A 144,179-nucleotide genomic window follows, 5' to 3' on the forward strand; every position below is an offset into this window, starting at 1 on the left:
GAGTGAAAGGATGGAAAAAGATTTACCATGCAAACAGAAAAGAAAAACGAGCTCGAGTAGCTATTCTTATATCTGACAAAATAGACTTTAAACTAAAAACCATAAAAAGAGACAATGAGGGACACTACTTAATGATAAAAGGACTGATCCATCAAGAAGACATAACAATCATAAATATGTACGCACCCAATGTTGGAGCAGCCAGATTTATAAAACAAACTCTATTAGACCTAAAGAAGGAAATAGACACCAATATCATAATAGCAGGGGACCTGAACACCCCACTGTCAATATTAGACAGATCATCTAGGCAAAGAATCAGTAGAGAAACACAAGATCTAAACAAGACTCTAGACCAATTGGAACTGGCAGATATCTACAGAACATTCCACCCAACAACCTCAGAATATTCATTCTTCTCATCAGCACATGGATCATTCTCCAGGATAGATCACATATTAGGTCACAAATCAAGTCTCAATAAATTTTAAAAAATTGGAATTGTCCCATGTATCTTCTAAGACCACAATGGATTAAAACTAGAAATTTATAACAAACGAAACTCTGGAAACTATACAAACACATGGAAATTAAACAGCATTCTACTCAATGACATATGGGTCCAAGAAGAAATCAAGCAGGAAATCAAAAAATTTATTGAAACTAATGAAAACAATGATACATCATACCAAAACCTGTGGGATACTGCAAAAGCAGTATTGAGGGGGAAATTTATTGCATTAAACGCTCACTTCAGAAGAATGGAAAGATGGCAAGTGAACAACCTAACACTTCACCTTAAAGAACTAGAAAAACAAGAACAATCCAAACCTAAATTTAGCAGACAGAAAGAAATCATTAAGATCAGAGCAGAACTGAATGAAATTGAAAACCAAAAAACAATTCAAAAGATCAACGAATCAAAAAGTTGGTTTTTTGAAAAGATAAATAAAATTGACAAACCATTAGCATGGCTAACAAAAAAAAGAAGAGAGAAGACTCAAATAACAAAAATTAGAAATGAAAAAGGCGATATTACAACTGATTCATCTGAAATACAAGGAATCATTCGAGACTACTATAAACAAATATACGCCAACAAATTTGAAAATCTGGAGGAAATGGATAAATTTCTGGACACACACAAGCTCCCAAAACTGAACCATGAAGACGTAGAAAATTTGAACAGACCAATAACAATAAAGGAGATTGAAGCTGTTATCAGAAGGCTCCCAACAAAGAAAAGCCCAGGACCAGATGGATTCACAGCAGAATTTTACCAAACATTCAAAGAGGAATTGACAACTGATTCTTTACAAACTATTCCAAAAGATTGAAACGGACGCAAATCTCCCAAACTCATTCTATGAAGCAAACATCATCCTGATACCAAAACCAGGTAAAGATATAACCAAAAAAGAAAACTACAGGCCGATATCCGTGATGAATATAGATGCAAAAATCCTCACTAAAATAGTAGCAAACAGAATACAGCAACACATACGTAAAATTATTCACCACGATCAAGTGGGATTCATCCCAGGGATGCAAGGTTGGTTCAACATACACAAATCAATAAATGTGATACACCATATTAATAAACTCAAACACAAGGACCATATGATCATCTCCATAGATGCTGAAAAAGCATTTGATAAAGTTCAGCACTCATTCATGACAAAGACCCTCTATAAGTTAGGTATACAGGGAAAATATCTCAACATAATTAAAGCCATATATGCCAAACCCACTGCCAATATCATCCTGAATGGGGAAAAGCTGAAAGCTTTTCCTTTAAGAACAGGAACTAGACAAGGATGCCCACTCTCACCACTCCTATTCAACATAGTGTTGGAAGTACTAGCCAGAGCAATCAGAGAAGAGAAGGAAATAAAGGGCATCCAGATTGGAAAAGATGAAGTCAAACTGTCCCTGTTTGCAGATGACATGATCCTATATATTGAACAGCCTAAAACCTCTACAAAAAAACTGTTGGAATTGATAAATGATTTCAGCACAGTAGCAGGATACAAAATCAACACACAAAAATCAGTAGCATTTCTTTTCTCCAATAGTGAACATGCAGAAGGAGAAATCAAGAAAGCCTGCCCATTTACAATAGCCACCAAAAAAATAAAATACTTAGGAATTGAGTTAACTAAGGAGGTGAAAAATCTCTGTCATGAGAACTACAAACCACTGCTGAGAGAAATTAGAGAGGATACAAGAAGATGGAAAGATATCCCATGCTCTTGGATTGGAAGAATCAACATAGTGAAAATGTCCATACTACCCAAAGTGATATACAAATTCAATGCAATCCCCATCAAAATTCCAAAGACATTTTTCTCAGAAATGGAAAAAACTATCCAGATATTTATATGGAACAATAAAAGACCACGCATAGCCAAAGCAATGCTGAGCAAAAAAAATAAAGCTGGACGCATAACACTACCTGACTTTAAGCTATACTACAAAGCTATAATAACCAAAACAGTATGGTACTGTCATAAAAACAGACACACTGACCAATGGAATAGAATAGAGAATCCAGAAATCAACCCACACACTTACTGCCATCTGATCTTTGACAAAGGCACCAAGCCTATTCACTGGGGAAGGGACTGCCTCTTCAGCAAATGGTGCTGGGATAACTGGATATCCATATGCAGGAGAATGAAACTAGATCCATACCTCTCACCATATACTAAAATCAACTCAAAATGGATTAAGGATTTAAATATACACCCTGAAACAATAAAACTTCTTAAAGAAAACATAGGAGAAACACTTCAGGAAATAGGACTGGGCACAGACTTCATGAATACGACCCCAAAAGCACGGGCAACCAAAGGAAAAATAAACAAATGGGATTATATCAAACTAAAAAGCTTCTGCACAGCAAAAGAAACAATTAAAAGAGTTAAAAGACAACCAACAGAGTGGGAGAAAATATTTGCAAAATATACATCTGACAAAGGATTAATATCCAGAATATATAAGGAACTCAAACAACTTTACGAGAAGAAAACAAGCAACACAATTAAAAAATGGGCAAAAGAGCTAAGTAGGCATTTCTCTAAGGAAGATATACAAATGGCCAACAGACATATGAAAAAATGCTCAACATCACTCAGCATCCGGGAAATGCAAATCAAAACCACATTGAGATACCATCTAACCCCAGTTAGGATGGCTAAAATCCAAAAGACCCTGAACGATAAATGCTGGCGAGGCTGCGGAGAAAAAGGAACTCTCATACATTGTTGGTGGAACTGCAAAATGGTGCAGCCTCTATGGAAAATGGTATGGAGGTTCCTCAAACAATTGCAGATAGATCTACCATACAACCCAGCTATCCCACTGCTGGGAATATACCCAGAGGAATGGAAATCATCAAGTCGAAGGTATACCCGTTCCCCAATGTTCATTGCAGCACTCTTTACAATAGCCAAGAGTTGGAACCAGCCCAAATGTCCATCATCAGATGAGTGGATACGGAAAATGTGGTACATCTACACAATGGAATACTACTCAGCTATAAAAACGAATGAAATACTGCCATTTGCAACAACATGGATGGACCTTGAGAGAATTATATTAAGTGAAACAAGTCAGGCACAGAAAGAGAAATACCACATGTTCTCACTGATTGGTGGGAGCTAAAAATTAATATATAAATTCACAGACACACACACACACAAACCGGGGGGGGGGGAGAAGATATAACAACCACAACTACTTGAAGTTGATACAACAAGCAAACAGAAAGGACATTCTTGGGGGGGAGGAGGGGAGGGAGAAGGGAGGGAGGTTTTGGTGATGGGGAGCAATAATCAGCCACAATGTATATCGACAAAATAAAATTTAAAATAAATAAATAAATAAATAAATAAATAAATAAATAAATAAATATTTAAAAGCAAATAAATAAATAAATAAATTAAAATTAAAATTAAAAAAAAGAAAAGAAATATCATGATTTGTAAGAATGGATACACTAATAATAAATTTTAAAAATTAATAAGAAAAGAACTTCTGAAGATTTATGTTACGTAGAAGAATTGCTGGATTTCTTTTACAGTGTGTTTCAAGAGCGTTCCCCCAAATTGTCTGATGGGTGCACCAGCCGACATTCTCACTGGCGGTGTAGGAGAGAGTTCAAGTACTGATAAGTTGCTGCCAAATCTAGGAAGTAACAAGCTTTGTAATATAGAGTGAAAACTCCTTGCTGATTTAATTTACACTTTTCCTATTGTTAATAAGATTGAATGTTTGACTAATATATTAGTCATTTGTGCTGCTTCTTATATAAATTGCCTCTACAAATATTTAATATTTTGCCCAATTATTCTATTGAGGTGACTTTTTTCATGTTGATTTACAGAAATTCTTCATCCCTTCTGTCAGTTTTATACACAATATGTACTGTTGTCAGTCAACATTCATTCAAGGCTTCCATTATCAAACAGAAATCCTTTGTCTTGATGTAAACAAATCTTCCTGTCCCTGTCCCTCCCACATCTTAGCTTCTCTCTCTCTGTCTCTCTTTCTAACCTTATAGTTTGTGCTTTTGAGATCTCACTTAAGAATTCTCTATGTGACCCTATCCAGAAAAAAAAATTGTTCTATTTTCCAAAAATATTTTTCCTAAAAAATTTCATATTTCAATTTTTTTTCTATTCACTGTATATATTTTGCTTTTCATAGATAGGTCTTTATTGTGTCCAGTGTTTATGTGGTGTTAAATAGGGAGCCAGTTTTGCAAAATGTCAATTACATCATTCACCCCTCCTTTTTGATTAATGGAACCTATTTGCCATAATACATGTATGTAATAAATAATATCATATTTGTTTCTGGAATTTCCTTTGTCTACATCCCTTCCATTTTTCAACACTACAATGTTTTCATTACTAATCATTTTAGTAAATTCGAATATATTTATGGAAAATTACTCTCCTTTATTATTATTTTTCAAGGATTATTTTCTTAATTATAAATATTTACTCCATATATATTTTAAAGTAAGTTTACTGTGTTCTTAAAAAAATACATTGTACTGAAATTTTAATTTGTATTGCATTCATATTTTAAGACTGACTTGAAAAAAAATTAATATCTCCCTAAAGTTTTCTTCCCATATAAGAACATGTACATTATCCAGATCATCTTGTATGTTTTTAATTAATGTTCTTACATTGTGTATACAGGAGTCTTTTTTAAGGTCAATCAATTCTTAGATTCATTGTGGGCTTTGCTGAAGCTGCGAATGATACCTTATTTTTTTATTATATTATATAGTTGGCTATGGTGGTAGTAAAATTACATTTTTTGGGGGGGGGTAAGTTGAATTTAAATCCATCATTCTTGCTGATTTCTCTTATTCTTGTAATAGTTTTTTCTGCTTCATGTATTATCTCTTCCCTTTGTATATATACTTAATTTTCCTTTTATTTGTTTTGATATATGTCATTTCACACACCAGAATCAGGCTTACCATTTGAGATGAAGTAAGTAAAGACTTCCAGAACAATATTAAACACTTACAAAATTCCTGGGCACATGTATTTTTCCCCAACTTGATGATGATGCACCAAGATTTTCTCTAAGTATAATGATTGCTGTAAGTTTTAAAATGTAGACTTAGGCTGCCAGACAGGTACCCTTCTGCCATCAAGGACACCACAGATATGAAGGAGGCAGGTGCAGCTGCCACCCCCACTGCTGCCACTGTGAGATACCCCACTGCCACACAGGGTACTGTAGACATGCACAAGCCACTTTCAACACTACATGGGAACCCCACTGCCACCATGGACACCACATACAAGAAGGAGGCCACAGCAGCCACTGCTGTTGCCATGCAGGAAATCTGCTGCTGTGTGGACACTGTAGCTGTAGATGGCCACTGCAACCTTCACTGCCACAGTCACCACCACCAATGGCACTGCTGGGAAGCCATCATCATCATGCAAGCAGCTTGCCAAAACCTCCACTACAGCCACAATTAAACATGGAAAATGTGGTGCCACTGCAAAGGCAGCATGCCACCAAAGCATCAGCCAAAGCAGCCACTGCCACTGTATAGGCAGACCATTGACCACTTGACTGCACTGACACAAGGAGGGTCACAAGCTGAGTCCAGTGAAGGAGGTGAGGAAGTGCAGAACCACAACCCAGTGGTCCAAACCATGGGGGAATTATGCTGTCCCCCATGGTAGCACACCTGAGGATGGGAGCTACGTGGGCAGCCCACATGACCACTTTGATCCAGGGAGAGACACACACACAAAACCCAGGAGAGTGCAGAAACCCAGGACAGCCAGAGTAAAGAACAAAATTTCCAGTCACCTATCAGTGTCATGGAATGCTAGCCAGGGAGCCAACAAGCATGCTTAGGGTTACTAACCCACCCCAACCAATCACTGACAGGGCAAACAGGTGCTTCTCAATGAATTCAAGATCTTGCCCACATCCTCAATGACCCCAAACAGTATAAATAACCTCAGCAAGGAATCACTAAGTGCCCCACTTCCTAAGCCATGGGACACGTAAGTCCAACATCAAACATGGCCAAAGTACCCACATAGAGACTACACTACTGCATCTACCAGAACCGTTATTTAAAAATCCTACAGAACTGTAAATATAAAACACATATGCAGGGGGAAGTTTCTTTCCTCAAAGCCTAGTCCACAGTAATAGAAGAAGTAACTTCTCTACCAAATGACCACACTTCAATAGAGAGATAACAGAAATGCAAAAAACAAGAAAATATGAGTCCAGCAAAGGAATATAATAACTCTCAAGTACCAAACTCTACAGAGCAGGAAAACCTTGAAATGACTAAAGGAGATTTTGAGCAACAATCTTAAGAAAAATCAATGACATACTAGAAGGCTTAGTTAGATGACAAAATGAAGTGAACAAAACTATCCTGCATAAGAAGGAGGAAATTTACAGAGAAATTAATACTTTAAAAAACAATGTAGCAGAACTCCTGGAATTGATGGAGTCATTCAACACCATTAAAAACACAACCAAGAAGAGCTTTAGCAGCAGCATAGAACAAGCAGAAGAAATAATTCCTGAATGTGAAGGCAGTCATTTTAACATAACTCAGGTGAACAGGAAAAAAAGGGGGGGGGGAATTTAGAACAATGAAGAAAATCTAAGAGAGATTGCAGATAACCTTAAGCAAACAGACATCAAAATCATGGGTATTCCAGAAGGAGAGGAGAAAGAAAAAGGCAATGAAAACATATTCAATTAAATAATAGCAGAAAACTTCCCAGGTATAGGGAGAAAAAGACCTTCAGATCAAGAAGGCTCAAATATCCCTACACAGATTCAATCCAAAAAGGTTCTCCAAGAGACACATTATAGTCAAACTGGAAAACTCAAATACAAAGAGAGAATCTTGAAAGCAGCAAGAGAAAAGCATGAAGTCACCTATAAGGGAGTCTCCATCAGACTGACAGCAGTCTTCTCAACAGAAACTCTATAGGCCAGAAGAGAATGAGGTGATATATTCCAAATACTAAAAGACAAAAACTGCCAGCTAAGAATATTATATCCAACAAGGTTATTCTTCAGAAATGAGGGAGAAATAGAGCGTTTCCCAGACAAACATGTGAGGTTCACTATCATACAACCACTCTACAAGAAATCCTCAAGGGAGTCTTGTATCTGGAATCCAAAATATGTTAATCACTTCCATGAATACATAAGAAAGTACAAAACCCACTAGGAGAACAAAATTGCAAACAAGAAAGAGAAAGAAACTGTATATTACCACCTCGAAACAAACAAACAAATAAACAAACCAGACACTGAATACAGCCAATAAAAGAGAAAGAAAGGAACAAAAGATATTTAAATCTCCAAATGAAAATCAGTCGAATCCCACAAGAACAATAAGAACATTCCAATCCCGAAATTAGTAGAGAGAAAGAAATAATTTAGATCAGAGCAGAACTAAATGAAACACAGACACCAAAAAAAAAAAAAAAATGATACAAAAGATCAGTGAAACAAAAAGTTGTTTTTCTTTTTATTTTTCTTTCTTATTTTGAGGAGATAAACAAAATAGACACACCATTAGCTAGGCTAACAAAAAGAGAGAAAACTTAAAAACCAAATACCAGAAATGAAAAAGGAGACATTACAACTCATACTGCAGAAACACAAAGAATCACTAGAGACTATTATAAACAACTATACACCAACAAATTTGAAAACCTGGAGAAAATGTGTAAATTTCTGGTCATATTCAAACTACCAAGACTCAACCAAGAAGAAACAGAGAACCTTTACACAAATAACAAGCAAAGAGATTGAAGCAGTAATCAGTAATCTCCCAACAAAGAAAAGCCCACAATCAGATAGCTTTACTGATGAATTCTATCATACCTTTAAAGAAGAATTAATACCAATTCTCTTCAAACTGTTCCAAAAATTGAAACAGAGGCCATTTTCCAAAACTCATTCTATGAGGCTAGCATCACCCTAATATCAAAACTAGACAAACTTACAACAAAAAAAAAGAAAACTACTGGCCAATATCTAGGATGAACATAAACACAAAAATCCTCAACAAAATGTTAGCAAATAAACACACCAACACATCAAAAAAATTATACACCATGATCAAGTGGGATTTATCCAAGGGATGCAAAGGTGGTTCAGCACATGTAAGCCAATAAATGTGATACAGCACATCAAAAAATCAAGGACAAACAACATATGATTATCTCAATAGAGGCAGAAAAAGTATTTGATAAAATTCAACATCTCTTCATGATAAAGACTCTCAGCAAATTATGTATAGAAGGAAAGTATCTCAACACAATAAAAGCCATATATGACAAATCTATTGCCAATGTCATCTTCAATGGGGAAAAGCTGAAAGGATTTTCCTTAAGTACAGGAACAAAACAAGGAGGCCCACTCTAACCAATCCTATTTAACATAGTATTGGAAGTTCTAGCCAGAGCAATCAGGCAAGAGAAAGAATTAAGGGGCATCCAGATTGGAAAAGTCCAAGTCAAATTGTTTTTGTTTGCAAATGACACAATCCTATATATAGAAAACCCTAAACAATCTATTAAAAAAAAACTCTTAGAGTTGATCTTAGAGTTGATAAATAATATCAATAAAGTTGCATGCTACAAAATCAACACTCAAAATTCAGTGTTGTTTTTACACTCCAACAATGAACTACTAGAAAAAGTAATAAGAAAAAGAAAGCCCATTTACAATAGTTACCAAAAAAAAAAAAAAAAAAAAAAAAGGCAAATCAAATACAAAGGAATAAATTTAATGATTGACTTGTAAGGTCTCTACAACAAAAACTGCAAATTACTATTGAAAGTAATAAAAGAGGACACGAAAAGATGTAAAGACATTCCATGCTCTCAGATTAGAAGAATTAACATTTGTGAAAATGTCCACACTACTCAAAGTGATCTAAGGACTCAATGCAATACCCATCAGAGTACCAATGGCATTCTTCATGGAAATACAAAACAACAGTCCCAAAATTCATATGGAACAGCAAAAGAGCCTAAATAGCCAAAGTGAACTGGAGCAAAAAAAATAAATCCAGAAGCATAACACTACCCGACTTCAAACTATCCTACTAAGCTATGGTAACCAAAACAGCATGCTACTAGCATAAAAAGTAGACACTCAGACCAATGAAACAAAATAGACAACCCAGAAATCAACCCACATACTTACAGCCAACTGATCTTCAACAAAGGCACCAAGAACATACATTGGGAAAAAGATTGACTCTTCAATAAATGGTGCTGGGAAAACTGGAAAACCACATGTAGAAGAATGAAACTAGATCTGTATCTCTCACCATATACCAAAATCAACTCAAAATGGATTAAAGACTTAAATATATGACATGGAAGTATAAAACTCCAAAAAGAAAACATAGAGGAAACACTTCAGGTAGTAGAACTGGGCAAAGACTTTATGAATATGACCCCAAAAGCACAGGTAACAAAAGGAAAACTAAATAAATGGGACTACATCGAATTAAGAAGCTTCTGCACAGCAAATGAAATAACTAAGAAAAAAGACAACCTATAGACTGGGAGAAAATATTTGCAAACTCTGCACCTGACAAGAATTAATATCCAGAATATTCAAGGAAGTCAACAATTTAACAGTAAAAATCCAAATAACCCAATTAAAAAATGAGCAATGGAGCTCAATAGGCATTTCTCAAAGGAAAATATAAAAAATGGCCAAAAAACACATGAAAATGCTCAACCTCACGCAGCAGCAGGGAAATGCAAATCACAACAATGAAATATCATCGCACCTCAGTTAGACTGGCTATTATCAAAAAGACAAACGATAACAAATGCTGGTGAAGATGTAGGGAAAGGGAAACCCTCTTATACTGTTGAGAGACTATAAATTGGTGCAGCTGTATGGAAAATGCTTCAGAGGTTCCTCAAACAACTACAGATAGAACTGCCATATGACCCAGCAATCCAACTGCTGGGTATATACCAAAAGGGATGGAAAACTTCATGTCAAAATTATACCTGCATTCCCATGTTTATCACAGCTCTATTTATAATAGCCAAGGTATGGAATGGACCTAAATGTCCATCACTGGACAAGTGGATAAGGAAAATGTGGTATATTTGCACAATGGAATACTACTGTGCCATAAAAAAAGAATGAAGTACCACCATTTGTAGCAACATGGATGAACTTAGAGAAAATTTTGTTAAGTGAAATAAGCCAGGCACAGAAAGAGTAATACCACATGTCCTTAATCATGTGGGAACTAAAAAAAAAAGAAAGTAAAAAATAGAAGGAAAGATACAACAATCACAATAATATATTGAACTCTCGAAAGGAGAGAACAGAACTCAGATTACTAGAGGTGGGAAAGGGGAAGAGCGGGGGTGGTAATGAGGAATTGGTAAAGGGCCATGAAAAATATTTACATTGTACAATGTTGGTTATACACTTTGTCCTGGTTTGAGCATCACATATTGCACATAGGTATTGATAGTCACATCTATATCCCACAGATATGTACAATCAACTATACTTCAATAAGAAAAAGAATTTAAAATATTTTTTAAAGGTAGGTTTAATAGAGATCAGGTTTTTATTTATTTTTTACTAAACATTATTACCCACACTTGTAGGTGTTCAACTGTATCTTAAGTTTTTTTCAATGATTGTAAAAATGATTCTTTTTTACTGTGGCCAATTATGATGATATGTTTTCTGTTTGATCCCTATATTCTTGATTTATGGGTAACTTTTTGACATAATTTTTAAAAATACACTTTAGGCTTTAAGTCAAAAACAGTTAAAAGAGATAAAGAACAATATTATATAATAATAAAGGGGTCAATCCATCAAGAGGATACAATAATTGTAAATATATATGTACCCAACATTGGAGCACATATGTATGTGTGTATATATATATATATAAAACAAATATTAAAGACTCTGAAGGGAGAGATGGATGGAAATACAATAATCGTAGGGGTCTTTAATACCCCTCTTTCTACAATGGACAGATGATCCAGACAAAAAAATAATAACTTGAACAACAGACTAGATTAAATGGATCTACAGACATATACAGAATATTTTATCCAATAGCAACAGAATATATGTTCCTCTCAAGTGCACACAAAACGTTCTCCAGGATAGATCACATGTTGGAGCAAAAAACAACTGTCAGCAAATTTAAGAAGACTGAACCTATATCAAGTACATTTTCTGACCATAATTTTATAAAACTAGAAATCAATAACAGGAGGAATTTCAGAAAATTTGCAAATACATGAAAATTAAACAACATGCTCCCAACCAATGGGTCAATGAACAAATTAAAAGGAAAACTTAAAAATATCTTGAGACAATAAAAATAGAAATACAAAATACCAAAACTTACAGGATATAGCAAAAGCAATTTTAAGAAGAAAGTTTATATCAGTATGTCTACATCAAAAAAGAAGATCTCAAATAAACAACCTGATATTATACCTCAAGGAACTAGGACAAGAAGACTAACTAAGTCCAAAGATAGCAGTGGGAAGGAAATAATAAAGATCAGAGCAGAAATAAATAAAATAGAAACTAGAAAAACAATACAAAAGGTCAATGAAACGAAGAGTTGCTTTTTTAAAAAAAAGATAAATAAAATTGACAACCCTTCAGTAGACTCAGAAAAAAGAGGGAGAATTCAAATAAATTACAAATGAAAGTGAGGACATTATAAGTGATACCACAAAAATGCAAAGGATCATAAGAAACTACCATGAACAATTATATGCCAACAAACTTTGATAACCTACCAGTAATGCACAAATTCATAGGCACATATGATCTACCAAGATTAAATCATGGAAAAATAGAAAATCCGGACAGACCAATAATAAGTAAGGAGATTGAATTAGTAATAAAAAGTTTCTCATCAAGAAAAAGCCCAGGATCTGATGGCTTCACAACTGAATTCTACCAAACATGTAAAAGCAAACAAAGATCAGTCCTTCTCAAACTCTTCAAAAACATCATAGAGGAAATACTTCCAATCTCATTTTATGAGGCCAATATTACCTTGATACCATACCAGACCAGGACATTACAAGAAAAGAAAATTACAGGCTAATATTCTTGATAAACATAGATACAAATCTTTAACAAGATACTAGCACACTGAATTCAATAACACATTGAAAAAAATCACCGAGATCAAGTGGGATGCAAGAATGGTTCAACAATCACGAATCAGTGAATGTAATTTGTTACAAACATTGCATTAACAGAATGAAGATCAAAACCATAAGATGATCTCATTAGATGCAAAAAAAAATTCATTTGACAAACTTCAACATATTTTCATGATAAAAATTGTCACCAAGTTTGGTATAGAGGGTATGTACCTCAGCACAATAAAGGCCATATGTGAGAGCCTCCAGCTAACAATATTCTTAATCGTGAAAAATGGAATGCCTCTCATTTAAGATCTGCCAATTCTATTTGATATAGTATTAGAAGTCCTCACCAGAGTAATTAGGCAAGAGAAAGATATAAAAGGCATCCAACTAAAAAACGAAGAAATATTATTGTCACTGTTTGCTGATGACATAATGTTATATATACAAAACCCTGCAGATTCAAACAAAAAATAGTTAGAACCAATAAAAAATATAGTAAAGTTGCAGGACACAAAATCATCATACGACAATCAGTAGTGTTTCTATACACTAACAGTTATCTGAAAAAGTAATCAAGAGAACAATTGCATTTACCATAGCTACAAAAAATATAATCAGGAATAAATTTAACTAAGGAGGTCAAAGATCTGTACACTGATAACTATAGAATATTGATATGACATTAGTATGAACCTATAGTAGTGCCAGAATCTGTGAAAATGCTTCACACACACACACACGCACACACGCACACACACACACACACACACACACACTCTCTCTCTCTCTCTCTCTCTCTTTCTCTCTCACACACTCACATAGTAGGGGGTATGTCAAAAGGACACAGAAACCAACTGAAAGAGCCTCTGATTTCCAAAGCTGAAATAATATGAACAGCAAAATAAAGTGATATTGACTCATACCCAAATTTTAAAGATCACAGCTTATATTAATACACATTTTCCAAAAATATATAATGGAAAAAGGATATAAACTGCCTAACTCATTCTATAAGACTAATGTAATTTAGATTACAAAAATATATGGGCAACAAAATGATTAAAAATATTGTGTTATAATACTTGAAAAAAATACTTAGAATTCATTTTACTATTATCATAGACACAAAAATGTTACACGAAATATTTATTTAATAAATGCTGTGTATTTTTTGCTTTTTTATTGTATCATAATTGACCATACATATTTTTGAGATTCAATGTCGACATATGTTGATCAGAATCAATATTACTAGTATGTATATTGTTACACATTGTGCTTATTCTTTATGCCCCTTGTCCAATCTCTCCCTGTCCCCTTCTCCCTCCTCCCTCCCACCACTGATAACCCTAGATTTCTTCTCTCCCTTTGAAAGAGTAATGGTTACTCTGTTGATTTGTTGCCTAGATGATCTGTCCAATGCTGAAAGGTGTGTTCAGGTCCCCCAATATGATCACAGAGAAGATACTTCTTCTGTCACTCTGGAACGGGCTTTGTGGAGAGAGACATCCCCTTCTTTTCTTTGGTCTCTACTTGTGACAGTCCTTATGTGAATGAACTCCAATGGCTGGCGGCCCATCTGTGTGGTGGTTGTGACGTCTAGTCACTTTTGCAGCAGCCGAGATTACTATGATGGCTGTGGTGGGCCATCCACATGGAGGTGATGTTTTTGGCATGCTTCTTGGTGCTGGTGGGGTGCCTGGTTGTGGGCTGGGGGTCCGGTCCCCAGATTCATTTTCCATGCCCCCAGATGGAGCCCCAAGGTGCTGGCAGGGTGCCTAGTTGTTGGCAGGGCATCCAGTCCTCAGCTCCGAGGCGCTGGTGTTGTGCCTGCGCTGGAACTAGTTTTTTGTCCTTTGCTTACTTCTAACACAGGGGAACTTCCTGTGGGGACCAGTACTTGAGCTCAGTGGTTGAGCTAAATTGCTGCTTTGATGCTGTTTCCCTAAGGAGGACTTTTTGTGCAGCTCACAGTTTAATGGTTGACTTCATAGGTACTTCCAGCTCTCCAGAAACCGAGTGCACCTGGGTTGTGTAGAAAGTCTGATCTGGGCCTTAGTCTTCTCGTCACACTGCACCCCATGCAATTCTGTATTCCCGACCAGTCTCCTCTGAGTGGTCCTGTGCTGATTGGGGGGTCATTGGCTGTCCTTGCTGTGTCCCAGTGTTCTCCCAGTGGGCCTGTCTCCCCCACCACCCATGCTCCAAACACTTCCCATGGGACGGGCCTTGCACCGTCCATCATCCCTTGTGATGACTCACTGGCCTCTCAATGGCTCCTCTTTTTCAGCTGGTCTGGATCCTCGCTCCTGAGTGGATCCACGGGAACCCTATTAGTGGTCTTGCTGTCCTGGGGGCCACCCTGGCCCTCTCCTCCCCTGCTGCTTCCAACTAACTCCATCTGAAGGGCACAGCTGCAGCTTTAGCCAGCTCCTGCTGCAAGCGCTCAGCGGTTCTAGCCTTAAAGTGGCCATGGCATGAAATGCTCTAAGCAGTTTTTCTTTCTCTCATCATGGCTTCTCCCACTTCATGAACTCCGTAGGTCTCTACTCCTCTTCCCTTGAGCTCCAGAGGCCCCAGCTTGGCTGTTGTTACATTTTTATAGTTGTAAATCAGTTGATTTGTGGGAGAGAGAGAGGCTGGGAACCGTCTATTCCACCATCTTGACTGGAACCTCCCAAAGTGTATTTTTTAAATTGTAATCTGGCCGTTGATAATTGTAAAATTTATGGGGAACAACGTGATGCTATGATTTATGAAAACATTTTTAGGCAATTAGGTCAAGCTAGTTAACATATAGATCATCTCAAATACTTCACTTTTTTTGTGTTAAGAACATCAGAAATTTACTCTCAGCAATTCTGAAATATACAGTACTCTATTAACTATGTTCACCATGCTGTGCAATACAACTAAAAAAATTATTCCTGCTGTCTAGCTGTTTCATGCATATGTAATGCAGTTAAATTGTTTGATCCTGCATTCCATCCTGAAATCCTCTGACTTACTAATTTTTTTTTCAACTCACATACAATAAGGTTCATACTTTGTTCTGTAAAGTTCTATGAGTGTGATAAATTTACAATGTCACGTATCTGTTGTTACAGTATCATACAGGTTACTTTCACTGTACTAAAAAATTCCCTGTATATCCTTGCATCCTTCCCACAAACCCCTCGCAATGACTGAAATTTTTACTGTCTGTAATTTTGCCTTTTGAGAATGTCACATAATTGGACTTGTATAATCTGTAGCCTTTCCAGACTCACTTCTTTTACCAAGCAATATGTGTTTAATATTCATCCATAGTTTGTGGTGGTGTGATAGCTCTTTTTTTTTCCACCAGTGAATATTATTGTATTTTCTGGATAAATCAGAGTTTAATTCATTTACCTATTGAATCATTTCTTGTATCCAGATTTTGATGATCATGAATAAAGTTGATATAAGAATAGCATGCAGACTTTTGTATTGGCATACATTTTCAAATCAGTTGTGTTAATTACCTGAGATCACAATTGGCGGATGATATAGAATGACGTTGTTTAATCAGCTGTATAACAAATGCTAAAATTATCTTTCATAGTGGCTGTATTACTTTGCATTCCCATCACCCATTAATGACAGTTTCTGTTAATCATGCATGCCAGAAATTTGTATGAGGGGTCTTCAAAAAGTACACAGAAAAAAAAATCATATTATTTTTTAATTCTATTTTTCCAGGAACTTTTTGAAGTATCCTCATATTCTCAGTTTCTGGATTTTAACCAGTTTGTAGCTGTAATCATTGTTGTTCTAATTTGTATTTGTATATCCCTAATGACAGAAGTTGTTGAGCACCTTTTTAAATGCTTCCTTGCAAATTTTATATTTTCCTGGGTAAGTTGTCTGTTCAGATATTTTGCCCATTTTTAAATTGGGTTGTTTGTTTTATTGTTAAGTTTTAAGAGTTCTTTGTATATTTGGGATGCAAGTCCTTTATCTGATATGTTTTGCAAATATTTTCTCACCATCTTTGTCTTGTCTGTTATTTACTTAACAGTGTCTTTCACAGAGCAGAAGCATTTTTTTTTTTTTTCATAAATCCAACCTACCAATTTCTGCTTTGATGGATCATACATTGGCTGTTATACCTCATCACCAAACCCAAGGTCATGCGGCTTTTCTTCTGTTTTCTTCCAGAAATGTTATAGTATTGCACTTCACATTTAGGTCTATGATTAATTTTCAGTTATTTCTTTAAAGATGTAAGGTTTGAGTCCACGTTTATGTTTTTGTATATATTTGTCCAGTTGCATATGTTTGTCCAGCACTGTTTGTTAGAAAGACTACCAATTTTTATTGAATTTCTTTGTTCCTGGGTCAAAGAATAGTTTACTATATTTGTATGGATCTATTCCTGGGCTCTTTATTCTGTTCCAATGTTATATATGTCTGTTTTTTCACCAATGTAGCACTGTTTCAATTACTGTAGTTTTATAACAAGACTTGAAATTGTTTAGTGTGAGTCCTCCTACTTTTTCTTTTCAGTATTATATTGGCTATTCTAGATCTTTTGCCTTTATTTTATTCTCAACAACTTATTTTATTTACTTTTTTAAAAATTTTATGTTTTATTTTTTATTTATTGGTTATGAGTATCTTTTGCCATTTCATACCAACTTTAGAATCTGTTTGTCAAAAATGTACAAAATAGATGAATTTTTTATTAGGACTCTCTTCAAGTTATATAGATAATTTTGGTAGTATGGCATCTAACCAATATTGAGTCTTTCAATCCATGAATTCACAATACCACTCCATTTATTTAAATCGTCGATTTTGTAGTTTTCCACATATCTTGTTAGATTTATACCTATGCTTTTATTTTTGAGGCACTACTATTAATGGTATTTTTAAAATTCAATCTAGAAATTTTCAATGTAAATACATAGGAAAGCAATAACCTTTTACATACAAGTATTAACCTTCTATCTGTGCGTTTGCTATATTCTCGCTTTTTGTTGACTATTTGGGATTTTCTACACAGCCAATCCTATCAACTGTGATAAAGGCAGTATTATTTCTTCCTTTCCAATATGTAGACATTTCATTTTCTTTCCTTGTCTTTGTGCACTGGTTACGTCTCCACTACAATATAGAGTAGAATTTGGGAGGGAGCGCATCTTTGTTTCCAACCTTAAGGGAAAAGCATTCAGTTTCTCATCATACAGTTTAATGTTAGCTGTAAGATTTTTGTAGATTTTTTTATCAAGTTGAGGAATTTCCCCCTATATTCCTAGTCTGATGAAAGTTTTACCATGAATGGGTATTGGATTTTATCAAATTTTTTTGCATGTATTAATATGACCATAAAGTATTTTTCTTTGCTCCGTTGATACGGTAAATTATATTGATTTCTTAATGTTGAACTAGTCTTGCATATGTACAATAAATTCCATCAAACTGTGTGAATAATTCATTTTATAGATTGCTGGATTCAATTTACTAATATTTTGTTAAGGATTTCTGCCTCTATGTGCATGAAAGTTAATATTCTGTAGTTTTTCTTTCTTGTAATGTCTTTGTCAGTATTGGAGCAATGCTGGCCTTATAGAATGAAGTAGAAAGTGTTCCTTCTGCTTCTGTATTCTGGAAGAGACAGTGGAGAACTGGTATCATTTTTTTCCTTGAATGTTGGGTAGAATTCACCAGTGAAACCATCTTGGCCTTTTCATGTCTTTTTTTTGGAAGGATATTAATTATTAATTCAATTTCTTTCATAGGTATTAATCTATTCATATCCTATTTCTCCTTGTGCAAGTTTTGCATATTTATGTCTTTCAAAATTGGTCCATTTCATTTAAACTATTAAATTTGGAAACATAGAACTATTAATAGTTTATTATCTTTTTAATGTCCAAGATATCAATAGTGATTACCCCTGTTACAAGCTGAAAAACAAGAAAGCAACCCCATTTATGATATTAGTAATTTGTATCTGTACTCTATTTTTTCTTGTATGACTTTTTGAGTGATATTTAAACTTTTTAGAGAAGTACAGGAATCACACCTTGAAGACACAGGTCCAGATTTTCTTTTTGTTGATTTTCTCTATTGTTTTCTTGTTGTCAGTTGCATTGATTTTTGCCCAAATTTTTATTATTCCTTTTCTCTACATTCCTAAAGTAGAAACTTAGGTTATCGCTTTTAGATATTTCTTTTTATATTATACATTTAATCCTATAAATTCCCCTATAAGCTTTGCTTTTACTGCATCCCACAAATGTTTTGAATTGTATTTTCATTTTTATGTAGTTATAAATTTTAAAACATTTTTCTTGAGAAACTTGACCCATGTGTTATTTAGAAATATGTTGTCTAATTTCTAATTATTTGGTGATATTTTATCTATTTTTCTATTATTGCTTTCTAGTTGAATTTTATTGTGGTCTGAGAAATATTTTGCATGATTTCTGTGATGGTAAATTTTATGTGTCAATTTGCCTGGGCCAAGGGATGCCCAGATATTGGGTTAAGCGTTATTTCTTGGCATGTCTAGAAGAGATTAGCATTTGAATTGGTGAAGTGAGTAAAGTAGATGGCCCTCCCCAGTGTGGGTAGTTATCATCTAATGGATTAAAGGCTTAAATAGAAAAAAAGGCAGAGAAAGGATGAAATCTCTTTCTGCCTGACATCAGTCTTTTCCTGGTCTTTGCACTCCTGGTCGTCAGGACTTCAGATCCGGACTGGAATCTACACCTGTGGCTCTCTAACTCTCAGCCACTGAACTACACCACCAGCTTTCCTGGGTCTTCAGCTTGCAGATGGCAAATCATGGGACTTCTCAGACTCATAATCACATGGACCAATCCCTTATAATAAATCTACTACATCTCTCTTTATATATATATATATATACACACACACACACACATGAGAGAGAGAGAGAGAGATCTATTGGTTTATTTCTCTGGAGAACACTGACTAATACAGATTTTGGTGCCAAGAGTGGTTCTACAGGAACACAATTTTAAGAATAAACTGAATTGCTTATGGAGTTTCTAAAATTGGCTCTTTAATTTGATTAGATTTAAAGGCACTAATAACTGTATTTCCAGTAGTGAAGAGAACATTGATAATCCATGGCATGATCTAGCAGTAAACATAGGCAAAATACCTGCATTGGACATACTCATTCCTAACCAACCACTTAAAAGAAGCATAGAATTGGATGATCATGCATATGATACTTTCAAACATTTCCAGAAAACTAATGAATATTATAAGGTTGGCTAGTTGCTCCTAACACAGCTGGACAAAGTGGTGAAAGAAAAGGATGAGCTCAGAGATTTGAATTCCCAGCTCAAGTACTGTGTAAATAACCTGAAGTTTCCCATAACATACCCTGAAGGAGCCCCTTATCTCCTGTGGCGACAGGACTGAGATTGCTAAAAATCAAATGCAGAATCAGAGTCACATCTTGCAACTCATTGAATTACAGAGCAAGTTGAACACACACACACACACACACACACACACACACACACACACACACACACACACACACACACACACACACACACACACACACGTACAGACACCTCCTTGGAGCCTGGATATTAGAAATACTCCTCCAGATGAGAAAGTCTGGCAAAGTCTTTTCCCTGGGGAGTATGACTTTGTTATAGACATTTCTTTCCCTGCCAAGGCCAGAGGAGATCTTCCCTGGTATTTCAGTATGAGAATCTGGAGGGGTTTCTACAGGTAAAAACTGAGAAAATGTTGCACCCCTCCAAGACTACAGCCCTCTGGGCTTTCTCACTCATGCTAGACTACACTCAGCCTTTAGCAATTCATCAAAGTTATGACTTAAGTGTACCTACTAGTTGATGGCTCCAGTGGCTTCTGTTGCAGGTAAGCTGATCGCAGTTGTGACTCTGGATTTGCCTGTCTTTCCAGATTTTGTGGTGAAGTTTTCTCTCCAGGCTCCACTCCCCTATAGATCTAGAAAAAGTCATTAATTTTTAGTTTGTTCAGCTTTTTCTTATTGTAGAAATGAAAGTGACAACTTCCACACTCTTCACACTTCTGAGCTAAAACTAGAAGTCTCCTGTATGCTTCTTACTTTTATTCTTGTTCTACTAGTTTCTGAGAAATATACATAAAGGTTTTCAGCTAAAAATGTTAATCTGTATATTTTTCTGTGTTGTCAATTGTTCAATATATTTTGAGGCTGTATTTTAAGATTATGTTTACATTTCTTTCTTTTTTTTTTCTTTTTTTTTTACCAGTAAATATACTGGTAATAACATCAGTCTTAGCCCCTTTTAAAATTTTGGGTTATCGATTTTATTAAAACAGAATATAAGTTTTCTAACACATGGACTCCTCCTCCCCACCCCACCCCACCCCCAGCCCCCTCCATATGGTCCTGGTACATTGTTTCCAGTTTCCAACATTTGTCTTTTTTAAGTGTATCTTTTATAGAGAACATATTTTCTATTTTTTATTTAATCTGAGAAATATTGCTTTTAATTAATTACTCTTATGTTCTTTACTAACGGCTATAGTAGAACTTATTTCTACTATTACATTTTTATATTTTCTATTTTCTTTCTTCATTTCTATTGGCAGAACAAGTTTCTCTGTCTTGGTTAAATATCTCACATTGTATTTTGCTTTGAATTAGGTTTAGTGAGGTATAATTCACATACCACGTAATGCACCCATGCATTAGTTCATTTTCTGTTGCTTATAACAGAACTCCTGAAACTGGGTAATTTATAAAGTAGTGAAATTTATTTCCTACAATTTTGGAGGCTGGGAAGTCCACAGTCCAGGGAGCATACCTGGTAAAGACCTTCTTCTGGGCTAGAACTCTCTATGGGGTCCTGTGGCAACCAACACAGAGTATCACGTGGTGAGAACTGGCATGAGCAAGAGAGAACTAACTTTCTCACTCACTCTCCCTATAAAGCCATCAGAACCATGCCCATGACCATCATTAAACCATCAACCCATTACTCCACCAGTGGATCAACACATTCACTACAGCAATGTCCATACAATCTATTCATCTCTTAAAGGCCCCAACTTCCACCACCATATTGGAATTCCAACATGGGGTCTGGGGAACATTTAAACCACAGTACCCATTTAAAGACACATTGCTTTAACTTTAAGTGGTGGCCTTTGACCTAAGATCCATTAATTAATTTGTAAACCATGAAAAGTTGCTTTGAAATTGAACAATTCTGAATTCTTACTTATAATGACACCTGATATCCATTTTTCCCTGCCATAAAAGAATTGATCAGTTTCTTCATTAAAATAGGAAGAACTTACCCAAAAAACTTCCCTCACTTGTGAATGACTGATATTGTAAATAGCTCTATCTTTCATGGGCAGTTCTGCCCCTGACTGTCGGGAGCAGTGATTTAATCTATAACCACAAGGAGATAAGCATATTAGAATGAAGATTTCAATTGCTAAACAAGAAATACATGTACAAGGGGTCAGTTCCTTAATCAAGATACAAAGGAGTGTGGGGGAGTGAAAAGAAGATAGTACTTGACCTCAGAGACTTGGGTGAAGTTGTATATTAAATAGATACTAAATTACTGAACTTAGAAAACAACAATTGAATCAATCTGCTAGGAATATTGCAAAAATTATTTTAACATAAGCAAACACACTAAAAAGCAAATATATATCCAGGTAGCTATTTTTCTTAACATTTGTAAATTATTTTATACTAGGTTATAAAATCAATACATGTGCATTATAAAAAAATAGGAAATATAGAAGTTTATAAAACAGAATATTTTGTCTCAGACTCCAATGATGTTGCAATATTTTTACTACAGCAATTAATACTCAAAGTAAAATTAAAATTGTATGCAAAAATTTTACCTTACTTTGTATGCTTATATTTTTAGCATAAGCATGTTTTATACCATTAAAAACAGTAAAATATCACTTTTAATATTGCATACTTTTCTATCATTGGATATAAATTGTTTCCTTAAATTAGTCTTGATTTTTTTTGTGATATTTTTAAAGATATATTTCTAAAGTTAGAATTATTTGGTGATAGCATATCAATTTTTTATATTGCTTAATAGGGATTGTCAACTGCCTTTCCAAAAACATATACTAATTTACACTCCTATCAGCAGAATATTGTGATGTTTTTCATGCTGTACTCTCACCAATATTGCAAATCTTTGCTAATTAGAAAGATAAGTATTAACTTAGGAGTTATAATATTTATTAATCCAGTTTGTAGTAAATTTGAACAATTATTTAGATATTTCTTTTTTTTCTGAATTGTCTATGAATTTTCTTCCTGGTTTATCTATTGGTGACTCTATGTTTTTCTTATTGAATCTGACTCCTTAAATATTAGGATTTTATAATTTTTTCTTATTTACAGTAAATATTTCTTTACATTTTGTTCATTGCTTTTTTGAAAATTTTGGCTAGTTCAAAAATTTTATGCAAATTCATTCCCTTATCAGATTTTTTCTTATTGTATTTTATTGAATTGTAATAAATAATAAATGTAATAACAATCAATGTAAAATGTATGAAGACAAAAGAAATGATTTCCTACTAACTGCCTCCCATGTTAACAGCCTCTTGTTCTTTCCATGGTGTTCTTTTTTCCTGATAAAAATGCATACAAGCATATACACACACGTGCACAGTGTTGGCTTGTATGGTTTAGTCAAAAGTGAATATTGCTGCAATTTCATTATCTAAAAGATAGAGCTATTCACAGTATATGCTGCACATATATCTGCAATTTGCCTCTTTTTTTCTCTTAACACTTTTATGCAAGATTCTATAGGTTTACAGTTTACATTTCTTTTGCAAATGTTTCCATCTATGAAATTATTTAATACAGAAGGCCTGCATTATTTAACTGTAGTTTTTATTTCCTCATTTTCATGTTTGCCTCCTTCCTACTCACCTTCTCTTCTTTTCCAAAGTCATCCAAACACCAATCTCAGATGACTTCTCCTAAAAACACTTTTGTATTTTCTTCTCACCCTGATAGTACGTGTCACTATAATTTCTAAAAAGACGTTCGTAATGTGTTATGGAAAGTCATTTGAGCCCCATCGTCATTCTACTACATTCTTTTAAAATTATTGCATGATACTATGTTATAGAAATATAACATAATTTATTAAACCACTTCCCTTATAATATCAATGGACATTCACTTTTTCCTAGTGTTTTTGTTGTACTAAAATGTTGAAATAAATAACTTATATACAAAATATTTTATATTTGTGAAATATATACAAAAAGGTGGTATTTTTGAGTCAACTGACGCATTTAATTCATTTTTGTTTTTTAAAAAAATTAATAACAATTTCTAGGTGGATTTCAGTGAGTCTATAACAATTCCCCCTACTTGACATCAGCAATGGTAATTGTTGCCCTTTTTTTCCAGTTTGATGATCATACATTGATGTCTTGTCTTTGTATTTCTCTATTTGGGTATATTTTTATAATGCAGTCAGTTTTTTAAACATCTTTTTCCATAAATTGCCCATTTCTCTATTAGACTATTTTATCTCATTAATATAATGAGATTTTTGTATAGATAATTGTATTATATGTTACAAATACTAACATTTGTATCAATCACAAGCTTTACCAATATTGTCTTCCTAAATATTTATTTCTTGAATTTGTTTCAAATGTCTCCTGCTGTACTAAAGTGTTTGTTTGTTTTTAATTTTCATATCCTCAAATATCTTAATATTTTCTTTGCTGCTAGAATTCTTGTTTTGTTTCTTCCAAGGTCATAGATTTTAAATGCAGTATCAAAGGCCTTTGCTTAAGTAATTTTAAAGATATTTTAATATTTACTATATCTGGATTTAATTTCTGATATAGTTTTGATAAAGTGTCCACATTTTATTTTCTCTGGATGAAAGTCTGTGGTGTCAGTGTTATTTCTAAGTTAATTTACCCCTCATTCCTGAACTCCCTATTGGAAATTTGGGCATATATAAATTTTTCATGTATTGTGGATCTGTTTAAAATTTATGTAGTATGAAAAATACCTATGTCATAGCCATTGTTTTATATGGATTTAACAGCAAATGCTTTACAATACTTTCTAATGTCCGATAAGGCATGTGATTTATTATACTACTTTTTCATAATCTTATTTGTTCTCAGGAATTTATTCTTACATCAGACTTAATATCATTTCATCCAATTTGCCCGATTCTGTGTTTATTATAATTACTTATTAAACTCCTAGGGCTGCCATAAGAATATATCACAAACTTAGTGGCTTAAAACAACAGAGATTTATTCTCTAACAGGTCTAAAGGCCAGAATTTCGAAATTGAGCTGTTGGCAGGGTGGTTTCCTTTTGGAGGCTCTGAGGGAGAATCGATCCCATGTCTCTCGCCTAGGATTTGGTGGCTCCAGCACTCTTTGAGCTTGTAGAAAAATCTCTCCGATCTCTATCGCTTTCTTCACTTGGCTTTCACCCAGGTCCCCCTATGTCTGTGTGTGTCAAATCTCCCTCTCCTTTATCTTATAAGGATATGATCCACTGGATTTAGGACTACTTAAAATCAGGGATGATCTCATCTTGAGATCCTTAATTTAATTATATCTGCAAAGACATTATATCCAAATAAGTTCCATTCAGAGATTAGAACTTGAACACATATTTTCAATAAACATAATTCAACCCATTAAGAGTAGTACATTCATTTAAATAATTTTTTGGATGAATTGGAGTTAATTCATCAAAGAATATACTATAGCTTTCTATTAGCTCAAATAATTTTATCCTTGATATGTTTTTGTCATTTTCTTTGTATAGGTCAGTTATCTGTCTTGTTAAATTTGTCCTAATTTTTTAAAAAAAAATTTTTTATTGCGGTAAAACACACTTAACATAAAAATCACCATCTCAACCACTTTTAATTGTACAGTTCAGTAGTGTTAAGCATATTCATATTGTTTGTCTTTTTGTCATTATTTAAGGGAGGAATTTCCCCCTCTTTATATGAGGGGTCTTCAAAATGTTCATGAAAAGATTTGTATTATCTTTAATTCTATTTTTTCACAATGTTTTGAGATTGTTTTAATTATCATTCCCAATATTAAAAAGCTATTGATGTTTTAATACATTTTTTATGTGTTGAATTGTGCTCCTAGCCTCCCCCCCAAATACATATGTTAAAATGATGTTGAGTTGAAGTTAGAACTATCAGTATTAATTCATATTTATTTTAACATATACAGGATGGAGATACATATACATCAGTATGTACACATGTATATACATATACATATTTTCTATTTCTGTTCACTGAGATGTCCTAGAAATAATGACACCTCGGTAGCAATGAGCATACTCAGCACCCAGAGCTCCTGGGAGCAATAGATTACCCCAGGCTTCAAACAAGGAAAATACAAGAGGAGCCTGTAGCATCTTGTAGTGCCAAAAAGTAAGTGCTAAATAAAGGGCTGAAGGGACATGTCGCAAGGGCACAGGAGCTCATCTGAAAGTGATATCAGTGACCAAAGCTGGATTGATTTGAACAAAATAAACAAATACAGCATTGGATTAAAACTCAAAGAATGAAATAACTTGCCATGAGAATATACAAAGATAAATAAATTACTGCAAAAATAAATAAGTCGAAGAGAAGGAACAATTCTTTCTTACACAAGATTTCAAAGTAATAAATGTAGAAACAATGCAAGGAATAAATAGACATGATTAACACACCAGTTTAATTGCCCAAGGCAAAATTCACAAATGAATGCAAAAATTACTGGGTAAAACTTTTTAAAGAGAACAGAATATTTGCCTACCCCCCAGAGTATCTCCCCTAATTATTTATTATTGTGACAATTTTATCTTATAATGAATTCTTTTACAGTCTTCCCTCTTCAAGGGGAAGCTTAATTTCCCTCCCCTTGAATGTGAACGGAACTTAGTGATACATTTCAAATGAGTAGAATATGGAAAGGAAAAAATAGTAACTTTACAGTGGAGAAACCCGGCAAACACCACCTTCACCAAGTGGTTAAGATTAACACCATCAGAGATAAGTCACATGGACACCGTGAACCTGCCGGGATGGTGTGACAGGAGGGGCACTTCGGCTCAGTGCTGTTCTTCCTAAACATCAAGAAGTCCAGTCTAGACATGAGAAAACGTCAGATGGACCCGAATTTAGGGACATTTTATAAAATACGTGGCCAGAATTCCTCAAAAGCGTCAAGGTCCTGAAAGACAGAGAAAGACTGAGAAACTGTCCCAGATTAGAGGAGAATAAAGGTATATGATGGCTAAATGCAGTGTGATATCCTGGACTGGATACTGAAACAGAAAAAGGACATACATTGAAGAAGAGGTAAAATCCAAATACAAGGCCCGGGTTCAGTCAGTAATATTGTGGCAATCTTAATTTTTTAGTTCTGATAAATGTACCATGTTTATGTAAAATGTTAATGTTATAGGAATCTGGGAGAAAGGTATACATGAACTCTCTGTTCTACTTTAGTGTGAAGCTACAGCCATAGCTTCAGGACTACACCAGTTGTCAGGTTGAGGCAATAGCTACTCTCATTGTATGGCTAGGCATTTCATAACTAAAGCCAAAATGATTCATTATGTTAATTATACTAAGTTTCCATTTGTATTGTCAGGGCTAGGGCTCAGACCCTTCAAATCCATTGTACAGACTGGGTCATAGACCCCTCACACACAGGTCCCTCTAGGTAATTGGGAAAGATCCTGGGAGCCACTGGCAGATGACATGAGCTGAATCCTCAGCTTCCTCAGCAACGGCAGCAATAGCAGCAGCAACAGCTTACAGCTGCCTCCAGCAGCAGGGACAGTGGCCTCACAGAGGGTCCTGGGGACCCTCACCAACAACTTGCAACAATAGCCTCCAGCAGTAGTAGTCACCTCCCTGTGGCCCCCCCGGGGGCATCCCGTGGGTTGGGCAGGGCACCATAGATCAGAGCCACTCGACCTTTATCCTTAAGTCCATAACCCAGGACACCTGGGTGCACATGTTCAATCACATTAGACAACAGCCAAGGAACACCTGTGCACACGTGCCCATTTACAACAAATGCTCGGCAAGATTCTGAACATCTAAGGGGCCCTGAACATTTTCCTTCACTTTCCCTACCATCTACCCCTTCAGGGTCTCTTGCTGTATAGTCTACACATTCAGAATCTTCTGCAACATTCCCTTAGTGAGGATAACTGACCCTTGCATTCACATATTACATATTCCATTCCAACAGTCCCAAAAGTCTTTAGCTTGTTGCAGCATCAACTCAAAAGTCCAAAATCTCATTGGAAACTAAAGGCAAAACTCCTTTCAGCTGTGAACCTATAAAGAGTCAAAAGCAAATTTATCTACTTCCAAGATACAGTGGGACAGACACTGGACACACATTCCTATTCCAAAAGGAAGGAATTGACAATAACAAAGAAAGAGGCCTCAAACAAATCTGAAATCCAGACAGGGCAAACAATAAGCACATTGGGGTATCTGGACCCCCAAAGCATTAGGCAACCTCACTCCTACAGCTCCACCAGGTGCAGCCCATTGAGCTGCCCTGGTGCCTGCAACTTTTCCAGGCCTGTGCTGCATGTTGCCAGCAGCCCCACAGTTCTGGGCTCATGGTAGCAGCCCTGCTGTCCTGGCTCTGCTAGACGTTTACCCATTGGGGGCTCTCTGTGGGGACTCCAACCCCACTTTTCTCCTCCACATTGTTCCATAAATGACCTCTGTGGTGGCTCCACCCCTGCAGCAGGTCTCTGCCTGAGCCTCCTGGCTTTTTCATACATCTTCCGAAATCTGGGTGGAGGCTGCCATGTCTCCACCGCTCTCAAGTTCTTCAGGCCTGCAAACTTAACACAACGTAAATGCCACCAGGGTTTCCGGCTTGTGCTCTCTAGTGCTCCTATGTGAAACACACTCAGGGCCACCCGAGGCAGGGCTGCTCCAGCCAGAGCAGCTGGGGTGAAGAGAGCAATTAGTTGAGGGCAGAAAATCCCCAGGTCTGCCCTCTAGAGAAAATCAGTTTGCCTAGGCCTCAGTGTCTGTGATGGGAGGGGCCCTCTCCTGAACTTCTGAAATGCCCTCAGGGCCTTTCTTCCATTGTCTTGGCTATTAGCATCTAGCTGCCTTATCCCCAGCTCCTGAATTACTTGAATCAGTTTGGCATATGCCTGCCATTCACTCACTGTCTTGGGCAGTTGTGCAGAGTTCGCCCACACAGTTCCTACAGCTGCATTCACCAAGTCCATCAAGTAGTGGTTGCCCTGTCCCTGTGCATATCTGCGGCTATCTGGTAACCAGTGCCACGTAGTAGTGGAAGCTTACTTTTCCACCTTTTCACCAGGTGAAAACATACTTGAAGTTCTGCAGGGGCACCCATCCTCGGGTCATCTGCCCATCTGCATGTGGCACTCTTTTCTCAGGTTTATTTGGCACCCAGCTAGCCATTGGGTTTAAGTGGCACCCTCTGAGCCATTTGCCTTTGGACAAATGTGACATGCATTTACTACATCTTCTTCAAAGCACATTACACCATCCATCTTCTTGGGTTTAAGTGGCATCCAATGAGCCATCTGCCTGTGGACAACTGTGACATGTGTTTACTATGTCATCTCCAGAGCACATCACACCATCCATCCCTAGGTCTCATAACTGCAGCAGCCGGGGGCTCTCCCTGTTTCTGCCACTTTACTGTTTCCCCAAGCCAACCAAATTGACCTGGGTATATGGAACATAAGTAGTGAATTGGGTCACTTGTGGGTTTCCCACCGGTCCACCTGTTCCCATAGGCTGCTCGTGCTTCACTTTCCAATGAGCAGATCTTTCCAGGAGATGCACAGTCTCCCCCAACTTACCATCAGGTTTGTCATCATCCCAGTGTTGAAGCAGGAATGACCTGCTGATGTACTTCAGCCTCCAAGGCATGTACTCGTGCTTCCAACCTGTCTGCTTTGTGCTGCAAATCTCACAACTGTGCTGCTTTGTGGGGTTTGTGGTCCATGTTGACGAACAGTACAGCGAGCAACAGCCAGACCCCATTCAACAGAAAAGTGGCCGCCAAGCCACATTCTCATAGGTAGCCACATTTCGTCCCCCTCCCAAGGGGCTCTCTGCTTCTTTACCTACTTGCCATCCTACCCAAGACGCCAATTATGGGGCTTTTTTACCTGCCTGGAATCCTGCCACGACTATGCAAATTGTGAAGCTATAGCAATAGCTACACCACTATACCAGTTGTCAGGTTGAGGAAATAGCTAAGCTAATTGTGTGGCTGGGCATTTCATAACTAAAGCCAAAACAATTCAGTATGTTAGTTATACTAAGTTTCCATTTACATTGTCAGAGCTAGGGCTCAGACCCCTCAAACCCATTGTACAGATGGGGTCACCAGACCCCTCACACGCAGGTCCACACTAGGTACTTGAGAAAGATCCTGAGAGCTATTGACAGACAACATGTGCTCAGTCCTCAGCTTCCTCAGCAACAGCAACTTACAGCAGCCTCCAGCAGCAGTGGTGGTGGCCTCCCACAGGGTCCCAGGGGCCCTGGCAGCAACAGCCTCCAGCAGCAGTAGTGACCTCCCTCTAGCCCCCCCCCCTCAGGGGCATCCCAGAGACAGGGGCGTGTGTGTGTGCATGGATCAGAGCCACTTGTCCTTTATACTTAAATCATAACCCAGGACACCTGGGTGCACATGTGCAATTACAATAGACCATAACCAAGGCACACTGGGATGCATATTCGCATTTACATCAAGTGCTCAGCAAGACTCTGAACATCTGAGCGGCCCTGACCATTTTCCTTCACTTTCGCTACACTTAGCTACTCTTTTGTAAATATAAAACTATTTCAAATTTTTAAAAAGTTTAATTGGGTTTTTATAGAGATACGAGGCAAATGCAAAAAAGGAAAAAAGAAAAGAAAAAAGGAAGGAAAGAAGGAAGCAAGGAAGGGAAGGGGAGGAGAAGACAGGAATGACAATGTTAAAATAAGATGAGATTAAATATGTGGTTAAATATCCCAAACAGAAAAAAGATGGAATTATGCAATAAGCCAGAGGAACATTTTGGATGCCTGTAAAACATATTTAAACACAGATACATAAAACCACGTAGCAACTAAAAATACACGTTTTAATAAAAATGCATGCAGAGTGTAGTGGGTTACCTGTTGGTAATGCAGCAACTCCCTTTCTCCCATAATGATCTCTGAATTACAGAGGATGTAGTGTGGAATTTATTTCCAAGAAACAGATGAGGCTGGAAAGAAAAAAGAGAAGTTGAATTCACATTGTTTTTTCTCAGGGAGCTGCACAAATGTGGGATTTTCAGGTGGCCACTGTGCTTTTTCCTGAAAAACACCTGTTTTGGTTCTTGGATCATCTGTGGTCAGCACCACATGATGCGTGAGGTTCCTGTAACTTCATGATTCTCTGTGAATCAGCTCCAGCTGGGAGGTATTGGGAGCTCCCTGACCTTTGTTCTCCCAGCTTTTTTAGTAGTTCTGGCAGTACCCAATTAGTGTGACCCAATTGGTCTCAATCTTGCCATACTTGAAATAAGTGCCATGCTTTGTTTTCTCATTGAAACCACCAGATACAGAGATCTTCATAAATATGAAATCACATTGATAGATTTTAAAACACCTCTTTTGTAATTATCAGGTTTAACCAAAACCAAAAGGAAATAGATGGCTTGAATAAAAGTATTAACAAATTCAATTTAATAGGTACATACAGAATTCATATATATTTATATATAAAATTATGATTCTAGATGGATAAAAATATCAATCCCATAATTAACAAAAGGTATATTGACAAATATCTAAAAGTAGAGATTTTACAAACCATATTATATAATCATAATATAATAATGTTAACAATAAATGATATAAACACAGTTTTTCAAAATATTAATTAGTGAGAAAATAAAAGCCTTTCACCATAACTCTTGGCTGAAAGTGTAAATCACATCTTAAATTACAAAATATCTGAAAAAGCATTTAAAAGAAAAATTCATATCAAATCTAAGGAACCCAGAAACACATTACTTAAAAAATAAGTTTAAAGCCTTAAACACCTTCAAAAGAAAGTACATCAGTACTCAACTCAGGAAACTGAGAAACAAACAAAATAAACCAGTAAAAAACATAATAATATTACTAATATGTAATAAACATAAAACCTAAAGTTAGTAAAAAAGAAACAAAGAGAAAAAAGTAGAAAAAATATAAATCTGAAAGCCTATCTTAAAAAATAAGTTAAATAAAATAGAGAAAACTTTTATGAGACTGAGACAGAGAGAGAAGAGTTAAATGTTTAGGAAAAAAAGAAAATGGAGAATAACCAAATACACATTAGAGTGGTAAAGAATTATAAAAAAACAATGCTTTCATTTAGCAACAAATTTCATCACTTTTATGCTGAACAGTGTATCTTTCCACTTAAAGATCAAATTGGTCATCATGAGTTTCTTCTAGTTTTAAAAAATTGTGTGTGTGTGTGTGTGTTGTATGCATGTGTGAGTTTCTAACTCTTTGACACTTGAAATATATTTTGCCATGTGTGTGGTAGAGACAGTTATTATGTACTCAAATCCACTCTTATTGTGTTGCAATGGAGTTGTAGCTGACATACCGCAGTTCAACACAAAGCAGAAAATCCATTTCTAAGCCTGCTTTGCATTTAGATTTGTCCCTGTAACTAAGTCATCACCAATGGAAGGTGGGCAAAAGTGATGGGTACCGTATCCAAGATGTATGCACTTCTTTTCAAGTATGCTCTTCTCCCTCCCATGAGCTGGCACATGGATGTATTTGCTCACCAAGCTTCAAGAATTTAAATGAGAACAAAGTCCTAGGGAATGGACAATAGAAAGACTCAAGGTCTCTGATTTTTTAACCACGAAATTTTGGTTTTACTTTTTTAATTTTCTTTTTTGTTGGGATAAGGAGCTATTTGTTACAGCAGTTTATTCTTTACTCCAACTATGTTATATAAAGTTAACTTATTCTTTTTCCCAAAACAGCCAAATAAATTGCTCAACTGTATAAGCTGAATTTCCTTCTTTTCAGTTCCCTGCTTTGATATACAAAAATCTTATATATTCTAATGTCTTTTTCTGAATCATCTATGCTACTTTGATTTATCTCATTTATTTTATTTCCTCAAGCACAACAAAAATATGTGATCAAAGAGTCAGAGGATCTTAGAGCTTAGTGCAACTTAGTAGCCATTTGGTTCATCATTTTCCAGCTGATAAAAAAATAATGTTCTGTAAGATGTGAATAGATTTTTCTAAAAACGAAGAGTAAATCAAAGAGTTTCCGTGGTTAATTAAGTTTGGGAAATCCTGTATACTTCTTTTCTCTCACAAAGATTTGCAGAATATATTAGGATATCAAAGGCTTTGTGAAATCCCCCACAGTAACTAAGAAATTTTCAAACATATATAATCATTATACTCATTTTAAATGGAACACCTTTCAATGACTTGGGAAGAGCTGGTGTTCCACCAAACACTACAAAACTTAAATAGGATCTGCGTGACATCCCACATAGCATCTTTTGCATCTTCAAATGAAAGATGCCTAACAAGGCACTCCATGGGCCCTCTCTTTCCGTTAATGGATTATCCCAACTGTTGGATGTATCTTTATAATAGGCTATGAAATATAAGAAATACAATTTCAATGGTGTTGGCAGATTCTGAAATTTGTACACAAGCATTATCCCTCTTACATGGTCAATGGAAACATGCTGGTTGTTTTTGATGGCAGATAGTAGGTGCCAAAATGGAGATCACTTATGAAAACTCCTCAGAACAGGTGGCTTCCGATGCTCAGTCCCACCAGACTAGAAGATCTGTGGGTCCTCAATCTGTTTCCGCATGACACCCTAGCAGTGGCAATGGATAGCACTCACTTGCCTGAAGGCTGGGGTGTCTGCGCATGCTGATTCTCTCCACCTGCTTTCTTCCCTCAACCCAGACCCAGCAGTCTTTCCTTATCTCTTCAGTAATTTATTTTTTTTTTCTCTAATCCTCAAAATTATCTGTACTCTTAGAAATAGTGGGTTTTGTTCTAATTGCTCAACCTCTCTAGGCTGGGAACGCCTTGGAGATTTAGATTTTGGCACTCCAAAACCTAAGCTTTTAAAGTTTGAATGCTTTTACTCAAAATTGTTTGTTTTTCCATATTTTTCAAAACCTCACCTGAAGCCCCAAAGCTAAGCACTTGCTACTGTATTTCTCTCTTTATCCTCTATCACCCCTTTTCTGGAACATAATATCAAATACCTTAAATTCTGTCTATGTGTAAAGAAGTGTCACATCATAACCAGAAGACTGGTGTGGGGGGGCTTTGGAGACTGACTGATATATCAAAATATTATACTATTCTCATACATCATTTTTATAAGTTTTACAAATGACTCCTAAATGTAACTTCTGAAGTCACAAAAAAATTACTCCATTTCTCACATTTTTACTTTTTTGATAATGGAAGGCAGCTAGACTCTCCTACTAAGCCATCTTTTCTCTATAACATACATCCTTTTAAATATTCTTAAGATGTAATAATTTCCACATTCTCTGTTACTTTTCTGATTTCTTCCTTTTAGTTCTAGTCCAGGTGTTACATGTGCATTTTTAGAACACAATCTTTCATAGATCCTATATTTAGCAAAAATATAGATTTTCCTATAGAAATACAATTGGAGAATTACTAAGAAGCTTCTTTGCCTCACCTAGTTTTGTAAAGATATTTAACCATAAATGAGTTTTGACCTTAAGTGATTTATTTTTTCTTTGCATATGATTCATCATTTCCGGGCGGTTTTCTTTTAAAATACACATACTGTCATGTCAAGCATGACATGAAGTTTTTAATAATTTACTATGGAAAAAAATTTTAGGGCTTTTTCTTTTTTTCTGAAACCACAAGAATAAGTATGCTGATAAGAGAGTGTATTAGTTTTCTGTTTCACCCATAACAAATCACCACAAACTTAGGCAACTTAAAACAACACAAATGTATAATTTCATAGTTCTGTAGGTCAGCAGCTTGACATGGGTTTTTACCAGACTAAAATCAAGGGATCAGCAACGCTGTGTTTCCTACTGGAGGCTCTAAGGGATAATCCAGTCTCTTGCTCATTTGGGCTATTGGCAGAATTCATTTTCTGGCAATGTAAGACTGAAGTCTCCATGTCCTTGCAGGGTGAAAGCGACTACCTAGCTACTCGAGGCTGCTGAGTGCTTAGCTCAGGGCCATTCCTTTATCTGCAGAGTTGCTGATGGAGGGTTGAGATTCTCTCATTCTTCCAACTGCTTCTGCCATTTCTTCCAACATCACAGCTCTTTAACTAGCTCTTTTGCCTTCTTTCATATCACTGCATTGGACCTATCTGGATAATCCAGGACAAACTATCTTCAGTTTGATTAGCTTAATTCCATCTACAAACTCCATTCCCTCTAAAACTTAATTCCCTTTTGCCATGTATAGTAACATATTCACAGGTTCCAGCGATAATGATGCACACATCTGTGGGAGGCCATTATTCTGCCTACCACAGGAGAAAACAGATACTAAAGATTAATCAAATTTGTTATCTATCTTGGACTCTACCTCCCAGGAACAGTAACTGCCAAAACCCAAGGTGTGTTAACTCTGAATGTAAGAGGCCATCTGAAGAAGTTGTTTGTGTAAGTTCAATGATGCTACCTCAATGTCTGTATTTTTATTTCTTTTATTCAGAGTAAGGGTGAATAAAATATAAAATATGTTTTACTGTTCATCTGTGAGGCAGAAAAAATGTTATATATTTACCAAATCATTTTATTTTCCTCCTGGGCAGATAGAAAAACTACAGTTTCAGCCTCCTGTATCTACGTTGGGCCATATGACTATTGTCGCATGTTGGTAGATATAATGCATGCCACTTCCAGACTTGGCCAATTAAAAAATTAACTCCTCCTTCCCATCACTGATCTTTCCCTTTTTTTCCTTTTTGTTGTGTCCAGGGAAGAAATGTGTTGAGGATGGTGACATCAGGGTATGAAAGGACTTGGGACCCTGAAGAACTAAACAGAACGTATCTTCCCCCCAGTCCCACCCATGTTAAGAGATGTTACATGAGCAGAAAATACACTTTATTCTGTAAAGCCTCTAAGATTTGGGGATACTTTGTTATAGCTTTTAGCCCACCCTGACGAATATCATCTGTAAAATGCTTGCTAATCATTTGCTTTCTCACAAACATGAATTACAAATCATCAAATATAAGAAATCAAAAAAAATCTACATCAGTGGAGCAGTAGATTGTATGCACCTTCCCCCGCCCCCCCCCCCCCAAGTCATTGAAGCTTAGTCCCCACTGGAACTGTCAAGGGTGGAAATCCTATTATGGTAATTGAAATGTCGGACCTTGAAGGAGTAATTTGATAGTGAAGACTGTGCCATAGTGGATAGATTCATCCATTTAATGGTGGAACCTTGGTTGTGGGCATGGCTCTGAGGGCTTTTAAAGGAGAAAGCATGAGGAGCTCTCCCTCCCTGCTCTGCCATCTGCCCCATGAGACCCCTGCACCACTATCACCACCAACAAGGCATTCACCAGATGTGTTCCCTGGACTTTGGGCTTCCCAGCCTCTGAAACTGCAAGAAATAAATTATAAATTACCCAGTTCCAGATATTTTATTATAAGCAACAGAAACGGATTAATACAAGTGGTCCCAGACTTGGCATCATAAGCACCTGTGGGAAGTTTTAAAAATATATGTATTTCTGGTACCACTCACAGAGCTAATGAATCAAAATCTTGAATGGCTTTAGAGGGGATTAGGTCCAACTTTCATTTGCCCAGATGAAAAATCTGAGATTCAAGTGTCTAAGTGTTTGGCCTAGACTGTTGGTAACACAGTCAGCGCTAGAGCCTCATTTACTCACTCATTCTTGGCCTGGTGATAATTTATTTCTTCCATATTATCATTCTTATTATAACACACAAGAATTGATGAAATGAGAGTTGAGATCATATGTAAATTAAGTAATTAGAAGCAAAAACATTAAAACTATTTTCCCCAAATTGTCCATAAATTAAGTCCTAACTCCCCAATTTTATAACACCTCTACCTCAACCCAATTTTGTAAACAAGAATGTCTACAATTAGACAATTTCATGTCATGAAATGTATTGTGTGGGGTGTAAACTGTCTCAACTATAATGAGCATAATTTGTTGAGTGTCAATGTTATAATGACATTTTGTGGCATTCTTTTTTTAGACACTCTTCACTCTACACCCACCCTATTTAAATAATTTTGCTAATCCACAGGAATTTTATCAAATATTTGAAAAGCAGTGATTGGAGACAAACATTTTTATTTTTAGAAAAGACACATTTGAATTGATTGGATACTGAAAAACGTCAACAGTTGTAGACTTGCTGACGAGTAAGTGAGAAGACTATGTTGACTGCAGCTGAACAAAGAGTCAGCACAAGCATCCGAGCTAACCCACCTGTTCCCACCAGGATGATTTTAATGATTTTTTTTCAAATATAAGGATTTTTCCAATAATAGACGTTGCTCATAGAAAAGGCTCTCCGCCACCCCTTACCAACCACATGCAAGTTGTCACCTCAAAATAAATTGAGACTGTTTAACATAACTCAAATTTATAAACTTACACACACACAGGGCAATTCATTCAAACCCTGAGAAATATTCTCCATTTATTCTTTGTCGATGTGGAGGTATAAAAGCTACTTATATTTATAGCCAGATTAAAATTTTATTTCTCCCTTCTACTTATGTTTATTAAACTAGGTGAATGGGTGGAGTTCAAGTAATTGCTTCAACAGAAAAAATAAGAAAGGAATGTGGGATGGGGTGGGAGAGTGGGAAAGGATTATAGAAAATTACAGTTCTTCTGTGTTTCTGACTGCTGGTCACAGCCAGAATTTGTCTACAGAAAGGTATCACTTGTGAAACTAGCCAGGTGGAAAATGACTAGTTTCATTAAAAATAGCAGTAATGAAAGAGCACCTACCTGCTATCAAATATAATTTAATATAGCTATCAACTGCGAGCATAGCTCTGGTGCTCGAGCCATCTACAGGCTAGGAATTACGTCATATTTTCTTCAAATCGATTTAGAGTTTAATCAAAACTGCCACACAGCACCAAGAATGAAACAAAGTGGTCTCTCTTTATTATCTTCCCTACCTATGACTTCATTTTAGTCGTGTGAAGGTCACAGGAGGGAACTGAAGAGGTATATGATGGTAGTTCAGTAAAGAAGGCTCCGACAAGATGGAATCTTTGGCTCTGAAAAACTGCCCAGGGACCACAGCCCATACACAGCCCAGGGGCCGTCCTATAGCCCCAGCTGAGCCACCGCTCTATGGGGCACATAACATGTTGCTGTCCCAGTCAGCAAATCTTGAAGAGCTCTTAGATGTTGGAGAATAAGGGCACTGATATGAGAAATCAGAATGGCTCCTAAAACTATGGGATCTTTAAAGTTTTCTACATTGGCGGCTTCTGATAAAACACAAAAACTAAGAGTCATATCTCCAGTCCTAGCTCCAGTATTTTGAATTGTGTTATTCCTAACGTGACATATTCACATCAGGCCAAGTCCTAGCTGCTTTTGAACTGAGTAAGTATGATGTTTGAGATTCATTCTTCACAATGATTCTGCTGTGCTCTTCCTGATTCTGTTACTGAGGTCTTACCCTCAATTTTCCTAGAGATCTAGGTCAAAGCTGACCATTGTCTATAAAACCATAATTATACAACCATAATTATCTACTAATTTCAATCTTTTTCTTTTAGGAAATACTAAAGGTTTATGCCAAATAGTAACAAATAGTAACATCAGTTTATTGATTTTTGTCTTCTGAAAACAAAATGATGAGAAAAGGTTTATGAGGGTTCAATGTTAGAGAGTGCTTTGATCAAGAAAAATACCTTTCACTCACGATGAAGAGGAGTATGATACTTATTTTCCATCCCCATGTTGTACCTTCTCTTGAACATCTACTGAAATTATGTGTTATTGTTATCGCTAACCAAGATGCATCCAGGCTTAGCTGTCCGTTTTTAAGGCATTACTACGTAGAAAAGAAAATAATAACAAAAGCGATTTTAATAAGTAGAGGGTTTTGTAGCAATGTAGCTATTACATTGAAAATTCCTTTCCCAAGATAATTATTTTCTGAGACAATCTTTAAAACATTTATTCTATTCCTACTACTACTAGGTCTCACCCTATTTCTATTCTTGTAGTGGTCCATATCTAATAACTAGTCTTTAACTAATACTTCTATATGTTTTTTCCTATAAATCAGGCAATCATAAAGGGCTAGAATGTCGATTTATTTAAGTAACATCAGTTCCCATAAAATCATGAAGTCAACACAATTGAACCACCAAGCATGAAGATATATGCCAGTGCTTAATCTAGTCAAAATAAACAAATGTATTATGATCATTTCATGCAAATAGGAATGGTCTCAACATTTTTCAACTAGCAAAGATTCTTTGACACCAAGAGAAAGAAATATTAACACACTGTATTACTTTGCTGTTCTGCTTTGTTTGATGTTTATTCTTGAGCATGCAATATCAGTGGTAATTTACATGGTAAGTTCATTTTAAAACACTTATCCAAACAAGCCTTACCTGTAGCAAAGTCACATATAAATGGACCTCCACATTAAGAGAATATAGTGCAAAAGACCAATGTATCAAAAAGTTGATTTGAGAAGACGTGGTCAAAATGAAAATAAATCTTCAACAGAACTCTTCATAATACTCTCATGCAATTTTCTCCCATTTTTATAACACAAATGTGTCAATAAATGCATAAGTTTTTAATAATTTATATGCATGAACAATTGTTGAAAAAAAGACATAGAATTTCTAATATTTTTGGCTCACACCTTCTGAAATACCAATACTCCACTTTGGAGACCTCCACCTTAGCAAAACTGTTAATTATTCAACATGTATATTTTTTAAAAATATCAAAGTTAGTGAAAAACTACACTAGATGATTCCTGTTGGATAATGACAACTGCCTAAGTGCAAGTCTTTTTTAGAAGTCTTTCACAAAACACAGATCAACAGTTGAACAAATAGAATCAAACAAGCTTACACATACACAGTTTAACTAGGAGACAGAGGACAGTATAAGCTTCAATTTGCATATTAGTTGGGAAATAACTGAAATCATTAGAGATACTCCTGAATTTATGCCAGGATAGATTAGCCAGGAAAGACCGTATGAAAAAGAGGAGAAGGTAGCTGGGGCCTAGCATTGTTTGAACACAGGTAATTCACCTTCAGAAAAAAGTAATACCTTGGTTTGGAAATACTGAGAATGGTTGTCTCGACGGTTCTAGAACTGACAAAACTAATCTCTGGTGAAGAAAAATTAATGAGTCTGGATGGGAGTAAGGACTGTCTGAAAAAGATCATGAGAAACTTTTCTAAGAACTTTGAATAGATGGTTAGGATACATGGGTGTATGCATGCATCAAAACTCATCAAATGGGACACTTGCTATCTGTGTATTATATTTCGTATAATTTTTACCTAAGAAATAGAAACATATATTGAACTCTAGTTAACTCAAACTCTCTAGAGGTAGTTAGGGGTGCCATGCATTGATCTCAGCAACCCAACTATATCAAGTGCATCCAAAAAAGAACAAGAGGAAGAGATGGGCTAGAGGAAAGGAAAGACTATAGTTTTATGATTTTTAAAAAATATGACAAAAGGTTAATTGTAGAATCAAGTTGTTAGTATGTAGATCTTCTGTGTACTTTTTTCAACTTTTTATGTATTCGAAAATTTAAGTGTTAGAAAAAAGTTCAAGAAAGTTTTGCATTCTACTCTACATTTGTCTGTTTAAAACATAACCACTGCTTAAAATTATTACCCATAATGAGCAAAAAATGTTTTTTACCTGTCACATGGGTTCGTGGAAAAGATATTCACACTTCAGATCTTATTCATTTTGGAAAATTGGTCTAAACTCTAAAAGTTGCAATGCTTGCTATGAAATTCAGCAACCCTGCCATTTTTCTTTTCTTTTTTGATAATTATGCTATTATAAGATGTCATCGATATACAAATTAATGCATTCATTTGTTCATTAATTTAATTAATATTTATTGAGTGTCTAAAATGTTCCAGGCCCTTTGAAAAACACTAAGAATACAGTAGTGAACACTACAGAGAGAACCCATCCTCTGCAGAGTAAAAAATATAATGGAGGAGGGAGCCATAAAACACATAAACATAACGGGTAAGTATTCTGATGGCCAAAGTTCACGATGCTCGGGAAGTACATTACAGGACGTGTGTCAATTCAAAAAGTATTATGTGTATATCTGAGTAACTACTGAGTACCTACGGAGGAAAGATGCATTTAGTGCAGCCAAAGAGGTAGTTGAGTGATGCGGGCGATACCTTCAGTCTTCTGCTGGCAGGAATTTAGATGAATGGATCTTCCTGCTAGGAGTTCAGCTAACTTCTGTGGGAAACAACACAGCACAGTAAGCAAGAGCCTGATTCTAGTCTGCCTCGCTCTTCCCACGCTAAGTTTACCACCTTCTCAAGTTATTAAAACTCGGTGTTTCAGTTGCCTTGATTCTAAAGTTAAGAATAATAATACTATCCACCACATAAGGCTATTTGACAAAAACAGGATTGAATTCATGTGATGTGCTTAGAGTGATCCGTGGTTACACAGTGAACACTCAGTGAATGCTGATTATTATTATTACATGGTCACTGACCCTCTGGTAAGATTCTTTTCCTCCTGCAGAAAAAGTTAAAAACTTTTCTTTTTTCAAAGAACAGTTTTCTCCAAATATAATTGAGAGAGCTAAATATTTTTTTAGTAACCCAGAAAGAAACATAATTCTACTCAGAGTGTTCAGATGCAGAAGATAGCAGGAAGGGAGTACTTTAGGGAAAAGAGAGGACATGTTTAGGTACCCAGAGACCAGCAATGGCAGGAAGCCTTCAAGACTGTGAGACTATGGAAGCAAGTGAAGAAATAGTACTACCGAAGCCCAGTGTGAGCTGGAGCCTTGGAGGAAGGGCTGCCTGGCAGAGGAACCCCACCAGTGCTATGTCTCAGTGTGCACAGCAGGGAAGGAGTATGCATGGTACGGCTCACCAGTGCTTCTATCAGCTAACCCTGGAAAAGAAGCAGGTTGGTGGTAGCTCTGGAGGTGCAGGGGTCAGCTCCCTAGGCTCAGAGCAAGGAAGTTAAAGATGAGGAGCAGACCTGAGAAAACCCTGCATAGTAGCTAACTTTCTAGGTAGAGACAATACCAGCATTTGACAAATGAGTCACATGAAGAGATTTACCATTTGACTGCCACATTAAGCCCTCCAAAGCAGCAAGAGGAAGGTTTCTCAAGGAAGGGCAAGCTTGGAAAATTCAGTGGTTGTTAGCACATTCAGGATTTGCTATAGCCTGGACACAAATGTACCATACCTGAAGATTTACGTATTTCAGATTTGGTTTTACACCTGCACAAGTCCGTTCACTTTTTTTGTCAAAAATTTATTGACTGGTAGTTTCCTCCAAATTATTTTGCAATTAATACATTTCCTCAAACAATACAACAGCATGTTTAGAAAGAGTGAACAAAGGCCTATAAATTACCCAATCATAACATTTTCGACTCTAATGTAAATATGTCAGCTAACTCTATTTTTTCTCCCTGTTATCTAAACAATTCTTTTAGACTCATTAAAATAAGTTATCTTATCTCTGATTCTACAAAACTATCTCTTGGGGATGGGGTCGTGGCACTCATTCTTTCTGACTCTTGCTCTCTGGCTTTCTCTCTTAATTCAAACATCTATTTGGGTATTTATAGTTAAAGTCATCACCAAATTTTCTCCAATTACCTAAGCTTCGCTTCCTAAGGCAAACCTGAAAGATCACGAAGGAATTTCAAATACGTTTTTCACTAGCTTGTTTGACTTTGCTTTTCATTATATTATACCTAGACAAGGCTTTTTATTTTTATTTGAAAAAAGCTGGTCATTTTCTTCCATCACTTTCATCTTGTTTTTTAAATGTCTCTGCAGATGTCATGGTCTCACCGAGTTATTACTTAGGGTTTATTCACAAAAAAAGGCCTAGGTTCATTTCCAATTAATAACAAAAAATTGCTCTTTTATATAAGTATTTAAGTACAACCTGCAGTTATTAAATTAACTGCAGCTATTTGCCAATAACTGTGAATAGTCATATCACTCCTCCACTGGAAGGTGTATTGTCTAGATTCTTGAGGGAAAACCCCTTCTCCACTACTTGACTTTACATTTTAATTTATTATTATTATTATTTTTATTGGTTTAAATTTTTGTACTTCAAATTTTACATTTATACCAAAAATAAACGTTTCTTTGGAAAATATAGTTTTAAATTGATACATTTGAAAAAAAGTTAATGAATAAAAACACTAAAGCCATGTTACATATACATAAGATTTCACCAACAATCACCCAACAAATTTTTTAGTGCTCTAATATTTTAGAAGGCCACATTTTCACTATACATTCTCATAATTTACATCCCAGTTTATATCTCTGTTTATTTCTTTGTCTTTCCTTCTAGACTGTGGACCATATAAAGGCAGTGTGTCATACAATCTTGGTTACCCCTCCAGTCCCCCCACTGCCTAGAAGATTTGCTGATACAAAATAGACACCAAGTATATATTTTTGAAGGAGTAAGTGCATAATTGAACAAATGGAAATAGGTGATTGAATGCCCAATTTTTATTTTTCTTTGGACTATTTGTATTGAACAAGATAATTCTTTGCCCTAGCATTATATACACAAAGCCATTCCTAATATCTAAGCAAACGAATGTTAAATATGAATAGAATTTCTAAAATGTCCAAACATTGGAACAGCAACCCCACTTTATGTCTTAATGGAAATCTCAAAGAAAGCTAGTTTGATCAATTAATTAGAATGAGTTTTTAATTGGTCCATCAATTTTGGTGTAGTCAATGGAGTTTTCAAGTATTTTAAAACACTTGAAAAACAGTGTTCTACTGGGTAATTTAATCAATGCAGTCATTCTATTAGCAGTCTTGTTTATACAACTCCTTTCCTTAGAAGAAAAAATATATTTATCCATAAAAGGAGAAAACAACTTTAAACACAGCAGTTCAAATTGCCATAAATTCTGACATTTGAAATTGTAACAGAATAGTACAGACAGAACTTGTAAGTCAACCCTAATGTGTAAGGAGAGTTACTAATTCCTTTATTGGGGGGGGAGTTATAGTTATTCTTGACTTACAGATTTGCAAAGAGCGTAAAATGAGACAGAATGATTGAATAATATTCACAATCACAAAACTTTGTATATACGAAGTAGCATTTACTACTGATAATAATTTTTAGCATTTCACAATGGTGGTTTGTTCTATAAACACCAGCCTCCCTGAAATTTACTATATGCTATTTCAAATTGAATGCAACCCCTCTACAGCTTAAGTTGCCTTTCATAATTCATAACACAAGTCTGTTTTTTCACTCTGGAATACTTGGTGATATAAGAAGAAACTATAATTTTAAACCAACCTTTTAAAAAGTGAAAACAATATCTCAGAATTCTTAGTTCATTTTTAGTTACAGTAAAAGATGAAAAAAAAACTATCTTCTTAAGCACTGACTCAATGCACTTTAAAGTTTCTCATTTCTCTACCTTGATTTGACATACCTAAGTGATAAAGAACAAATCATAATTAAAAGAGGAGAGGAAAAGTTTCCTTTGGAAGACTATTTCTTGCATACAAATCAGTAATTAGAGTGACCTCAATATGGTGGCTTTCCTTTGTTGCTGAGAGACAAATACCTTGGTGCAGCAGATAAACAAGCTCAGTTCTGTAACCCTTAATGTGAACCGTCCCCCTGGAAGCCAGGAGTTATCTTTGGAGTCTTTACAGTTAGATCAAAGGGAGTAGATCCTGCAGTGAAATCAAGAGTGGAGAAGTTTAAGGTTTGACTTTGTTGTTACCTTACCATACAAAGTTAGCTCATTAGGAGTTTGCTTTTGCCAGAAACCAACAGTCAAGATTCTACCATACTTCCTTTAAACACACGCACATGCGTTCACATATGCACATGCACATACTCACATGCACACGCAAACATACACAGAGAAAAGCAGAAAGAATACTCTGGAAGAGTTTAAGAGAGAACAAGGTATGGTTGGTGTTAATTTAGAATGTCTCAGTTTAAAAACAAAATTTTCTCATGGTGAGAGTTATGGGCAATTAGAATTTTCTCTCCTCTAACATTAACAGCGAATGACTCCTTGAATCACAAGGACCGTTTCAACTGGAATGAAGCCAAATCCTTCCAAGAGAATGTTTTAAGAAGGAAACAGACCAATCTCTGGTCTTTTTGCCTTTTGTGAGGGTGGACTATATAAAGCAGAATCCAAGATGTGATTATTAAAATAATGCATTTATTCCAGAAATAATGGCAACTTGATAAATGAATAGATTTAGAGGAATACATGGATATATCCCAGGAAGAATATCAATACCTATTTAATATTTTCATTTTAAAATTATGGGAAAGTGATGCTTATATTAAAATCATGGGATAGTGGTTATACAACCCAGTTTTCAGTTAGGATTTCAAAAAATGGAAATTAATTCAATCATTCTTCCTATTCTTAATGGGCTCTAAGAAAAGAGGTTCTAAAACACCTCCAACAACCTAGTCCTTGGTTTCATTAAATAAATTGTTTTTCTCAGCTTTATTTATCCCCTCTATCATGAGACATGCATTCTAACAGATAAAGTGTACGTCTAGGTGTCATTGACTGACCTTGACCAATAGAATCTGGTTGGAAGTGACACTGTGTCAGCTTGGAGTGGAAAAGGTATGGCATGTTTCTGATTCCTTCTTTGCATTTCTGTCCTCCAAGAGAAGAAAGACTCTGCCCTACATGGAGCTTAGCTCTTCATTTGGTGTCTTCAAAGATGTGGAGAGTGACCCTCAACCTGGAACTGAGCACAACAGGACCCAATAGGCCACAGCAGAAACATCGGATGACCTGGCAGCAGAGTGTAGTGGAGACTGTGTTTTGGAATCAAGCAGCCTCTCTTAAAATCTTGGTTGTACTACTCAATTACAAACCTTACCTGAGTTAACTGACTTTTGACTTTCAGCTTTTGTCAAGGACATATTCAATTTGGCAATGCATCGCTCACATGTTGTTGTGAGATTCGTGCATCTCTATTTGAAGCTAAGTGAAGCTGAGGGTAAACATTCAAAAATTCTGATTTTCATTTTTGCTTTGACAAGTCCCTTGTACCTCTAAGCCTAGACCAGGAACATGACCCAAGCCAAAATGGAAGGTAACTCAGTTACAACCATTAATAACAATGGTGTTGATGATTAGCAAAAATATTAGTAATAAGGATTTGAGTAGTCAAAGTCTATGCCACCTATTGTCCTGGGAAAGCAGTGATGTTAAACTGTGTTTGGGGTGCACACCTATTTGCCCTTAGAGTCAGAATACTAGAGCTGGAAGGAATTTACATAATAACTTAATCTGATCACTGCCTTTCGCAGATGAGAGAGTGGAGGCTCAGAAAGATGAATTGTCTTTCCCCAAACTAGTTAATGGCAAATCTGTCACTTAAACCAAAAAATGGTTTTATAAATGTCAGTTGGATGTACTGCCTGACATATTAAGAATATTCATCTATCCACTATCGTATTCTTTTCTCAGAATAGGAAAATGTCTATGTCCCAGAGTGTATCTTCATTCTTTTTACAGAATAGCCCACAAATATCTGTTTCATGGGAAGGAATTGAAACTCATGAAAGGGAATATGTTGTCAGCAGGGAAACATGTGCATCACTGCTTGCATGTGAAATCTAACTGTGCTTTAACTCAAGAGACCCAGCGAAGAGCCAGAGCACCCCTGCAACCAGTACAATTTTTATGTGCATCATCTGTGCATACATTTCTGTTGTTATTTAAAGCAGCAGATTCACAATTTGAATACTGAAGCTAATTTTCCCAGTTCTCAAAGCCTTAACCTTTGAAGAACAAATGTATACAGGGGGTTTCAAATACTAAAACAAGAGCAATCGTTCTCAAATTTGTTTCTTTAAAAAAAAAAAATTTAGTTTCAGGCCATGTGATGTTCCATGAGACAAAGGCCTTTTGAAACCATCAAAAGAAACAAAAATATATCAGCAGCATTATAATGTAAAAGAACTTTTGATAAGACTCCGTGTGGTGGCTAAAAAAGATACAGAAAATGAAAATAAAAAGGAGACTAAACTGGGTATTAGACAAACAGGAAAAAAAAAGAAATAAATGCAAGGAGAGAAAAGCAGACAAAATGAAAACAACAATAACAACAACAAAAAACCAAAGCAAAGCAAATAAATGGGAGGAGATGAAAGAGTGGTGCCTGCTTTACCTTTTCATGACCTGTGGTCCCTTCCCATCTGCTAACCATTGGCTGGGGCCTAGAATCAGTCTCAGATTAAGGCCCACTAAGATCCCAAGCCATATGTATAACCAAGCTTTGTCTGATTCTCAAGAGGCAACTCTTAGGCAACTTGCTTTGCTGCTGAACCCCTGAGGAGTTTAAAATGAGGACCTACTGTGTGATCCTTTATCCACTCCGTGCAGACCTGAATATGAGAAGCAGTAGACAGAGAAGACGTGGAGCAGCCTCTGCACCTTTCCTGCGGCTGTCCTGGAAATCCAGGATCCAAGACCACCTCTGCTCTTCTGAGGGTTTAGTTCCAGGAAAGGAAGCAGCCTCAGCATAGCCATGCTTGCATCAACACTCCTTAAACTAAGAACTACACAGGTGCATTCATCTTCGACTATTAAATCAAATGTTGCTCCTTTTGAAACTGGGTGAAGTTGTACAGTAGATTATATTATCTAATGAGGTTTTTGTTTTGTTTTGTTTCTATTTCTTTTAGCTCTGGGAAAACAATACGACAAATTCATGGAAAACCTCCATATTTGTCATGCAACCATGAAGGAAGGGAGTGATACTGGAATTGCACCAAAGCATTCTAGATCTGGCTGGTAGACAGCAATTCCCCCCAGCCCTGTGAATCCTGACAATCCCAATTCTCCATCATGGAGAATTACTGGTGAAAATGATAGAAAAATGTCGTAAACCTTGCTTTCATTTTAGTCCTGCGGGCGTGAGGACTTGTGCAGTTTAAGCAGATTATGCTACTGAACTGGAGTTTGGTTGAATGATTAAAAGATAAAACACTTCCATTTAAATATTTACCTAAATTTATCAGCTTAGATTTTTTGAACTGTACTGTGAAGTTTTATCATAAAATGGAAATGTCTGATTCAAAGGTAATAAAAGTTATTGATCTACAGTGAAGCAATATTAATATTAACAGACAACCTTTATAATTAACTTAGTGCCAGATAAAAGAAAAAAATCAAGAACTTTTTGCCTTGCTGATTAAAGGAAGACTAGACCTTTGAAAATATATTTGTATGTACAGCAAGATAAACTCATTTTAGAGGTGCCAGACTGGGTCTACTGCATAAAACCCCTCCTCCTCGGAAACAGGGAGCAGCTACCCCTCACCTATCATGCAACACACATTCATGCAGTATATGGTGCAAAACCATTCCTAGATGATCTGCTTCTGGGTCAGGGTTTCCCACTATTTAGCAGAGCTGCTCCCTTGCTGAGCTTTATTGAGAGTCAGCCTTCAACACAATGGCTTGTAAAATAATTAAAAATATAAATGTACATAAAAAAAAGAAATAAAAAAGAACTTTTTTTTAAGAAAAAGGGCTGACTTAGAAGTGCATGTTAGATGTCTGATTAGCAATTACTTAGTTAAAATGAGAGGGCAAAATATGCACTTACTGGTGGGAATCCAGGCAGGCAAGGCAAAGCCCCTGAGAAGACCACCCCACTGCTGCAGAGGCACGAAGGGAGCAGCCCTAACTTGGCAGCACCCACAGGAACCCAGGAAGCTGAGGCTCAACCCTGAGAAGCCCACCCCACTGCTGCAGATGCCTCAAGGGAGCAATAGGCAGCTGTGTCTCAGCAACATTACCTGCCACTGCTGCAGACACCAGTGTGGAAGGAGTGGACTGTGACAGCCTCCACCACAGTAAATGCTGCTATACTTGCTGCCAAAACAGCAGCCACCACTACCTCACAGGTTTCCTGGTGACTGCATATTGGCATAAACAGGGGGGGCATCACCAGCAGAGCCCAGAGAAAGAGGAGAGAAAAGAGAAAACCCATTCAGAGTCACCCATTTAAATCAAGGAGCCCTAGTATAGCCCAGTGCACCCAATTGAGTCAGAGTGAGCCATGGTGCCAATAGTCCTGCCCAGGAACACCCACTATAACCTAAGAGTGACAAGGCTCCAAGGCAATATCCCCCCAAATTTGAGAGCTTGCCCATGTCCTAATGAACCAAAACAGTGTCACAAACCTCAGTAAAAAAATAATAAGTGTCCTAGAGAATAGGTCACAGAGGCACTCTCACACAATTCCAACACCGAATTCAGCCAAAATACCTTCACAGAGTCTACACTAGGGCATCTACCTGGATCCAATACTAAAACGCCCCATTAAACCATCATAATAAAACACAACTGTAAGAAGAGCTCCCTCTCTGAGAACCCCACTCTAGAGTACCAGAAAAAGTAACTTCTCTACCAGATGACTAAACACCAATGTAGAGATACTAGTAATATGAAAAAACAAGAAAATATGACACCGCCAAATGAATATAATAACTCTCAAGTATCAGATCTTATAGAACAGGAAGTCCTTGAAATGGCTGACAAGTAATTTCAAGCAACCATTATAAAGAAACGAAATGATATACAAGAAGACTCAGTTAGACAACATAACAAAATGAGAAAAAGTAAACAGGACCTGAAAGAGGAAATGTCCAAAAAATCAATGCTCTGAAAAAAAATGTAGCAGAGCTCGTGGAAATGAAGAATTCATCAATGAAATAAAAAAACACAGCAGAGTGGTTAAACAGAGGGCTAGAACAAGCAGAAGAGAGAAATTATGATCTTGAAGATTGCCTGTTTGAAATAACAGAGGTGGACCAAAAATAATAATAATAATAAATAAATAAGAAGAAGAAGAAAAAGAAAAAAAGAATTTAAGAAATTAAAGAAAATTTAAGAGATAGCAGACAACCTTAAGCACTCAAATATCCAAATTGTGGGTATTCCAGAAGGGCAGGAAAAAGCAAAGGCATTGAGCACATTTTCAATGAAATAATAGCAAAAAACTTCCCAGGCATAGGGAGAAATACAGATCATCAGATTCAGGAGGCTCAAAGATCCCTAAACATATTCAACCCATACCGATCCTCTCCAAGACATGTTATATTCAAACTGGCAAAGCTCAAAGACAAAGACAGAATCACAAATGTGCAAGAGAGAAGCATCAAGTCACCTATAAGTTAGCCCCTTTGAGATAACAGCAGACTTTTCATCTGAAACCCTAAAGCCAGAAGAGAGTGGGATGATATATTCAAAATTCTAAAAGAAAAAATTGCCAGCCAAGAATACTTTCCCGAGCAAGGCTGTTCTTCTGAAATGAAGGACAAATAGTATATTTCCCCAACAAACAAAAACTGCAGAAGTTCACTACCACATGACCAGCCTTACAAGAAATTCTCAAGGGAGTATTGTGCCTGGTACCAGAAAAACAACCATCTCTACCATGAATATTCAAGAAAGAACAAAACTGACCAGTAAAACAAAAATGGAAACAATAAAGAGAAAAGAAGTTTATCTACCATTCCTAGAACCAACAAACACAGAAGACAAACAGTAAATCAGAAAGAAAGGAACAAAAGATATTTAAAACATCCAAACAAAAATCAGTAAAATGCCAGGAGTAAATCAATACCTTTCAATGATAATTCTTAATGTAAAAGGATTAAATTCTCCACTCAAAAGAAACAGACTGACTGGATTAAAAATATGGACCTAACAATATGCTGTCTTCAAAAGATTCACCTTACCTTTAAAGACACACATAGACTAAAAGTGAAAGGATGGAAAAAGGTATACCATGAAAACCGAAACCAAAAATGAGCATGGGTACCTATTCTTATATCAGATAAAGTAGACTTTAAAACAAATACAATAAAAAAATATAAAGAAGGCCACTATATAATAATAAAGGGATCTATCTAGAAAGAATGCATAACAATCATAAATATATATGCACCCAATATTGGGGCAGACAGATTTACAAAGCAAATACTATTAGACTTAAAGAAAGAGATAAACACTAATACCATAATGGTAGGGGACCTGAACACCCCTCTTTCTAAATTGGGCAGATTATCTAGGCAAAAAAAAATCAACATAGGAAAATCAATTGGACCTAGAACCAATTAGTTCTAGAAAAACTAGAAATCAATAACAAATGCAACTCTAGAAACTATACAAATACATGGAAATTAGAAAACATCCTACTTAATTACATACAGATCCAACAAGAAATTAAACAAGAAATCAAAAAAATTATTGAAACTAATGAAAATAATGATACATCATACCAAAACCCATGGGATACGGCAAAAGCAGTACAAATGGCAAAATTCATCACAATAAATGATTACTTCAGAAGAATGGAAAGATGCCAAGAAAATAACGAACACTTCACCTTAAAGAACTAGAAAACCAAGAACAATCCAAACCCAAAGTTAGTAGATTGACAGAAATAATTAGGATCAGAGTAGAACAAAATGAAATAGAAACCCAAAAAATGATTCAAAGGTCAATAAAACAAAAAATGGTTATTTTTGAGAAGATAAATAAAATTGACAAGCCATTAGCTAGTGTAACTAAAAAAGAAAAGAGAAGACACAAATAACAAAAATTAGAAATGGAAAAGGTGAGGTTACAACTGATACCTCAGAAAAACAAAGAATCATTAGAGACTACTATAAACAACTACATGCTAACAAATTTGAAAATATGGAGGAGATGGATAAATTTCTGAACACATGCAAACTACCAAAACTGAACCAAGAAGACATAGAAAATCTGAACAGACCAATAACAAAGAAAGATATTGAAACTCTCAACAAAGAAAATCCCAGGACTGGATGGCTTCACTGCAAAATTCTACCAAACCTTTCAAGAAGAATTAACACCAATTCTCTACAAACTATTCCAAAAAACTGAAACAGAGGCCATTCTTCCAAACTTATTCTATGAGGCAAACATAACCCTGATACCAAAACCAGACAAAGATACAAAACAAAAAAGAAAAAGAAAACTACAGGCCAATATCTTTGATGAATATAGATGCAAAAATCATCAATAAAGTATTAGATAATAGAATACAGCAATACATACGTGAAGTTATACACGATGATTAAGTGGGATTCTTCCCAGGGATGCAAGGTTGGTTCAACATATGCAAGTCAATAAATATAATACACCACATCAACAGAGTCAAAGACAAAAACCATATGATCATCTCTATAGATGCTGAGAAAGCATTTTAAAAAGTTCAACAGTTTCATGATAAAGACTCTCTATAAATTAGGTAGGGAAGGAAAGTATCTGAACACAATTAAAGCCATATGTGACAAACCCACTGCCAATATCATCCTGAATAGGGAAAAATTGAAAGCTTTTCCCTTAAGAACAGGAACAAAACAAAGATATCCACTCTTACCACTCCCATTCAACACAGTATTGGAAGTACTAGTCAGAGCAATGAGTGAAGAGAAGAAATAGGGGCATTCAGATTGGAAAAGATGAAGTCAAATTGTTCCTGTTTGCAGATGATATGATACTATATATAGAACAGCCTAAAGCCTCTACAATAAAACTCTCAGAGTTGATAAATGATTTCAGCAAATTTGCAGGATACAAATCAACATGCAAAAATCAATAGTATTTTTATACTCCAACAATGAATTAGCAGAAAGAAATCAAGAATGCTCACCCATTTACAATAGTCACTCAAAAAATAAAATACTTAGGAATAAAGTTAACCAAAGATGTGAAAAATCTCTGATACAAACTACAAATCACTATTGAGAGAAATTAAAGAGGACACAAGAAGGTGAAAAGATATCCCATGCTCTTGGATTGGAAGAATTAAAATTGTGAAAATGTCCATACTACCCAAAGTGATCTACAGATTTAATGAAATCTCCACCAAAATTCCAATGACACTCCTCTCAGAAATGGAAAAAACTATCCGAACATTTATATGGAATAACAAAAGACCATAAATAGCCAAAGTGATTCTGAGCAAAAAAATAAAAATAAAAATAAATCCGGAAACATAACACTACTTGACTTTAAACTATACTACAAAGCTGTAATAACCAAAACAGCATGGTACTGGCAGGAAAACAGACACACTGACCAATGGGACAGAATAGATAACCCAAAAATCAACCCATACACCTACAAACAAGAACACACACTGGGGAAGAGACTGCCTCTTCAGTAAATAGTGCTGGAAAAATTGGATATCCATCTGTAGAAGATTGAAACTAGACCTGTGCCTCTCACCATATACCCGAATTAACTCAAAATGGATTAAAGAATTAAATACATGTTCTGAAACAATAAAACTCCTAAAAGAAAACATAGGGAAAACAATTCAGGAACTAAGATTGGGCATAGACTTTATGAATACAATCCCAAAAGCACAGGCAAAATAACTAATGGGAAAAATAAACTAATGGGATTATATCAAACTAAAAAGCTTCTGCGCAGCAAAAGAAACAATGAACAGAGCAAAAAGACAAACAACAGTGTGGGAGAAAATATTTGCAAGATATACATCTGACAAGAGATTAATATCCAGAATATACAAGGAACTCAAACAACTTAACAGGAAAAAAAAAAAAAAAAGTAACCCAATTAGAAAATGGGCAAAGGAGATGAACGGACACTTCTCAAAGAAAGATATATGAATGTCCAACAGACATGGAAAAAAATGCTCAACATCACTCAGCATTCAGGAAATGCAAATCAAAACCACTTTGAGATATCTTCTCACTCCAGTTAGGCTGGATAATATCTAAAAGACTGAGAATAATAAATGCTGGCAAGGATGCAGAGAAAAGGGAACCCTTCTGGACTGCACTGTAGGACTGCAAAATGGTGTATGGAGGTTTCTCAATCAATTACAGATAGATCTACCATATGACCCAGCTATCCCACTGCTGAGTATATACCCAAAGGAACTGAGGTCATCATTTCGAAGGGATACCTGCAATCCCATGTTTATTGCAGCACTATTTATAATAGCCAAGAATTGGAAACAGCCTAAATGCTCATCACTGGATGAGAGGATAAGGAAAATGTGGTATATCTACACAGTGGAATACTACTCTGCTGTAATAAAGAATGAAATACTGCCATTTGAAGCAACATGGATGGACTTACTTAGAGAAAATTAAATTAAGTGAAATAAGCCAGGCACAGAAAGAGAAATACCACACGTTCTCATTTATTTGTGGGAGCTAATGAAAATAGATAAATAAATATACAAACAAATAAATGGGGGGGACACAACAATCACAATAATTACTGGAACTTAAGTGAACAGAATGATGTTGATGGTGGTGGAGGAAAAAGAGGGGGAAAGGAGGAATTGGTACAGGGACACCAAAATCAACTACATTGTATACTGATAAGTTAAAAAACATAAAATAAAATAAAAATATGCACTTACTTTTGGCAAACTCTAATTTAAACATGGGACACAGTAATACACCATTTTTGCAAAGCCAAAGAATCCTTCACCTGTTCTGGAGAATCTAACAATGGGTTGCCATGTCATGACACAAAAGTCTGCCAAATCCTACCATTTTTTTTCTGAAAGAGAACTGATTTCTAGAGCCTTTCCCAAGGCAAAGAGTTGGGAGGAGAGTTGTTTCATCTGACCCCAAGTTCTTTGTCAGCTGTCTTAGATCGTGACCACAGTGTGAACGGCGTGGCTTTCAGCATCAGACTGAATTTCCGGGGAAACTCTAGGTCAGAATAGATATATGAGCCCAGGAAATTTCCTCCTTCCCTCCCATCCTCATCAGCTTTCCTCATCTACAAAGAGAGAATAAACATATTTCAGAGAATAGTTATAAATAGGGAATGAGTTAACAAATGGAATGTGCCTGGTACAATCGTGACTGCTAATTCTCAATGAAATGATTTCATTTTCTCTGTTCTTATTTCTCTGCCTTCAAGTGTCTTTATGTGATTTCATGATTGTGGGGGACAAGGGAGAGGAAACAAGGGGAAAAAGTTTGAAAGGTATAGAAACAGCTATTTTATTTAGAGCAAAAGCATTGGCCATAAAAAGACTCTTTAGCCATCTTTCCACAACAAACAACATTCAACCCTCCAGCAAAACTATCTTTTCAACCTCATTCGGATGTTTTCTTCAAGTAATGAAAGTAGGTTTTCTAAATATCCCCATATGTTACCTTCCATTTATATAAGAAACATACAAGAAGATCTTTTTTACAGCTCTTAAAGGTGAGAGTTTTTTGACTGTGTGTTTATCTTAACCATAGGAACCCTTAGAACCCTTATCTTAAACATAGAACCCTTACCATGTTTGCATAGGCACTACATTTGAAAAGTGCCAATCTGTAAAGGCATCATTCATGCAGGGTATTGTGATAAGAGCAATGCTGTTTTTTTTTTAAATTATGTGCATTTTTTAAAGTGTGTATGTAATATATACCTTAAAGTATACATACTATATATACATATATATATATTTTTTAAGTATATGTAATGCATATACCCACCCACACATTGACACTTCCCAGGTAAATATAAATTTTTTCTGCCACAAGTGTGTCTTCAGCAGCAAAAATATGACTCTTTCAGGCTGTCTACTGAACTACCAGCTAATAATAATAGCTAATATTTATTGAGCATTCACTATTTGACAGACACTATAATTAGGACCTAAAATGCATTGCCTAATTTAATATTCACACTACCCAGGAGAGATGTTTAAGAATTGCACCCTTTTATAAGAAAAGAAATCAAAGTGCAGAAATATACGAGTATAACACCCATTTCCTCACAATTTATCATTCATTGGCTTGGGCCCATCTCTTACTTATACAAAACTCAAGCTCTACTGTCTGTACCATATAAAGAGCCAAGTAGCATAGGCTACCGATAAACAATAGTTTTACATGAAAATCATTTCAGGAAAAATAGATGATTAATAGGAATTATCTTTTGTCATTTAGAAAATTTCTTTTTATCAGAACATGAAAAACACAAGAGAAGTTTTTTTCCTTGAGATGAAAATCTAAAAAGCTACAAAATGAGATTTATAGTTTATCGTCGGCCTTACCACGTGTGTGGGTGTGTGTGTGTGTATATGCGCGCATGTGCGCACGAGCAAAAAAAAAAAATGAGCTGTTTTCAAAGGGTCATAGAGTTTGAGGGAGGAATTTGGGGTGTGGGAGGAAAATTGCCACCAGCCTCATTAAGGACAGATTAAAGAAAACTAAAAAAGTTCTTGTAGAGTGGTTTAGCCTTTCTGGGATGGAAGGATTGTATCAGTCATAGTACGAGAGGCTATGCTTTATAACATACAGCACTCAGATGACCAGTGGCTTCTAAGACCAAAGGTTTTAATGTCATTTTGTTTTCTTTTGTTTTTCATCTCTCATGCTCCATGTCCAACAAGGACAGCTCCACATCTCCTCACAGGACTAGACTGACAGAGCACCCCTCTCTCAATCTGTGGCTGGACCACTGCTGTAGCCAAGGAAAAAACAGAACTCTGGAGAACAGCAGCGCCACCAAGTAAACTTTTTACTGCACAGGTGCATCACTTCTGCTGAAGTTCACTGGCCAGAACTAGACATGAGTCTTTACCCAACATCAGAAGAGTCAGAAATTGTACATTTCCTTGTACCTGGTGCCCACAGAGGTTCAGAGTAAGTCAAGGAACATCTGGCAGTGTAGTGCCCAGTGGTGGATGTGGAGCAGTGTGGAACTAGAAAGACCTTGTAGTAACTCTTTTTATTTATTTATTAATTTTTAATTTTTTTAATTGAATGAGATATATTGATCAAATCAATATTACTAGCATATATATTGTTACAAATTGTACTTATCTTTTACGCCCCTTGTCCAATCTCTCCCCATCTGGCTCTCCATCCACCACCACCCCCCCTCTGATAACCCTAGATTTCTTCTCTCCCTCTGAAAGAGTAATGGTTACTCTGTTAATTTGTTGCCTAGATGATCTGTCCAGTGCTGAGGTGTGTTCAGGTCCTCCAATATTATCATAGAGCAGATACTTCTTCTGTCACTCTGATATGTGCTTTGTGGAGTGAGACAACCTCTTCTTTATCTCTGCTGGTGGCTCTCCTTCTGTCAGTGCATTCCAGTGGTTGGCAGACCATCTGCATGGTGGTTGTGGTATCTAGCAGCTCTCGCAGCAGCCGTGGTTATTATGGTGGCTGTGGTTGGCCATCCCCATGGAGGTGATGTATTTGGCAGCTCCTTGGTGCTGGTGGTATGCCTGGTTGTGGGGTGTGTCTGGTCCCCAGCTCAAGCCTCAGGTACTTGGGCGGGCCCCGAGGCACTGGTGTGGTGTGCCTGGTTGTGGGAGGGGGTTCCGGTCCCCAGATCCATGCCTCTGGTCACTGGGCAGGCCCCAAGGTGCTGGCCCAGTGTGCCTGGATGTGGGAAGGGGGTCTGGACCCTGGCTCTATGCCTCAGGTCACTGGGAAGGCCCCGAAGTGCTGGTGCAGTGTGCTTGCTTGTGGGAAGAGAGTCTAGTCTCCTTCTCCATGCCTTAGGCCCCCAGGCAGGCCCCAAGGCACTGGCACAGTGTGCCTGGACATGGGAGTGGGGTCCAGTCCCTGGCTCCAAGCCTCCATTTCCCAGGCATTCCCCAAGGTATTGGTGGTGTGCCTGGACCTGGAACTAATTTTTTGTCCTTTGCTTTCTTCTAAAATGGGGAACCTTCCTGTGGGAACCAGTACTTGATCTGTGTGGTTGAACTAAATTGCTGCTTTGCTGCTGTTTCCCTAGGGAAGGCTTTATGTGCAGTTCAGGGTTTAATGGTTGACCTTATAGGTACTTCGGGCTCTCCAGAGACCTGGCGGATCTGGGTTGTGTAGAAACTCTGGTCTGGGCCTGAGTTTTTTCATCAAACTGTACCCCATGCAATTCTTCACTCCTGACCAGTCTCCTCTGTGTGGTCCTGTGCTGATTGGGGGGTGGGTCGGCTGTCCTTGCTGTGTCCCAGTGTTCTGGTGCTCCAAACATTTCCCATGGGATGGGCCGTGCACTGGTCCTTTGCAATGACTCACCGGCCTCTGAATGGCTCCCTGTCCTCAGTTGTTCTGGCTCCTCGCTCCTCTGTGGATCCACGTGAACCCTATTAGTGGTCTTGCTGTCCTGTGGGCTGCCAAGGTCCTCTTCTCCCCTGCCACCTCCAAGCAACTCCAACTGTAGGGCACAGCTGCAGCTTCTGCCAGCTCCTGCTCCATGCGCTCATCAGCTGGAGACTTAAAGTGGCCACAACTGAAACCCTTAGAGCTGTTTTTTTCTTTCTCATTGTGGTTTCTCCCACCTTCATGCACTCCATAGGTCTCTCCTCCTCTTTCCCTGAGCTCCAGTGGCCCCAGCTTGGCTGATGTTACATTTTTATAGTTGTAAATTGGTTGATTTGTTGGAGAGAGTGACTCTGGGAAACATCTATTCTGCCATCTTGACTGGAATTGAACTTGTAGTAACTCTGTGGGGAGAAGCTGATTTTCCTAACAGAAGAATTCCCTTAAGATGACACCTGGTTGTGTAGGATTAATACTTGGATAAGGACTCTGGACCTGTGGCTCCAGAGCTAGTGCTGAGGGGAGAGAGAGGCAGAAAGAGAGAGACTGAGATTTCTTAATAGTGCTGGGGGGAAATGGGAGAAATCTAAGGACCAGAGGCTAAAGAAAGACTTCTGAAAGTAATAGAAATGCTCGAAGCGAATGAGGGTTGTTTGCTGTTTTCTTTGTGCTCCCGCTGAGGCTGGTAGTTAAGAGGGTATGATTCACCGTGCTTTGTGGAGTTGTGGCACAGGGGTGCAGTACTAGACTCTGCATCCAGGTGGATAATGTCAGGTCAATGCCTGACCATTCTTTATTCTCCATTTCCAAACGACAGAAGAGCCAGGGACTAGCACTGGGGCAGGAGAAATGGCCACAATAGCTCAGTTTAGGAGAGTTTCCTCAAAGTCCATACAAGTGAATGAGAACATGGATGAGGGAGACATTTCCCCACATTTTTAAACATGTTTATCCCCTTGTTGCTGAGATTAGGTATGATCATTCCAGCAACCACAAAGTTGCATGTACCCCCCAGGCTTTGCAGTGACCATTGCAGATACCAAAGGCAGTTCTGCTTAAGCAGGGTTGAGACATCCCATACTTTGACTGTATACATGGAATTACCATTTTGTTCTGTGTTTTAAAATAGGCTTTCTTCTCCACTAGTGGCCTTTAAATGTTTCTTTCAAAAAATGACATTTTTTCTTATTTCCTTAGTTCATCATTTTTTGGAGTTACTGTGAAAGGCTGACAGGTGTTTCTGGTTTTGTTTTTTAATGAAGAAAGTGTTGCTGTCTCGGCTCTTCCCCTCACCCCTTCACAGTCTGTGATCAATCATTTATTCCTCCAACAGTGGACGGATTCTCCCACTGACTCACAGAGAGCCTGGGCACATGTGCACTTTGGCCTTTTAGTCTCTAGAGTCTGATGAGTCCCTTTGGCTTCAGTCTTCCTGTGATTATCCCCACATCCTGCAAGGAAAGTGTAATGAGAAGAAATATGTCATAGAAGGGGAGGCAGTCATTCCAGCAAGTGTAAGTCCATAAACTCCATGTTTGCATCACTTTCAAAAAAGTCAAAGTTCCAAGTCAGAATAATCACTTTTCCAAGAAAAGTTACAGGCCATGCCTCTCTGAAGACCATGAGAGGGACTCCCAGGCCACCTAGGCTTCCAGGTGGCCCACGAAGACACATCGAGAAAGGAAACTCAACAGAAATTACGATGAAATACTGTGGATAAAATAAAAAGACAAATATCCACGAAAATCCAATGTTTTTGCTGCAAAAATCAACACATACTCCTTTTTCTACATTTATACTTCCAAAAGTGTGTAAGTATATGAAATAAGCAGTTCTGAAATGCAGCTATTCTCCTATTACAGATAACGCCCCTTCCCTAAAGGGATGATCCAAAATCTCATTACTTCCTCTATGTAGCTTTATTCCTCCACTAATTTTCTTACTACTTCATCAATATTCAGCAATCTTGACTAAATAGGAAAGTTAAACATCATCAACAAACCTTCTTTTGAATAGTAGGGGAAAAGAAGAGGAGCAAAGACAGAGCTTTGTGAAACTACATAAACAAATAATATCGCAGGAAGAGGAACAATAGCAAGAAACAATAATAACAGCTACTATCAAATAAAAATAGCATTTCCTGAGTGCTTAATTTTGTGCTGGTTTCTACTCATGTAATACTAACAGCAGTTTTAGGAGGCAGGTGACATTGCTACCCACACTTTAAAGGGGACACAACTGACGTGAAGAAAGTCAGAAGGCCCAAGTTAACCCAGAGTCAGTAAGCCAATGTGTGGTCAGGCAGCCCCCAGAGCCCATCCCCGCCTGTTCATGAGGTTGCTTCTCTTGTCACTTGATAGAGTCACAGAATGTCATTACAGTGCTCAGTTCTGCAACTGGACCCACGGGAGTTGATGTCATCGTTGACACTCCTTCACTATTACACATCTGTTTGCCTTCAGTGGGTATCTCAGATAAGCTGGGTTCTCTACTCACTGGAGTGGCCCAAACTTTTATCTCTGAAGGAATTGCAATCACGACTAGTGGCCTTTTTGAGGTTGTATAATCACCCCAAGCACTTTTGCCCTTGCGTGTATAATAATATGATTGCTGTCAGTGATCACCCAGGTTCGATTCATGCTCTTTCCCACCTTCATTGGTTGGTATCATTACTTCCTCTGAACAGCCAGGCTGAATCTACACAATCCACAGTGTAACTCTCTCCTTGACCTTTTGCCCAATGGCACCAGGAGCCTTAAATTGTAGGGTAGTTTCTTATTTCATTAGCATCATTGATGTGTTCCCTGATGAGAGCATTTCTCCACTAGGTTCCAAATTCTAGTGATTAGCCCAAGATCACTGAGATGGAAAGTAAATGTTTTGCTATTATAAGTGTGATTGGATTCTACCCCATTTCTGTGTCTTTATCCCCAGCCTTGTGTATGGGCTGTGGGAAAAATAGCAGTGCATTTTGGTAGCATGTTCAGACATTGTGACACATGCTAAAATTAACACCACAGACTCATGGGCATTGTCTTTCAGCTGGTGCCATAACCATGTCTTTAACAAGTTATTCCACCAATCTATGAGGCCAGCTGCGTCTGGGTGATGACATATTTGGTTAAAATCTGTGAATTCCATAGACATCCATTCATTGTCTAGCCTCCTTCATTGTCGATTAAGTCGCTTGGTAGGATTCACTGTAATGTGAGTTTCCATCAGCATCCAGAAAGTTTTCATATGCTGCCATATACTGGAAGATAAATGAATAGTTGGAAAAAGCAAATCCAGAGCTAGAGTTACTGTCTGCTTTGTGAGGATAAATGGTGCTTTCTCTGTGGTGGAAGGATTCAGTGGTAGGCATACCTTATCACCAGGAATCTAACTATTTCCTGAAAGTTATGGCACCCTATGAAGGCTGAAGGTTAGTTTCTGCTGGTGGCACATGAGGAAATTAGAGCCAGGCCAGCAGTAAGGAGAGGCAGGGCCTTGATAGCCACATCCCTGCCATGAGTCTTGCCCTCAATGGACACTTCATTCCAGGCAACCACAGGTATAATTGTGTAAACACTACAGCGTGCCATATGCCTTCAAGGAACCCACTATGAACTGGAATTTGGGTGAAGGTTTCTCAGTGACTTTGGGCAAACTCATCTAATAATTGGAAGACCAGGATTATCAAAATAAATAAATAGCCAGATTTAACTCCATGATTTCTATTACTGTGTTCATTGAAGATAATTGGATGCTTAATTGATTGGAAATTATAAATACCTTTTGAAATATGAAAAAGAAAACAATATAGGGCAGTGAAGATATGAAGAGTCACATTAATTGTGGTCGAGGCTATGTTTGTTAATCTGAATGGAAAGGCTTGTGTCTCTAAGTTATTTTTCTTAATTCTTTTAGGCAATACCATCTGCAGAAAAAATTAAAGAAAATTACTCCACTTTTTAAAAGGAAAGCAAATCATAGTATAAATAAAAAAGCTATTTTCCTCATATAAGTGTGAACCCCTCTGAGAGTTCCATAAGCTTTTTCTCACATTTAATCTTCAATACTATTTGGTAATTATACAGCAAAATTGTCTATCCTTATTCTCCAAACCCTATTAAATAGTTAATAAAAAATTTAAGCAATGATACCAAATAGTTGTTTATTTCAATAATATTCTCTCTAATTCTGACCTAAGGGTAATTAAGCATTCCATTTCAATACTGTTGCATGGCAGACACTATTGCCCTTCCATTATAAACTTGTGTGTGTACACAGGTCCATTAACGTGATTTGTCTGCTTATTTGCATATGTTATTGTGGTAATATTCTGAGTTAAGAGCTTCTTGAAAATTCTCAGTTAAATAGGTCAGATGTTACCATCTGTTATTCTTATACTGGAATCATCCAATCCCCATGAGAGTTTGCCTTGGTAATGGTCATGTTTTTGGTGCCACAAAAGAAAAAAAGAAGGAAGGAAAGAATGATTTGCTCACTCTGATAGTTGCTCTCATCGAAACATTTCAAACCAGAAACTTCCTGCTTCCTCACTTCACATTTCAAGATAATGAATCTCCAGTTTCTTACATCACCACCACTGAGAAAAATAAGTAAAAAGTTCACCATTTTAAAAATAACCCATGTGAATGGTTTATCCTTTAACTTAATGCATTTTCCTTTAGAAAATTTTAAATCATAAAAATTAACAAAAGAAACAACAATGACAAAAAACTCTAATTCCACATTCAAAAGATCTAACTTCAAATCCACAATCCCCCACTTAATTATTGAGTGACTCAGGCAGACCACACATTATCTTACCATTAGCTTTCCCAATTTTACAATGTAAATAACACATTTATATCTCAAAATTGCTGTGAAGGTTAAATGACATAATAAACGTCACCTAGCACAAAAGTGGGTACATAGTAGGAACTAATCAAATGTTAGTTTATAATTAAATTAGTTTACAACCTAGGTGGGATTGTCTGAATGAATTGCTCTAAAATTGACAACGGCATGGTCAGGAGGAAATTTCTTCAGATGTCTGAAAAGCAACCTTATGCTGGCTTACAGTTTCAGGAATAACATAGGATGGAAAGCAGCAGAACTAAGCATTTGTGAGAATCTTCCGGGCTTTCGTGAAAACAAGCACGAAGACTGTATGTGAGAGGTATAGGCATCTTTGTGATCAACTTCAGTATTTAACTTTTTGAACTTTCAAAGTGATATTGAGTTGCTATGTAGACTACATCTTAAGGGTCCATGACTCATAGAAAGTGAATTATATTTGTAAATGGAAAACAAGGTATTGTTGTAGGTTCACAGGCCCCAGTGCAGGGTACTCGAGGAATTACTAGTAATGAATACATTTCTCACAGGAAGGAAAGGAAAAGAAATAAGCGGCTCCTAAAACCCTGCTGCTCACCCGAACCTGTGATGTCTAAATCTGGTGCATGCATGTGTCCACACAGTGAGTGGTGTTTTCTGATAAGGCAAAGATGGAAAGAATATTCTGTCTTTCTATTTTCAGATGCTTCAGACTGATACCAATATCAGAAACAGAAATCAACTGCAATGAGAAACAAGATCACATTGAGTAAAGATTCATCCCTTAGGGAAAGAATCCCCATTGATTTTAGAAGATGTGAAAAACCTTTTAAAACCTAAAGGAATTTTAAATAATTCATGTTAACTTAGATAAAATAATTTATTTGATTTTATCTTTGATTCCAATGAGTAACACCCAGTTCAGTTTAACTCCATCATAATGTCCTTTTGAAAACTTAGACTTGGAAAGAATAAAGTTGGTAATTTTAACTTCCTTTTCATACTGCAATTTTTTAAGTGTTGGCGTTTCATTTTCTAAATTCAATTATTTCATATTTTAGAAAGAGAAAGAAAGAATGGTTATCATTACATTAATTCTTTATATTTGGATACTATTTCTCTTTTAAAAAATGGACAAAAGGCCGTATTTGCAGATCCCAAATGTAAGAACTAAGAAAAAACAACTAGAGGAGAAGGTAAGGGTAGACACCACCAGAATAGAAATCCCCAGGGTGTAGTTCAGTCACAGTTGTGATTATTCTGGAGGAGGGGACATTTTGTGAACTTAAAAGGACTTGAAGAATAATAAATGAGAAGATCAGTTTACTCAATTACATTTTTAAAAAATAAACGTAGTCAATAAATGAGTCTAGGGACATAATAAAGCCACTATTCTTCTTCTCCTCAGTCTATCCCCACATGTGTACTCCCACATACACATGTAGATAGATGCATTTTTTGCTCCACAAAAGCCTGCCTTCTCTCCTTCACAATTACCTACAGGGCACTGGCACTGGTGAGCTCCATTGCTGCTAATCAATATGACTTTTGCTTGGAACCCTCTTTGGTATGGCGACAGACACCAACTGGGACGAGGCTGCAAGGGGTGTGGGCAATGGTGATCACTTCCATTATTTTCATGTAAGATCTGACACTTACAGCCCTAAGTCCACATTAAACCTTCTCAGATTTTTAATGGCTGTTTTGACTGCCTAGAAATTATACATATTTTCTCAGGACAATAACTCTGAGCTCTCAAGATGAGTGTATTGAATGCTTTTTAGTCAAAACCTGAGCCAAGAGTGGATTGTGTATACAGTTAGAATGAGTTTGCAGGATCCTTAGAGCCTAGCAGCTCAATTGCAGCCTGGGCTGCCTGGAATAGCCGGCCAATAAGAAATTACCTGTGTTGTGAATGTATTCCATTCTATAGTTGTCACAGTGAACTCATGACATTGCTAAGACTGAACAGTAGGCAAGATTTAGCTTCCCATTTCCAGCTCATGTTAAAGGACGCCATATAAACACTGCAAACTCCACCTGTAGCTGCTGGTTGGCATGTACAACCGCAATATGCACACGGTCCTAACCAATGCTGTTGGCAATTCAGACCCCTGTTTCTAAGCAACAAGGACCCCAGATCAACAATATGTGAATCTTTGTAGTTTATATCTTTGGCACACTGCTAATTTACAAAAAAAAAAAAAATCTTGCAATATGTTCTAAAAAAATAAAAAATAAATTTCCCTGAAGCATTACTCTAATTAAATAGAAGAGTGTAAGTTGGGTATGCAAGGCAAAAGAGTAAAATGTATGGTTAGAACAAAGGCCACTTACCAAATATCAACAAAGCTCATTAAATTATTCTGTATGAAATGAGTTGAGTTTCCAGAAAAAAGAGAGAAAATCCATTAAGTTCCTAATATAAGACTTTAAATTGGTATAATTGAATTCTAGTTGACTACAGGAATGTTATTCATATCAGTTCATGTAATAAGAGGAGGGAACAAGAAACTCACCGTGCTTTTCTTTTGGTGTAAATAACAGTAGACGACATCAGAATGTATAAGCCAATCTCGATCAGCTGAATGAACCTGCTTTATGATTAACTATGGCTGTACAGATACCACTCTGGGCTTGGAGTGGGAAAATTATTGTTTCAATTCAATTGATGATGGGAAAAGCTATTTGTCTGGAACATTAACCAACTAGTTGGAGATTACATTGCTTATCTTAGATTTTTGCAGTGGAAATAACAATGGTTACAAGGCAGTGACAGTTTGTAGAGAAGATAAAGATTTGAAAGAAAACAAAAGGAAGGAAGCAAACAAAAAGTCAACAAATTACAAGAGTCAGGACACTTATTTTACCCCACCTTTTGCTACTTCTGGTTGTGTGATTTCAGCAACATCCCTTTCCTTCCTGAATTTCAGTTTCCTCATCTTTAAATATTGGATATTATACTACATGATCTCTAAACTTTGTTCCAGGTCTAAAATACTTTGCCTTTTAAATAGTTCTGAAGAAACTTCCATGTTAATGTTAACATCTCAACTTCCTTCTGGGAAACCTTCACAATATTTTATGGGTTTGTCTGTTCTTTTGTTTTGTGGTTTTTTAAAAATTGTATTATTTTTCATTGTTGTTTTGTGTGTGAGAAAGGCATGCATTCCTAATGGTAAATTTAAAAAGAAAGTTTGAAAAGAAAATTCAAATGTTTTATATAATAAGGAGAATTAAAGTAACATAAAATACTGAATAAACACTTATATTTAAACAATTGTTGAAAGCCATATCGCACCCAGAGCACTAGTTAAATTTCATATGTGTTGTTTCAGGTTATATAATTAGAATAGGCTCAGAGATTAAAATGAATCCATTTAGGGTACTGAATGAAAGAAAGGAGGAGAAAAGAAAAAGCAAAAGAAAAGAAGAAAAGACATGAGCCACCTACTGTAAAATTCCAGTGGGCACCATTTGTACAAACAGCAATATGAACTGTGTCTTTAGCATCTTTCAATGAGGAGGCCCTGGACCACAAGCTCTCTTGTCAGAGCCACCATTATCTCCTGACAGAACTCAGAGAAAAGCTTTCTAAGTGGTCTCCCCACTATTCCACCTAACTCTTCCATTCCTTCATCCACTCTCCAAGAATAATTTAGAATGAATTGTCCTAAAATGAAAGACTTACCTAGTCGTTCTCCTGCCTAATATGCTTAGTAGACTCCCCCTTGCACTTGGAATAAATTCCCAAGGTCTCACTATATGGTCCAAGGTCCTGTATGGTCTAAGCCCTTCCTGTCTCTTGAGTCTTACCTCGTCCCATTTTCCTTTGCTTACCAGGTTCCAGCCAGACTAGCCCTAGGATTCTCAAAACATAACCAGATCATGCCTGGTCAGGGGCATCACACACATTTCTCTCCCTTGGCTGCAATGCTCCTGCTCATTGCCACATTTTTCATCTGAATCAGTCCTTTTGTCTCTGCTGGAATATAACTTTCTCTTAACCTCTCCCCTCTGTTCTGCATCCCATATGGCAAACTAAATGAACTGTCCTACTACACAGTTGATTTTATTTTATATTTCTGTTATGAGTCAAATTTGTCCCCCAGAATTTCAGGTACTGGAAATGTGATCTCTATTGTGACAGTGTTAAGAGGGTGGGAAATCTAATTACAGTATTTGAAAGGTGGGGTTTTTGAGAGGTGATTGGATCCTGAGGACTGTGCCCCCATGAATGGACTGATTAATTCATGGAGTAATGAGTTATCATGGGCGTGGTTCTAGTGGCTTTATAAGGAAAGCAAATGAGAAGGTTAGCTCTCTTGCTCAGGCCGCTCTCACCATGTAATACCCTGTGCTGCTGTGGAGAGGCCCCACCAAAAAGGCCCTCACAGATGCACCCCCTGGACCATGGACTTCCCAGCATTCAAAACTGTAAGAAATAAATTTCATTTCTTTATAAATTACTCTGTTTCAGATATTCTGTTATAAGCAACAGAAAACAGACTAATACAACTACTTTTCCCCTATTTATATTTTTTTATGTATGTCATTACTTGTTTACTTCTCTCTCTCACTAGCAAATAAACTCCATGTTTACTTTGGCCAGCTAACTATCCCATTAATATAGAACAGTGCCTAACACATAGACACTCAAATTTTTTGTTGAATAAATGAGAGACCTATTATGAAGTTACAGAGAAAGTGAAATGTTGAATTGTCCAGGTCTTTTATATTGTAACTGAAACCTCTGATTATAAAAAAAAAATATCTGCAGAAGAGAGAAGGGAACGGCTGATGTGATGTGAAACTTTTGGGTAACAATAGCACTGGCAAAGGATTTTCCCTTAATGGATTGACTTGTTAAATTAGCAGAGTACAGAGGGCTTTCTCTGATCATGTGCTTATAAAGTAGTAAATACTGTACAAGGAATGTGCTTGTGCTTCTGGGCTAAAGAATAAAGCAGGTCTCCTTAACCCCAAAACCAAACTAAATAAAAAACTAAAGATGAGGGAGGGAAGGAAGGGCCAGAAAAATTCAATGCTAAACCAAGGGAGCTTAACTAAGTTAGAGCAAGAATTTGCTGGAGACGGACTGGGTGAAGAATGAGGAGATAGAAGATGGAATTAGCACATTAGGAACTAAGTCATTGAACAGCATATACTGTGCTAGGTGGAGTCTTCAAAGGCAGGAAACTGAGGCGGAATTCCTAGAAAAGACAGCAGGGCGTAGTGAAAAGCACTAGATTCGGAGTCAGTATGGTTGACACCATTCCCGAATGAGTTCTTCCTTTCACATGTGACTTTGGTAGATCATGGAACCTCATGCTCATAGATAAAATGAGAGAAGGGAAATGAATCCAAGTTTTAGGCTGCATATATGGCATTTCCAGCTCAAATACTGTAGAGAAAAACAAGTTAAGTCAAAAGACAAAATCCAGTGTATTTTAGATTAATGTGAAGATTTCATCCAGTAAACCTCTAGGTGAAATGCACAGCCCCTGACTCACTTCTTTACCTCATCATGCTCTCTGCTTATTGGAGTATCACATCACTTCTCTGACAAATCAGATGCTAATAAAAATCTGTGTGTTCAAATTTCTAACTTTCTAGAGAGCTACATTATTTTTATGATTGCTGTTAAGAACTTCTGTGGACTCTGGCTTAGTGGTTGGCTGAGGATGGATTTTACTACCCATCACGGGGATTCTAGGATGCAGCCTGAGGGGGTTACCCATATTTTACATTTTACTAGGGTGCTTTGCTTTACCAAAATTAATACTGCTGTTTTCAAGTGAATGTAGGTTGTGCCAGAGGGATGGGATTACTGGACCTTTTCAGCTACTTAGTGTTGGTGAGAAGATCACATCTTGAAACTTTACTCTCCTTTCTATACATACTGCCTAGCTCAGGACCGTAATATCCATTCCCCAGATTGTATTCTAGCTATTCTTCCTACCTTCAGTCTGTTCCCCCCCCAAATCCAGCATACCCTTTGCCACCACAATGAATTTACTGAAACGATCTGGTTGCATCACTCTCTTGCTCAAAAGTCCTCCAAGACAAGGTACAAATTGTTTTGCATGATGTGAATACACCTTCACAGTCAGACCAGTGTCCTTTCCAGTCACTTCCCAACAAACCAGATTACTCTTTTCTCCCACAGGTGCCATTTCACATCTCTTCACCGTTACTTAGCCTTTTCTTTATCCTTCAGGTGTTTCTGTCCAGTAAACTCTGACTTATCTTTCAAACTCCAACTCAGCTGTGCCTCTCTGCAACCTTTCCTGATATGATGCTTCCTATTGCCCCACACCACGAGTTGTTTTCTTTCTGTACTCTCAAAACACTCAACATACAGTTTTCTGATTGCTTTTAGCACATTGCATCTTTTACTATAATAGAAGTTGTGTTTCTACAAGGCATATATGTTTGAACCCCTGGCGTCTTGTATAGTGTCTAACATACAGCTGGCATGCAACAACGGTGGCCGAGTTTTTCTGAACCCAGATGAATTGAATTGAACTAAATAATAAGAGATAGTCATGACTACTAGGTATAAAAGATTGAAAGACCTTTTAAAGTCTGGAGAATGATGGTGGTGTGCCATTTGGAGTTTACAGGGGAATGGAATGACATCCTATCTTTCCTCCAGGACAAACATTCTCTCCTTTGCACAACTGCTCCCTCTTTAAAGTGGAAATGATTTGAATGCACCAGAAGAGGGTGGATGGGTAAGAAGACAGCAGAAGCATCCATGCATAGAACAAGGTATTTTCCGACAATGCTATTTTTCCCTCTAAGGAGAGTAGAAGCCCATGGCTTAGGAAACCCTTGAGGTAAATTTTCTCCGATGAAATTTTTATGAACTTGCAGAAATATAGGAAATTAAGAAAAGGAAGGGGCATACTAACACACAAATACAGATATGTATGTATGAGAACCAGTGTCAAATTGCCAGCTGTCCGTTCTCAAGAAAGACATTCTGAGATTCAATCCTTTCTGATTTCTTCCTAACAGTATTCCTGGTTTAGGATAAATGATGATGATAGTAGCTGTATGTTTGGTCTTCATTATATTTTTGTTCTTTGGTTTTTAATTTTTGGTTTTTGTTAGGTTTTTTCTTAAAGTTTTTATTTTTTTATTTATTATTAACATATTTATTCTTATAAGTCATGATATTTCTTTATGCCCTTTGGCTGACCCATCACTTCCCCAACCCCCTCCCTCCCTCTAGTATCCTTAGGTTTGTTCTATTCTTCTGAATGTTCAACGCATTGTTGCGGTCTTTTCTTTTCTTTCTTTTTTCATTTCTTCCTTCTTCCCACATTTTCTCCCTCTCTCCCTCCCTTCCTTCCTTCCTAGCAGCCTGTTATGGGTGAGAATACGTGATATTTCTGTTTCCGTGTCTGGCTTATTTCATTTAACATAATTTTCTTCAGACTCATCCATGTTGCTGCAAATGGCAGGATTTCAGGCTTTTATATGGCTGAGTAGTATTCCATTGTGCATATGTACCACATTTTCTTTAACCAGTTGTCCATCAATGGACACTTAGGTTGGTTCCATATTTTGGCTATTGTAAATAGAGCTTCGGTGAACACAGGAGTGCAGGTGTGCCTTCGACATGATGATTTCCATTCCTTTAGATAAATACCCAGAAGTGGGATTGCTGGATCACATGGTAGCTCTGTCTCTAGTTGTTTGAGGAAACTCCATACTGTTTTCCATAATTGCTGTGCTAATTTACAGTCCCACCAACAGTGTAGGAGGGTCCCCTTTCTCCACATCCTCACTAGCATTTGTTATACTTTTTTTTTAATAATGGCCAATCTAGCTGGGGTGAGATGATATCTCAGTGTGCTTTTGATTTGCTTTTCTCTGACAACTAGTGATCCTGAGTGTTTTTTCATGTACCTGATGGCCTTTTGTATGTCTTCCATTGAAAAGTGTCTATTCCTTTCCTTTGCTCATTTTTTAATTGGATTATTTGGGTTTTTTTACTGTATAGTTGTTTGAGTTCTTTGTATATTCTGGATATTAAACCCTTGTCAGATGTGTACTTTGAAAATATTTTCTCCCATTTCATAGGTTGTCTTTCTGCTCTTTTCATTGTTTCATTTACTGTGCAGAAGGTTTTTAGTTTGATATAATTCCATTTGCTTATTTTTTCTTTTGTTGTCTATTCTTTTAGGGTCTGATTCATAAAGTCTTTGCCCAGTCCTATTATCTGGAGTGTTTCCCCTATATATTCCTTCAGTAATTTTATTGTTTCAGGTCTTAAATTTAAGTCTTTAGTCCATTTTGAATTGATTTTGGTATACAGTGATGGGACAGGTCCAGTTTCATTTTTCTGCATATGGATGTCCAATTTTCTCAGCACCATTTACTGAAGACACAGTCTTTTCCCTAATGTATGTTCTTGACGTCTTTGTCAAAGATCAGGTGGCTGTAAACATGTGGGTTGATTCCAGTTTTTCTATTCTATCCCTTGATCTGAGTGTCTGCTTTTATGCCAGTACTATGCTGCTTTGATTACAATAGCTTTGTAATTTAACTTGAAGTTGGTTAGCATCATGTCTTTAGCTTTATTTTTTTTTCCCTCAGGACTGCTATGGCTATATGGGGTCTTTTGTTGTTCCATGTGAATGTTTGGATTGCTTTTTCTGTTTCTGAGAAGATTTTCATTGGTATTTGATGGGGATTGCATTGAATCTGTAGATTACTTTTTTAACTTTAATTTATCAGTACACAATGTATTGATATTCATGTCCCTTTACCAATTCCTCCTTTCCCCCTTCCTCTCCCCCTCCCCCACCTCCTGCAACATCATATCTGTTCACTTGCCCTAACAACTTCAAGGAATTGTTGTGATTGTTGTGACTTCTTCCCCCAAACACTTTTTCTTTCTTTTTTTATTTATTTGTTTATTTATTTGTTTGTTTGTTTATTTATTTATATATTTATTTTTAGCTCCCACAAATAAGTGAGAACATGTGATATTTTCTTTCTGTGCCTGACTTATTTCACTTAATATAATTTTCTCTAAGTCCATCCATGTTGCGGCAAATAGTAGTATTTCATTCTTTTTTATAGCAGAGTAGTATTCCATTGTGTAGATGCACCACAGTTTCCTTATCCACTCATCTGATGATGGCATTTGGGTTGGTTACAACTCTGGCTATTGTAAATAGTGCTGCAATAAACATGGGGGTTGGGGTATCCCTTCAACATGGTGATTTTCATTCCTCTAGGTATATTCCCAGCAGAATAGCTGGGTTGTATGGTAGATCTATCTGTACTTGTTTGAGGAACTTCCATTCAATTTTCCATAAAGGCTACACCATTTTTCAGTCCCACCAACAGTGTATGAGAGTTCCTTTTTCTCTGCAACCTCACCAGCATTTATCATTCTCAGTTTTTTTTTATATTAGCCATCCTAACTGGACTGAGATGGTATCTCAAAGTGGTTTTGATTTGAATTTCCTGAATGCTGAGTGATGCTGAGCATTTTTTTTCTTGTGCCTCTTAGCCATTCGTATACCTTCCTTTGAGAAATGCTTATTCAGCTCCTTTGACCAATTTTAATTGGGTTATTTGTTCTTTTGCTGTTAGGTTGTTTGAGTTCCTTGTATATTCTGGATATTAATCCTTTGTCAGTTGCATATTTTGCAAATAGTTTCTCCCACTCTGTTGGTTGTCTTTTTGCTCTGTTGTTTCTTTTGCTGTGCAGAAGCTTTTAGTTTGGTATAATCTCATTTGTTTATTTTTCCTTTGGTTGCCTGTGCTTTTGAGGACATATACTTGAAGTTTGTACCTAATCCTACTTCCTGAAGTGTTTCCTTTAGGTTTTCTTTATGGAGTTTTATTGTTTCAGGATGTATATTTAATTATTTAATCCATTTTCAGTTGACTTTGGTATATGATGAGAGGTACAGATCTAATTTCATTCCCCTGCATAGAATAAAGTTAACCAAGGATGTGAAAAATCTCTACAATGAAAACTACAAACACTGTTGAGAGAAATTAAAGAGGATGTGAGAAGATGGAAAGATATCCCTTGCTCTTGGACAGGAAGAATTAACATTGTGACAATGTCCATACCACCCAAAGTGATCTGCAGATTCAGTGTAACCCCCATCAAAGCTCCAATGACATTTTTCTCAGAAATGGAAAAAACTATCCTGAAATTTATATGGAATAACAAAAGACCATTAATAGCCAAAGCAATCTTGAGCAAAAAAAAATAAAGCTGGAGGCATAAAACTACCTAACTTTAAACTATAGTACAAAACTATAATAACCAAAATAGCATGGTCCTGGCATAATAACAGACACACAGATCAATGGAATAGAACAGAGAATCCAGAAATCAATCCATACACTTACAGCCATCTGATTTTTGACACAGGCACCAAGTATACACATTGGTGAAGAGACTGCCTCTTCAGCAAATGGTGCTGGGAAAACTAAATCTGTAGATTTCTTTGGGTAGAATGGACTTTTTCATGAAGTTAGTTTTTCCCATGCAAGAGCATGGCATGTCTTTCTACCTTTATGTGTCTTTTTAAATTTATCTCAGTAGTGTTTTCTAGTTCTCATTGTAGAGATCTCACACCTCCTTGGTTAAATTGATACCTAGGTGTTTTACTTTTTTAGCAACTATTGCAAATGGGCTTGCTTTTCTGATTTTATTTTTGGCTAGTTTGTTATGGGAGCATAAAAATGATATTACTTTGGGGGTGTTGATTTTGTATCCTGCAACTTTACTGAAATTGTTAATCAGCTATAAGAGTTTTTTAGTAGAGTCTATAGGTTTTTCTATATATAAGATCATGTCATCTGCAAACAAGGACAGTTTGACTTTGTCTCCTCCAATCTAGATGCCCTTTATTTCATTCTCTTGCCTGATTGCTCTGGCTAGTACTTCCAATACTATATTAAATACCAGTAGTGAGAGTAGCCATCCTTGTCTTATTCCTGTTCTTAAGGGAAAAGCCTCCTTCTTTTACCCGCTCAGGATGATATTGGTGATTGGTTTGTCATAAATGGCTTTTATTGTATTGAGATAATTTCCTTCCGTAGCTAATTTACTGAGAGTCTTAATCATGAAGTGATGTTAAATTTTGTCGAATACCTTTTCTCTATTAATTGAGATAATAATATGTTTTTTGTCCTTGGTTTTGTTGATGTGGTGTATCACATTTATTGACTTGAACCAACCTTGTATTCCTGGATAAATCCCACTTCACCATGGTCTATGATTTTTTTGATGTGTTGCTGTAATGTGATTGCTAGTATTTTGTTGAGGATTTTTGCCTCTCTGTTCAGCAAGAATATCATTCTGGAATTTTCTTTTTGTTATATCTTTATCTGGTTTTTGTATCAGGATGATGCTGGATTCAAAGAATGAGTTTGGGAGAATGGCTTCTGTTTCATGTTTTTGGAAAAGTTTGAAGAGAAGAGATATTAATGCTTCTGTAAAGATTTGACAAAATTCAGCTGTAAAGTCATCCAGTCCTGGGCTTTTCTTTGTTGGAAGATTTCTTATTACTGCTTCATCTCATTGCTTGTTATTGGTCTGTTTAGGGTCTCAATTTCTTTTTGGTTCACTCTAATTTGTAAGTGTCCAGAAATTTATCCATTTCCTCCAGGTTTTCATATTTATTGGTGTACAGTTGTTTATAATAGTCTCTAATGATTCTTCATATTTCTGTGGTATCCTTTGTTATGTCTCCCTTTTCATTTCTGATATTTGTTATTTTGATCTTCTCTTTTCTTTTTTGTTAACCTAGCTAATGTTTTGTCTATTTTATTTATCTTCTCAGAAAAACAACTTTATGTTTCATTGATCTTTTGTATCATTTGAGGGGGAGGGTTCTATTTCACTTAACTCTGCCCTGATCTTGAATATTTCTTTCCATCAATTGCTTTTGGGATTGAATTGTTGTTGTTTTTCTAGTACTTTGAGGCATAGTGTTAGGTCATTTATTTGAAGTCTTTCCATTCTTTTGATGTAAGTGTTTATTGCAATAAACTTCCCTCCTAATACTGCTTTTGCAGTATCCCATACATTTTGGTATGATTTATCTTTATTTTCATTAGTTTCAAGAAATTTTTTGATTTCCTGTTTAATTTCTTCTTGGACCCATAGGTCATTCAGGAGCCTGTAGTTCAGTTTCCATGCATTTGAGTAGTTTCCAGAATTTTCCTTGTTAGTGATTTCCAGTTTTAATCCGTTGTGGTCTGAAAAGATACTTGGGATGATTTTTTTTTTTTTTAATTTGCTAAGACTTGATTTGTGACCTTGTATGTGGTTTATCCTGGAGAATGTTCTGTGTGCTGATGAGAAGAATATATATTCTCTAGCTGTTGGATGAAATGTTCTGTAGATGTCTGCCAGGTCCAATTGGTCTAAGGGGTAGTCTAAATCCTGTGTTTCTTTGTTGATTTTTTGCCTGAAAGATCTGTCTAATGCTGAGATAGGGGTGTTCAGGTCACCAAGTATTATCATATTTGGGTCTATCTCTTTTTTTTTTTTATCTCATGTCTAATAGTGTTTGCTTTGCATATCTAGGTGCTGCACTATTGGATGTATACATATTTACAATTGTTATGTCCTCTAACTTAATAGATCCTTTTGTCATTATATAATGGCCTTCTTTGTCTTTTTTATGGTTTTTGGTTTGAAGTCTATTTTATCTGATATAAGAATAGGTACCCATGCTCATTTTTCATTTCCATTTGCATGGTGTATCTTTTGCCATCCTTTTACTTTCAGTCTGTGTTTGTCTTTACAGGTGGAGTGGGTTTCTTGAAAACAGTATATAGTTGGGTCTAGCTTTTTAATCCAATCAGTTCATGTATTTTGAATGGGGAGTATAATCCATTTGCATTTAGGGTTGTTATTGATAAAGATTGATTTACTCTTGTCATTATATTCCTTTTCATTTAGACGTTTTAAATATAATTTGCCCTTTTCTTCCCCTTTTATTTTTCATCTTCATTGTTAGTTGGATTTTTGAGGTGACACAATTTTGCTTCTTTCTCTTTCTTATTCTCATTTTGGTTTTAATGGTGGGTTTTGCTCTTTCTTGTGAATCCATGATATTGATTATTGCTTTTCAGATTCCAGATTCAGTATTCCTTTGAGTATTTCTTGTTGGGCTGGTCATGTGGTAGTGAATTCCCATAATTTTTGCTTGTCAGTGGAATGCTCTATTTCTCCCTCATTTCTGAGGGATAACCATGCTAGGTATTGAATTTTTAGCTGGCAATTTTTTTCTTTTACTAATTGGACTATATCATCCCATTTTCTTCTGGCCTATAAGGTTTGAGTTGAGAAGTCTGCTGTTAGTCTGGTGGGGACTCCCTTATAGGTCTCTTGGACCTTTTCTCTTGCTGCTTTTCTATTTCTCTTCTTGTTTTTGAGTTTTGCCAGTTTGACTATCACGTGTCTTGGAGTGGATCTTTTTGGATTGAATCAATTTGGGGATCTTAGGGCTTCCTGTTTCTGAAGGTCTGCATCCCTCCCTATATCTGGAAAGCTTTCTCTTATTACTTCCTTGAATACATTTTCATTGCCTTTTTCTTTTTCCTCCCCTTCTGGAATACCCATGATTTGGATGTTTGTGAGCTTGAGGTTTTCTGCTAGCTCTCTTAAATTTTTTTCATTATTTATTAATTTGTTTGTTTGTTCGTTTGTTTGTTTGGTGCCTGGCCAGCATGGGGAACAAAACCCTCAACCTTGGTGTTATAATACCATGCTGTAACCAACTGAGCTAACTGGCCAGCCCAAATTTTCTTCAATTTTTAAAATTCTTATTTCCTTTTTCTTGTCTGCCTGGGTTATTACTTAAAGACCACCTTTGAGTTCTGAGACTCTTTCTTCTGCTTGCTCTAACCTGTTGCTCAAGCTTCTTGTTCTGTTTTTTACTTCATTGAGTGAATCCTTCATGTTCAGGAGTTCTGTTACATTCTTTTTTAAGATAATAATCTCTGTAAATTTCCTCCTTCATATCCTGGATATTTTTTCTTGTTTCATTGTGTTCTCTAGTTGATACTTCTCTTATTTCTTGGAGTTTTCTTAAAATCAGTGCTCAGAATTCTTTTTCAGTCATCTCAAGGGTTTCTTGCTCTGTGTGGTTTGGTACTGGAGAATTACCATATTCCTTTGGTGGTGTCATAGCTTCTTGTTTATTTGTAGTTCTAGTATTTTTATGCCGATGTTTGGTCATCTGGTAGAACACTTATTCTATCACTCTGGAGTGGGCTATGATGTGGAAGACTTCCTCCTTTATTTGTAGGTTCAGCTGGTGGCTCTTTGTGTATCAATGCAGTTGAGTGTGCAGTGGGCTCCCTTGGCTCTTGTTCAGTCAGTGTGCAAGTCCTGAGAACTCACCTGGGCCTCTGCACAGCTGGTAGGCCTGTTTTCACCCCTCTGTTGCTTGGATGTTGGTGAGGCCCATGGCTGCATCAGGGCCTGGGCATGACCCAGGTCCTGTGAACTCACCTGGGTCTTCTGTATGGTGAGAGGGTCTCTTTTTTAAGATTCTTACTTTGATAAATTAATATTTAGCAATACTCTTATGGAAATTAAAAGGGTTTTCAAATTTAACTGACCCGTAAAAGCCAAAGTTTGGGAACAAGAGCATTCTCAAGGATGCAAAGTGAAACAGTTAATAGCTACAGGAAGAGAAAGGGGTTGGGAGGCAAGAGGCCAGAGTTTAAGTTGTGATTCTGTCACTAATTAAATATGTGATTGTCTGCCAATTACTTTGTATTACTATGGGGAACTCAAGTTTCTACATTCATAAGTGAGGATAGTGACATAGGTTACTGGTTTTCCAGATCTGCCATAAGGGTTCTGTGATGGTGCGTTGTTACCTCTGGAACTGCAAGAGGAGGGGGTGATCATGAATGGAGGGAATGGTTCTGCACTCACCTCCTCTCTTCAACCACACACAGCGGCTTCTCATTCACATCTTTTGCTTATGGAGTTTTCATAAGATTTCTTTAGGAACAAAATGTCCGTTTGATATCCCCACATAGATCTCTAATAGATAATCAAGACCAAATCTGAACTCTGGTCTTCACCCCACATCTGCTCCATCCACCACCTTGTACATCTCAGCTGATGGCCACTGCATATGTCCAATTGCTCAGACAAGAAAACTGAGCAGTCCTCCTGGTCCCCCTCTTTTCCTCACCACCCACATTGACTTTTTGAGGCTATCCTGTTGGCTATGTCTTTGAAACACATCTGGAATCACACCATGTCTCATCACCCCGTCAGAGGCTACCACCACAGTCTCTCACACATGTGATATAAATAGCCTCCCTTCCCTGCTCTTACCTCTGCGCCCGTCTATTCTCCACACAGCAGCCAGACACAGACTTGTAAAACATAAGTCAAATTATGTCATTCCTTTGTTCAAACTCTCCCGTGGCTTCTCAGCTTACTCAGAATAAAAGATAAAATCAACACCATGAGATAAAAAATCCTATTTATGCTGCTGGCAGGATGGGGCTCTTGCCAGGTTGGCTTCTTCTCACACTTCTTGCCATCTTTCAGCTTCTGCCACACTGGCCACTGGCCTCCTGGCTATTCTTTCCACAAGCTGGACTTGTTCCTGCCTCAGGGACTTTCCACTGCCTGGAATGATCTGCTAACTCCACATATCAAAGGATTAACTCCCTCGCCTCCTTAAAGTCTTTTATAGCATTTCCTTTGTTAACATTTCATTTTTTCAATGAGGCCTACATTGATCACTTTATTTAAAATTCAACCCATCAGCTGTTCCAGTATGGTCTTATCCCTTTTATTCTAGGCTGCTTTTTTATCCATCATCCATTTTTATTGTACATATTGTATTTATTGTCTTTTACTTATTACCCACATACATCTGCTAGAATATAGCTTTATGATGTAAGGCTTCGCTGCCTATTTTTTCTCAATGATATACCTTAGGCATCTAAAATAGAGCCTCCGATACACTAGGTGCTCAGTTAATATTCATTGAATGCTGAAAACCTCAAGAATGTCATTACTTTAAAAAAAAAAAAATACTCCCAGACCATATGATCACCAAGATCTCTCCTAGTATCTCTAAGATACTGTTACTCTATGAGTCAATAAATAAAATTGTTCTGTGGACTCTCAGGCCTGCTGTCTTGACTATGAGGCCTCGCTGCTTCTAGAAACATCAATAACAAAGCAAGATTTTTCACGTTTTGCTTGGCTAAAGTCACACATTGTTCAAACCATCTTTACACACCACCAGGAGTTGATATACCACTCTGCTGCTCCCCACGGCCTTTCCAACATCCCTCACAGTGTAATTCTGAAGCTCTCCGGGCTTTCTCTCTTGCTTCTGGCTGCTTTAACCTTCAGACACTGGGAAATACTGCTTAGAATTTCGTGTTGCTGCCATATTTAGATTTGCTAGCCAAACAGTGGCCAAAGAGGATGGATGATTTAGCAGAAGGAACTCTCAATCTAGAAGATAGTCTCCAGCGTGGGTCCTCTGAAAATGAGTGCCGCTGAGGCTTGAACAAGCTCCTATGACTTGAAGGTAATTGGCTTGTCAGGGGCTTGGAAGATGGAAACCTCTCCCACTGGGTCAGTACAGAAGGAAATTTTCTTCAAGGGAAGTTTGTTTCTCTTTTCTTTGAACAGCATAATTCTGTTCTGCCTTCTTGTGTTGTTAAATCCATACCTAGGAAACACCTCTGAATGTTCTCAGCAAAGACCAGAAGCTAGCTGAGGATGCTGAGAAGCAAGAGGTACACGTGTGTTCCTATCACACATGTGTTCTGCACTTACTCCAATAACTGGCTTTTTTGTATGTATTCCCTTTCTTTTTCTGAAATAAAATGTGAGATAAGTTTCACAAGTTCCTTTCTGGGTAATGGAATGGGTGATATGATTAGAAAATTAAAATAAAATAAAATGATGAGTGAAACAATGTAGATTTTTGTAAAAAAGGAAAAAAACCCACAAATTTGTTCTTATTTTTGTTTCCCATTGTTTGTCTTTTTTTCTCTTTTCTTCTTTTGTTTTTTTGGAATAACCAATTTTTGTTGCATCTTTTTTCTTCAGGATTTTCATCACACTATGGAGGAAAAGATTTGGAATCAGAATAGTGAAGTTCAAGTATCTCAAGCTGTTTCTTTGATTTACTGAGTGGTTATGATGTCACTCAATTTAAATCAGTCTCACTTTTCTGATCTTCAAATTGTGGGTAACAAGAGCACCAGTGAGCTTGTTCTGAGTGAAGGTAAAACAAGGTAATGTAATGGGCTGCAGTGCAGATATTTGCATGACCATGTGGTCATGCACATCTAAAGTCCGTCATGTGGATGGATGATTAACACCCAGGACAAGACATTCTTCATTTATTGTTGATGTTCCCCAAACCCTGTCCACCAGTATGAATCTCCAGGACTTTGGAAATTTGTCCTGCTTGACACCCTACAACCAATACCCAGGAGAGGGCCAGCCCAGTGCAGTGACACCATAAATGTGAAGAAAGAATCAATGAAGGAATAACTTTTTAGAAATTTCTGTCTCTCTAGACTGTCTTGTGAATTTTGTTAGGGACAGCAGTTTTTGGAAAATCTTAGGAGCCTTGTAAAAATATATGACAATTAATTTATAACTCCCTCTGGGATTTGGATTTTCTCCACCCTTTTCTTCATCTCCTGATAGGTAATTATGATGCTACCTACCTAAAAGAGATATAAAACAGGCTTAGAACTATGTAGAATTGCTTCCCAACATACTAAATGGGCATCTCTATCAGTTGTCCCCCCCCCCCCCCCCCCGCAGGGCCCAGGCTGGGAATGATGGACAGGCAGAGGCCGGAGCCAAGAAGACAAGGTGGAATTACAGCAGCCGGAGGGCATTTGGTTATGTGGGTGGAACAGGAAGTTCTGACATTTCTGTTTCCTCGTCTTGGAGAGGTGGGAAGGCATTTGTCAACTACTGGGAACACTCCTGTTCTATGGGCAGAAGTAGTGAGAGAGGATTCAGAGGGCTCTGAAAAGAGTGGCAAAGTGACAAAAGCGCGAGGTGAATTTCTTGTTAAAACCACAAACCTTAATACAGTGTGGGCACGCATGAGATGCGACACAAGAGCATACAATCTTAAAGAATGATGAAATAAATGGTGATTTTTGAGGGAAATTCAAGCATTCCAGAAAGTACACTTCGAGGGTTTATTCGAGGTTTTTGCTGACTTGAATTTGACTGAAAAGAGAAGATTTTTAATATAAAATTGTACATATGTGTAGTGTACAAAATGATGTTTGGAAATATGTATACATTGTGGAATGTCTAAATCAAGCTAATTAACATATGCATAACCTCACATACTTATCATGGGAGATTGACCTGGCTACGTCTGTCACCCCACTGATCGCCAGGCGTGACTGGGCTGATCTGGCTGGAGAGTGAGTGTCCCCTTCCTCCCTCACCATTCCATGTGTGTCCCTCCCAAAGCTGCTGGCCCAGCGCAAGAGGACGACCTTCCCAGAGAGAGGACGACCTTCCTAGAGAGAGAACGACCGCTGTTCTTTGGTCAAGCGTATATGAGTAGCTGCACTCCTCTGCTAGAGCCTCCTAAACAAGGAAAGATTCCACATGGTGTCAGTCAGGTCAGCATTGCTGGTCACCTGGGGCCGTGTTATCAGTTCTCATTAGGCAATAAGTGTGGAAGCAGAAAAGGCGGCCTGCGTCCTGAGGTCTGTCTTACCAATGTCTACCCTGGCCAATACTCTCTCTCCATGCCCTTTGCCATAGATATCTAGAAATACCAATGACGCAGAATCACCAGAAATAAGTGGATGATGTGGTAGGCAGACTTGTAAGATGACCCCAGTGCTCTCTGCTTCCTGACAGTGAGGGTGGGCTGGACGTAGGGACTGTGGCTTCTGTTTGCTTGTATACTCTCTCTGGCTCTTCTCACTTGCTTGCTCTGATGAAGAAAGCTGCACTGTTGTGAGCTGCTCTACGGGGGCCACATATCAAGAAACTAAGAGAGAGTGGCCTCCAGCCAGCAGCCAGCAGGGATGGAGGCCTTAGTCCAAGTGCAACAACCATGGGAGTGTGAATAAAAACAATCCCCCCGCCAACCTTTGAGATGATACAGCTCCAGATGACACCTTGATCACAACCTATGGGGGCCCTGAACAGAGGACCCAGATAATCTGCACTGGATTCTGACCCACAGCACCTGGGAGATATATATGTTACAGTATTAAGGCAGTAAGTTTTGGGATAATTTACTGCTTGCGTGGAATTGCTTTAGGTAAATAATCACCTTCTTCCAATTAGTTTGCAAATCTCTTTTTTATTTAAATAGGCAGAAACCAATACTTCTGTGTGAAAGGTACTTTTTTCAGCCTTCCAAATGAATTTGCTCAGGAGATAGAGTGTGGAGGAAATACATGGCTTTGGTTCCCATCTTCACCACCATGGTATAATGTAAAATACATAATCAGTCTTTGTCCCTGGTTTCTGGCACAGAGATCCTAAAATCCTTGGAATTCCCTGAATAACAAAAGTGACAGTAGCATCTTTTGTTATTCACAACAAGCTCTTTATATCAGTCAGGGTTTTCCAGAGAGACAGAACCAATAGGATATGTATATAATTACATGAGAGAGGTTTATTAGGAGAATTGGCTCACACAGTTATCAAGGCTGAAGAGTCCCATGGGAGGCTGTCTGAAAACTGGATGCTGTTAGCATGGCTCAGTACAAGTCCAGAAGCCTCAGAGCCAAGGAAACTGATGGTCTGACTCTGTCTGACACCAAAAGCCTGAGAGCCAGGCTACCACTGGTGTAAGTCCTGCCACCCAAAGACTGAAGAGTCTTGAGTTCTGATGTCCACAGGCAGGAGAAAGAGTGTATATAAGCCAGCTCCAGAAGAAATAGAGGTTCACCTATTCCTCCGTTTTTGTTCTCTTCAGGCCCCCAATGGATGGGATGGTGCCTGCCCATATTGAGGGCAGGTCTTTCCCACCCAGTCCACTATCCATGCTAATATCTTCTGGAAACAACCACTCGGAAACACCCCAAAATAATTCTTCGGCAGGTTTCTGTGTGACACCTGAAATTAACCATCACACCCTTTCAACCATTTCTGAGTTTATGCTAATGAGGTGACTCTTAGTGAGGTTCCTAGATAGCTTCGGGATGGGGCGTAGTTGCCAGAAAGACCAAGCTTTGATTAGAAGACTGGATAGAAGGCTGGAACTTTTAGCCCCACTTCTGGACCTCTGGGGAGGGGAGAGGGGCTGAAGATTGAGTTCAATCACCAACGGCCAATGACTTTATCAATCATACTTCTGCAATAAAGTCTCCATAAAAAACCCTAAATAACTGGTTTCAAGGAGCTTCTGGGCTGGTGAATACATTGAGGTGCTGGGAAGGAGGTGCACCCCTAGAGGTCGTGGACGTTCTGTGCCCCTTCCCCACACCTTGCCCTATGCATCTCTTTCATTTGGAGGTTCCTGAGTTGTATCCTTTATAATAAACCAGTAATAGTAAGTAAAGCACTTTCCAGTGTTCTGTGGGTTGTTCTAGGAAATTATCAAACTGAAGGGAGAGGACTTGGGAACTCAATTTGTAGTCACTGGGCAGAAATGTGAGTAGCCTGCACCCCATTTGCAGCTAGCATCGAAAGTTCTTAACTTGAGGGATTTGGGCTAACTCCAAATCATTCATGTCAGAATTAAACTGAATTATTGGATACCTGGTTTGTGTAAGAGAATTGGAGTATTGGCTGCTGGTGTTGGAAAAGACTCCACATATTTGGTATCAGGGACCAAGAAAAAAACTCTCAGCCACCCACTGTCTGGACCTGGAAAAACCACAAAACTCTTCTGAACTTCAGTTTCCTCAACTATGAAATGTGCATAATGCTTCCTTCGCAAGGTTGCTGTACAACTCAGAAATATAAATCTGTAACCCCAAATAGAGCTTGACTTTAACAGGTGATTAATAAGTTGTAGCTGCAATTATTTTCGTTTTTATCGTTTTCATTATTCTCATTGTGAAGTGTGTTTCTCGTTTTCTTTTATTTACTGAGGGACTTTGTGTTATTACCAATAAAATAATTACATCATCAGAAAACATTTCTAAAGTCCCTTTGCACTATTTCCCTTTGTTCAGGTAAATGATTTAGTGAACTATAATTAAATGTCAGGAGATGAATCATAGATGAGTTACCAACATTTGATAGTGATTTGCAAATAAGGTAAATGAGTCCAAGGAGAGGTAGAAACTATTGATGTTTCCATGAAATTTCCATAGGGCTTCTGGAAGGTGAACATATTATTCTCTAAAAATTTATGAGTATAAATAGCGACTATTGAAGACGTATACCACCATCTCCTCCATTTTCTATTTCAATTCCAGATTTCTTTTCTTTATAACACTTATTATCATTAAAATTATCTTGCTTATCTTTTTATTTCTTTGCTTAGTGTTTATTTCCTTCCTGCCAGTATGTAAGTTTTATCAGAGTAGGAATCCTATCTTTTATGTTCATTACTCTATTTCTAGAACCCAAAGCAATGTCCACAAAGAAAAAACAGTGCAACAAATGTTTGTGGAATGAGTGGATAAATAAATGACCAGTACATACCACTTTTGAAGATGAAAACTCACAGGTTTAGGATCTGAGGGAGGAGGAAAGGAATGAGGAAATACTTCTCACTTGAGGACTGCACAGAGCAACAGGAGATGGGTGCATTTGACATAAAACAGGGATTAGTTCCATTGCCAAGTTTGGTCATCAACTATATCCTTTCTTCAAAATTAAAATGGAATGACCCAACCTTTTGTTCTTGGGTGGGATGTAACAGCGATATTCTTTGGATGTGTCAGTATATCAAGATGTGATAGTCTAGATTATGTCTGCTTCTCCTGGATTCCCTAAAATGGGTAGCTTTATTTTAGGAAGTGAACACTTTTATCCCAATTCATGCTCCACCAGGAAATAGAAGAATGTGGTCCCAGTAACAGCTCAGACCCCTTCACTCAAGGGGAATGGCCAGCTCCTCCCTGAAGCCTCACTCCACTTCTCAGTTATTTTGAAGTGTGTTGTGCTTTCCGTTGAGTGTCAGGGCCAAACAGGAAGGTGGGCATATCCTCCAAATCATGGAACAAACTGTGTTAAACGGCTCCGTGCTCCTACCAGATTCAAGGCAGCCACAACATAATCTCCCTGGTTGGGAACCAGTGACTTAGGCTATCATAACTCCTCATGCATGAGGGTGGGAGGACTGTTGAGACCACTATGCTGTTTGTCATCTGTGTCCAAGCTACCTCCTGGTCCTATGTTTTCTGTATCTAGATGGGCACATATTCAGAAGGTCCCACATTATCTGCCTCACTTCAGACATAACATCTTTGCCTTTCACATTTTGGTCTTGTTCCCATGTCTTATGAAGGTGAAATGACTGACATTCTGGACAGATCTGGGGATCTAAGTGAGGAGATGACTCATGCCTTTGTCCCCAAACAGACCCTTGAGTTGTAGCAATCCCTGTAGAGTTCCTTAGCCCCAGAATAGTGTATTGTGTTGTGTAAAAATATAGTTGCATTCCTTTACTTGGTGAGTGAGACTTTTTACTCATTTCAGAGGGTATTTTGTTTTATAGAAAGTGTTACCCTTCAAATTGTATCTACCAGGGTTAACCTTAGGGACAGCAACAAGAGTTCAAGGAAAGAGCGTACATTGGCTTTGGCATCCGTTAGAAGTGGATTTGAGCTATAGGTTAAGAACTTACTGCCTATGTGAGCATAGGAAACTTACTAATGATTTCTGGGCCAAGTTTTAATTTATAAAATAAGGGAAATAATACCTATATCATGAGACTTGTTCTGGGATATCTGAGATGAAGTCAACCCCTAGACCTGTACCTGATATGCAATACGTTACACTTTTCAAACTATTAGCACTGATGGGTATAGGCTCAGCTCAGAAATGGGTAGGTACTGAAAATAATTGGGTCCTGGCATCAGAAGGGCTGCCATTCTGAATGTGACTCTTCAAGTTCCTGTTCAGTTCAAGTTCTTTCAGCTTCTGTAGGGACAGGTTCCTACTGAACCTCATATCCCCAACCATTCTTATAATAATTCCCAGTAACTTTAGTATTCTGTTATCTTAATTCCTTTGCCTCTAAAAAATGATTAATTAACTGAATGAATAAGTCATTTAAAATGATTTAGGCATTAAATAATTATCTTGGTTCAACATTTTCAGATCACTTACGATGTAGCAGGCACTGCACTAGCCAAAAGAGGTAAAAATGTGCATAAACATAGTCCTCAATCTCCAGGAGCTCAAAACATAATGCAAAAGACAGACCTACAAAGAACTAGTTAGAGGAGCACGTGAAGAGGACAGTAACAGAGGTGCATTCAGGGTGCTGTGAGCTTAGCCTAAAGACTGGGGGGCACAGTGAGAATGAAACTACTAAGTATTGACCACTTACGTGATTTCCACACAGCCCTTAACAATAGTGATTGTTGAACCCATTTCAAGAGTGGGGAGACTGACAGTCAAGGAGATACTTCTGAATTCAGTATCTGGGCAAGAGCAAGGCTGAGAGGAGCAGCCAGGTCAGTCCAACCCCCTGCTCTGACACCATAGTTTGGCAGAAAAAGAACCAGAACCTTACTATGCAGCTCCACTCCACTTCATGTTTCCTCTGCAGTGACTTCCACATCTGAGAATTCCTGAAAAGGCCATGAACAACCACAGGAAGGGGACATGATAGTTTTTTTCATTCTATTATGAGTACTGATTTTATACAGTATTTATGCTTTCTCTTGCCAACTATATTAAATTTGACACATTTAATGTACAGTTTTATTCCTTCTCCAGATCTGCTTGGAATAGATGGGTTTTCTCTAATTAGTTTTATATTAGAGTTTATGTATCATTCTGGAACTACCTAGAGACCCATTGGTGTTATGGGTACAATATAAATGCTAGTAGTTATCATGATAAAACCCCAATAAACACCTAAGAAATATAAAGTAATAATTTGGGGAGTTTGTGAAAGAATCTGAAACAATTCAAATCATGAAAAGTTCCATTACTAGCAGCTGCTGGGCTGGTCTCAGTAATACATAACACTCGACTGTCCTTTCACAAGACTCTATTATGACAGGTAAAAGCAATTCAAGTCGCTGTTTTGGAACTTAGTTCTTCCTTGCTATTCCTCCTTCTGTGCTTTTTTCTCCACCCATTCTATCTTTAGCACACACCATACGATACTCTGGCCTTGAGCTGGCCTCAACAGAGCTGAAGAGAGAGAAAAAGAATTTATAAAAGAGAGGGAGAGTTACCATGGAGCGTGAAGGACTTGGCATGAGGCTCAAGGCCCCTTGAGGCTGCCTGTGCTTTGGGCAGCTGAAGGTACACACAGCAGCAACTTCACTTCCAGCACAGTGTGCATACTCTCCTAAGGACCAAGATGAACAGAGTAGTAGAGAGCTGGCCACTGGTGAAAGGAGAGGCACTCACGAGATGTTCAAAAGTCTGCTTCCAGCTCTTAATAACTGCTGAAAGCCTAGGCAAAGGAAGATGGAAAAGTGACTCTTCATAAAGCCATGTTTATGGGAAAAAATATGTTACACACACAGACAGAAATAGGCTTCTACAGCAAGAACCCTATAACTCTGAAGTTATACGAGGGGAGAACTGTCTTTCTTCGTTATTAGAACATCAGAATCATGACTCTAATAGGAATGTTCTAACAAGGCAAACTACATTCAATACCTAGAGGGAATGATCTTGTTTTAAAATTATTCTCAGGTTATATTAAGTATACAAATCTTAAATGTGCTGCTTGGTTAATTTTTACACATATAACACGGGTATAACCACCACCTCCATAAAAATACACATTTCCATTACCCCCAATGGCTCTCTAGTTCATCCTCCTGGAGGGATTCTTTACCATATGATTTCACAAAGTTGATAAAATATTTTGAGAATTGAATAATCTCATATTCAGCAATGGTAATGCAGAAAGAAAAAATATAACATGAAGATAACCCTGTTTAGTTTAGTTTAGTTTTGTTTTTGTTTGTTTTTATATTACTCTCAAGATCATTCTTACCAGGAAATCCAGAGCCACTCAATCATGATTACAAAGGGAGTGGGTCTGACCAGTCTGAGTCTTTATTTGAGGGTCATTCTTTTTGCCTCTGATTCTTATTGTCTGTGCCAGAGAGTCATTGTCTTGTATCCAGACCTCTATCAATGAATTTTATGCACTTGCTCATAAAGAATTCTTTAAGATCCAAGCCGTTTTCACTTAATTTTAGTAAAAGGAGCCACTTTCTTTAATATAATCACCAAAATACTGGTAGTGACCATGGAGTATTATGTCTCTCTCACACATAACTTGAATACTCAGTGTCTTTTCTAGTTCCCTGTGGCAGTCACATTCTCTCTGTAGGACCAAAATTCTCAGTGCCTCCTGTGGTCAGGAGTGACCTTTTAAACTTCTCTTGTCAGGTGGCCTGAATTTCTGCTTGGATTCTCCGTTTTCAGAGTGCTGTCAGACACTCTGTGTGGTACCATCAGGCACCCTCCCCCATCTCACAGTGACGGCGTCCAAATGATATTCGATGTCAAATACCTTGAGCGCTCATGATGTGAATATTACTATAACTCATTTAAATGGAGTTTTATATTTCACCAGGTAATTTACTGTACATTAAATTCACACAATCATCTCGTGAAGAAGGTATATTCTTATCAGCTTTATCTAACACATAAGGTGCACGAGACTTAGAGAGTTAACAGTTCTGCCAGAACAAGTGGAGCTGGGATTTGAAGTCAAGCATCCTAATTCCAAACCCTATTCATGCTTTACATATAAACATTCTACACTATCTCTGAACAGAATAAATTTTGGTGGTGGTAAATCTAGCTGGATGAAATGAGTCTGTCTTTTTTTTCTGTTGGTTGTTGGAGGCTCTCTTTTGCTGCCGTTGGCTGTTGTTTTGTTATTTTGGTGTCGTGTTTGGTGGTGGTGTTTGCGTTGCCTAAGATTAAAATGTGTGGGACAGTGTTCAGTGGTATCACCAAAGGTCAGAGGTTTAAGGAAAGGCAGCTGTAGATGCAAAAACTCCATGACACCCTCTGTTTCTGCTCTCTGTTGAGAGCATCTCCTTGAATCGCAAATGTGACCTATCAGTCTCTTGCTTAGCACGTCCACTGTCTTCTCCCATTCCACAGACAAAATTAAAAACACATAAGTAAGCTGAAAAGGTCTTCATGATCTGATATTTACCTCTCCAGATTCATCTACCCCCTTAATCCCTGCACATACAGTCTCTCAAAATCTACACTTTAGTCAACTTGGTCTTCTTTTACTTTTTAAAACAATATTCTCTTTCTCATTTCCAGACCTCTGTGAATGATCTTTTCTCTACCTGGTCCAATTTCCCCTACTCTGTTCAGTTGACTTCATCACATCTTAGCTTACAAAGTCTATTCCTTTGAGAAGTTCTGTGATGGCTTATTTTTGGCTAGTATGACCATTCCTAGCACATACTAGGCTCTAAATAAAGTTTTGCTGAATTATAGAAAATTGGCAGGTGTAGAATAACACGGAGAAATGAAGTGCAGAGGATAAGTTTGTTTCTTACCTTTAGAAGGCAAAGAATGCTGAGACTGAAAATTTGGCAGAGGTAAACATGTTTTTAGTTTTCATTCTGCTCTGAGGACCTCTTATCTACAATAAACCAATCAAGCACCCCATTTCCTCACTATTCAATAGTATGTGTTATGCATTCCAGTGTCTGGCCCTGTTCTAGATGCTGGAGACACAGCAGTGCACACAACAGATAAAATGTCCCCTCAAGGAGCCTAGACCTAGTGGAGAGGAGAGACAATGAAGATGTATATGAATGAGTACACAATTGCAGGCAGTAGTGAATGTTACGAAATACAACTGTGAGGTGAGCAAAATATAATTGGAGTGGAGTCACTTGGGTCACTTTTAACAGAGTGATTAAGGCTCTTCTGAGACGGTGACAATTGATCAAAGATCTGAATAGTGTAAGGAAATAAGCCATGCAAATATCTTGAAAAGAGCATTCCAGGCAGATAAAACTGCAAAAGCAAAGCCCTGAGAGAAGAATGAGGAGGTTGGGAGGTCAGTCAGGTTCTACCAGAGAAACAGAAACAAGTGTTCTAGACAGATACATAGGTAGATAAATGAATAAATAGATAGACATACAGAAATTAGATAGATAGATGATAGATAGATAGATAGATAGATAGATAGATAGATAGATGAATGGAGGGAGGGAGGGAGGGAGGGAGACAGAGAGAGAGAGGGATGGATGGATGGATGGATGGATGGATGGACGGATAGATAGATGATAGATAGATAGATAGATAGATAGATAGATAGATAGATAGATAGATAGAAATTAGATAGATGGATAGATAGAAATTAGATAGATGGATGATAGATAGATAGATAGATAGAAATTAGATAGATGGATGATAGATAGATAGACAGATAGATAGAAAGATAGATATAAATAGACAGATAGGTAGATGGATGGATAGATGGATTGATAGACAGACAAATAAATAGACAGACAGGCACACAGACAGACAGACAGACAGAATTGCTTTACACCATCGTACATTGTAGGGTCTGGGTAGGCAGGTCTGAAATCCACAGGGGACAGGCCATTAGGAAACTCTCTGGCAGGAACTGAGGCTGAAGTTTACAAGAAAAGAAATCCTCTTCTTCAGTAAAACCGCATCTCTACCTTTAAGACCCTTCAAGTGATTGGATGAGGCCCATACAGATTATGGAGGCTAATCCCCCTTACTTAAAACCAACTGATTGCAGATGTTGGCAAGGTGTGCTTAAACAGCTGAGGACTACAGCCCAGTCAGGTTGTCACATAAAATCACGATGGGATGACAGGGAGACGAACAGTTAAAAAAAAAAAAAAAAAAAAAAAAAACAGTAAGGTCAGAGGGAAGAAGCCAGGGAGAGAGGCCAGAGATGAGGTGAAAAGTGTTGAGGGGCAAGACGATGCCTGGCCTGAGGGCCACAGGGAGAGTTCGCGTTTTATCCCAAGAGAAACGGAAAAAACATTGGAGGGTTCTGAGTAAGAGGTGATACCATCGAATAAATGATGTATTTCTCAATAGACTGCTTAGGCTGTAAAGAGAAAAATAGCTTCTAGATAGAAACATTTAGGAGGCTATTGCTTTCAGCCACGGTAGAGAAGAGGATGGTTTGGATTAGGATGATAGAGGTAAAAGAAGCAGTAGATCCTATCCAGGATTTATTTTGAAGATAGAGCTGATGGTATCTGCTGATGAGTTTAATGAGGGAAAGATGGAGGGAAAAGAATAAATAATGATGATTTCTAGACTTTTGAAGGGGTCATAACTGAGGCAGGAAAGACAGGGGAAGGATGGGTGTGAGGGAGCATCAAAGGTTGAGTTTTTGATATATTAATTTGAGACTCAGGCATTAAGTACTCAGGTGGTGACGTTAAGTGAGTGGTTTGATATGTGAGTGCGAAGTTGAGGAGAGGTGGTGGTGGGAGCATAGGACTGTCAGCCTATCCTAAGCTGTGAGACCCTTTAAGAAGAGGAGACTCTGGCAGAGGAGACTATGCAGGAGCCGTGAGTGAGGTGGAAGAGATAGGAGCATGTGTCCAGGATGCTAAATGGAGAAGCAGTCCACGAACGAATGACAGACTGTGCACACAGCAAGGCATCAGTAGATTTCTAAGCTATCTAAAGACTGCTCCCAATTTATAGCTCTCAGACTAAAACAGCTCAAAAGCACGATGGGCTGAGAAAGAATTGGGGAAGACTGGAGACCGTGAATGCACACATCCATCACACCAAAACATCCCATTTGTCACGACGCTTGTTGACTGTTACTTTCCCCCAGCTTATCTTCTCCCCACCTAAAACCACTACTATCTCCATATTTCTTTAAACGCTGTAATGAAAAATAGCATTCAAGCAGAAAGCCCCCTTGAACCATGTCAGGAAGTCAGGCAACCCCTCTCCTGTTTGTGATTAAACCTACATCTAAAGATGGTTTTATGCATGGAAGGGGATGCTGGAAAAGCTTGAAGGCTGGGCAGATGTAGAATGGGCCCATCGTGACAAGAAGGAAGGGGAGCAGTAATTCATGATATTATGGGGTGGCAGACAGTGTGAGATGCAAGGGAGGGCACACAGAAAAGGTAAATCAAAATATATAAAGCAAGGCACACACGTGAATAGATGTTGTTATTCTACTGCAGCGAGTTCTCCAGCAGATTCTCACCTGTCTAACACCAGGGCTAATTAATGCTTGCATCTGCCTTACATAGGATTTGGCATGCTATGGGCTCTTGATGTTTTTCAAAATAATTAATGGAGGCTTTGGCAGGGTATAAAGCATGCCATACTGATGCTGGAAAACATCTCAACTACCTGGTACAAGTCCTTTGTTATAGTTATAGAATATTGGCCTCAGAGAGGTGACATAATTTGTCCAATACCGTGTAGTGACATTGAAAGCAAACAAACTTTATAAAATGTGGCTCCAAAGATGGCTTAGTTATTCAACAAATATTTAAGGAATTTAAATGTGACATGTAACATTTGAGAAAAGTGCCTCTTTCAATTTTGAATGAACAAACCAGGTTGCTTACCTGACTTTGAGATCAAAGACTGGGGCATTTGAATTGAAAGAGGCTCACAGGAATTAGTTTATGGGTAAAAAATAAGGGTGAGGAAGGGCATAAATTATTTTATACTATTATTCTATACAAGAAGAGCAGTTAGTACAATCAATTTCTTAAACATTAGATTATTGAAAATGACTAGTGTGATAGAATAGCAGTAGAGATGGAAGGAAAGAAGATTTGGGGGCAGGTGTGATTCAATGTAGTGTGAGCTAAGTCCTTTGTCATAAGTTCCGAAGCATCTTTTCCATGTACACGTATGTCTATACTTATTTCATCTGTCCCTGACATACACCAGCTATGTGTTGTAGACCACTAAGCATTTTAATTCCAGGATCTTCCCCTGAAAACTGGAAAAAAACCAATAAAGATGTCTCCTGGTGAGGTCTGAATGTGATAATCCGTGTGAAGTACTTTATTTCTGCAGAACTCCCTCTAGGTAACATGGTAAATGATAATCAAGCAAAGGCAGCCATCTGCAGTGAGAAGAGGGCAGGCGTGGGCTCTGGCATCCCACAGCCTTGGATCCCATCCTCACTCCTCCTCTCCTGTGTCTATAAGTGTGTCATTCCGCATACCTGAACTTCAGATGTTTCATGGGTAAGGACTACATCCCCAGTTTTTGCTGAAATTGAGAAGATACTCGTAAAAGAAACTAGCACTTACTTGTCCTTTTTGTTGGTTGTTGGCTTCTCTGTACCCTCTTGCACCCCCCACCCCCGTTGTGTCTGCCTGATCCTAGTAGCCCCTTTTGTCCTGGTTAATCACCCATATCTTATTCACAAATGACCTGCTCCTTAGAATATTAGTCTAAACCTCCCCAAATATATGGCTAAAAACACTCTAAAGAGTTATTTCTCCCTTAAGGTATGCATTTTAATGGCAAACCTGAAAAACTAAAAGAAATCAATGTTTAATGATGGAATCTGAAGCATTATGACAAGGGAGAAAGAACTGAAAGGAATTTTAGATTTCATTGAGTGCAACCAATTCTTCTTATGGATGAAAAAACTTAAAAGGAGAGATGGAAATGACAGGTGTCACCAGCCCCCCAAGAAACTCAGATTATCAGACTCACAATAGGAAGCTCTGCGTAACGTGCCATGTGCTCCAGGGAAGACTCGGCCGCAGCTGCTGCACCAGCAGCAACAAAGATTTCCTGTCCTCTCTACCTGACACTCATCTTCAACAGTGGCTGGGTCAGCCTCGTGACCCCCAGGACCCAGGGGCAGTACTGTTTTCTGGCCATCTCATTCTAGAGAACAGGATACCAAATTGGCATTTTGTACCTAGAAGTCATAAGGACAATGGTAATGCCTTACTTGGAGAATACCCACTAGTACATTTACAACTGGGTAAAATTATGCATTATTCAGGGACCATCCTATAACAGGAGGGGATGAATTGGTTTTGTTTTTATTTTACCCCACTCACAAGAAGCAGCCAAGCCTTAAAAACACAGATTTTTTAAAAAATGTAACAAGCTGTCTATTTCTACATGTTTTTTCCCCATCCCAAATTAGCTCATACAGAGGTCAGAAAAGATTCTCTTCAAGTATAAGCCTTTTGTTTTGAGTTAGATATTTGACTTGAGTTTCTAATGAAGAAAGAGAAAATAAAAGATGTCAGGAACCCACCATCCAACTGCATTTTGGGGGTCTGTATAGAAAACAATAAAATGTATACAGTATGACTCAACTACAAAATGGTGCAACTGGACTTGAGCCACTTCTTTCAGCCCAGGTAGGTGACCTCCAGCACTGACCCTCCATTGCTTGTTGCTCAGGCCTTATCTACTGTAAAGCTTTAGGTATTCAGGGATATAAGTTTGATCCTCCCTTAAATAACTAAGAGATCCATTCTGGGTAACCAATTCTTTTGGAGAGGACCAATTCCAAACAAATGAAAATGGGAGAGACAAAGAGATGAGCCGAGAGAATGAATTATTTTAAATTACAAGGCTGAGAATGAGAGAGGGGACAGAGGAGTAAAATCATAGAAAATTAAGAAGAAAGTGGGAGATCATATTTCAGCGACATCAAGAAAAAAAGAAAGTAAAGATGATGAGAGGAAACTGTAATAAAATTGTCAAAGGAAGATCAGAGACGAGGCAAACTTAGAGAATTCAATAAAGAATAGAATTTGCATAAAAAGGGATTTAAAAGAACTGAAAAAAATTACAAAGTAAAATATCTCATAAAGATGATTGGAAAATAAATGAACATGACAACAAGAAGGTTCTGCAAAGAACAATAAATACATTACAGATTATAAAAGTACTGCAAGGAAAACATCAGAGAGAAACCGCAGAGTGAGTAAAAGAGGAAACATAATTTAAAGTTCAGCCCACAGAGGAACCAAGGAGATGGAGATAAAAAGGATAAAAGAGGTGAGGAAGTGACAGATATTAAGATGATACACAGAGGCAGGAGAGAACTATTCAAAGCATAAAAGAGCAAAGGTGGATGGGAGGCGTGAAAGAAAATGCATAGGCAGAGGTTTTCTTCAAAAAATCTTCTGAGAAAGCATTCAATATTGTTTTAAATAGCCTTGACAGAATAATAAAGGTATTTTTAAAATTGTAATTAATACTGTATCCATGCATAAAGGCAGCTATTGCGATATTAGAAAAGTCATGTCAGGGACCCTGTATTAGTCTGTTTCTGTTGCTTATAACAAAATACCTGGAAATGGATGGTTTATAAAGAAAACAAAATTTAGAGGTTCACAGGCTGAGAAGTCCAAAGTCCAGGGAACACATGTAGTGAGGGTTTTCTTTGGTGGTGGTTTTACAGCAACACGGGGCTCTCACAAGGCAGAAAATGACAGAGCAGAGAGAGACTAACCTTTCATGTGCTTTTGTTTTAAACCTCTCAGAACCATGCCCCTGACCACCATTATTAATCCATTCAATACAGCATGGTCCTACAACCTAATCAACTCTTCAAGGCTCCATGTTTTAATCACCATAATAGGATTTTCTACCCTCAACAGTTACAGTGGGAATTTAAGCCTCAATGAGGTTGGGGGGTGGCGGGGGATCCAATCTACAGCAGACCCTTATATCACCATAAATATCCAGAGCCAACTCTGTCTGTATGCACAATTTAGCTAAGTTACCTACCTCCTTAATGGAATGATCTTGGGATTTTGCATTTAAATATCAAAGGGAAATGGTTTTGAACTTTTTCTTTATACACACAACATGAATTTCAGGACATTTGGAAGAAGAGACTGAGTTCTAAGCATATTGCTACCAACAATGTGGCGATTTTCTTCCACTATACCCTCCCACCAACTTCAAGATCCAAGCAAAATTATAAAGTACAGTACTCCCCCCCCCAGTGGATGACTGAAACTGTGGGTAGTACTGAATCCTACATATACTATGTTTTAATAGCTAATAACAAAATAGAACAATTATAATAATATTCAGAATGGCACACAATTTAAGATGTATGAATTGTTTCTTTCTGAAAATTTTCACTCGACATATTTGGGTTATGGTTCACTGTGGGTAACTGAATGAAACCACGGATATGGAAACCACAGATAAGAAGGGACTAGTGTACAAAGAATTTCCTGCTCTGTAATGCCTGGGTATCCCTGTCTCAAGACCATGAGTATTGACACCTATTATCCAGGACCCTCCACTGGTGCCATTTATTTTAGACAATGGCTGAATCAGTTCAACATGTCAAATGTATCAACACTGTACATGTCACAACTGGAGGCTGTTGCTTCCACACAGAGGACGTTCTCTTCTACCTGACCGTGTGTGGAGCTCTTCCCAGTGCACCACCTGTACGGCCCTCTCATTATATTTTAAGAGTTTTCCAAGTTTATAGTATTATAGAACACTAACTAGAAAGAGACTGAGGATATTATACAATTCACACCCTTACTTCCTAGAGGTGAAGAGATCAAGGCCAGCGGTGGTGATGTGACTTTCTTAATCCAGAAGGTCACATTCATATATCAGAACCCTCCACAGGCAGGTCTATGAGGATCACATACAAGACACTGTATTTTGTATAGATTGATTGTACAAAAAAAATCTCTTGCAAACTTCACAGGACAGTAAAGTAATTAACATAAAAATTTAAGCGCTGTAGCTGCTTATGGAAAAGTCAAACATTTTATTGCATTAACCCACAGGTTCCCAGTCTCTCTTGGTTCTCACTGTCCTCAGTATCTCAGTAATTTTCACAGCACTTTTTGGACAAAAGAAACACCTAACAGTCCAGCAAATTAAGAAGTCCAAACAACTCATAAGTATTCATATCTTAACAAGGTATTAGCCCTCTTAAAAAAATAAATAAAACTATACACATAAAATCAAAGGTCAAACGATGTGCTTGCTTCATTGTTAACCCCAGTACTCGAAGGTGAGATGCGTGCACCTGCTGGGCACTGCACAGCTTCTCCAACCCCGGAATCAGATTGAATCCTGCCGTCCTCATTTCCCATTCCACATCAATTTTCACTCCATATTTGCTTTTTGTTGCAACAACTGTCCCAACCGCAACTTCATAAAGATATATGCCATCAAAGGGAAGGTGGCAGGACCTGGTGTGGGGCATCCCGGCACAGGGTTTGGGATATGCAGCTCAAAGCCCTTGCTTTGAACTTAAAGGAGCATTTGTCTCTATTAATGGTGACAAGGAGGAAGGGTTTGCACCCTCAGAATCAAAACTAGTTCCTTTCTATACTATATTGTGGTGGAAAAATATCGTTCTTGTCTCTTTCAAGTTTAAGAATTTCGTAACTAGCCTGCAGGGTTGTCTTTAGGACTGGAGTCAACCCAGATCTGGAGCAAAACTCCACAGTCTTCTAAGTAGACTCAAACCACACTATGTACATTCAGAATTTGTTTGTTTTCTTTGTTTTGATAAAATTCCAAAGCAGGAGGCAAAGAAGCATATCCCATAAAATAGAGAACAATTTCAACTGAATTTCTCAATAATCTAGTACATCTCCATAATCGTAGTGTACCACTGGAGTTATTTCCCCTCTCACATCTGATTTAATTCTCACAACAATCCCAAGATACAGGCAATGACATCATTAGTATTTCTATTTTATGTACCATGGTTTTCTAATAATGGTAGTGAGGACTCAGTACATTAATGGATAAATCAAAAGGCTTATTGAGTACCTTCCCTCTAACCAGCACTCTATCAAGAATTGTAGCAATCAAGAGAAGTATAAAACATGCTTCCTCTCCAAAGAGGATGTTATACTAACTGTTGAAAGAAGGAGTACACACATAAAACAACTAATAACATATTGACAATTAATATTATAGAAGGCAATAGCCCATGATAGTATCATAGAACAATTAAAGAATGGAACAACATGGCAATTGTGCAGTGAGGACCCTAAGTACAAAGTGAGTTAAACCACAGAGAGATCAATGTGGCTGCAGTCTTCCAGGGAGTTTTATGCTCAGTAGTAAGGTCCCCAGTAAAGAACCTCAAGGACACCCCAAGTTCACTTACCTGATTTATATCTGGAAATATTGGAAGGACAGAAATGAAAATTGAGAGCATGTGCTTCTAGTTTCAGTTTTGATATTATTGTAGTTGACACAATGTACTATTGTAGACAAAGTTACTTGTTACGTTTTCAATCGTTGTATTACCACAAAGAAGCTCTAACTCAAAGCAGATAGAATTGAATAGATGAATCCTTCCCAGGAATCCACTAAAAATATGTTCAGAGTTTAACATAGCTAAGCTGGGGCAGGCTTTCTTACTATGGACAATGAACAAATACGTGAGAAATGTGGTTAAAGGAAAAAATCCCGGAATTGTACCTCATTCCAGCCAAACTCAGGAGGAATATGACATCTTCAAGGTCAGGGATGAATAATGTAGAACAGACAGTACGCTAGTTCGTGGACACTTTCAGACATACGTGTCAGCCCCCAGGTGGGAAGGTAGACAGCACATAAGAGGTACACGTGATATGAGGACAGATTTTGGCTCACCACCAAGAGACCAGACGGTTCAAGATGCAGGTATAAGGTTTTCAACACTGCCAGTAGGTAAAAAATGTAGTCACTGCAAAATAAGAAAAATGACCTTCTCATCAAATGCTCTAAGATGAGCATGTCTGCTGCTTCCTACCGCATAAATGGTGTATTTTCCAGTCACTCCGTGCTCACCTCCCTCCTTCTACTCTACACCATCTTCTTTGGCCATATCATCTACTCCCACATCCTCGGTGAGTATCTAACACTTAGATTTGAAATGAGACAATTGCCAACTTTTACCTTTAACTTATGTGTCCTAGGATCTGAATATTTGAGATCTCCACCTGGCAAGCTGGCCTCAATATGAATAAATTGGAAATAACTGTTTTTCACTAAATCTGATCCTCCCAATATACCTGTGTATTTCCAGTCTTGGGAATGAGTTGTTACCTGCCCAGTCTCCCCATCAGAAAATCTGGAGTCATCTCTGACCCCTCCCTCTTGGTGATTATTTCTCCTTTTACTTTTTCTAAGTTCCTTCCTTCCCTCCTTTTTCCTTCCTTCTTCCCTTCTTTCTTTCCTCGCACCCTTTCTTTGTCCTTCTGTCCCTTTCTCCCTTCCTTTTCTCTCTCCCTCCCTTTCTTTCTTTCACATTTATTACCAAGGCCTCTCTACTCTAGTCTTCTACTCAAGACACACAGGTTTTTCCCTCACTTCCACCATGATGGTATTCTTTTTTATTATTATTATCTTAATGACAAACTATTTTAAATATATAACATTCACACATGTATATATATTAAATATATATGGTTAATGTTGCTAGCAAACACATAACAAATATTAACATTTAGATGCATTTGCTGCATATCTTTTTCTCTTTGTTAAAACCTAAAGAAATGGAAGACAACAATTTTTCTAAAATTTAAATGTGATTTGATCATCCTCCTGCCAAAAGCTTAAAGATAACTTCATAAACTCTGTCACCTAACCTACAACCCCACTCACCATCTCCTTCCTCTAGCCTCACTCCTACCCACCTCCCAGATACCTGTCCTCTTATCACACCAGTAGCAGTGCCTTTGCATAGGCTGTTCATTTTACTAAGAGTGAGTATTCAACTCACCTTTCGAAACTCAAAAGACACCTACATAGCAGTTCATGGAAGACATAGATATATACCAAGTCTTTCTAACACTAAATCTCATCGATATCTGTTCTAACATATCCTAGAGAAAGCTGGCATGATGAGCATGGTGCAGAGGCAAAAGATTATCTGGTGCAATGGGTACTAAGAAAAGAAGGTACCTGGTCCAGTGTGAAACCACGTGGGAAAAAAATCACAGAACTCCTGAGACACCCTGGATCAAAGGACAGAGCTCAGGGGCTGAGGGGAGGCAGCACGGACAATCATGAGAAAGAACACAAGCTCTCAAGTCAGATTCCCCGAATTCAGCCCGAACTCCGCCACTCTCCTGCCAGGGAGGGTGAGGCGAGCCAAGTAACCCCTCTTCGCTTCAGTGTACTCACCTGAAAAGTGAACCTACTTCATACAGTTGTAATGGTTAAATGTGGTAATCCATCTCAAACTGATGGAGAAAAGCTGGCACACACTTATTTCAGGTACACTTAAATAAGGTACTTTTATTTAACATTTATTTAAGTGTACCTTAAATAAGTGTTAAGTGCCCTGCTCTCACTCACTGCACAGGCAAAGACGATTGGAAGGACAACTCGCAGGGGACCGAGCTAGCATGGTAAAGCTCAAATCTTAGACAACAAAATAAAAGAGGAAATTGTGCGAAAAGTTTTCAGGGAATCACAGGTTTCAAAATAATATGATACAAATAAGGTTATATTGTTATTATAAAATGGTATAGGAGAGAAAAGCCCCCACATGAATTCATATTTTTTTAATAAAACTAAATTCAACACAAAGGATGCTTTCAAAGTTTTTTTCTGAAGAAAAAGATAAAAAAACAATAGGTAGACCTTCAGCTTGGTCTTTATACACAATGATAAGGAATGAAACCTGTACAGACAAATTCATCATTTAACTGCTCCTTAGCTTTGTAAATAAATGAGCTTCAAGACAAATAAGTAGATAGATACACAGATAGATTGACAGATAGAGATAAAAGATAACAACAGTGTTAAGAGGGAATTGGAGTTCTAGAGAAGTAGTTTTTAAGACAACACCTGTTGTGAATGATCTCGAGGTACTGACCACCCTGAAATACGAGCAGGGGACTTTGAAAATGCTCGAAGATTGAGAGAGGACACATAACACAATTTTCAAAAAGTAGAGAAAGGTGAATCATTTAAATGACTAAAAGTGAGTTTGATACCCACTTGGGTCCACAGTTCAGAACTCACTGATGAAAGGGTGCTTTGTAGGCAATTAGAAAGAGAAGCAGGATCTGGTAAGATGTTAGGTTGTATCTGTACTTGCAGAAGCGACTGTGTGGGATGCAGGGGGAGGGAGAGACCTTTCCATCCTGGGCCAGAAGTTCACTGTGGGGCGCCACTTCTTTAGACTGATAATCTGACGGCCATCCAAAATACAATATAAGGATAGAGGACAGGTTCAAAGCAACATTGTATGAGAAAAAAATACTTGGATAAAATTGTAGCTGTCTTGTTATTTTTTAAGGACGGGTATTTTCTTAAAATATATTTCTTTATCATTTGAAGTATTAGAACAAAATACTCACGGGAATCAGTGTTAACTTTCTCTGCTCCCCTTCTTTGTACATCTTTTTCTTTTTTTAACAGCTTCATTCGGATACAATACGCATGTCGTACTATTCACTCACATAAAGTGAACAACTCAATGTTTTTCAGTGTATTCACAGAGTTTTGCCACCATTACCACAGTAAACTTTAAAACATTTTTATTATCTATGACTTGTTCTGCCAAGTACTGCACTGACTATGTGAATAAGGGTAGTATTGCCATCTTCACAACATTCTTTCTATCCATAAATGTGGAATATTCTCTCTATATTTTAAAAATCTTCTTTAACTTTTTCTAACAATATTTTGTAGTTTTCAGAGTATTGTAAGTTTTGCACTTCATTCATTAAATTTATTCCAAAAGATTTTATTATTTTTGATGGCACTATAAGTGAATTTTTTTCCTTAATTTTATTTTCAAATTGTTCATTGCACATGTGCAAATGTACAATTGATTTTCATGCATTGATCTTGTATCCTTCAATCTCACTGAACTAGCTGAATAGTTCTAGTAGAGTTGTAGTGTATTCCTTAAGATTTTTCAACCTATAAGATTATGCCATCTAATTTTAGGGAGAAAGCATACAGGGTTTTTTTTTACCACTAAGTATGATATCTGTGAGCTTTTCTGAGATGCCCTTTGTCAGGTTAAGTTCCCTTTGATTTCTATTTTGAGTGTTTGTGTTTTTATCATAAAAGAATGTTAAGTTTTATTGAATGCATTTCTGCATCTGTTAAGATGATCATGTAAGGTTTTGCCCTTCATTCTGTTGGCGTGGTGTATTACATTACTTGATTTTTAGGTGTTCATCTAATCTTGCATTGCAGGGATATATCCCACCTTGTCATGGAGGGTAATTCTTTTTAAATTTTGTTGAGTATTCTTGTGTTCATATTCATAAACAATATCCATCTGTAGCTTTTTTTTTCTTGTTATGTCTTTGTCTGGCTTTGGTATCAGAGTAATACAGTCCTCACAGAATGAGTTGAGAAGTGTTTCTCTTCTATTTTTGGAAGACTTTGTAAAGAATTTATATTTTTTATTCTTTAAATGTTTGGTAGACTTCACCAGTTAAGCCATCTAGGTCTGGGTTTTTTCTTTATGGTTGCTTTTGATCACTTGTCTTTGGTTTATTTTATATTCTATATTGTCTATATACTGTATTGTCTATTTGTTCATGAGTCATTTTGAGTTGTTTGTGGCTTTTGAGGGATTTGTTCATTATATCTAAGTTATCTAATTTATTAATGCATAGTTGTTCATAGTGTTACTTTGTAATTTCTTCTATTTTTGTACAGTTGGTAGTAATGTTTTATCTTTCAGTAATTTGCAGGTTTCCCTTCTCTCTCTCTCTCTCTCTCTCTCACACACACACACACACATACACACACACACACACACACACACATTCAAGATTTGTCGATCTTTTTTTTATCTTTTCAAAGAACCAGCATATGGCTTCATTGATTTTGTCTCTTTTGTTTTTCCTATTCTCTATTTCATTTCCACATTACTTTTTATTATTTTCTTTCTTCTGCTTTTCTTAAGTTTTGTTTGTTCTTCTTTTCTCATTGTATTAAAGTTGAAATTTAGGTTATTGATTAGAAATCTTCCTTCTTTCTTTGGAAAGGCATTTACAGCTATATATTTTCCTCTAAGTACTTCTTTAGCTGCATTCCGTAAATTTCAGTGTTTTATGTCTTTGTTTTCAGTCAAATTATTTTCTGATTTCCCATTTGATTTTTTCTTTGACCTATTGGTTATTTAGGAGTGTGTTGTTTAATTTTCACATGTTTGAGAGTTTCCCATTTTTTTGCTGTTACTTATTTCTAATTTCATTCCTTTGTAAATGGAGTACTTACTTTGTATTATTTCTATCCTTTTAAATTTATAGATTTTAGGGGGCCTTGCATAAGTCTATCTCTTAGAATTTTTAATATGCACTTGTGAAGAATCTTGAGAAGAATGTATATTCTGTTTTTTGTTGGTTGGAGTGTTCTATAGATGTCATTAGATATATTTGATTTATATTGGTGTTTAAATATTCTATTTCCTTGATCTTTTACCTACTTGTCCTATCCATTAATGAAAGTGAGAAATTGAAGTCTCCAACTATTATGGTAAATCATCAACTTCTCCCTTTGTTTCTGAAAAGTTTTTCCTTCATGCATTTTAATGCTTTGTTATTAGGTGCATATACACTTTTTCCTGACAGCCATCTACCTGGTTTTTTGTTGTTTTTGTTTTTGCTTTTGTTTTTGTTTTTTCCTGGTGGCTGGCCACTAAGGGGATCTGAACCCTTAACCTCAGTGTTATAGCATCACACTCTAACCAACTGAGCTAAACAGCCAGCCCTTTCATTTTTTTAATTGTTATATCCTCCTGATTGATTGTTCCTTTTATCATTATAAAATTTCCCTTTTTACCTCTAGCAACATTTTTTGTGTTAAAGTCTATTTTGTCCACACTAGTATAGCCATTAGAGCTTTCTGTGGTTACCTTTTGCATAATAAATTGATTCTATCCTTTTACATTTAATCTGCTTTTATCTTTTAGTCTAAAATGTGTCTCCTGTAGATAGCTTGTGGTTCTTTTTTTAATCCACTTTAACAAACTCTGCCTTTTGACTGGATTTGTTTAATTCACTCAAATTTAATGTTATTTTGATATAGTTGAATTTACATCAACCCTTTCAATTTTTTCTTTACAAGTGTCTCATATCTATTTTATTTCTCACTTCCTCCTTATTGCATTCCTTTTCATTAAGTAAATATTTTCTAATGAGTTAATAAATTACTTTAACTTTTTCACTTTATTTTTTGTTTAGTTTTCTAGTGCATCTTAACTTATCAGAGTTGGCTTTATGTTTTCACTAATTTAATTCCAATAAGATGTATAAATATTATTTCTATATAGTTCTATTCACTTTTACCCTCTCTGTGGTATTATGTTATACACATTACACCTAGTAATGTTACAAATGCAACAATATATCATTATAATTATTGCCTTTTTTGGTATATAATTGTATGTCTTTTTTTTTTTTTTTTTTTTTTTTGTCTTTTTCGTGACCGGCACTCAGCCAGTGAGTGCACCGGCCATTCCCATATAGGATCCGAACCCGGGGCGGGAGCGTTGCCACGCTCCCAGCGCCGCACTCTCCCGAGTGCGCCACCGGGCTCGGCCCTTGTATGTCTTTTAAAGAAGCTGAGAGACGAAAGAAGAGTAAGTACATATCTGTAGCTTTTGATATATTAACTTTCTTATTTAACATTTCTGGGTCTCTTTATTTGTTCTGTGGATTGAAGTTGCCATCTGGAATAATTTTCTTAGCCCAATGCAATTTTGCTCCTCCTCTCATACCTTCCTTTAGTTCTTCAATCATGGTTTTCCTCAACTCTTTAAACATATTTGTAATGGCTACTTTTCAAGTCCTTGTCTCTTAAATTTGATATCTGGTCACTCTGACAGGTAGTTTCTCTTGCATGCTTCTTTTCCTGGTATATGGGTCATATATTCTCTGCTTTTTTTTTGCATATCTTATAATATTTTCTGTGGTTGGAAACTAGACATTGTAGAAATGATATTATAGAAACTCTGGATACTGCCTTCTCCCCTGGGTTTTATTATTGCTGTTTGCTTATTTTTTTTTTAGTGAGTAGTTAGATAATCTTAGGACGTCTATTCCCCTCTACAGTGTTGAGTTTCTGACGATGCTCCTCAGGGAGGCACGGTTTTGGATATGCCCCAGCGCCTCCAGATGAAAAGCACATTCCAGCCAACTCTTGCTTTCAACCTTGTGGGATCCTAAACAACAAACTCAGCCAGTACTGCTCAGATGTTTGACCTATAGAACTATGAGCTAATAATTAGGTTTTGTTTAAACCACTACACTTGTGGTAATTTCTTATGCGTTAACAGAAAACTAATACAATGATTAACCGGTATCCAGTATCATCTTCCTCTAATCTAACCTTCAAGCTGTTTCCATAGAATTCATTCTAGAAAAGAAATCTAATTTTAAATCTTTTTTGTTTCCTGGTAACTTCTGAAGAAACTTTAAATTGTATAATGTCCAAGATCTTACCCAAATACATCACCTGTGCTAAAATCAAATGGTAAATTTGCATTCCTTTAATACGCTAGGCTCTCATTGACTTCCATGTGATTGAACGTGGAATATCCTCACTGTGCCTGCTTCAGCTGGCTGACTCTGAGATTTTTCCTAAGACTCAGTTCACTCATGACCTCTCTGAAGAATTCTTACATGATACCAAGTGTCACGATACCCACAGCATCATTTACATTCCTCTATTATAGCACAGTCATTATGTTCAGATATTCTACTAACTGTCTATTACTACAATCAGACTAAAAACAGGTATTTCTGTCTTGTGTCTTAATCACTAGCGTAGTGATCTGACCTCAATAGATGTTCAATAAGTTTTTATTGACTTTTTAATTACGCATTAATCAATAATTGAAAGAATTTCCAATTCTAGCCTCAACCTCCCTTTGAGTCTCAAATACGTATATCAAACAGCTTACTCAGTATTTCATTTGAGTTTTTATCTAAAAAGAATCTTAAGTTTAATAAATACAGAAAATAATGCATATTACATCCACTGAACACCACAAATTTGCATTTCTACCAGATTTTCCATCTTAGTAGATGGCAACACAGTTCTCTTAGTTGCTCAAGATGAAAACCTAGGGGTTATTTTTAATGCCTCGCTCTTTTACACATAAAATGTCTACTGTATTAGCATACCCTATTGGCCCTGCGTTCAAAATATATCTCATTACAGCCAAAGCAAACTCTCTCAACCACACCATTTTCATCCTCACTTGGAAAACAGAGGCACTCCTAAATTGTTTCCTTGTCACCCATCCTCTTTTTGATGCCCAGAGGCATCTTTATTAAAACATCTGTCAGATCACACCATTCCACTACTCAAAACACTCCAGTCCCTTCCCACTGCAATTAAAATGAAATCGGAACTCCTTGTGGTTATCCTTTAGTAACTACACAGTCTGCTTCTCCTGCGCTTGCTCAACTCCAGCCACAACTGTTCTCTCCACACGGCTTTGTGATTGCTTGTTCCGTCCACCTGAAATGTTCTTTTCCAGATCATTGCTTGGCTATATCCTTCTTATCATTCAGATTTTAGCTTAAAGGTCTTATCTGCAGAAATATCCTTCTTGACCACTTAGTCTAAAAGAGCCTGTGAGTTGCTCTCACATCCTCCCATCTTATTTTATTTGCACCACAAAACCAATTGATATATTTTCTCATTTGTTTGTTTATATCCACCCCACTCACACTAAAATATTTGTTCTGTGAAAATAGATACCTAGACCATCTTGCTTGATAATGTTCCAGTTTTCTTAAAAAAAGAAATAAAATGGGCACTCACTGATTGAATGAAATAATTATTGTCATCAGTGTAGATGGAAGCTCTTTAAGCATAGTTACACAGTGCACAACCTGCTTAACCATCCACAGGAGGCATCTACCCAGTGGTAAAGCACACTAGACACAGGCCTTTTTTATAAGTATTATGACTTCATATTTATAAGAGAGTTATAGAGCTATCGGGGTGAATGAAAAGGTTTTTTGAAAATTAATTTTCCCCATATGTTCAAGATTATGTGATATATTATCTTGGAAAAAGCCTGATCACTTTCACATTAGAAAAGTGGCAAATATATTTGCAGGAAGATAGGGCAGGGAATAAGTAGTTGATTTATTCAGTAGGAAACATAATTACACTAATTATTGTCTTATAATAAATTAGTAGCAATCAAATTCTGTAATGAAGATGTTCTGTATTTTTGGCTTGGGAATCAGAGGGATGAAATTCATTGAGCAATCTATAAAACAAACATATTAGGTATTTTCTTTTAAGAGCATACATGGCTAATGTTGACATAGGAAGAAAACCTGTCATTAAAATCAGTATGAATCATTTAATTCAAACAATGTGAATTATAACTCTAATGAAAAACCCCTAAAGCAAATTAAATTGTAATAGTCATAGATATATAGATGGCCAAGAAAATCTATATTCAAAAACAGGAGCCATTTAGTGGGAATTTCAGAAGCATTGGTCTCACAGGAGTGGAAGGTTTTCCTTAGGAAATATTTGGAGATGCAAGTCAGAAAAATTTAACTCACTCCAATCATTATTTAATAATATTTTCTAGAGAAAAGTATCTCTGGATCCAGTGTTAGACATCAGTTGCTGTTTGCACAGTTCTATACAAGTGAATTAAATTCCACAAGCCTTAATTTCCACTTCTATAATGCAGAGACAAAACAACAACTTGCCTTTCCATCACATATAACAGTTTGAGGCTCCAATGAAAAACTATATGATACAATATTGTAAGCTGCAACACATTATTAAAAGTGAGCTATGGATTTTAGGTAATAATGATACACAGACTTGCTAGGCACTGAGCACGTGAATGCACAGTAACACTCTAAGCCACTTACTTTTTGTTTTCACAGCAGTGATTGCTATGAAAATCCAATAAAAATGAGGTGCAATAGAAGATATATTAATAATATGCTTGAAACTACTAACTTTCTCCTTTTAAATCTCAGGGCACTGAAGCCCTGAGATCAAAGACCATCTTGGATTTCTACAGATAGTTTAACACAACAGACCTCAAGGTTGTAAACCTTCAGACCCCCATGTTCAAATCTAAAGAATACTGTACACCATAAGAATTCCTCCGCACTCCTGAATGGAGCTCTAGCCTTAAGGTTGTATCTGTCCTGTAGCCTTGTGCTTTTCCTCTCTCCAATTCCTCTTCATGTGGCATTTCTGTTGCTGCATCTAAATCCCTAGAGGCCTAAGCATCAGCAGTCACACCTGGCATGAATGATTTCTATAAAGCATTTCAGGGTGAAAGATGCTTCATCCACCCCCAGTGCTATCATTATCAGTCATCTCAGCAAAATCAAAGCTGAGCCTCCTTCCAGTGTGACAGCAGCTGCAAACTGCTGATATCCTCTTGATATGGATTTCTTGATTGTTAACCTAGAATAAAATGTATATTGCTTTGATAAAAAATGCATGTGGAAAAGCTTCTTATTTGAAGGATTAAAAGTAAAATCTGGTTTTGTTCTAATTTCCTTCTCTTCTATTTGAACAGCAGGAGTACAGACTTATTTTTATCTCCTTCTGCTCAGGGCAATGGGATTTCAATAATAAACAAAAGAAGGGATTTATTTCAAATATCTAGGCCTAGGCCAAGAACCCAGGGCTACAAGTCAGTGACATGAAAATTGGACTTTGTTACATGAGATGCAACTCTAGATATCTGTTCCTTAATTGATTCAGTGACTACAGAAAAGTTCATTTACTGTAATCAATACTACTTTACATTGTGCCTCAATCAAAAACTACTTTTCCATGGTCAATAGCAATTAGACAGATGGACAGAAATGGCAGCACTGATGGTGATGAAACTCAAGATTTATACCTGCTGCTCGTCTCAAAAAGAAAAAAAAAAACTGTCAGAAAAACAGCTAATTGCACTATACTGAATTTGCACCCTTGCAGGGAGAACCTAGAATGCGCTTTGAAAATAAGAGTCAGAAATACAATAGGTCAAGAAGCTTAGACAAAAACAAAACAAAACCCAACTCTCTACATCTGTCTCTCTGATGTCTTCTTAAGTTAACCAAGGTTTAATAAACAACAGGAAAAATCCTAAAGAAGAACCATGAAGAACTTGAGTAGTATATAAATTAGCACTTTGTAGAAATTTTCAAAGAAATAGAATAGTTTCACCTGCAGAAGGTCCTTATAGACCGTTGTCTTTGGCTTCCATGAAGAAGTATGGTTGGCCTTCAATAGAAGATACTAAGGAAAAAAGGCACCTCATAGCCAGAGGCATCCTGAATATCAGAGAGGAGAAGTGAGCCAGCATCTGTAAAGAAGAGAATGGCTTGTCTGAATGGACATGGAAAAGGATTTGCCTCCTGTGAGAGTGCACGTCAACTCAACTGTACTCATGCATCCCACACTTCCAACGTCACCTGTGTTGTGAGTGGTATTCTTATTTCACTCTTTGGTGTTTTTTTCAAACCTACATTGAATGATTTGTGTCAGTATTTCCAGGGGATCAAAATTGCAGAACACAGAGGGAAATTCACTATGCATTGCTAGAATCAAGAGGGTATGAGTTAAGTTAAAGCAGGGGTAGGACTGGCAATGAAAGCAAGAGAGCTCTACAACAGAACCTTTGAAGCAGCAACAGAGAAAGACGAAGGCTGAGGAAGAGGTCTCATTAGCACAAGAAGTTTAAATTTGAACAAAACAAATATCATCATAAGACTATGTGATCAAATCTAAAATACAAATATATAGCAGTTAATAAATAGCAAGGTCCTAGAACTGGGAATCTAGATGAAGTCCAGTGGATAGCATTCTTAAAACCCAAATTACTTCAGGACACCAAATCTTGAGGAATAGACAAGGAGCATAATTGTATTACAACTAACCTAACTTCTTGATTTTTCTGATGAGTCTCTCCCCACAAATAGCAGTTTCTCCAGAGGAAAAACAAAAAAAACTGGAAACATCACTCTCATATTTTTGCTTTCTGACTTGTAAAATGTATTGGACTGTTTCAAATGCTCACAAAATAATCATAAAGACCTTTTACTTTCATCTTGCTCAAGCAACACTTAAATTTCTTTGACCATCAGTCTTCTAGCTTCTATTCTTGCCACTATGCTCCACCTGTTATCCTCATGGCACTCAGAAGAATCCTTTAAAGATGTAATGAGCAACAGACAGCTGCATAGGACCCCAGTAAGTAGGATGCATCTGTGAAAGCCTGATCCAGCTACTGCCAAGGATGCCAGAGCAACATGCAGCCACACCACCAGCAACACTCCCTGTCACTGCTGCAGACACCAGTGCTGAATGAGTGGATCATGACATAACCTCTACAGCAGCTGCTGCCACACAAGCAGCCACTGCTACCTCGTAGATGACCTGCTGACCAATCATTAGCACAGACAGAAGGAGAGTCACCAGTGGATCCCAGAGAAAAAGGAAAGAAAAAAGATAAAACCCACCCAGGGTCACCCATTCAAATTGAAGAGCACTAGTATACCCCAGTGCATCCAGCAGGGTCAGTGGGAGCTAGCCAGGGTACCAACAGGCCTGCCTAAGAACACCAACCGTAACCTAACAGTGACAAGACACCAAGGTACTATCCACTAAAATTTGAGAACTTGCCCACATCCTGATGAACAAACACAGTGCCACCCTCCTCAGCAAGGAAATACTAAGTATGCCAGAGACTAGGGCACAGGGGCACTCTCAAACAACTCTGATGCTGAATTTGGCCAGAGTACCTCAAAGAAGAAGTACATTACCGCATCTTCCTGGAACCAGTACTAAAACATCCCATTCTACAATCATTATAAAACACATAGACAAGATCTCCCCCTCCTCAAACCCACTCCAGAGTACTAGAAAAAGCATCTGCCTTACCAGATGACTAGACACCAATATAGAGATACTAAAATTAAGAAAATATGATACCAACAAAGGAATATAACAATTCTCAAATACCACATCCTATAGAAAAGGAAGTTCCTGAAATGACTGAAAAGGAATTTCAAGGAACAATCCTAAAGAAACTCAATGAGATAGAAGACTCATTTAGAAGACACAACGAAATGAGAAAAAGTATCCAGGACTTGAAGAAGGAAATGTACAAAGAAATTAATGCCCTAAATAAGAATGTAGCAGAGCTCACGGAGATGAAGGAGTCATTCAATGAAATATAAAACAACAGAGAGTTTAAACAGCAGGCTAGAACAAGCAGAAAAGAGAATTTCTGATCCTGAAGATGGTCTTTTTGAAAGAACCCAGGTGGAAAAATAAAAGAAAAAAGAATTTTAAAAAATGAAGAAAATCTCAGCGAGCTAGCAGACAACCTTAAGCACCCAAATGTCCAAATCATGGGTGTTACAGAAGGGGAAGAAAAATGAAAAAGCATTGAAAACATATTCAATGAAATAATAGCAGAAAATTTCCCAGATATAGGGAGAGATATGGACCTTCAGACCTCGGAGGCTCAAAGATCCCCAAACCAACACAGAAAGATCCTCTCCAAGACACATTACAGTCAAATTGGCAAAGCTCAAAGACAAAAAGAGAATCTTAAAAGCAGCAAGAGAAAAGCATCAAGTCAAATATAAGGGAGCCCCTACCAGACTTACAGCAGACTTTTCATCAGAAACTCTAAAGCCAGAAGACAATGAGATGATATATTCAAAATACAAAAGACAAAAATTGCCAGCAAGAATACTATACCCAGCAAGGCTACCCTTCAGAAATGAAGGAGAAATAGTATATTTCCCAGGCAAACAAACACTGAGGGAGTTCACCATCACACAAACAGCCCTACAAGAAATCCTCAAGGGAGTACTGCACCAGGTATCTAAAAAAACAACTATCTCTACCATAAATACTCAAGAAAGAACAAAACCTACCAGTAGAACAAAAATGCAACTAACAAAGAGAAAGGAACTTTATCTAACTGCTTCAATAAACCAACAAACATGGAAGACAAACAATAAAATGCAAAGACAGCAACAAAAGATATTTAAAACATCCAAACAAAAATCAGTAAAATGCCTGGAATAAATTAATACCTTTCAATAATAACCCTTAATGTAAAAGGGTTAAATTCCCCACTCAAAAGACACAGACTGACTGGGTTAAAAAGATAGATCCAACAATATGCTATCTTCAAGAGACTCACCTCACCTGTGAAGACACACACAGGCTAAGAGTGAAAGGATGAAAAAAGATATACTGTGCAAATGGAAACCAAAAATGAGCAGGAATAGCCATTCTCATATCGAATAAAATAGACTTTAATGCAAAAAACATAAGAAGAGACAATGAAGGCCAGTATATAATGATAAAGGGATCTATACAGTAAGAAGACATAACAATTATAAATATATATGTCTCCATCATCGGAGCAGCCAGATATACAAAGCAAACACTATTAGACCTAAAGAAAGAGATAGACCCAAACACAATAACAGCTAGGGACCTGAATAGCCCTCTCTCAACATTGGATAGATCATCTAGGCAAAAAATTAACAGAGAAACACAAGATTAAACCAAACTTTAGACTGATTAGATGTGGCAGATATCTACAGAACATTTCATCCAATAAACACAGAATATACCTTCTTCTCATCAGTACATGTAACATTCTCCAGGATAGACCACATGAAGGTCATGAAAAAGATCACAAATAGGTCACAAATCAAGTCTCAACAAATTTTTTAAAATAGAAATTATTTCATGTGTTTTTTCAGAAACAATAGATTAAAACTAGAAATTAATAACAAATAAAACTTTGGAAAGTATAGAAATACATGGAAATCAAACAACATTCTCCTGAATAACATATGGGCTCAAGAAGTAATTAAACAGGAAATCAAAGAATTTCTTAAAACTACTGAAAATAATGAGACATCATACCAAAACCTGTGGGATACTGCAAAAGCAGTACAAACCGGGAAGTATATTGCAATAAAAACTTATATTAGAATAATAGAAATGTTGAAAATAAATAACCTAACACTATACCTCAAAGAACTAGAAAGGCAAGAACAATCCAACACCAAAGTTAGTAGATGGAAAGAAATAATTTAGATTAGAGCAGAACTAAATGAAATAGAAAGCCAAAAATCAATACAAAAGATCAATGTATCCAAAGATTGATTTTTTAAGAAGATAAACAAAATAAATGAGCCATTACCTAGGTTATCTAAAAGAAAGAAGAAAGAAGACACACAAAAAACCAAAAATTAGAAATGAAAAATGAGACTTTACAACTGATACCACAAACACAAAGAATCATTATAGACTATTATAAACAACTATACACCAACAAATTTGAAAACCTGGAGAAAATGGATAAATTTCTGGACACATACAAACTACCAAGACTAAACCAAGAAGACACAGAAAACCTGAACAGACCAATAACGAACAAAGAGATTGAAGCTGTAATCAGCAGTATCCCCACAAAGAAAAGCTCAGGATTGGGTGTCTTTACTGCAGAATTCTACCAAACCTTTACAGAAGAATTAACAGCAATTCTCCTCAAATTATTTCAAAAAATTGAAACAGAGGCCATTCTCTCAAACTCTATGAGGCAAATATCACCCTTATATCAAAACCAGAAAAAAGATACAAAAAAACCCCCAAAGCTATAGGCCAATATCTTTGATAAATATAGACACAAAAGTCCTCCATAAAATATTAGCACATAAAATATAGTAATATTCAAAAAGTCATGCACCATGATCATGTGGGATTCATCCCAGGGATGCAAGGATAGTTCAACATATGCATGTCAATAAATGTGATACACCACATCAACAAAATCAAAGACAAACACCGTATGATTATCTCAATAGATGCTGAAAAAGCATTTGACTAAATTCAACATCCCTTCATGATGAAGATGCTCAGCAAATTAGGTATAGAAGGAAAGTATCTCAATACGATTAAAGCCATATATGACAAACTCACTGCCAATATGATCCTGAATGGAGAAAAGTTAAAACTTTTCTCTTAAGAAGGGGAAAAGACCAGGACATCCACTCTTGCCACTCCTATTCAACATAGTATTGAAAGTACTAGCCAGAGCAATCAGGGAAGAGAAAGAAATAACAGGCACCCAGATTGGAAAATATGAAGTCAAATTGTCCCTCTCTGCAGATGACATGATCCTGTATATAGAAAAGCCTAAAGACTCTACAAAAAATCTTTTAGTTTATATGATTTTAGCAAAGTTGCAGGATACAAATCAAAATGCAAAAATCAGTAGCATTTTTATACTCCATCAATGAAATAGCAGAAAAGAAAAAATCAAGAAAGCTAGCCCATTTATATCAGTCACCAGAAAAAATTAAAAAACATACCTAGGAATAGTTAACCAAGGATGTGAAACATCTCTATGACAAGAACTGCAAGTCACTGTTGAAAGAAATTAAAGACAACACAAGAAGATGAAAAGATATCCCATGCTCCTGGATTGGAAGAATTAACATTGTGAAAATGTCCATTCTATCCAAAGTGATCTACAGATTTAGTGTAATCCCCATGAAAATACCAATGGCATTCTTCACAAAAACAATGAAAACAATCCTAACATTCTTATGGAACAACACAAGATCCTGAATAGCCAAAGCAATCTTGAGCCAAAAAATAAAGTCAGAGGCATAACACTACCTGACTTCAAATTATACTACAAAGCTATAGTAACCAAAATAGCATGGTACTGGCATAAAAACAGACACACACACCAATGGAACAGGATAGAGAACCTGGAAATCAGCCCATATACCTACAGCCAAATGATCTTTGGCAAAGGCACCTAGAACATGAATCTGGGGGAAAAAAAATGCTTCTTCAAAAAATGGTGCTATGAAAATTGGACATCCATATGTGGAAGAATGAAACTAGACCCATACTTCTTGCCCTATACCAAAATCAACACAAAATGGATTAAAGAATTAAATATACATCCTGAAACTATAAAATTCCTAGAAGAAAGCATAGGTGAAACACTTCAGGAAGGAGGAGTAGGCAATGACTTTATGAATATAACCCCAAAAGCACAGGCATCCAAAGGAAAAATAAACAAATGGGATTATATCAAACAAAAAACTTCTGCACAGCAAAGGAAACAATTAACAGAGCAAAAAGACATCCAACAGAGTGGGAGAAAATATTTGCAAAATATACATCTGACAAAGGACTAACAACCAGAATATACAAGGAACTCAAGCGACTTAACAGTAAAAAACAAGTAACCCAATTAAAAAATGGGGAAAGGAGCTGTATGGGCATTTCTCAGAGGAATATATACAAATGGCCAACAACACATGAAAAAATGCTCAACATGACTCAGTATCAGGGAAATGCAAATCAAAACTGCATTGAGATACCATCCCACTCCAGTTAGACTGGCTATTATGAAAAAGACAGAATAACAAATGCTGGTGAGGCACCAGAGAAAGGGGAACACTCCTACACTGCTGATGGGACTGTAAAATGGTGCAGCCATTATATAAAATACTATGGAGTTTCCACAAACAACTACAGACGGAACTGCCATATGATCCAGCAATCCCACTGCTGGGTATATACCCAAAGAAATGGAAATCATCATGTCGAAGGGACACCTGTACTCCCATGTATTGCAGCACTATTTACAATAGGCAAAAGTTGGAACCAACCTAAATGCCTATCATCAGTTGAGCAGACAAAGAAAATGTGGTATATTTATACAGTGGAATACTACTCTGCCATAAAAAAGAATGAAATACTGCTATTTGCAGAAACATGGATGAACTTAAAGAAAATTATGTTAAGTGAAATAAGTCAGGCACAGAAAGAGAAATACTGCATGTTCTTGCTTGCATATAGGAGGTAATAAAACTTATTCATTAACTAATTAATAAACAAATTAAAAGAGAAAGAAGATATGATGATTTCAACAATACACTGAACTTTTAAGAGGAGAGAAGAGAACTGAGATTGCCAGGGGTGGGACAGGGCAGGTGGGGGAAAGGGAGGAATTGGTAAAGGGCCATAAAAACCAATTACCTTTTGTAATGATAAATATACTATCCTGATTTGAACATCACATATTGCAGACTCATATTGATATTCAATGCTGTACCACACAGACATATATAATCAACTATGTCCCAATAATAAATAAATAACTTTTAAACAAATACCTGGAAGACAGGATTTGAATGTTCTCACAACAAAGAATGCTAAATGTTTGTAGTAATGCATATGTTAATCACCCTGATTTGATCATTACACAACATATACATGTATTGAAACATCATACAATACCACATTAATATGTACAATAATCACGTGTTGATTAAAAACAAAATAAACATTAAAAAAGAAAAAAATGTTATGAATTGGATAATATCGTTTTTCTACCAGATTTAGGTAGAAAAATGGTATTATCCAATTCATTACATTTTAATAACTTCTGACTATGCTCTGAGTACTTTAATAACTTTTGATTAACTCTGAGTATATTCCAACCATCTACTAATGGTCTAAAAGGATCTGCACGATACACCCCAATTCCCAGCTTATCTCACGTTTCTCACCTCCCCAACCCCACCCCCAGTTTATGGTTCACAGTAAACCAAACACTTCTTCTCCTGAGGGATGTAGCATCCCTATGTCCCTCCCCCATCTTCTTTTAAGAACTTTCCTTAATGGGAGATTATGAGACACTCTTTCTTAACAAATGATTTATGGGTGTTTGTCCTGGAGAAGGGCAGGATTAGCCAGAGCCCTGATGATCTCCCACCATACATTTTTTTTTTTATGCAAGTGGTTATTTATGGCAATTCTACTTTAATTTTTAATCATGTGGCTCACTAATAAGCGTCTGATGGGATTTTAGGAAGTCCTGAGAGGAAGGAAAGAAGGGAGACAGATGGACAACCATTACAAGTGTGTATGAAAAATGATAAGGGATACAATAAATTAAAAGGGCTAAGGAAAGAGATTGTCACTTACAGCAGGAGAAACCTATGGAAGTAATGAATATGAAATCCAAAATTAAAGTACCAATGGACCTAAAAATTCAAAGAAAATTAATGAGCATGATATAAATAGCCACAGAGAGCCAGTGAATATAAACAAAGGAGTGAGGGTGCCCAGTGATGAATACATTTTTAATGCTTTGAATTGGCGTACATGACATTAGAATAGGAGAATGGGGGCAAAGCTAATTTTGAGTCTTTTTCAAAATCATGACTCCTAAAATTTGGACTGTCTATAAAATTAGCACAGAGGCCAAGCAAGCTCTCATTGATCCAAAACTCAGCTGCCTGTGTCCCAAAGCGGCAAAATAGGTGTTACTACCTCAGGCGGGTTTGTTTTCCTTCAGTTGTGCTATTTACTTTCTGCAGTGCCATGTCTTTCATCAATGATCTTTTGTTTAAAAAAATGTTTTCTGTACAAGGCACATACATCATGTTGAAAACAGGACAGGGCTTTCACTGTCTAGCTTCATTCAGGCATTTAGTGCGAGTCTGCTCTTATCTTAAGCTGTATTGTGTCCCTACCTTCTCACTGAGCAATGACACAGAGATACAATTTATAAGCATCCAGTTGGCGGCGGGTGCATTCACTTCTTGTGAGGACACACACGAGTGCAGGAGGCATGAATTGGCTTGCAGCGCTTGTCACGGTTCATTGCAAGTCGAGATGCATCAACAACAAAAAGAACATTTTGAATTATCATTTTGATTTCAATTTACTGCTACACCTGCAAGTCTCTCTAAGTAACAGAGCAAACAAATAATCATCCTGTGACAGGAAATCCACTCATCCTTTCCACAAACCAAAAGGGCTGTAATAATTACCAGGGACATAAATAGGGCTAAATTGTGAACTAAAAACATAACAAGCAGCAAGAAGATACTGAATCCAAACTGAACTTGTAGATTTTTTTATTTTGCCTTATTTTGGTTTGTTCTTCTACTGAACCGTGAATCAAACCTAAGTTTGCAGTTTTGTTTCACTGTTTTTTGTTTGTTCGTTTGCTTTTATCAGTACACAATGTAGTTGATTTTCATGTCCCTTTACCAATTCCTACCACCCCCTTCTCTCTCCTCCTCCCCCCCATCAGCACGTGAACTTATCTGTTCACTTGTAACAAGTTCAAGGAATTGTGGTTGTTGCGTCGTCTTCCTCACCCGCCCCGTTTGTTTGTGAATTTATTTATTAATTTTTAGCTCCCACAAATAAGTGAGAACATGCGGCATTTCTCTTTCTTTGCCTGACTCGTTTCACTTAATGTCATAGTGAAACAACATGAACAGAACAGAATCTACATGATTTCTAAAACAATTCACTTGGAACAAAACTAGAATATAAAAATATTCTCTAAATCAGAATAACTTTTTTATTCTAGTACTTCCAATTATATATTATATAATCAGGATATATTACTAAACATAAACATGTGGGTTTCTTTGTGTAAACGATTGTGTGTGTATGTTCAAACCCACATGGGTGTTATTTATTTGAAGATGTATTTTGAGGAGCACAAATGGGTAACCACATTTTTCTCTTTTTACAACATTTTGAGTAAATGAAATCACATATAAATAGTTTCTCAAAGGAACTGGCATGTTGTAGGTTCTTAATTCACGCTCATTCTTTTTCCCTGTTGGATACTGGTTAATCATATAAGGGGTGAACAAAGTTGATCTGTACTAATTCTGTGTTCACCAAAATTTTTTGAATACTTGCTATAAACCACACACCAAATCAGGTGTTTCACTTACTCTTTACAACTAAGCTGTCAGACAGGGATTATAATTTGCAATTTTGAGAAGAAGGATGGGAGATTCTGTTAAAACATTAGTCTAAATGAACTCAGCTAGATAGTGGTGAAGGTGATAGGGACCAAAATTTTTAGCCAGGAATTTTGATCCAAGTTATAGGTTGAATTGTGTACCTCAAAATATATGTTGAAGGCCTAATCCCCAGTATCTAAGAATGTGATCTTAGATAGAAATTGGGTCATCTCAGATTAATTAGTTAAGATGAAGTCACACTGGATTAGGATGGGTCCTTAATCCAACATGACTCGTGTCCTTATAAGATGAGAAGAGACACAGGACAGACGTACTAGGACAAAATGGGTAGTGAGAATAAATTTCTGTTGTTTTAAGCCACCCGGCTTATGGTACTTGTTACAGCAGCTCTAGGAACCTAATACAACTCCCCCAAATCAGTGCACCCTCAGCTGTGGCCCCCTGCCCCACCTTGTTAGGAACAGCAGTGAGACCAGATGAAGTTTGAAGCTGTGGAAATAATTTCACTCTGAAGTTTTCTATGACTTTCATATGCTCACCTTCCGCTTTCATTGCCAGACACTAAGTTAAACACTATACATAAATTATTTTATTTCATTCTAGCAACAGCCTACACAGAACTAATACAATTATTATCTTTGCAGATGAAGCAACTAAGACTTAGAAAGCCTATATCTAACTCACTAAAGATTACAAATAAAGTAAATAATAGAGCCAGGATTTAAAGCTATGTCTATCTGACTTCAGAGCCAAAATTCAAAACCTTCTCATTGTACTGTGTTATTTCAGTCTAATTTAGTGCTCTGATAATACACACTTCACTATTTATGCATTTAGATAAAGCTACACAAAAATAAATTAAAGTGACATTTAAAGAGAATGGCTAAAAAAAATTATTTCCCGTGTAGCCTTATGGAATAGGATGTAGAGAGAGAGAACAAATGCTTGGGGCCAGCCTGCACTGTATATGGTGCAAGGTTAAATGCAATGTACATGTTTTCTCATTTAATTCTCAAAATAGACCTTAGCTCTATTTTACAGGCATAGCACTGAGGCTAGAAGAGACTAAGAAAATCACCTAAGCTATATAGATTATAAGTGACAGAACCAAAATTCAAATCATTCATATATCTTTATTTCCAGTTTACCTTGAAATAGATGAGAAGCTTTGTCCTTAAAAACAACTTAGCATATTCTTTTTTCTTATTTCCATTGCACTTTCTATATGTATCTTTATACTTAACGTAATATTTGGCCTTCCAATGAGTTCCTTTTCTTTCTGCCTTCTTGGATTTTTCTAAAAGCCCTCCAGTCCAGTTGCTTTTCATACACGCCATATCATGAAGAATTGAGGTCATGCCCGTAAGTGTAGGAGCTAATCCTGAAAAGGATGCCCAGCGTAGAAAGCAGCAGCCGTGCATCCCCTGCCAGGCCACAGACATCAGCAGTTCTTTCTGAAGGGCAATTGGAGGGGATGCACAGAGCACTATTTGTATAAGGAATCTAGATATTCTGGGTCTAACATCTCTGTTCTCCCTTCTACCACATCTTTTCTCATGAGGAAAGGAACATTAATTCCATGTGGTTATACAACAGATCTACACACTCCGTCTTCAATAAATAACGACCGCTGATATACAGCCTTGGAGGTGATTATTCAGGGTCTTGGGAAATAACTGAAAATCTGGAGATAAAGCAACTGAAGACTGTAGGAATAGTTCTGGGTTGAGTTAGAAATGGAGGAAAAGCTGAGAAGCATAATTGAAATTCTTCCATGCTCTAAAGCATCACCGTCAGCTATGGACTGAATCATGTCCCCCTAAAATTCATATGTTAAAGTCCCAACCTCCAGTGTGATGGTACTAGAATATGGGGTCTTTAGGAGGTAATTAGGTTTAGATGAAGTCTTGAGAGTAGGGCTCTCTTGATGGATTTATTGCCTTTATAAGAAGCAACACCAAAGAGTTCACTTTCTCTCCTTCTTCCATGTGAGGACATAGCGAGAAGGCAGCTGTCTGCAAGCCAGAAAGAGGGTTTTCACCATAAACCAACCATGCTGGCACCTTGATCATGGGCTTTCCAACCTCCAGAATTATGAGAAACAAATATATTTTGTTTAAGCCACCCAGTTTATGATATTTTATTATGACAGGCCAAGAAGACTAAGACATTGTCCAACCGAAATATATGTGGTGATGAAAATATTCTGTATCTTTCCTGTTTAATAGTACTTGAAAGGTGGCTAGTGTGGATGAAGAACTAAATTTTTAATTTTATTCAATTTCATTTAATTAAAATTTATGTAGCCATCTGTGGTTACTGGTTACCTTATTAGACAATGCAGCTCTAAAGAGTAAGGCTAAACAGGATATATACTAAATGATTTTCTATAATAAGCTTATTGTCTTACGTATAGCCCCAAGGAACGGAAATGTGCACACAAGATTGGGGGGTGCCCTCAGGATCAATTCCTGCCTGGAAGTAGGAGTTTGACTGAAATGCTGTTCCCATCAGATATCCAGTGCCAAGGTGGCTCTTCAGAGGTTTCCTGTCTTGAGACAAGGGGGTTGGGCTTTTAGATTCCCTACTATTCCCCACCACATTGACCTAGCATTGGTTGAGGTCTGTCCCCAGTGAAGGTCATGACTTGAGCAAGGAAGTTTTCTCCACTGAGGGCACTGAAGGTGACTGATCTGAACATTGTCATCTGCCGGCACTCTCAGCAGTTGGGGAAACATTTGTTCAGTCCTGAAGGGGCAATCTGGGATACATACCATGGCATCAACTACACTTGATTCAATTTTTTTTTTTTTTTTTTACTTTATCTTCATAAACATGCTCTTACCTGTCAGATCATAGTCCCAGTTTTTGACTCAGAACAGACATGCGTCACCCTAAAGGCACTAGATACACTACAGATAGGATTACCTCCAAAGCAAGTGATGTATAGAACATGTTTTTAAAAAGTAAAATAAGACTCTCCTTTTAGGAACTATTTATTTTAAATTTAAAATAAATATTTATTTTAAATTTAAATTTTATCCTTTAAATTTTAAAGGATAAAAGGGGTGTCTTTTTGGAAAGTGTTGCTGAGAGGTTGAGAGGCCCAGATTTTAGTGTTCTGCCTATTTGCTCTATTCAGCAAATGTTGAAAGACACCAACAAAATACAGTAAGCCTTTTGTTTTAAAGATTAGGAAAGTTAAGCCTAGAAATACATATATTAAAACGTTTGATTTTTTTTTTCATTTATGTTTTTATTCAACATGCCATTTATTGAGTTCCAACTATGTGCTGGACACTGCTAGATATAAAATGAGTAAGGCATGAGTCCTCCATTTGAGGGACTCTAGCCTCAGGGAAAGACAAGACAACAACTGAATTATAACATAATGTGGTAATTGCTCTCCAGTAGGTTGAATTGTGTTCCTCCAAAGATGTGTTCACCTGGATCCTCAGAATGTGACTTTAGTTGGAATAAGAGTCTTTACAGGTGTGATTAAGTTCAGGATCTTTATATGTGATCATCATGGATTTTGGTGGTTTGTAAATCCAATGATAAGTATCCCTTATAAACACAAAAAAGGAGAAGACACACAGAGACACAGGGAAGAAGGGAGGCTGTGTGAAGACATAGGCAGACATTGGGGTTATTTGGCCACAAGCCACCAGAAGCCAGAAGAGTCAAGAGAGGATCTTTCCCTAGAGCTTCCAGAGGCAGCATGGTCCTGACTTTGGACTTTGTGTCTCCAGCATAAATGCCTGCTGTTTCAAGTCACAAAGTTGTGATAATTTGTTGTGGCAACTCTAGGAAATTCATACACACTCTAACAGAGATTGAGCAAAATATGTGGTGAAGTAAAGTTGAGGCAAATTCTGACCGGGACAGTGTAGTCTTCCAATAAGCTTACTACAGTTACCTTAAATTATGGAGAATTTATTTTAAGGATAGACTTGGGAACGAGTAAACCAGGATCGTAGCCAAATGGCTGGGGCCCAAGAGAACAGAGGCAAAGCCAAACTTTCAGGTCAAGTATGAGCAGGAACCATAGCAAAACTAAGGTCCCTGAGCTTAGACCAAGATGGTTATGTGGAGTGTCAAGTAGATCTAAAAATCTCAGCAGCAATGGTTCTCAGTTTTCACTCTAGCTCTCTACTATTAATTCAAATCTGCCTTTATGTCTGTCCACTTACTTTTCTGTTAACAATTTACTTTAAGGAGTTTTATTGTTTCAGGATGTATATTTAATTCTTTAATTCATTTTGAGTTGATTTTGGTGTATGGTGAGAGATGCAGGTCTAGTTTCATTTTCCTACATATGAATATCCAGTTTCCCAGCACCATTTGCTGAAGACACAGACTCTTTCCCATTATGTAGATTTGGTGCCATTGTCAAACATCAGATAGCTGTAGGTGTATGGCTTATTTCTGGGTTCTCTATTCTATTCCATTGATCTGTGTGTCTGTTTTATGCCAGTACCATGCTGTTTTGGTTATTACAGCTTTGTAGTATAGTTTTAAGCCAGGTAGTGTTAGCCTACAGCTTTATTTTTTTTCTGCTCAGGATTTCTTTGGCTATGTATGGTCTTTTGTTATTCCAGATAAATGTCTGGATAGTTTTTCCACTTCTGAGAAAAATGTCATTGGAATTTTGATGGGGATTGCATTGAATCTGTAGATCACTTCAGGTAATATGGACATTTTCATAATGTTAATTTTTCCAATCCAAGAGCATGGGATATCTTTCCATCTTCTTGTACCCTCTTTAATTTCTCTCAACAGTGGTTTTTAGTTCTCATTGTAGAGATTTTTCACATCCTTGGTTAACTTTATTACTAAGTACTTTTTTTTTCTTTTTTTTGGTGGCTATTGTAAATGGGCTAGCTTTCTTGATTTCTTTTTCTTTGTGTTCACTGTTGGACTATTCCTCAAAGGAAGATACACAAATGGTTAACAGACACATGAAAAAAATGTTCAACATCATTCAGAATTTGGGAAATGCAAATCAAAACCACATTGACATACCATCTCACTCTTGTTAGGATGGCTAGTATCCAAAAGACTGAGAATGATAAATGCTGGTGAGGTTGTGGAGAAAAAGGAACTCTCATACACTGTTGGTGGGACTGCAAAATGGTGCAGCCTTTATGGAAAATGGTACGGAGGTTCCTCAAAGAACTACAAATAGATCTACCATATGACCCAGCTATTCCACTGCTGGTATTATATACAGAGGAATGGAAATCATCATGCCAAAGAGATGCCTGTACTCCCATGTTTACTGCAGCACTATTTACAATAGCCAAGAGTTGGAACCAGCCCAAATGTCCATCATCAGATGAGTGGATAAGGAAACTGTGGTATATCTACACAATGGAATTCTACTCTGCTATAGAAAAGAATGAAATAGTACCATTTACAAGAACATGGATAGACTTAGAGAAAATTATATTAAGTGAAACAAGTCAGGCACAGAAAGAGAAATACCACATTCTCACTTATTTGTGGGGGCTAAGAATAAATAAATAAATATGCAAACAAATAAAGAGGGAGAGAGAAGACACAACAATCACAACAATTCCTTGAACTTGTTAAGACAAGTGAACAGATATTACATAGTTGGTGGGGGGAAGAGAGGGAGGGAGAAAGAGGAATGGGTAAAGGGACACAAAAATAAACTACAGTGTATATTGAGAAGTTAAAGTAAAAAAATAATAATAATAAAATAAAAAATAAAGGTCTTAGAAATGCTTCTGTGATGTTTTTTCACCTCTGTTTTTTAACAAACAGAAAAATGTTCATTAGTAGTATGCCTAGGTTTTCTCTCTTTTTCATTGGTCATAGCAGCACCGGGCAACTCTCCTTGATTAGCCAGGTTCTCACTTATCACTTCACTTCAGCCCTGACCTGCTCTAAGCCTCTTTCAAACTCACTGCGGTTAGTCCTTCACTTTGCTCAGAACCCTTCGGCTGAAGACTGCATGTATTTCACAATCTACAATGTAGCAATTTATTATTAGTAATTCTACATCTTGTTCCTATGCATTAAACAGCATGATGTCTAATCACACAATTCATTTAGATGAAAATGTGAACGTTTAAATGATTAAAATTTATAGCAAAGATAATGTAACTGACATGTTTTGAATTACAGTTCTGGACAATTGTGTATTTTGTAATGTAATTGCTAACTGACCAGTGTAATCTTGGAGTCTGGAAATACGAGAATGTCAATTAAAACTGAAAATACCAAAGTGAAAAATAAAAACCAAACAATTTACTGTTAATTTCCTCCTATGTTTTCTAGCACAAACTCGAAAACAAGAATCACCCTGGCTCATCTAATAATCCATAAAGCCACGTCATAGCTACTTTTCACCCTACTCCATCTTTCAAAGGCTTTCCCTCAGGAAAAAGCTGATAGGTGGGTGTAGAGCTAGGGCTAGGTCTCACAGATCCCTCGAGCCTGTGCACAAATCCTTCACATGCAGTTCTAGAGCTAGGTAACAAGGAAAAGGTCCTTGGAGCCATGGGTGAAAAAATAATAGTCTTTATGTGTAGATGCAAGCTCTGCCAACCAGCAGTTTGGAGCCGCTGCCTCACACACTGAAAAGAACACAGAAATAGAAATAAGCAAAAAAGATACATGGGCATGCATGTGCACTAAGTCTACTCCCACACAGCTTGTTTACAAAGGATGTGCTGCACCACACCCAGCTGGACCTGAGGCAAGGGGGCCTGACTAAACTCCTCTATTTTCAGCATAGTGAGACACTCCTAAGACAGGCTGTTCAGGTGACAGTCTTTCCAAAGGGAATTTGTAATACAGTTGTGTAATACAGATAGTTGTATCTGTCTAAACAATTCTAATTCTATTCTTTGAATTCCAGGTAATTAAAAGATGCTTTTAACAGGGAAGTATCATGATTAGTTTTTCTTTTTAGAAAGACATCTATAGAACTAAAGACTAAAATGTGACAAAACCAGTGGTAAAGGCATTAGCAAGAAGTTTTGAAAAAGTTAAGGGCTAATTTGGGGAAGAGATATACCTATAACCTAGTGTTTTTCTACCATCCTCTCCGTGATTGCTTCATGTAGGAAGCTATCTCAAATATGCACACAGACCTCTTGAGATTTTTCTGCCTTGACTTTTGCTTTTTACCTAGCCCTATTTAGCACCAGTTCATCAGTAGAAAAAGGGGATGTGGAGACTTATAGGTCAGGGTGGTGATGTACCATGCCTGCACACCAGGGGAAAAACAACCAAACGAAAAATCCTTCATGTTTCTGCCCATAATTTTAACACCTTGAGTTATATAGATGCTTTTTGCTTCAGAAAAGCAAAGCATCAACCAGAATACCTTCCATGAAATGGCCACGTAATATAGATTAAGTACAGAGCAAATCTATTTTGCTTTGGGTGAAAGATAATACCACATGTTTATTACTGCTGTCTTCCTCTGCTTTAATTTTTTTTCCCTTCAGTTAAGATACAATGTTGTTTGAAATCTGAAGGTTCTAATCATGTCATTATCAAGCCACTTTGGAGGGGAGAGAGGGAGGGTTGTCAACACACAGACGTGGACATAGACATAGACAATACTTGCATATGCAAAGGCATGGGTAGAGAATGGCCAGTGTCACCCAGGCATTTTCCATCTTACTTTTCAAACCTTTGTCTTAAACCAGCAAATACAAACATTCCTGAACAATGGGAAAAGCTAAAGCAGGCTGTTGTGGAATTTCTTTGTTTGTTTGTTTGTTTTTGTTTTTTTTTCTTTTTGGTTTGGTTCCACTTTTCATCTCTTGGTGAGTTTCCTAATAGCGCCTTTGACCAGTAGCATGTGTTTTCCATTTGTGATCACAACTGTTAAAGAAGAGGCAGCTCTCTCTGCCTGTATCAGCTTGCTCTGTCGCTGCAGCCCCAAGGGATTTTATTTTTCTTTCTTCCCCATGTAAGGCCACAACTATGAGGGAGATGTTTTATAATAAGTAATTACACCAAGATCATTTAATTAACCCTTTGTTGCCCTCAAATCTGATTTAAACTTCCCAAAAAAAGAACATAATTGGAAATATAGGAAATCCATAGCAATAAATGACAGAGCTGGAAGAGAGCCGCTTGCATGATGTGTGATGGAAAAATGCACCTTGAGGGGCACTGTCTGACCTTTTCAAGAAATCAGCAGTCACAATTATGTACTAGATGTACACTGAGTTTCTAAAGAGACCAAAGGAAGAAGAGGCGAGGACAGCATGTTACAGTCAAATGCACTTACTCTCCATTTACACTGAACATTTTACACTGTGCAGTCAGGAAGAGCATGGGCTCTATAGTCAAATGGAAAGGCTGGATTCAGATTTCCCACTGGGCAGGTCACCTACCCCACCACATATCTTCCTGTGATAATGGAGATTGTAATAGTTCCCAACCCATAGGGGATTGTAAAGATAAAACACAATACTGCATATAAAGCCCTCAGCACAGGGTCCGGCATATAGCAGATCTGAAATGTTAGCTGTTCAAAGTAAGGTAGACAAGCCACTACTCTTGCACTAAAGGAACTGGTCACCTAATGTAGATCATAAAGATTCCAGAGGTGCCACTGTTTTCATTGATGAATTTGTCTAGTTGGCTTCAGTTCTAGGTAAATTTGGAAGTGTTTATTTCCTCAATCCCTATCCAATTTGTTGTAATATCGCACAGTTATTCTTGGCCTCTGTTGTCCCTCTAAAGTAGGAATATTTTATCATCATCTGTGACATGTTGGGCCATGAGTAAAAGAGATGACACTCAGCCCACCCAATGTTAGAGTCAACACCATGGGACGATTTAGCAGTGCAGTATACAGGAACAACCTGTTCAAAGTTGTCAAATGGACTCGCATCCGGCACCTTGTTCATTGAGTAATCTTATTGTATGCGTTTTCTTCTTAGGTCTAAATTTCTTATAAAACGGGGGTAATATCATCTGCATAATGATGTTAAAAGGGGATTAAGTTTATCGTTTTTAGAATTGTTATTTGGAAATAATAGTAGACTTATTAGAGAATTGTACAAATAACAGAGTTTCTTTATCTAGCCTCCCCTGATGGTAACACCTTACATAGCCATACCTCAATTATCAAAACCAGGAAATTATAATTCAAATTTAGGGACTGTTAACTAACATATATACATTATTCAAATTTCATCAATTTTCCCACTAATGTCTTTTTATAGTTGAGGACACAATTCAGGATTCAGTATGACTTTTAGTTGCCAAGTCTGCTTAGTGATCTCCAATCTGTGATAGTTTCTCAGTCTTTCTTGGTCACTCATGACCTTGACACCTCTGAATAGTACAAAGTACGCCAGTTATTTTTTTAGACTCTCCCTCTATTTGGGCTTGCCTGATATTTTGTCATGATTAGATTGAGTTCACACATTTTCAGCAACGATGCCACATGAGGGATGGGTCCTCATCAGTGCATCAGAGCAAGAGCTACATGAACTTGGTATGTCTTGTTATTGGTAATATTAATTTCGATCACTTGGTGAAGATGTGCCTGCCAGATTTCACCACTGTAAAGTGACCATTTTTTCTATGTAAGGAATGTCTCATGGTAAGACGTTTTGTGACTATACAAATATTCTTTTTCTCACCATTCTTTTATCCTCTAATTTTATCACCCACCCATGATTTTTGCCTGCAACACTTATTACTGTGCTGACTGCCTAATGGTGATTTTTTATTCCATTATTTCTGCTTATTAACTGGAATTCTACATAAAGAAAGTGTAGACTTTTCCTTATGTAGAAGGAAAATTCTCTTGTATTTTCCTTCTCTCATGTATTTAATGTTAGCTGTCCCTTCTCTCATGTATTTATTTGTTCAATTCTTTACTTACATTAGTATGGACTCATGTATATCTTTTGTATTCTATGGGTTATAATTCATTACGACAATTATTTATTTTTTGCTCAAATTTTCCTAAATTTAGCCACTGGGTGTTATGTTAAAGTAGACCCTGAGCTATTTGAACATGCTCCCATCATTTTTTGAGCATATATTTACTTTCTGACACCACGAAGTATTCCAGTCTCAACTTGTGTTTTTTCTGCTGAACCGTGAATCAATTATTACTCCAAAGTGCCCTGGTTCCTTTCACTGGAGAATCACATTTAGTAATCAAGATCCTAGAGCTAGGTGTGCTAATTCCTGCTGAGATGTCATTTCTTCTAGGTGCTGTCAAAAGACAGGGCTAGGAAGCAGGTATACACACACACACACACACACACACACATGCACACACATGCATATGTGTGCACATACACACACATCTAGAGTTTTATATTTATTCATTTGTATACACATGTTTTAAAAACAAATTTATACTGATTCCTTTTGTCCTCTGAAGTAGAAATTCCAATCCAATACCACAGAGTTCAACGTAACATTTTTTCTTTCCTTATCTGCAACTCCTTTTCTCCAACAATGAGAAACATGACTCTCGTTAGTCACGGTATATTTACTCATTGGTACAGTCCTAGTATACACACAAAATTTTTTTAGAATTGCTAACCCACACTTCTGTGAAAAACAAATTTACTAATTAGAGGGTGATATTCGCATACAGTTCCTTTTGTCGTTAGCCTTATAGAATATTGTATTAGTCTGTTCTGTTGCTTATAACAAAATACACAGATCTGGGTAACTTATGAAGAAAACGAAAATTATTGCTTACAGTTTCAGAGGCTAGGAAGTCCAAAGTCCAGGGAACAGATCTGGTGAAAGCTTTCTTTGGTGGTGACTTCAGTGACAGCAGGGTATCACATCAAAAATGGCATAGGAGAGAGAGTAGAGACTAACCTCCTCATTCACTCTCCTTTTAAAAAATCCGTCAGAACCATGCCCATGACCACCATTTTTAATCCATCACAATAGCATGGTTCTACAATCTAATCACCTCTTCAAGGCTCCACCATTCAATTACCATAATAGCATTTACCACCTTCAATAATTACAGTAGGGATTTAAGTTTCCAATGCATGAACCTTGGGGGACACAATTTAATCAACCCACAGCAAATACATAATGAAAAGGCTATTTTCCAAAATTATTTAAATTAGTTATTTTCTTCCCTCACTTATCTCAATGTACTTATGTCATTAATTTGTGTTACAGTTGGGTTCGTTTGTTACTGTTTGCATTCCATTTCAGTTTCTCCTGGCAATGTGCTGATTTTGTTTATTCATTCATTTACTCACTTATTTATTTGGGGGCATATTGCAAAGGTCAGAACTATCATGAAAGTTATTCTCAGAAGAGTGTGATTCCTCCCAATCTTTTTATACCATTCTCACTTATTTCACCATTCTTTTTACCACAAGCCTACCCTTCTCCTTTAGGTAACTAATCTCATTAGTTTCTGATTTATCATTTCTGTATTTCCTTTTTGGGCAAATTATTAGTTTTTTTTTTTATTATGTATCTCTTTCTTACATAAAAGTTCCTTACTATAGATATCCTATATGCTTTGGTTTTTTTCACTTAACATATTAGTATGCAAGAAATTTCCCCATCTCACTTCCTAGAGATCTTCTCATCTTTTTGATAGCTGCATAGTTCCCTAGTGGGCAGACACACCACAGTGTATTGAGTTTTTCTCTTATGCATGGTACTTGAGCTGATTCTAATATTTTGTGTTTACAAATTGCTGCAAGTAATAGCCTTGTGCATATGTATTTTTGTGTGGTAAGAGGTATTATAAGATAGCCATTCTATCCCGGGCCGGCCCGTGGCTCACTCGGGAGAGTACGGTGCTGATAAGATAGCCATTCTATGAGGAGGTTCTTATTGGCTGTGTGAGTTATCAACATTAAGAAAGGGGAAGTGTCCTGGGTTGAGAAAGTTTGAAACTCAGGAGACAGTTCAAATCACCAAGTCTATTGGGAAGAAAGAAGAGGGCTAAACTTGACCTGATGAGGTTCTGCAAAGCCAGGTGGATCAAGAGTTTTGGGGAGAATAAAATCAGAGTCAGAAGAGAGAGCCTGAGGCCACAATGAGTGGAGTTCTTTTCAGTGCATGGAGAACAAACTACAGTTAAAGTTGTCACAAGGGAAGCAAATAACTCTCACTGCAGAAGGCCTGGCAAGTGTGCCCTTTTTTTCACCCCCAAAGTGTAAATTTCTCCAAAATGTTATTGATGGAAAATGTAATAGGTGGAGGCTACAGAAAGTAAAATGATAGCATGTTCTCTGTCTGACATTCTCATAAATGTATCTAGGGCTCCCTGACCTACGTCTCTCCCATTTGAGAATGCTTCCCTAAGAAAATTCATCAATTTTTGTAACTTCAAATCAATGCATATTAGGAAGAATAATTTCTGATTATGTGACTGTTCCATTTAATTTTATACTAGTTTGCGTTAAGTCAGAAAGATGTTAATAGTCCATTAATACAGCAAAGAAAAACAAAATCACTGAAATTATCTTTATGGTGTTGTCTTAGACCGTTTTGTGTTGCTATAACAGGATGTCACAGACTGGGTAATTTATACACAGTTGAAGTTTATTTGGCTCATGGTTCTGGAGTCTGGGGAGTCCAGCATCAAGGGGATACATCTGGTTAGAGCCTTCTTGTCACATCATAACATGGCAGAAGGTATCACAAGGGGGGAAAGAGAGAGAGAGAGAAAGAGAGAGAGAGATTGAGAGAGAGAGAGAGATTAAACTCACAGACTCAAGCCCCTTTATAGTCAGTACTAACCTATTCATGAGGGTGGAATCCTTATGACTTAAACACCTCCTGTTAGGTTAAATATCTCTCAACTCTTTGGGGATTAAGTTTTAACACATTAACTTTGGGGGACACATTTAAATCATAGCAGGTATCTAAACATTCCTTCCATGAGGTGAAGGAGTCTTTGAGGTACCAATAAATACATCTCTCCTCTTTGTTCAAATTCTAAAATAAGTAAGAGAAACACATAGACATCAGAGAGATAAAGAACAAACTAGCAGATTTATTACTGAAATACAAAGCAAATAAATAAATCTGGAGAATGTGATTTAATATCTGTGATACAAATTGAGTATTCCTTATCCAAAATGCTTGGGACCAGAAGTTTCTCAGATTTCAGATTTTTCCAGATTTTGAAACATTTTCATTACACTTACCACCTGAGCATCCCAAATCCAAAAGTTCAAAATCAGACATGCTGTAATAAGCATTTCCTTTGAGGGTTATGTCAGCATTCAAACATGTTTCAGATTTGGAGCACTTTGAAAGTTGGATCTTCAGATTAGAGATAATCAACCTGTTCAATGGTCTTGCTAATGCTTCCTCCCCATCACAGGAGAGACGGGAAAATCAAATGCTTCCCTTGTGAGCATCTGTCTATCAGAAGATAGAAGCTTCCTGATGACAGGATCAGCCCAAAATTGAACAGCAGGAGGGGTGGAACTGAGCACACTCAGGTACTTCTTCCAAATTCATCAATCAAGTTCCAAATTCATCAATCAAGTAAGTTACCTCTCTTCCCAAGGTCAAGACTGATTAAAGATAAAAGGAGAGACTAGGGCCCCTCTGCATGCATAAATTAACAGTGGGAAATAGCTGTTCTCTAATATTGCAAAACCATACTCACCATTGGGAAAATAACTTCCAACATACATGCTCCCCAACGTGAGCTAAGAGAGCTGCTTCAACACTCTGGATTCATGCATTTTGTTTCACCTTCTGATGTGGTCCTACATTATGACCCTGAGGTTTATTATGTATATTTTGGTGGAATAGGACTAGCTGGGTCCTGACCTAAGAAGCATGTTTGGTGCCAAGACTCTTAGCAAGGGTCCTGAGGCTCCTAACCCAGCATAATTAAACACTCCAGACTCCTGCTACTTCCGTATCTCACTGTTTTGTTTTGGGGAGGGGCTTTTGGTTTTTTTTAGATCTGAGCTACTTTTACGTCTTGAATTAATTACTCTTCCAAAGCTCCTTGATTTGTTTGTCTCATGCAGGGAGAGACAGGTACAAGAGTTAATTAAATATCTTCTTGTCAGACAGCTAATGAAATCTTCAGCACCACTGGTCTTGGAGTGAGTGTGCATGTGTGTGTTTATATTCTTAACTTTTTCCTCTGTGAAGAGACTGAAAGGCAGTAATGGCCTCCTTATTTATTTTAATGGCTGGATGAACTTTACTCTGGAAAAGATCAGACTACAGCAGCACAGAAGCAAGGTGCCAGTGGGGGTCTAACTGGGTGATTTATCTGACAGTGCTCATAAGTAATTAGGGCTGTGTCATAGCCAAAACCTCTTTCCTGGGCTCTGCACTAAGCGCTCTACCTGAGGATCTTTTTCATTGCACACTGTGCTGATAGGGACGGACACAGCTCACTGCCTACAAGGATAGAAGGGGCTGTTGGAAAGAATTGTGCTGCTGCAAGAAGAACAAGATTATTAGAAGAGCAAATATCTGGGCAAAGGACAGGGAGTGAGGGATTGGGATACTGGCAGGGCTTAGATAACATCTGGGAGGAGAGGATACCTTTTTTTGTAACTTTATGTGCAACAAAGAATAATTCCCAGGCCTTTTATATCTATGGGAATAACTGTTATTTCTTTTGGTTAGTTAGTTTATAAATATTTTTTAAAATGTGTATGTTTTCATCAGGGAGACAATAACTGAGAGGAAGAAATACCAGACTCAAGAATCTTTGATATTATCCCTAGTATTATTTAAGTGACACTCTTCTGTCTCTGAGAAGTAGATCATGGTTTATCAGAATAGCCAAGTATTTGATTACAATATGTATATATTGAAGCTATGTGCATTTATTCTTTTTACAGAAGGATATTATTTCTTAAAATAAGTTAGATAAATAAGTTATTTCCTGTTTTGAAATCCCCAAGGAAAGGTGCCTCAAATCTCTTTATTTGAATAATGAGAAATATTTTTGCCACATCGTGAAAGAGAGAATGAAATGACCTGGAGGGCCCTGGCTGACTCGCCTGGTCTCCTTCCCTCATTCCCGTGATGGCAGCTTGGGGCTCATCCTCCACGTGTCTTGAAACACATCTGCCTGTGCTTTTCCCTGAGGGACATATTCCTCTACACTCACCCCCAAATCTCAGACTCTTCGTCAGTTAACTAAAAGATTATTTCCATCACGGAGCGTTTCTTATTCATTCTGGCTAGAAGTCGTCTTCCCTTGAACCTTGTAATCAGTGGCTCAGCCTCACTTACGATGCTTTTTTGCACCTTGTTTTTAACAGCTGTTTTGCTGTGCTTCCTATTTTCTTTTGTACCTATATTTCCTAAGAGCAGAAACCATACCTTAACTGTACTGTCACAGAAAATTTAACATGCATTCAGCATGGTCTGGTTCTCCCAGAATTAATTGGCGATTGAAAATGGGGGTGGAGAAGATAGAAAAATAAAGAAGCAAATAAACATAGTAATACGCAGTAATCATTTCTGAAGAAAATAAAGCATTGTTGTGATAGAAAGGGGTGGAGGGGTAGGCAGGGGTGGGGGGGAGGTTGTGCATGAGAAAGTAGATAGTACAGGCTGGACAATCCAGGAAGGCCTCTGATGCTCTGGCTGAGGCCTGAATGAAAAGGAAGCACGAGCACGCAAACAGGGCATCAGAGTGTTTTAGGGAAAAGAAACAGAGAGCAAGCCTTTTGTAGTCGTGAGCTCGGAAAGCACAGCCATAAGAAAAGAAGGCTGGCGCGTGAGCGTGCGTGCCAGGCCATCCCGGGGAGTCTGTCGGGTGAGCCCTTGTGGGCTGTGAAAAGGAGCAGCCTCAGTAGTGCCATCGGACAGACTAATTTTCACTGTTCAAGATCATTCTGGATACTGTGTAAGACGGGATGATAAGGCAGCTGGAGTGACAAGAGAAGCTCAGTGATGGGGGTGACGTATTAGTCCAGGGCAGAGTGGACTAGGGTGCATTATAGCATTTAGCATCGAGCCTTACGAGGAATGAATAAGTGAGCGATTAAGTGAAACAAAGAGGAAGGCTTCCCGGAATGAGGATCTGTCTGCATTTTGGAAACCTCCTTTTATAAAACAAGAAAATGAGAATCTGGAGAAAGACTAACTCTAACCCTTCCCCAAGCCCAACCCCTAGCCCTAACCTAACTCTAACACAAACCAGGGGAATCAGAAACAGACATTATACTGAGAATGGGCTTTCTTTTCCTCTGGACATTTTGATGTAGGTTTAATAAATTACTTTTTAGAGAAGAACCAAAGACTCTGCAGTTTATTCAGAGCAGAAATCACAAACTCTATGTCTCAACTAGCATTTCTCCAAATAAGAAGCTCTCCCACCTTCCACTTTTGGTGGGAATCAGCAAATGGGATTCTAGGTAGATGCAGCGTTAAATACGATAGGCCAAAACGTATAAAAACCAAGAGAATCTATGCCTTATTACTGTATAATGTTCTTAACTGTCAGTTGTAGACCCTTGAAATATCCACCTGAATACTCCATTAGGGTTATTTTCTACACTAATATCTTGAAATTTGTGCCACCTTAAAAAATCATTTGTTTACTTATGAATTTTGTCTCCACAAATAAAGTCTTCAGGAAAGCACAGACTTGATCCTATCAGATCATTATACACTCGGTGCCTACAAGGTCATGTATATAGCTGGTGTTCAATAAATATTTGTGGGTGTTACTAATGGCAAAATCATTCACCATCCCTAAAATGCTCGCTCTGTATCTTGACATAGAGGGAAATGACCTGATGAAGAAATCCTTACCAGATAACCTCAAGCCACACCCCAGGCAGGTAGTTCTTTCTCTAGGATTGTGGCAAGTGACCTCCTGCTCTTGAATCCTGACCCTTGCCTGTTGATCTTATTTACACTGAGATTTCTTGACAATCCTTGCTCTGCCCAAGGGCAGTGACAGGTTGATATGCTAATAGCTCGTTCCTTCTTGAGCCTGCCCTACTCTTTATTCCTAAGAAGAAAGATGCCATGTCAGTAAAGTACATTTTTCTATCTTTTGTATTATCCAGTGAGAATAAGACGAGCCAAGCCACTTAACTGCCTCAAAGCTGCAGTGTTCAGCGACCCTGGCTGCTCCTTTAGCCTGAACTGAATGTGAACAGTGACCCCAAGGTGAAGATTTTCATTGGCCCTTCCTAAATGCCTAACCCTTAGATTCCCCTAGGATCTTGAATGTTTTGCTTTGCAAATAGAAATGTCAAAAGGTCCATCTATAAATTTATATTTAGTGACCCAGCAAAACAATTTTGGCTAAAGATTTATTTATTTGAGCAATGACTCTAAGCTTTGAGTCAGCCGGAGGTGTGTGGATAACTGTTAAAGATGGCCCTGGTTTCCTAAAAGGTGCGGCCCTCTGTCCCTATCTCACCTGTTAGAGGTGCCAGGCAGTGCTTTGATCTGCAGGGTGAGCAGCCACGTTTACTCTGCTTTGGGACAGTGTGATGAGAATCAGCTCAGAGACAAGAGATTTTTAAAGATGTTTTATTAATGTGTCCCTTGACTGTTCATTTGCTAAGGGTTTACAAATGCTTTATCAATTATTAATGGTCCTGATACCTAGCTTAAAAAATCCTTAAAGTTGGGAAGGATATGGGCATTGAATAATTCACATCCACAGCCACTTCTACTAAACAAATACCTTTTAACAGATAAAACCAGGGTAATCTGGATTAAATGTGTTTATCTCTACTTTTGTTTCCTTTTCATTCTAAGAATGGGGACTGTACCTTGAAAAACGAGGCATATCATCTCGCTGTTAACATTGGAAATGAGGAGCCTGGACTTTCATGGTTTCAAGCTAATGTTTCTCTTGACCTTGGGTAGCAGTTGGAAAGTCGTTTAATAGGTCTCTCTTCTTGACATTTTCAGATTTCTCAGGCTTTATTCTGCTTCTCATTTCTAAATAAATTATTAAAGATGAATTTAACCAGCCACCCTTCAGTTTGCACTTTTCTCACTCTCCATACATCACTTTTGGACTGGCTTTTTTCTTTCAGGGATTAAAACCATGGCTAGCTCTGTATTCTGACTCTCAGTAAATGCTTTTTCTCATTTCTCAATACTTCACACTTCTTATTTTGTTGCTTTTAACCAAATGCATTTAGAAATCAAGGGCATTTTGCATTCCCTGAGTGTGTGTATGTGCATGCGCGTGTAGAAACGTATGGATTTTTCAAGGTCAAGGAGCACAGTGCATTTTCAGAAAGACCAATATCAAAATAGCAGGTAGTTAGAGTGAGAAAGCATTTAGAACGGGCAACACACAGTACCCCTGGTTTTCAGGCCTTCAAATTCAGACAGGATTTATACCACTGGCTTTCCTTTTCAAGCTTACAGATGGCAGATCATGGCATTTTTCAGCCTCCATGATCACATAAGCTGATTCCTTGTAATAAATCTCATCCTCTATATATCCTATTGGTTCTATTTTTCTGCAGAACCTTACTAACACACAGGAGTTTTTGCCTCTTTGTTCTTAGATACTGCAATATGATAGGAACCCAAACTGTAGCTGGGGATTTGAAGAATTATGATTCTATGTGGTGAAGTGGGGGACTAGATTGTGCATACTATGGACTGAGCTGGAATTCCTTCCAATGGACCAGAGGAACTTCTAGAAGACAATTCAGTACCACACGCAAGGCAAGACAGAAGTGCAGACTTGTGGGCTGACACTTGAGCCCAGCCACAACAGACATGTGACATTGGGTCTGAAATTCCCAGTACCAAAGTGGTTCTATGCTCTCTATTTGCCAGACCAAATTCCTCTTTACATGGTGCCTAGCCTAGAACTGAAGTATATCTTCTTGTGTTGAGCCTTGGATTTCCAGTTGTATCTCCCGGAGACTGCATCTCTGCCTTCACTTCTCTGCACTCATTCTGGTTTTCTAACTCCCTCTCCTCAGTAATTCTTGAAAAATCTTTCTCAGTATGCTGTCTGACTCACAGACTTAGACAATCAACATTGACCGTCCTTTATAATAAACTCCAACCCCAAGTCACAGGGATGGTCAGTAACAAAATAAATGCTAAGGCCCAGAAGATGTTGCATTGAGCCTGCTAATGTCTTGTCCGTCAAAGTCCCAACAGGAGACCAGTGCCACACTCCAATTAGGATAATTCAAAGAGGGTTGATTCTCTAAGGCACTAGCTCCAAAGGTGTGGGTAGGGGAATCACAAGGAGGAGCTTAGTAATCCAGGGATTATCTTTTATGAGCCCAAAGGTATGAGGTGAGCAAAGAGTTCCTGAAACCAAGGAGAAAAGAGTGCTTCCCCCTTGAGAGGAAAAATCTTTCCATGAAAGAACTCAGTCATCCTGGGGTGATGGCAGGAAGGGACTTAGAGGAAGGAGTATGCTGACTGCACGCCCCTCTCTCCCTTTGATCTCAAACTGGAATTTCCACTGGATGAACCCACCTGAAAGCCAGCGGATTTAAGAACCCACTGCTGTAGTCCCCACAGGCCAGCATCTTACCCCACCACTATCATCATGCCAACCCAATGCTAGTGTAGAAGTGTGAAAAGTGGATCTGGAGGGGCAAAAGGAAGAAAGCCAACAAAGGTCCAAACCTATACTTGGGGCTCATTAATTGATCGCCCCCATAGATAAAGAGTCAGGAAACCTAAAGACAGGGAAGAAAGCAGAGGCTGTCAGTGGCCATTTACTCTGTGCCAAATCATAGCAAACAGTCAACAGAATTGCTGAAAACTAGCATCAGTACCTGTGATGCTGTGAATCAGGGATCATGAGACTACAGCCCATGGGTCAAACGAAGCCCATGCCTCCTTTTGTAAATAAAGTTTTACTGGGACACAGATATGCCTGTTTGATTACCTGTTGTTCGTGGCTGCTTTCATGATACATCACCAGATGATCAGAGAGACCATATGGCCAGAAAAGTTGAACAAACCCATACATAATCTCTTGACTTTTACAGAAAAAGTTTGCTGACCTCTGCTACCGACTGATCTGCAAAATCAACATGTAAAGTGTCCTGTGTTGTGTACAGGGTAGTGGTGCTGAGAGGGGTGGGAGGTGAGGTGGGGAGGTTGCTTCTCCCCATTTCTCTTTCTAACATATGCTTGTGTGACTGATAGACAATATTTGCTTTATTTTCAAATAAACATATTACAATGCTGGCTCTATAGATGTTTTATTCCACCCTAGTTCTCCACTTTCTGTATCTGGGAATCTTTTTGGTAGGGAGTAGGCTGGAAGATGTTATGGTTAAAACACTATGGTATCCTGCAGAAATCTATAATAATAATGATGAAAAAAATAATAAAGAAACACAATCTTTTCCATGTGCTAGACCCTATTCTAAATGTTTGAACATAAATCGTTCAAATCTTAAAATGACTTTATAATTAGGTACATTTATTATCGTCATCAGCATTTTACAGGTGAGGAAAGAGAGACACAGAAGAGCTAGGCAATGGGCCAAGCTCGAGAAGCTGGTGAATGACAGAGGTGGAATTCAAAGCCAGGTAGTCTAGGGCCAAACCCATGATGCACTCAGGAGAGTGCGGCCTGGGAGCGCGGCGACGCTCCTGCCGCGGGTTCGGATCCTATATGGGAATGGCCAGTGCACTCACTGGCTGAGTGCCGGTCACGAATGAGTGCTGGTCACAAAAAAAAAAAAAAAAAAAAAAAAAGACAAAGCCAGGTAGTCTGTCTCCAAAGCCTCTGCTCACAACCAGGCCACAATGCTACTGTCACTTTTGAAGTCTACAATATCCAGAATAGTTATGAAATAGTACGTTCTGATGATAGACATGCTTCAGCTAATGGAAAAGTAGAATATACCAAACGAGAACTATCATTTTAAAATATCTTTGTGATGAAATTAGCACCCAAACTATGCCAATTATCTAAATTAATATCATATCCAGGGCTGGCTGATTAGCTCAATTGGTTAGAGCATGGTGCTGATAACAACGAGATATGGGGTTCAATCCCTGTACCACCCAGCTGCCAAAAAAATTTTAAATTAAAAAATAATTTTAAAAGGCATATTTAGAACTCACAATTTTGAATTATAAAAAATTAGCTACTAATTTGGCAACATGCAAAGTCTTGGCTGATAGAGGTTTCTAGAAAAGAAAAATAGGACCTTAAAGTAGAGAACATGCAGATTGTTTTTATAGTATTCCCTTAATAAAAATGTACAGTGGGATAAAGAGGAGTATATTTGGACAAATGATTAAAGCAGTGATTAGCAATATGAAGAAGGATGGAGAAATCTCTTACTGAAATTCACAAGTGTGTCCCAGATCTACACACTGTGCTAGTTCATGACTCGGTTTATGTGATACTCTCGTCAGGTCTCTTTTTCTCCTAGTCTTATTTAGGTTGAAACAAATGATGTACATGCATCATTTTCCTGCAGTCCTCTCAGAAATGTCTATCACAAAGCAGTTGCCAAACTCTTATTTCCAGTATCTGGTTTTAATTGGTTCACCTTTTGTCACTGAAAAATCACTTTGTTTGGAATTTCAAGATGTCTTTTATTCCTGCTCACAGGAATATAATTAATGTGTTTCATGCCAAGGTAGCAACATAAAATATAACTTTTTTCTTGCTATTTGGAGATGACTTGCTTAGTTCTGAGAATAAATGATGTGTCTTTAAAATGCCTGCAATTAAAAAAGACGCGTTTTCTGGATGAATTGGATTTTCATTTGTTTTTACTTGTGTGATCTTGAACATCCCCCACTCCCATTTCATCACTGAATTGTAAGAGCTGGAAATGATTCCCTAAGTAAGTGTTCCAGGCCCTATCCCTGCACTCAGAAAACACTTTGTCTCAGAGAGGTCCATTCATTCTTCCATTCTTTAAGTAAATATTTATTAAAATCTTACCATAAGCAAAATACCCTGTCCAGCCAGGTAACATGAAGGTGAAAATACAAATTCTCTTTTCTTGATGAGCTCACCCTCTAAAGGGAAGACATATGTTTAAAAAATAAAATGCATTATGATGCGTATTTGTGCAGAGAGCTGGAGAAACTCAGAGGACAGAGCACCTTATTTTGCCCCAGGGAGTCAGAAGTGGCTACCCAAGGGCATTAACATTTAAAGATGTCCAAATAAGGCTATTCCACAACTTTATTTAAATTTAAAATTATGTATTTAAAATCAAATAATTCAAATCAAATTTTAGGCTTTAAAAATTAAAAATATGTACTTTTTAGAAGTTGACCGAATGAATGACACATACGTCTGTGACATTCACTAGAGAGTAGAAGGCAATAGGAAGCAGATCCGTTTTAGCCAGAGAAGTACTTACAACATTTCTTTTCTAAGTTGCTCTTTGAAATCAGGATTTCATTCCAAATCAGCATTATGTTCTGTCTCTGACATGGATACTGAAAGATGTGAAGTGGATCTCTGCTCTCTATTGTGTCCCTCTCCCTAATTTGTTTATCCCTATATTAAAAACCTGCCTTCATTACTACAGCCTTATTAAAAGTCCTAATATCTGGTAAAGCAGGAACCCCCCTTTATTAGTCTGTTTCTGTTGCTTATAACAAAATACCTGAAACTGAGTAATTTATAAAAAAAAAACAAAATTTATTGCTTATAGTTTCTGAGTCTAGGTAAGTCCATAGTCCAAAGAACACATCTGGTGGTGGCAACAGTGATCCAGGGATCTCACATTGCAAGATGATGGAAGCAGAGAGAGAGACTAACCTTTCATGTGCTCTTCTTTTAAAGCCCTCAGAACCATTCCCCTGACCACCTAAATTATTAATCCGTTCACTACTGCATGGTCCTACAATCTAGTTATCTCTTCAATGCCCCACCTTTCAATTACTGTGATAGAATTTCCCACCCTCTTAACACTGTCACAGTGGGGACCAAGTTTTGGTGGGACACTCAATCCAAGGCACCTTCCCTGCTTCTTCCTCAGAAGTTCTTGGCTATTCTTGGCCCCTTTTTATTTGATCTTCCAAATAAATATGATGATTATATTATCAGGTGAATAAAAAACTTTTAGGAATTAGTTGGAATTGGATTGAATATATAGATAAACTTGAGAAGAATTTATACTACCACAATAGTTTTTTCTATGAAATAATATATTTCCATTGATTTAGAACTTTAAAAATATTCTGAGTAATGTTTTATAATTCTTTTCTCTTCTCAATAGAATTCTAAAAGTGACCCCAAAACATGGCAGCTACACTCCTGTTCATCCAGGGCCCAGCTTTCTGCAAATGCCTGAATCCAGTTTAATCTCAATGTCCCTTTGTTTTCCCCTGAAGCCTTCCTGGATAAATTCCCACTATGATCACATTCTCGCTCCTTTGTCTCCTGTGCATACTGTGGCTTGACGTTAGCATGTGTCCGTCATGAGGCCTTTTCACTGTGCTGTGGTCATTTCCTGTAACGTCTTTTGTCTCTCCATGAGAGCTGATGCCTGCTTTCTACTGTTCCTCCTTCACTGGGCTTAGTAGAGGGCTTGACATTAAATTAGGTTGGTATTCAAAATTGCTATTGAAGGAATAAAAGACTTCAACAAACGGTTCTTTTATCCAAACAGCCTCTCATTTTTGAAGTCAACCCCACTTCCTGATGGATCAGGAGGAAAGAAATTTGTCACCTCTCTCTGTTCGTTCCTCTTCCGGGTATGTCAACATGGCTTTTCTCACACTGGAAAAAATCATCTATCACTTAGTATCAAACAATTTCCTTTTCAAATTGAATATCTCAGCACAGTGAATCATAGAAGAAAGGACATAAATCTAAAACACCACCTGAACACATCCTGTGTTTTTTCTCAGTCCGGCCCCAAATGACTACTGCATCAGAATGAATCACACAAAAGGCTCATCACACAAAAGGCTTCATTTCAGTTCATTATTCGTAGCGAAAGTCTGGCTTTGAACTCGGAGACCCTTCAGAACTTTGGTTTACAGAGATGAAAACATTCAGAGATATGTCACAGTGACCCGAGTGTCCCCATCTCTGTGTCAGTGGGAAGAGTCCTCCCTAAAGTGGCCTCAGCCTGGCCGGCCGCCGCCCCGTCAGTGCACATCCTCTGCCGAAACAGTCTGCTTTTCTCGGCAGTGCCACCACGTGGGGGCTCATTCTGTGCCTCAGATTAAGAGGCACTGCTTCCCATTCAGATGACCTTTATTCACCCCTCTGCCAAGCCAAATACTACACATTTTTCAAAAAAAAAAAATCCCAATCCCACCCTACCTGAGGAAAGGAGCAGATTAATTTGGCACTATGCACATTCAGCAAACATTACAGCAAGGCCACTCTGTCTGTGGCAATGTGCCTAGTGCTGAGGCTCATAGGGGTGACTAACCAGATTCCTGACCTAAGCAACGTGCACTGACAATGGGCTGAAAGAGGAAGGATAACTTTCTGCCCAGGGATGGCTAAATGGAGACAGAGAAGATGTCACAAATCAGTTCAGAGTGCTGCTGCACAGGCCCTCAGCGTGGTGCACGCTCAGAGGGTCCCAGAACGTGCCGTGGAATCGAGGCCCTGGGGACAAGAGCGCTGTCTTTGCAGACAGAAGACCGCAATTCTGGTTTTATCTATACCACAAACCAGCTCTGTGACTGAGTACTGGGTTCTGTTTCCTCACGTAAAGTAAGAAGATTTTAGGCAACGATTTCCAGCTTTATCTTCTGCTTTGACTGTTTATGATTCCATGAAACAGCATCATAAAGTTGACCACTGCAATGAGAGCAGAGCCACTGGCGCTGCCTTCCTCACCATCCATTCTACATGAGACAAATCATGGCTATGATGAATAACCTGCCGAGTGCCAACTCTGAATCTTGGTAAGTAAAATTATACTTGGAGTCCAACAACTGAGGTGTAAGTGTACAGCATTCACAGACTATGCAAAAGAATAAGAAATAATATAAAAGGTACAAATTTTGAATAAGTCTAACTACGTTAAAACAAAATCATCAATTTCCACATGGATGATAGCTTTAATATAAAATATTTGTCTTATTTTTTAAATTAAGATATTTATTTAGAAAGATTAAAATATCAGTGACTTAATATCTTCTTGATGTATGTCTATATGGCTGTTAAAATAGCTATGTATTATGTTAGTAATAGGACAAAACACTTTACCTTTAATTTAATTCCTTTTAAAAATAAGTATTTTTATAGGGAGTGTTTGAAAGGGTTTAATACTAGTCAACTGATAGTGAGTGATGCCCCCAAGTTTCTGGAGCCACTGTCAC

Source organism: Cynocephalus volans, chromosome 13 (assembly GCF_027409185.1).
Source record: "Cynocephalus volans isolate mCynVol1 chromosome 13, mCynVol1.pri, whole genome shotgun sequence".
Lineage (NCBI taxonomy): Eukaryota > Metazoa > Chordata > Mammalia > Dermoptera > Cynocephalidae > Cynocephalus > Cynocephalus volans.